This window comes from Canis lupus, chromosome 4 (assembly GCF_003254725.2).
Source record: "Canis lupus dingo isolate Sandy chromosome 4, ASM325472v2, whole genome shotgun sequence".
Lineage (NCBI taxonomy): Eukaryota > Metazoa > Chordata > Mammalia > Carnivora > Canidae > Canis > Canis lupus.
In genome coordinates this window covers 63950402-64094580 of record NC_064246.1, presented here as the reverse complement: position 1 = coordinate 64094580, position 144179 = coordinate 63950402, and the positions used below count along the sequence as shown (strand labels likewise).

Sequence of the window (144179 nt, the reverse complement as noted above, 5' to 3'; positions counted from 1 at the left end):
GTATTAGATTCCTCCCTAACTCGCTCCCTTAGACTAACACATTTTTTTTTTTTACTCTCTAGACTAGAGAGACATGGAGAACGGTCCTTATAATTGCCGAAACACCACCAGCGAATTGCACACGTTTGCTTACAAACAAAAGGGGGAGGAGGCCAGCAGAGAGAGGAACTGGACAGGATATATATATATATATATATATATATATATATATATATATATATATAATTTTACGAACTTTTTCACTCCTGGAAGATCATTTCAGGCTTTGGCTTTGGGTTAGTGCGCTGCTACATTCCAGGGCCAAACTGCAAAAGCAGACCTCAGGGGCCGTTAGGAGGAGAGAGGAGCCCGCGGAGTCCACTTGGTTTTACCTGTGTGCGCCCAACCCGATTCTCCGCTTAACGCAAGAAGCGCTCTTCACCTCCCACCCTAGCTTTTTTTTTTTTTGGGGGGGGGGTGCTCTGAGGTCGGTGGTTAACGGAGGAGTGGGGTAGCTTGAGAGACCATGCCCCTGGGCTTATTCGTGCGGTTCCCGGTTCTTCTCGCCCTTGGGCGGCAGCTCCCTGCGCGCCGCGCGCAGCCAGTTCGGGAACTCCCCCTCCCCGGCGGCCCAGCCGCGCCGCGCCCGGCGCTGTGAGCTACAGCGCGGGACCACAGCGAGCCGAGCGGCCCGTCGTTCCAAGCCGCCCCCTTTCCTAGAGCCCTGGAAGGGCCTCGTCGGCAGCAAGACCTACCCACCAGCCACTCGCCACCGGCGGCAGAAAAGCGCCCCGCGCGCAGCACGGCCGGCCGGACTGCGGGGAGCCCAGGAGCGCAGGGCGGAGGAGCGGCGCGGCGGGCGGCGGGCGGCGGGCGGCGGGGGCGCCGGCGGCACGGCCGGGAAGGAGCGCGGGAGGGGGAAGGGGAGGGAGGGAGGGAGGGAGGGAGGGGCGGGCGCGGGGAGGGGGCGCGGGAGGCGGAGGGGGAGCAGGAGCAGGAGCGGGAGGCCCCGAGCCAGCGCAGCCGGGCCGCCCGAGCCCCGCGAGGGAGCCGCCCGAGCCCGGAGCGAGCGGCCCGGGCCGGGAGCCCTAATCCTCTCCCGCGGGCTCTCGGAGCGGTCAGTGGCGCGCGGCGGCGGCGAGGCTGAAATATGATAATCAGAACAGCTGCGCCGCGCGCCCCGCAGCCAATGGGCGCGGCGCTCGCCTGACGTCCCCGCGCGCAGCGTCAGACCAATGGCGATGGAGCTGAGTTGGAGCCGAGAAGTTTGAGTAAGAGATAAGGAAGAGAGGTGCCCGAGCCGCGCCGAGTCCGCCGCCGCCGCAGCGCGTCTGCTCCGCCAGCTCCGCCGGCTTAAGTTGGACTCCCCGACCCGCGAGGGCGCGGCGCAGCCGGGCAGCGGCCCCCCGAGCCTTGGCAGCCCCACGCGCCACTGTCTCCCACTTAGCCACAGCTCCAGCATCCTCTCTGTGGGCTGGTCACCAACTGTACAACCACCATTTCACTGTGGACATTACTCCCTCTTACAGATATGGGAGACATGGGAGATCCACCAAAAAGTAAGAGGCTATTTTACCTTGCGGGGCTCGGTGTGCTGTTCTTGTGCGGGGGTCTCTCTCAGGCACGGGGGCCAGGAGCTCGTCCGAGTTGGAGTCGCTGCCTGCAGAGAGGAGAGAGAGAGAGGAGGAGGAGGAGGAGGAGGAGGAGGAGGAAGAGGAGGAGGAGGAGGAGGAGGAGGAGGAGGAGGAAAGGTGGCTTGCTCTCGTTTGCCGCCACGCCTGCATGCTTGCTGTCGGTTCCGATCTTCGGGAAACTGCTCGTGCCTCGCGTTTGAATTCGCCCGTGCGCGCTCCAGGACCCGAGCGCTACTGCTGGTGCTGGGCGGTGGTTTCCTCCTCGGGGCCCCGGAGCTCTCCGAGGAGGTTATTCTGTTGCAAAAGGTGCCGCCTGCACATACAATACCCGGAGATGTGAATTAGCATTAGACTTGCAAAAGAGAACGAGTGACAACTGTATTGATGTCTGCTCTTGCTAACAATATCCAGCCCTATGTGCTATTAAAGAGCATGCTTCGTGGAAAATATAAGCGTTCCCTTAACGCTGCTAGTCAAAACCTTTTCTTTGACTTGACTTCTCCATAATCTTTCCCAATGATTACGGCAAAGAGGGAGGAGGGGTGGTGGTGGTTGGGGGGGGGGGGCAAGAAATACAAAATGAACGGGTTTGATTGCGTGCTAGGCTTACAAATGTAAGACTATTCAAATCTGCATTTTACATATATTCCACCTCCTTTTTAAAATGAGTCAGGGTTTTGATGGCACACTTCAATTACCATCCCAAAGTGCAATACTCTTTAAAAGAGAGAGAGAGAAAGAAAGGAAGGAGAAGGAAGAAGAAAAAAAAAAAAAAAAAAAAAAACCTCCCAGAGTACGCCCTATAAGAGAACGACACTAAAAGTGTGTTTATCTCTGTAGGAAGTAAACGGTTAGTCAATCATGTATTTATTTTCATTTCAGAAAAACGTCTGATTTCCCTATGTGTTGGTTGCGGCAATCAAATTCACGATCAGTATATTCTGAGGGTTTCTCCGGATTTGGAATGGCATGCGGCATGTTTGAAATGTGCGGAGTGTAATCAGTATTTGGACGAGAGCTGTACGTGCTTTGTTAGAGATGGGAAAACCTACTGTAAAAGAGATTATATCAGGTACGCCATTTACATTGCTTCCCTAACTCTGAGAGTTCCCTGTCTCTCCCTACTCCTTTTTAAGTATTTGATGTAGCTTTGTCTTTTTGTGAAGTTTGCCTTAGTGGGGTCCAGTGTGCAAAAGTTATCTTTAAGGACGTTGCACAAATTAAACTATTCTGTTTATTCCACTTTTTAGGGGGGGGGACCCCACAAACTCAGTAGTGGCTTTCGTAAATTGGGTGGCGTTGAAGCTTGTTTAATTGCTCTTGGAATTGGCGATGCTCAAATTATTTTCTTCTTTCACCCTCCCCCTCCCAAAACAAACAAGCAGAAATTTAAAGATGGATAACTTGGGGTTTCTAAACTTTCTTTTTGAAAGGTTGGTTTTTATTGTATCGTACAGTGCAGTGTTTTTCTCTGTTCATTAATTTATTTCAATAGTTCAGTATTCTGTTAGTAATTGACAAATTCTGTGGAGATGTCAATGCAATAGGCGAAATAAAAGTTTGACCTAAGGATTTTTAGAAGTGCACTTTGAAAGTGCAAATAGAAATATTGCCCCCTTTACTTTTAGGGTAAGAGTCCTTTCTTGGAAAATTTCAAAACCAACCCAAATACTCCCTGCAAAAAGACCGGAAATTTAATCTTTTTAAATATTAACCCTTTGGTGACATCTGACTATCTTTTCTTTCTTATCTTATCTGAGCTGATGAATTAGACAGAGCAGATCAAATTGCCCATCATCTGTCTACGAACAATTGGTATATTTAGATAATTGAACAGCTTCCTTTCTCACATTAAAATCTGGTAACTGATAAAATGAGCGAATTGCCCATACTGACAAGACTAAAACCACACAGGGAACATTCTGAGTTTTTTTTTTTTTCTTCCAGTTTATTCTATGCCTAAAGTTCATGCTTCACAAATCTCAAATTTTCTCTGACCTGTGTATATGTACGGCAGAAATTCCATCTTCTGCCTTAGGAAACCAGTAGACTTCCTAAAGAAAATTTTATTGTTTTAATAACAAACAAGAGATAACACCTTCTCTATTCTGTTAAATGATATCAAAATATTATATACTTTTTAAATGTCTCCAGTGGCTAGTAACAAGTAATTAGCTTTTGTAAGGCATAGAATTTCTGGAGCTGAGAACTTAAAGTTTAGTCAAGAGTTAAGTATGCAGTCACAATTTTTACTTGTTTGTCTAGTGTCCAGCACTTTTTCGTCTTGTAAAATCATGAAATAGAGAGTATAATCTTGATAGGTAAAACTGAACAGTGCATGTAAGGGTTTATTAATACTTTGCTGAGGGGGGGCAGTGGGAGGAAATAGGGGAAGTGGGGAACTGGAGGAAGGGGAGGGATTTTCCAAATTGTTTGGTCACAGGCAAGGTAAAGTCCTCATCCTATGAAATGGAAGATCTCACATAGAGTAGGCGGAGGGAGGAAAAACTTTTGAATCTACCTTCTAACCTCTGACAAATGAGCTGTTTTCATTGTTTACTTGATTAGTGTGTGAACTCAAGATTCTAGAGAGGGAGAGCTCACTTTGCACCTCTAGGACTATCTTTCCTCCTGTGGAGATAGTGTTTTGCTCAATTACATACAGACCTTCACGTAGCCAATTCTTGCGTACACATTTATAGAAGGAGCCGATAGCTTTTGCCTTTTCCCCTTCAGTCTCTCTCGGTTGTGTGCGTGTGCCCCTTTGAACTCCTATAGTTGTAAAAGCAGAACACAGAGACTATTTAGATTTCTGAATGCCCTTCTTCCTTTTGGGGAGAGAGGTGCCCTCCCTCCACCTCGTGTGGATCTTTTCCTCTCCTGGATTCTATTTGTAGGAATGCCCCCGCTTCTGTTATTACCGATACACAGGGGGGGAGGGGGCAGGTCAGTGCTGCCTAGGTGGAACCTACAAGGATTGTCCCTTTGTAGGAAAGATCAGGAGCAAGAAAACCCTTAGAAGTGAGTCTTTTCATTTTTCTGGGTGGTCATGATTCTCAAGCAAACTGAAATAGAGGTAGATGCTTCAGCAACTTGTAAAAGATTGAGGGAGCAGGAGCAGATTTTCAATATAATAATAAAAGGAAGAATGGAAAGGAAACTTTCTGTTAACATTGTTGCCCGAGGAAAAAATCTTTAGTTGGGGGAAAAACTGCAACGTGCTTATTGTGCAGAAGGGGAATCTGGAAACCCTCAGAGGTTTCATTTTGTTACTCTGTTGTGCATCTCTGTATATTTACAAATGAGTGGGGTGACAGTCTCATCCCCTAACCTTTCTTTTTTCTCTTGGAAGGACTTTTTGTAGCAGTTTTAGAGACATTTCTAGCAGCAGAAATTGGGGGATAGGAAGGCAAAAGTGTGGGGCCAGTGGCTACTAGAGTCCCCCCTGCCTCCTTTCTGCAAAGAGCTGCAAGGGTTACCCTGGGCCGGGGCTAGAACAGAGGTCCAGGTTTCCAACCCGTCCAACATTTTTACTTTAGGGGTATTCTGAATTAAGGAGGTACTGACGGAGACACAGAGGTTCATAAGAAAGGAAAGGGAGGATAAAAGACCAGAAGGAGAAGAGGGAGAAACCAAATGATTTCTTTCCGCCCATTCCCAGCTGGTCGGCCAATGCAGATTTCAGGGTCCCGTGTGGCCGGGGGTCCTCAGCAATCTCGGGCCGAGGCAGTGCCGGCTTAAAGTGATCCCCTCTTTCCGTGTTTGTCTCCCCGCCCCGGGCCGGCCGCGCGCTCAGGTTGTACGGGATCAAATGCGCCAAGTGCAGCATCGGCTTCAGCAAGAACGACTTCGTGATGCGCGCCCGCTCCAAGGTGTACCACATCGAGTGTTTCCGCTGCGTGGCCTGCAGCCGTCAGCTCATCCCCGGGGACGAGTTCGCGCTTCGGGAGGACGGGCTCTTCTGCCGCGCGGACCACGACGTGGTGGAGAGGGCCAGCCTGGGCGCCGGCGACCCGCTCAGCCCTCTGCACCCAGCGCGGCCGCTGCAAATGGCAGGTACTCCTTGCCCGGAGGGAGGCCGCCGGGGGAGGCTGGCGCTGGGCTGGACCAACACGGCCCGGCCAGTGCGCGGGCCCCCGCGGCACCCCTGGTAGCCACGGGGCAGTGGCTGCGGCAGCGGCTGCGGCCCACAGCCAGGGGAAGTGTTCTCGGAGCAGTTTGCCCTGGACTTCGCTCTTTTGCGCAAGATTCGGTGCACTTACTGTCTCCTCAGACTCCCCTTCCCCAGCACACCTGTACGCATCTAAATATGCGTACACATGAATGTACACCACTTGTGCATACGTGTATACACACGTCCAAACAGTACTTCCAGTTTACCTTGGCCTCCAAACCGGGGCTTACTGAAAATGGGCTTCAGCTCCCCGCCAGGTAGTCTTCCTGCCGCTGCCTAATTAAAGGGGTGGAGCTCTGGGCCCCCGGAGCTTCCTCCTTTAACCCAATGAAGGAAGCTTAGGTGGCCCTAAGTCATTTAGTCTTTCAAATCCTTTTTCCTTGCAACTGCCCCACACTCTGAAATATTTTTAAAATTTATTTTTATCCTTTTGTGAAAGAGTGGATGTGAAAAGATACAGTCTCAATAACTGCAGGCCATTGCGCAGAGCTGTAATTTAAAACTGTCAACAAGCTAATCTGCAGTAATTGCCTTTTAAAGGGAGCCTGCCTCTTTAAACCATTCATTCTGTGTGATTTGGTGAGAATTTCATCTTCAGGCCTGTCGCCCTAACACTAAATTGACCCAGTAGGTTTTGACCTGACCCTAGGGGTCCTGAGAGGTGCGGGATTTGTACCATACATTTCAGAGAGCCCTTTCAGGGAGAAGGAGAGTAGAAACTCAGCAAGATTGGCCACGAGGAGGCCTTCCCTGAGGAGGCAGACAGTGTTTCCAAAACCTTACTTCCCTTCAGGAATAAGGGAAGTACCTCTACCGCTCAGGAATAGATCTACCTGGGGCATTATTAAAGTATCAATTCTCGCTAAACACTGACGGAGAGGAAACACAGATCTGTGCACTCTGCTTTTTCAGAAGCTGTAAGGCTTCTGTTCTGGGGGGGTACACGACTAGCTTGCACAGGGGCAAAGACAGAATGGCAATTTCAGTTCTGTGCAACCTGTGCTCGGCTTTGTGGGAAAACACAGAAGAGATGGAAATATTGGGAGGCAGTCAGGAGACAGAACTCTCCCCAGCTGTCATTTGTCCCGAACCCAGGCAACTCAACAGTTTCGGTTTTCCTTTGTACTGGGTCAGTCCATCTCATGAACAGCCAGGTAGATTTAGTGGAAAGATCAAGGACGGGAGTTATGGCTGAAATACTGAATTTCTTTAGCTCCGTGGCTTGATTACCCTCTCTGAACTGAAGTTCAAGGCTTTCTGTCAGAATTCTCTTTGACCTTTGCATTAGAGACCTCCCGGCTTGTATAGTGTCTCTGGCTGACACTGGGGTGTTCTGCATTTCCTTCCCATGTACAGTCTGTGGCTGTTGTCCAGGAGTCTGGAGGCGGTGGGTACTCTTGTAACCTGGGACCAGTCTGGGTATGAGGACGGGCAAAGAGGGAGGAGAAACAATGCTGAACAGTGCTGCCCCAGAGAAGTGCGCCCCTCTGCTAAGGCTATGTTGATAAGAGCAGGGGTGGAGGCTGCGTTCTGAGCCTGAATTACTCAGCATTGACCTCTCAGGTTGGAGAGCCAGATGTTATTCTCCCTTTTGCTTCCCTGATCCCCACCTCTGCCACCCCCTGCTTTGTTTGTCGTGGCTGCAAAGCACTGGCCATTGTCTGGGAGCAGCTTGTGAGGGCGAGCCACCCAGGCCTGCGCTCGCTGCTCACCGCGCCCCTTGCCGTCCCTTGCCTCGCAGCCGAGCCCATCTCTGCCAGGCAGCCAGCCCTGCGGCCCCACGTCCACAAGCAGCCAGAGAAGACCACCCGTGTTCGGACTGTGCTGAACGAGAAGCAGCTGCACACCTTGCGGACCTGCTATGCCGCCAACCCCAGGCCAGACGCACTCATGAAGGAGCAACTGGTGGAGATGACGGGCCTTAGCCCTCGTGTGATCCGGGTCTGGTTTCAAAACAAGCGGTGCAAGGACAAGAAGCGGAGCATCATGATGAAGCAGCTCCAGCAGCAGCAGCCCAATGACAAAACTGTGAGTGGCCCTGGGACCGGGGATATGGAACTTGAGTGGGGAGCAGAGCAAATGCACGAGGTACAAAGGGCTGCCTAGGTTGGCCTGCAAGTGGGTTCCCTCCTGCTTAAAAGCAAAAGCCAGCAGCCCCTTACCTCCTCTAGCCAGGCCCAGGCCCCAGGGGAGAAGCAACTGGCAAGGGCCCAGTGTAGAGCCCTGTACCTCCACCCCCAGCCCATGTGAGTGGGCTTGTGCCCTTCAACCTGTCCCCCACCAGCAAACACTCCTGCACTGCTGAGCAGGGGGCAGCAAGGCCTGACCCTTTCTGACAGCATTCAGGTTGTCAGTTCCTCAGGCACCAGAGAGAGAGAGACACCTCCTTGGCTCCCTGTCTAATTCAGAGGTGGATGGGTGGGTCGTCCTGGCGGTGGACCCCCTCGGTGTGTTGCTTGAATCTTGACAAGGCCTGCCTCAGTGCCTTCAGACCAGTGAGATCCACCAAGGTGACCTGCGAAGATAGGACACCCTCTACTCTAGTTCAAGTCCAGGCCTCCAGAGATATTATTATCCACTGTCATCCCAAGCCCATGGCAGCACCCACTCCACCAGGATTTCTGGTTGAGTTAAACTAAAGAGGTTCTCTTTCTTTTCTTTTTACCGCTTCAGCCCTATTTTTAAATCCCATAAAACCCCTGCTGTCATTAAACTTGGCAGGCCAGCCAAGCCTGTGCCGGGGCACTTTTTAAGTTGGTAGTAGCACAATAGTAGCCAGACCCAAATGCTTGGGGGTGGGGGTTGGCTCTGTGAAGAGAAGTGCCTTTGCCTGTAGAAAGTGTAACTGAAATGGCCCAGAAAACCCACCATGTCCAGAGGCTGCAGCTTTCTGCCCCTGTGACACTACCGCCTGTGAAGGCAGATGGGAGGAACTGAGATAAAATGTGGATTTAAAGGGAAAGGAGAAAGTCAGAATAGATATTAATTTAGTAAGTTCCAAGCAGACCTACTAGTCCCACCCACAGAAGCAGAAAAACAAAATACAATAAAAAAAAAAAAAAAGAAACCCTCTGGCTAATATCCATACATGCAGCAGATTAACTGAGTCAATAGTGGCCACTATATAGATAAGATAATGCTAGGGTATATTTGCTTAGCCTCTGCGGACAATGGAGGGAGGGAGTTTGGTCATTAACGTGTTGGGATTGGGGGGGCCTATTCACAGAATATCCAGGGGATGACAGGAACTCCCATGGTGGCTGCCAGTCCAGAGAGACACGATGGTGGCTTACAGGCAAACCCAGTGGAGGTGCAAAGTTACCAGCCGCCTTGGAAAGTACTGAGTGACTTCGCCTTGCAGAGTGACATAGATCAGCCTGCTTTTCAGCAACTGGTAAGTGTCAGCTCTCAGAGTGAGGAAGCTGAATCTCTAACAAAAAGAAGATTCTGGTTTAACTGTCACACAATGAAAGATTCCGAGGGGAGGGTGCTTCCTTGGCCCCAAGGCTGGGGAGAGATGAAGGAGGCTTGGCGAAGAGGAGACAAGCGCTCAAGGGAAACAAACTTCTTGTGAGTCCTTTCTCTGAGTTCATAATTTGACCATATAGGTTGAATTTTTTCTCAACTGGGCCCGCTTTGAGGGATAACTTCCAAGGTGTCTAATTAACTAGACATGCATAGGAAGGTGTACAGGGTTGCAAAATCATGTATCTTAGACTTTTAGAGCTGGAAGGGACTTTTAGAAGACCTTGTCATTTTGATCAGCAATTAGTAAATTTACTCTCTCCTCCGCTCCTAGAGAATGGTGTATTTAAAGACCTAAATTGAGCTGTTTATGTTAATAACCGATGTTGTAAGACATAATCAATGTTATTATCAATGAGCAGCAGGCACCTGTGTGGGTATGATTTTCAAATATATCAATAAAGAGTTCAGTTATTTAAAGACATGATGGATACTTTCTGTTATTAATACCCCTTTCTGGGACCAACCTAATCTAAAATGTAGGATTACTTTAACATTTTAAGTGTATGAGTTCAGATGTTATGCACAGTCTCATACTGTGGGGCATGTATAGCCAAATGAACATGAGTTCTACCAATCAGAGACAACACGTAAAAACCTGTTAGCATTAGTATGTTTCATACATCCAGAGAAGTGAAAATTAACTCACCATATGCCTACAAAAGGCTTAAGGGTCCAGATAAACAAGAGTATTATATATATATACTTAGTGATATGGCATATATACACCTACTTTTTTCTTAAATAGTCAACGGTCCTGTAGAATTTTCTTCTGTAAAACCAGATCTATTCTAAAAACTTGTTTCTTTCTTTGGAAGTAAAACTTTAGTTGAGGTTAGTTTTTTACCCTCACATTTACCTGGAGAACATTTTCTTTCTCTGTGGTGACAGTTAGGTAATAGGTCAGAGGCAGTGGTTACAAGGACTTGGTCCAGGTTTACATTTGTAAGTGGGCCAGTCTAGAGGCTAGGCAAATTTGAGAAGCCCCTTGACCTCTCCATGGGAAAGTTTAATAGGATAGAAAGGAAGGCAAATTCTGGAATTAGGCAAAAGAACTTATTTAAAGTGAGAGTAATCTTATGAGTTATTTGAGCAAAACCTGGATCATAGAAGGCAAGTCAGAGGAGGGTTCAGGGCAGCCAAGTGTTTGTACCTTCTAAAACTTTAGTGTTAGATGAGAGCAGTGGGAGGGAAGCCAAGGCAGGAGGGGGTTATAGGGGTAGAGTGGAGAAAGAGGTTTCCAACAGCAACACAATACTTTCGGTTTAAAAGAAGGAGCCAGATATTTATATTGCGATGACGTTATAATATATGGGTCTCCTCTCGGAAGGAAGAGCCTGATTTAAAGAGAGAAAAAGAAAGAGAAAGAGAGAAAGGCCAAAAGGCAGCAGGACCAACAACAAGGAAGAAAGCCCACGCTGTGAACCCTCTGAGGAGTTAATCATTGTTCTGTGGAGCCTCTTCTGAATCTCCTGTCACACGATCTGAGCGTGTGTTATGGATTTTCCAACTCAAGAAGAGAGGCTTTGATGCCTGGAGACTGAGGACTTGCCTGCTCCCAGGGCAACATGTAGCCAGCAGGATAATTTTATTTCGAGCATGCATGGTAGAGTTGCGATGCCATTTTACAGTGGGAAACACATTTGTCCTTAAATAATTTAACGCAACACAATGTTGGGAATTCAGTTTCAGTTAAAACAGAGATCTCTTGAAAGATGGGAAAGCGAGAGGATTTCTTCTCAAGTTCTTTTCTTTGTGGGCTTTCTTTAAGCCTGTTAAAATTCAGTTATACATGTAGATCTTTATCTGCATATCCATCTACACACAAAAACACTTGCACGTACCTATACACATATGATGAGCTTATAATCCTTTTAAGAATACAATCGCAGCCTCCTTTATTCATTTCTCAACCTTCTATGCAGGTGAATTTTTCAGAAGGAGGACCGGGCTCTAATTCCACTGGCAGTGAAGTGGCGTCGATGTCCTCTCAGCTCCCAGATACACCTAACAGCATGGTAGCCAGTCCTATTGAGGCATGAGGAACATTCATTCAGATGTATTTTTTTCCCTGTTGGAGAAAGTGGGAAAGTATAATGTTGAACTCCGAAACAAAAGTATTTAACGACCCAGTCAATGAAAACTGAATCGAGAAATGAATGCTCCATGAAATGCACGAAGTCTGTTTTAATGACAAGGTGATATGGTAGCAACACTGTGAAGACAATCATGGGATTTTACTAGAATTAAACAACAAACAAAACCCAAACCCAACATACGCTATCCAATGACCTTAGGAGTACTGAAAAAAAAAAAAAAGACGTTTTTAAAACGTAGAGGATTTATATTCAAGGATCTCAAAAAAAGCATTTTCATTTCACTGCACATCTAGAGAAAAAGCAGAAATAGAGATTTTCTAGTCCATCCTATTCTGAATGGTGCTGTTTCTATATTGGTCATTGCCTTGCCAAACAGGAGCTCCAGCAAATGAACAGGAAGAGAAACTGGCCTCCTTGGCTGAAAGAGTCCTTTCAGGAAGGTGGAGCTGCATTGGTTTGCGATGTTTTTAGTTGACTTTAACAAGGGGTTAATTGAAATCCTGGGTCTCTTAGCATGTCCTGTAGCTGGTTTCTTTTTTACTTTTGCCCCTCCCCCTTCTTCGTCGTCCTCTTTTTTTTTTTTTTTTTTTTTTTTTTTTTGAGATCCATCCTCTATCAAGAAGTCTGAAGCGACTTTAAAGGTTTTTGAATTCAAATTTAAAAACCAACTTATAAAGCATTGCAACAAGGTTACCTCTATTTTGCCACAAGCGTCTCGGGATTGTGTTTGACTTGTGTCTGTCCACGAACTTTTCCCCCAAAGATGTGTATAGTTATTGGTTAAAATGACTGTTTTCTCTCTCTCTGGAAATAAAGAGGAAAAAAAAGGAAACTTTTTTTTTTTGTTTGCTCTTGCATTGCAAAAATTATAAAGTAATTTATTATTTATTGTCGAAAGACTTGCCACTTTTCATGTCATTTGACATTTTTTTTGTTTGCTGAAGTAAAAAAAAAAAGATAAAGGTTATACCGTGGTCTTTGAATTATATGTCTAATTCTATGTGTTTTGTCTTTTTTCTTAAATATTATGTGAAATCAAAGCGCCATATGTAGAATTATATCTTCAGGACTATTTCACTAATAAACGTTTGGCATAGATAAATAAATAAATGCAGTGATCCAGGGTCCCTCTTTTATATGTTTACAAGTAAGCCATTAAAATGTCTGAAATTAAGAACTGCATGTGCATGGGGTAAACTGACATACAATAGGTGTGATATTTTATTGCGAATAGTTAAGGTCCAACTTGCAGTTTGCATTTTAACAGTTGAATCAAAACTGGTTGGAAGCCTTTGGTTCTCAGCTGTGATGTTAACTGTCTTTTTTTGAAAATGAGGGGCTATCCCGGTCCGGCACCCCCACCTCTCCTTCCTCCTCCTGGCTCTTTTCTTGCCCGACCCACCCCACCCCAAATAGGAAGAGGGTCCAGCATAAATGGGTTTTGATTCGGAGTCACTCTTTTATTTTCTGGGAGTAAGTGCTTTATACCAAAGTCTCCTGCTTAGGATTGTTGAAATGACCTATATTTCCAGTCTCAGCTCTTGCTGCGAGAGAGCCTTTCCGCCTAGTCAGTGAGCTCTGCCCATCATTTACCAGGGGCGGCTGTCAGCCGATTGAGAAATGCTGCTTTACTTGCGCAGGAAGAGCAGGCCGAGGGGAGAGAGTTTTCTCAGCAATTCCCAGACCAGTGAGCGTGGGTCTTTTCTTGTCCTGTTCCCCACCCCCGCCCTCCCCCGACTCCGATTCCGGGACCCTTAAGGGCTGCCCGGCCGGGGCGGAGGAGCGCGGGGGAGGCCCCTCGGGGAGCCGCGGGCCGCGGCAGGCCCCCTCCGCGGTCGGAGCGACGTGCAGCGGCGCTGCCCCCCACCCCATCACCTCCACCCGGGTATTTGCAGCAGCTCCAGTGCGAGCGCCCAAACCCAGGGGTACGTGAAGGGCCCTGCCCCAAATCAGGCTTCTTGGTGCTTCTTGGTTTGCGGTGTAGAGCTAGGATTTGGGGCTCCACCCTGTCCCCTTCTCTTCCCCCACCCCCCGGATGATACTTTGACTCCTTAGAAACTGGGTTCATTTGTGTGCGCGAGTGTCATGCCGTTTTAAGTATGTGACAATTCTTAATAAATAGGAGGGCTAACGTACCCTCGTGGTGTGTCTGGCGGCGCGTGCCCCTGCGGGCCCCTGACCGGGGCGGCGTGGAGGCCCGGCTGGAGACCGGGTGAGCCCCGCGGCCCCGGGCTCTCCAGTGGCTTTCACCCTCTCCGAACCTGCCGCAGGTCGGGAAGCGAGCCTCAATTAGCCTTTTGTTTGGCATCGTTCTACATAACGGGTTAATTACAGGCTCTAACGTGGGGGCAGAGAGAAAACAAACTTTGCATTGAAAATGTTACAGTGCATTAGACATGCCCGTTGATTACTTTGATTGTTGTGTCTAATTCTTCACCGAGGGGTAATAATTTGGCCCGCGGTAATAATGGCTTGTGGTCTTCAGTTGAGAAAAACAGGAGTTGCGTCTTATCTCACACAGATCTTCTGGATAGATCTCTCTCTCTCTCTCTCTCTCTCTCTCTCTCTCTCTCTCTCTCTCGTTTCCCATTTCTCCCTAATCCTTCCTATTGGACTTGGCTCTTTTACCTTTAGACTCATTATTTGCCCACCTTTTCAGTTTTCCTTTTTCTTCCCAGGACACCTGGGATAGCTAACTGATAAGTGCAAAGGTGGCAAGGTCAACGTGAATATTGGTGTCTGCATAGTTGCTAAAGGCCCACGCCTTAGTTTGGAAACCATGAGGTGCCCTTTCCCAGCTGTAGCCTTTGGTGGACTCTGTATAGGTTAGATGGGAAATAGAAACTTTTAGGGTTTGAATGCAACGGAAGGACTTAAGTGAGGCACACATCTTTGTGATGCTTTCTTATCCTGACAATTATTCCCAAGATTTGGGGGGGGGGTGGAGGGGTGGGGAAGGAGATGATGTTTTACATATATAGATGTCAGACTATTCTGAGGTCCACAGCTTGAATTTAAGTACAGTAATTTGGGAAGGGAGTGATGAACGATTTGGTTTCACTTGCTAGATTCAAGATATTTGTTGCCTGATGGCTGAGAATGGATTGATGGGTCGATAGCATTCTAGTTCTTGTATTATTCATATGAAAGGTGTGTTCCCTTCTAGACTCCTCAGCATGTGCTCTAAAATGTGTAGCTGAAATGTCTCCTTGTTTGCAAACCACCTCTTGCACATACTCTCCTTTTCCCAGCACACCTCTGGAGACCTAGCTTTAAGCTGTGCTCTTCTAATGAAATTCCTCCTGTTTGCTATTATCTTTGATCCTCCCTCCCCTTATTACTCTGAATTCTTCCTTCTGGACATTATGACTCATTTCCTCCAGCTTCTGCAAGCTAAAACTTAATGCAACTAAAAACATCCAGGACACTCTCCTTCAATCAGGCAATCCGTATCAATATCTATACTCAGAGAGGATACCCCCCTCATTGTTTCAAAGCAATAACAACTTCTGTTTCAGTCTACTGTCTCTCTTTCCTTCTCATTAAATGGACCTGGTTTTCCTTACCATTAAAAAAGGGTCCTTTCTAAGTTAGAATCATATTTGAAGAGACTTTTTTCTTCGTTGAAATAACATTTCTGGTTATTTGACATTCTTCGTGGGTGTGTGTACCCACTTACCAATTCAAAAGGTTTCTTTCTTTCTTTCTTTCTTTCTTTCTTTCTTTCTTTCTTTCTTTCTTTCTTTCTTTCTTTTCTTTCTTTCTTCCTTTCTTTCTTTCTTTCTTTCTTTCTTTCTTTCTTTCTTTCTTTCTTTCTTTCTTTTTGGTTCAAGATTAAATAAATGACTGTAATACTCTGCTGCTATTCACCCTAATAAGTTTGTTAAACTCATTGCATTTACCTCTTTCTTGGTCTATCTCAGCCTTTTGACTACTAGCTAAAAGACAATGTACTTTTAAGATAGAAGTACTTGGCATTTCCCTAGCACCTTGACTCTTTAAACCATAAGATTGTTCTCATTGAAAAATCTCTTGTAAATCCCATATGGATTTATTTAGTCTTTTCCATTTCCTTAAAAAAAAAGAAGAAAAAGTTAAAACTGTCCAAACCACCAGAAGAGCTAAGTTTGGATATAACTCAACCAGTTTGTGTGAGTCCCACCCCTAGTACAAGTAAACTAAGCAGAAAGTACTAATTTTTTTTATTTGTAAAGTTTAGTCAATTTTTGTAAGAGAGATTTATAATCCAAATTATGCTTGAGTTTTATTCATTAAGGACTATATTTACTTCTTTTCTGCTTATCAACAATTAAAGATTAGTCACAACAAGGAAAGTCCAATCTTCTTTGGAAGTGCGGAGAGAAAAGGGTAAAGGATTTTTGCGTGTGTATGTACCTTTATTTAAAAAGTGTTACTTTCGAAAATGGCCCCAAATCTCGAATTCTCGTTAACTATTTCAAATAAAAACAATTAACTTGTACAGTGTGGGTCAATATTTTTAAACTAAAATGCAAGTAGTTAATTCAGGGCGCTGGCAGCCGAGTCTGTTTACTGATCTTTTCTGATTGTTGTTTTCTTGATAACTGAGCAAGCCACTGAATGGCTGTTTGAGCCCAGGCGCCACAAACATAAACTTCACAGCTTACAATGTCCCAAGTCGTGATGGAGGATCTCTCCACACCTCCCGGAGACTTCTGAAGTGTAGACAGAGAAGTTGGTTCACAGGGAGCAGAGGAGGGGGAGGGGCGGGAGGGAACGCTGCTGAGTGTTTGCTGTGAGCATTGTTACTATCACATCCTTTAATTTTTATGGCGCTTAAGCTGTTAGCTCTGAGAAGCCAGTTTCTGTGCCTTGGAGAAGCCAGTGTCTCCCCAGAGCCTCACTTAAAGACTCCTTGACCCTTTATTTTTTAAAAATCTATTTTTTTCCAATCTTTCTGCCTAATTACCCTTTGGGAAAGCGCTCCGTGATGATAAGCAAAGCCTTCTAAAAAAGAAACCTTGTCCCCCCCTAACCTCCCATTCCCCCAAAGCCCCCATCCCCCCCTCCAAAAGGCAACGCCTAGATCGACGTGGGGTAAGATTGCTCTCCGCCAGGTGGGGGGAAACGCACTTCAGGACAGTCCTGTGGGAGATTCCACTTCGCCCTCTCCTTGCCTGGGATCCTCTTTCCATCCCATTGATTGAAAGTTCTTGCTTATTTCAGGGTGGCGTTGCTGATGGACTTGATTGAGGTGGCTGCTTATTTTTGCCGACCCCTCCTAGGGGTTCTTCGCTCCGGTGCGTCTCCCGTGGGTGGGTGGGTGGGTGGGTGGGCGCGGAGACGCGGGGACCCGACACCGGTCTAACCAGCCCCGCGACTCCTGCGGGCAAATCAGCCCTTGATCCCTTGAAGGAGGGACAGTCGCGGCCCGGGAGAGGAAAAGAGGGTGTTGCTGGGCCCTTCTCTTTCAGGAGTTGATCAGGTTGGCAGATCTGGAGGGCTAATCCAAACAAGGCGCTTGACTTGTGAGGTCGCGAGTCTAGACAGAGCTGGTGGCTCGGCGGCTCCTTATCTGTGCCTGGAATCAGCCGAAGAGGCGCTCCCCCGGCCCACTGCGCCCCGCGCGCCCTTGCCGGAGCCACCGCTCGCCACAGACGGCACAACAAACACAGCACCTGAGGCTTTACAGCTCGCTTTATTGTTTAATGGGAATGCTGCAAAGCAGTCGTTTGTGCTCTTGGGCCCGCGCCGCGGCCGCTTCGCGTTCTGGCCACCGACTGTGTGTGTGTGTGTGTGTGTGTGTGTGTGTGTGTGTGTGTGTGTGCGCCCCCGGCACTCGCGCCCTGCCTCCTGCCCCGGCACCCAGGCCCCGGCGGGGGCCCCCTCTGTATGCTGGGCCCCGAGGCGGAGCGGGTGGGTGCAGGCGCTGGGGGAGAAAGCCTAGGGCGAGGTGTCTTGGGCTAATCCAGGATCTCCTCTTGCTGCCTGGAAATGACAGTTCTGCGCTAGAGCCATTTATGGTTTGCGGGGTCAGTGAGCTCTGACTCAAGGGCGATCAATAAAAACATTTAGTTCAGTAATATGCTGCTCCCCACCCCACCCCCCCGCCCGCCGCCACCTCTCAATGTACCGAGAAAGATGCGTCACCATCTCGGACAGGGTGTCCCTGAGCGGCCGAGCGCCCTTTCTTTCCCCAGGAGCACAAAGAAGTGACGTGGCTCTCCAGTGTTTTCGTGACCGCTTCACTGGGCAAACCATGGGTCTTCCTTGATCCTCCAGCTGGCTTCCACCACCGAGAAGCTGGCACTGCCATCCAACTGGGAGCAAGGGCACCACTGGGAACAGAGCTTGCTTGCAGTGCCCTTTTTGGAAGGACAAATAGCCAAGCTTGGGGATTCATAATCAAGGATTTGTGGCTCGCATTTCAGATTAATTGAGGTTAAATTAATTATATTTTTTGTCCTCCCCATTTTTCTCTTGTTTCAGAAAGGAGGGAGAGTTTCTAGTTACATCTTGTTATTCACTATTCTTGTAGTTTGCAAACAACATTCTGTGTGTGTGTGTGTGTGTGTGTGTGTGTCATTGTCTTGGAATAGATAATATTGCCTCCTTTGAAAACTAACCATAGATGTGGGTGAGAGTAATTTGGTTATGTGCTTAATGTGGTGGTAATACAAACACCACCATCTCCCAGTTTTGGAAGCACCACAAATCCATATCATGCTTTCTCCCTGTCTGGTCTCAACCTCACAACTGTGTGTTAGATGAAAAAAGACAAAATGTGACAAAACTCAAGTTTCATGAAATTGACGAATTTTAGTAGGGATTTTTTTTTTAATGCTTTCTGCAGAAAATAATTCTCAACTGTACTCAGGCACTGACTTGTCTTGTTCTCATGGGTAAGGGTTGCTGTTTATTTTGACCTGTCACAAATACAACGTGTTGTTTGAAACTTGTTATACTTAGCAGGTATATGGAGATAATGCTAGACAGGCCACTGAATATGATAAAGTAAAATATGGTGGGAATCAACTTTTAAGGGCTATGTAGGACTTTAATTTTTAAAACCTAGTAGCTTTTTAAATTAGTATTCCTTCAAAATGTTCTGTTTGCTCATAGTCCTGTAATACCCAGCAGTAAACTACTTGTTCAGTGAACAATAAAGGTATGATTGACAAAATGTTACTTGTGCAGGTTCTATCCTGCAGTCATTTTGATAACTTAAATTACCTATATTCTTAATTAGTTTTAAATAAATTTTCTCTTCCTTCGTTAAAAAAAAATGCCCACACCCAGATAAAAACTTTTTGCCTTAAAATTTTCAATGATTACTTATTGAACAACTATTGATTTGGTTTTTGGTATGTACAGAAGGTTTACTTTAAAAATAGCTTTAGCAAAGGAAAAAGCATATTTGATTTTGGGAGAGGACTAGCAGGAAACAGAAAAAAATGAGATAGATTTGTGAAAAAAGCATATATACTTTAAAACAGTATATTTTAAGCAACACAGGGAAAAATACTTATGGATCAAATAGTGAAAAAAAATCTCATTTTAAACTCATAAAATATACCTGCTAGTTATTTAAAATTTTATACCAGTAGTCAAAAAATTTTGTTATGGTATATCAATTCTTAAAAAGAAATACTTGAAATTAAAATTGCCTGTCAACCCAAGTACAGTTAAGATTTAATTCCTAAAACAAGATGGGTGACTTTATTTGTAAAATGCAGTAATTTGTTTCCACCAACAGTGAATGCTGAGTGTCTACAAGGACTAATTGTGGAACATATAGATTATCAGTTTCTGGAGAATGAAAATGCTTAGTAAATTTTGAAATAATTCACTTTCCGCAGTAACACATGGAAATATCTTAGAGATCACTACTTAGAATTCTGTATTTGTATCAAAGTACATTTCATATTTTTAAAACTATGATGTATCCTTGAAGTCTTTACAACTTCAGAGACACTAGTCACTCTTGCATTTTCTGCATGGACAAATTTCTGCCCATTTACGAGAAGTTAAACACTTGGATGAAAGATGGTATATCACCAATAAAACCTCACCTTTTAGTTCTGTTATCCCATCAATGGATTCATAGGTCTCATTAACGTTAATGGAAAATGTCTTTATGTGTCATGTGCAAAACAGCACGTGGAGATATTTCACCCAGCAATGTCTTTATAGCAAGTATGCTAGGGCTAAAATGACCTAAAAAGTCGTTTCCATCACATCAAAGCCCAGAGTGTTAGTCTTGCAGGTGCAAATGAGCATATGAAGTGGCTGGATTAGAATTGGCTTTAACACCAGATGTATTATTTTTTTAAAGGGCCTGAAAATACTCCCACCCCCTTTTAGAATTTTTGGAGTAACTTTATTTAACTAATAGTTCAGAAATATTTCTGCCAGGCAAATCCAATAGATTCTCTACCAGTGAGACCTGGGACCAAAGCTGGTTATATACTGCTTACTCAACATATAGGAAGTTGTTTCCATTGAATTATTTACCAGAATTTGAGTGACGCTTTGTTTATTTGTTTTCATTTTGTAGTGGTGATGGACTCTATGAAATCATTCTTGTGGATAAATATATGCATTTGTAATGTGTATTATGGCAGCCTTTGGCCGTGGTATAGAGTTTTCTCTAGGGCAAAGCTAAGTGGCTAGCCTCAGAATAGGATCTGTAACATTACAGAATTGAGTGATGGTCCAAGAGTATAAATGATAAATGTTATTCATCATGAGTGTTGTTTTGGTTTTTCAAGTTGAAATATTCCAGAATCGCTTAGTCTACTGACTAAGAATATTTTAAATCTTCTTTATAAGGAATATCAAGAAAGGAGGTGGTTTCTCCTAGAGCAAAAGATGCAGGGTGGTTGTTTCTGCCATGACATGACACTTTTCTATCTGTAAAGCACTTTACAGTCATTCGTTATGCATGAGAGTCCACAGAGCCCATTTTCTTAATGACCTCTATACCTGTTTCTCAGCACAGTTCTCTATTTCTTCTTCTTTCCTGCATATGTTTAAGAGCAGAACATCAAAGAAGCAATACTCTGTCCTTGATGACTTCAATGAGGACTACATTAGATCAGAGAATGGAAACTATTTTGTAGACATTTTCAGTGATGCCCACTCTCCTTACTTCTAGGAATTGAGGGGAAATGCTGAATGGTGATGCGGGTGGATGCAATAAATTAGCAAAACTATAATTTATCTCCTGAAAGTAGTGATTCTCAAACTTTGATTTCAGGACCCCTTTGTACTGTTCAAAATTATTGAGGATCTCAAAGAGCTTTTGTTTATGTGGGTTATGTTTATTAATATTACTATATGAGAAGTTAAAAGTGAGGACTTTGAAATATCTATTATTTATTTAAAATAACATGTTACCATAAATAACTTTTTAAAGAAAAATAAGTATAGGTCACAAAACAAGAAATTTATTGAGAGGAGTCGCAGAGTTTTCTAATTTTGCAAATCTTTTAAGTATTTGGCTTAATATAAGAGAGCTTAATCCTCATATCTGCTTCATTATTCAATCTGTGGCCATATCTCACATTATGTAGCCTTTGGAAAACTCTATGTCCATTTGTGAGAGAATGAATGTAAAAAGGTAAATAATGTTTTAGCATTATTATGAAAAGGGTTTGACCTTATAGACCTCCTGAGAAAGTTTCAGGGACATCCCTTCAGAGGTCCTCAGAACATATAGTGCGTACTTCTGCCTTAAAAATGGGCTTTTAGGGCAGACTGGGTGGCTCAGCCCTTTAGTGCCTGCCTTTGGCCCAGGGTGTGATCCTGGAGACCTGGGATCCAGTCCCACGTCGGGCTCCCTGCATGGAGCCTGCTTCTCCCTCTGCCTGTGTCTCTGCCTCTCTCTCTGTGTGTCTCTCATGAACAAATAAATAAAATGTTGTGTTTAAAAAAAAAAAACAGGCTTTTACAGAAAGCTAATAGAGAAAGTATTGTTTGACAGACTTTAATTGCTTATATAATGCTCTAGTGATAAAGATTTGTTTTCAACCCAAGTCCGAGCTTTATTTTGTGACTTTTAAGTTCCATCATCAACTACTGATCTGAGAGTCATTTATATCCAGGGCCTTGAAGAAAAAACATATTGTGATGCTATATAACTGAAAATATAAGTCTCCTTCCTAAAAAAAAAAAAAATCTAGGAATGACAAACCTATGAATGCGGACTAGTGCATATAATATGTACTGGACTCCTTTATCTTTTTATCCTTTATCCCCATGTAGTTATGGAGACTGATGAGAACTAAAATCCATAACAAATAATTCAGATTTGGCATAGGTAGAAATTGCTAGCCACAGCAGTCTGAGACAAGGAATTAAAAATAGTTATAATTTGGAGAAGTCATTTGGTTTTTGGAATGAGATAAGCTTGTGAGATGAAAGATTGAAGGCTTGAAAAAAAGCAAGTCAAGGATCATAGCGGTTTCAGGCAAGGGATGGACTTTTTTATAGGCAGCATGAGGAGAAAAGGAAAGCATTGGTTTGAGAGATATTCTGAGAAATTGACTAATGTGGAGGAGACTGGCAGTCGCCCATCTACATTTGTTTTCCATTTCTTTATAAGCACATGCATTGGCCACATATCCTAGGTTCCCTTACAGTTGGAGGGTGGTGCACATGACCATCCTTGGTGCACATATACAGAATATTGACCATCCTTGGTGCACATCCTTGCCAACAGAATATAGGCAGGAATAATGTAGGTTACTCTAGCCTTGGGGGTGTGCTTCCTTTATGTTCTATTTTGCGTTCCCGCTAGCTGGAACCCATGAAAGTCCAGCTTTAACTGGGCAGATGATGAAAGTGCCCTATGGGTATGATGGGACAACATGATGGAAATAACTAATGTTCTAAATAACTTTGAGGAATGCAGCTGCCCACTTATCTTAAGCATTCAGCCTAAACTATAATTGAGAAACAAATTTTTACCTTCTTTAAGCCGCTGATTTATTATTGGGCCCATTGATTACATCAGCTTAGCCTTACCCTCCTACAACAGAATATAGAATAGAGCTTTGAGATACTAAGAAATCAAGGATAACTCTAAGGTTGTGAATCTGAATGACAGATTCTGAATAAATCATGTATGTGTTCATTTCCTTACTCACTTATTCATTTACTCTCTCAAATATTTATCTGGTGCTTATTATATGCTGTGCACTGTTCTTTGTGCTGGCTATATGGCAGTGGACAAAGCAAAAAGTTCTTGCCTTCATGAAACCTGTATTTTTGTGGTGCATTTCAATGACATACAAATAAATACACACTATATGAAAGTAGTAATAGATGCTATGAAGAAAAATCAAGCAGATAAACAGTGCAGAGAATTTGAGGAAGAGTGATCAAGTAAGACTTCTCTGAAGAAGTGACTTTTGAAGAAGTGGTGAGCCTTGAGAAAGTGAAAATGAGATACGTATGTACTGCGTTGGGTCTATATTGAAACTGTACATTTGAGTTTTGATGTGCCCTCGTTGTATCCGGGACTATAAAGAAAGAAATGGATCAATGTTGGAAGGTATCTGTAAGTTATTCATCTATATAACTTAGTAAAAACAAAGCAATCTGTGTGGAATAGAAGCAAAAAGCAAGAGGATACAAGGAATATAGTAATGATCAAAGATCTGTTGGAAGAAAAGTGACTGGGAAAGTATAAGAAAAAAAAAGACATATAAACGTGAGAAATAGGTGAAGAGATCAGGGTGGTGATGAAGAAAAATAAAAGACAATAGAAATGTCTCAGGAACTGAAGCCAGAAGTCTTCAAAGGGGCAGGTATGAAAAGCTGTGCCCCATACATCAGAAAGATCAAGGAAGATAAGGACAGAGAAAATGCCTTTGAACTTGGCTGAATTGAGATCATTGGATACCATAAAGAGGCAAAGATGGAAGCCAGATTTAGGAGGGGAATTAGGGGGAGAAATACTTTAAATATAGTTCATCTAACTCCTCACCATTGTTATTGGACATTTATTGAGTGCAGTGATTCTATAGAGCTCTACTCTGATAGCCAAAGTATTCACTGAGTCTAGTTACCACATTTGTGAAGAATGACTGAAGAAGTACCAGAGTCTGGCACCTCTGTTAACCCTTTTAGAAAGACTCTGGAGGACAGAATTACAAAAATGTTTTTAACCTCTGGCTGCCTGGCTTTGCTGAAATCAGGAAGACTTGAGAATCCACAACCTAAGCAGACAAACCAATTAGATGTTAAAATCCCAGAGGCTACAACTAAGCTGTCAAAAGAAAGTGAGTGTGGAGAGGTAATTATCCAGCAATTATAAGAAACTAGGCAAAAATCTAAGAGGAGAAAGGTCTATTGGCATGTTGTAAAACTGTTTGAGAGGTTAACAATTTGCTTAGTTTTGTTGACACTAGGCTAAAATGTGTTTCATCAGAAGGTGATGTTCCTTGGACTCTATAGTACTATACTATTAACAACTCAGCTGAAAAGACTCTGAAAACAAACAACATGTTTGAAAATTACAGGAAGTAAAGACATCAGTTGGGCCTTAGAAATTCAGCTGGCAAGAAGCAAAATCCTCCTGCATTTTGTATTGTGATCCATCATACAGCTGATGCTTTGCCAGGCTGAAAACACTTTTCAGAATCAGATGGCATACAGCTTTGCATCTCCAAGGTGTCTATGGCAAAGGAAAATCAGTGAGAAAATTTACCATAACTTGCCTTTTCTGAAATGTATTCTTCCCAATAACTGCTAGTTTCTCTGAGTTTTACTTCGCGCTGTGCAAAATAATAGGGCATATAAAACTGTAGGTTTGCCTGTACTGCAAACCCATTAAGAGTAAATAAAAACTAAACCTAGTAACACACACAAACACACTAGGTTAGTTATTATTTGTAGTTCAAAATAATTTTAGAAGATCAATTATCCCCTACCCAATACTTTGGAGTATAATCAAGAGGATAAAACATAGAATCTTTAGTGAAGGTAGCCATGAATTGAGGAAAAAGAAAAAAGTCTTACTTGATTTGAGGCCAACACAAATGAAATGGAAAGGGATGGGTAAATGAACAGGGTGGAGTATGGAAAAGTGTGACTAGACAAAGCAAAAGATTTCAGTGAGGATAGTTGAAATACTTAGTTTTAAAAATGTTTTGTCATGGTAATTTCTTTAATGCTGTTTTTCTCTCAGAATGATAGATATTTCATTTTTTTCCCCAGGCTCTAAATTTGGGATTATGTTAAAGCACATAGGCAATAAAATAAAGACACCCTATAACTGTAGAGGTTTTAGTTATTCTATTCCCTGTGTAACCCAGAATTGTCACACAAAAATAAATTGTCACACAAAATTAAATTGTCACACAATTTAATTTATATTTTTTCTGAAAAAAATTAGCATTTGTGTTTATCCTATGTACTTTCTAAAATGTATATCATGTACAAAATATATTAGTAGTGGAAATATCATTTACCTCTTATAACTAGACTAATTTGCTATCACCTGACATTAGTTACTTTTTTTCCAAATACAAAGTCTTGATTGTCTTTATGGAAAAAAAAATGCCACAACAAGCGAGTCTACATTTGTTTTCAGAAAATTGTTTTTCTTCTACAGAGAAAAAAGCATTTTTCTTCAAAATGAATGATGATAAATCTATTTTTATACTTGAGATTCAATGAGAATCCTTTCCTTCCCCACTACCCAGTAAATCAGAGTGGCAGCCTGAAATCACTCACTACTGCTTAGCAAGAATACCTAAGCAACAAGTTTGGGAAAGTTGTAGAGTTACGTGAAGGTCTCGGTTTTGTAAGACATAATGCAATTAACGATCTTAGAAAAACAGGATAAATTCATGAAGTTGGACATTCTATAAGAGTCCCCAAACCTCTTGGCATTGAACTAATTAGCCCTATAGTAAGCCATGCATAAGCTAGATGGGTGGCTGGATGACAGAGGCAGTAAATGAGATCTTTTGTGACACCTTCTTCTTAGTTTAGGAATGTCCTAAGTGTCCCCAGAGGCTGTATCCTGAATGAATCAAGGCTTCTGTTGTGATCTATAGCCTCTGATCCCTAGCACATATTCTTATATCAAACATGAATGGATAGGAAGTATGGGGAAGAGAAGAAGGCTTGCGAATCATTAACCCAGTTGAAGTTTGCCATGAGTGAAATAATCTTGTATTTGAACAGCCAGTCAGGACTGGAAATCAAGTGTGAGGCTGATGAGAAAATGGCACTTCCTTCTTCTTGTCACAAAAATGAGACTTATAAACATTTGGCTCTCGAAACTCTTCTACTAGAACTACCATTTAATGGTTGTCTTCTGTGTACCAGGCACCAGACTAGGTGCTAGCTTTATATTGTTTCTCTTTCTCAACTACAAACTTGTAAGACAAGTGTATCCCAGGTCGCAGAAAAGGAATCTCCAGTCCAAAGAAGTTGCCCAGTGTCTCAGAGTCTATGGCTAGAGACACGACTACATTTAAATTAATTGCACTTGCAATTTGCATAACAACACTTCATTCTGATATGTTTATTCACAAAGCCCTTTTCATTGTTGACATGCAATCAAGGAAAGCCTAAAAAGTTTTAAGTGTAGCTTTTTGACATCACGAATCATTTTTTTCCCTTGAAAAGCAAACCCTTCAGCTCATCAGTAAACAAAACTTATAGGTACAACCATGTGTTTGTGGTTATCATTGCTCTCCAAGTCCAGCTCTATGGGTCACTTTCAGTTTCTGGAATGTACCATGTTTGTTTTGTCTTGGTTTTGTCTTCTTTTGATTCTCCCCACTTGGCCCTCTATAGGGATTATTTCCTATAATGCACCATCCATCTGCCTAATCCCAACTCAGCCTTTGGTTTCTTAGTTCAGACAACAGGTCCCTAAGAAGCCCTGGTCAAATGCCCCAGCTGTGTGCTCATACAGACTGCCTTTGCCTGCTTGAATGCTTCTATCCCCCACTAGCCTACAGGTTCCCAGAGTCTATTTTCTTCAGCTTTGTATTCCCAGAACCAGCACAATGCAGAACAAGTACTCAAATATTTATTTACTGTATTTACATTAAAGTACGAGTGACTATAAGATCCACCGAAGTCAGAGGGAACTGCACTGCTTTATTAAGGCAAGGAAGAAACAGAAACAGAAAATAGTTGCCATTTTAGAATGAGGGCTGGAGTTTAATAAAATGATGAGAGAGAGACATAGGGTTGGAGGTGTGGTGAGAGAGAGAGTGAGAGAGTGTGCTATAATTTACTGGAGTCAGGCAGTCTTGGATATTAATACTTGCTCTTTGACCTTGGGCATGTTACTTTACTTTTCTGAACCACTTTTTCATGTGTTTACAAAAGGGTTGTTGGACTAGTTTGATGTGGGCCTACTATGTAAAAAACCCTAAATATGGTATTATTATTATTATTATTATTAATTATTATTATTAGTAGTAGTAGTATGAGAAAATTATTCTCCTGAAAGAATTTACTTGGTTCTGTGCATCTTTTCTTTGTTCTTTGTTGAGATGGATGCTGAGTCTTTATGCTTTTTCTTGATTTTAGACAAGGTAGGGGATCTGTTTTCCTTTCTGTTGTTCCTATTTTCTTCATGAGAATGCTTGTATACATATACTCCTATGGCTTCTTTTAACTGAGGAGAATATGCAACTTTATTTTTTTTATTTATTTTTTTTTAGAATATGCAACTCTAAAAGGATTTAACAAATAATTAAAAGATAATCTTTAAAAAAATCATACTTTAGTACAACCCAATTCTTTTTTGCATATAACTTCCCAGAAGTGCAGATTCTTACCTTGTTACAATTTTTGTGTATGTTTATCATATATGTGCATATATAAAAATATATATTGTATTTTGCTCTTTTGCTTAATATCTTATAATAAGTATTATCCATCTGTACTCCCAGAATCAAAAACGTCTTGAGAAAAAGGCTTTGTTCCATCCATTGATCCCTTAAGCTCTTCTCATTGGTTACCATTGTACAGTCTAAATGTAATAGTCCATCTGACATTATTGTGGATGTTCTATTATTTCATCACATTTCTTGTGGCATAGATTCCTAACCTTTTAATTATGGCAAAATATTCAAAAGGTGAATGAAACAACCCCCAAAGGAGCTTCTGGTATAATATAGTAGCCCAGGCTTATTGTCCTTGGCTTAAAACTGATTATGTGAAAGAACAGTGTGCACCTCTAGAAAGGCAAGCAATTCTGTCATCAGATAAATGATTGCAGCCTTCAGTGGGCTGGCTCCCTTTATTTTAGCTACTGGTTGTAGAGCTGTGAGAGAAGCCTGCATGGAGAATGAAGGCCCAGACTTTTTCTTTCTTTCTTTCTTTCTCTTTTTTTAAAAACTGAAATGTCAAGCTATGTGACTATGCCCGGCAGAAGACGACCCCCTGCGAGATGTGATAAGCCCCAGGCCCTCTCCACACACTGCTCTGAATATGCTGTGGGAGGGCTTCCCAGGCTGATGGAACTAATGACAGTAATAGCTCTGGGTAATTTGTCTTTTTCCTTACTGTGCACATTCTCTCCATGTGGTGCACTTTACACCTACCACCAGGCTCACATCTGGAATGCTACGACCCTCTCAGTCCTGATTCAGAGAGGTTGAATTCTCCTGTAAAGTAAATCTGACCTCTAATTTTCTTAATAATTCAGGATTATGCTAATGCTACTCACAACCAGTGTAGAATGGTACAGGAACACTGAAGAAAGCTTAATCCCTTGTACTGGAAGCATGACCAAGCTTTTCTTGTATATTTGGCTATAATTTGTCTTCTATATCATTCTAATAGAGAAAATAAAAATTTTGAAAAATGTGTCATTTACATCACTTATGCCTTGTTTCTGGTTGTAGGGCATCCTCTGCTTAAGAAGAAATTGTCTGTTTCTTTTCCTTGGTAAAAAGATTTTCTACTAAGGATTTATAAGAATACTAATGATAGGTTTGGGTTTTTAATTCTAACTGTAAAAAATACTTAGATAGTTAAAAAGACTGACAAAATAATTTCAGGGATAGATAAAACAGACTTCACAACAGCTTAATCTCATAAATGCAGAGTGCTTTCAGGAAGATTTTAACAATAAAAAATCCTTTTTTTTAGTGCTGGTTCCACAACAAGATTATACTTTTAATATTGTATTTACGTCTTATGTTTTTTGTATTTATGTTTTAAATAGCTGTATTATTAAAAGTGTAAGCATCTGAACATATCTTTTAGAAAAACATGAATGATCTTAAGTTTTAAGAAATGTTTGTACTACATTAAAAAGGGTAGCCTCTTTAATCTTAGCTCTCTGTGAATAAAGGGAGAATAAATTAGTATGTGAAAGATTCCCCCAGAGAGCAAGAGATTCTCAGCCATTGTAGAGGTATGAGAACCACACTATTTGCCAGGAAAAAATATGTATGCTTATTAGTATGGGTTTCTGGATCATTCTGTCAAAATATTTATAAAGTTATTTCTACGTTATACATAGACACTTAATTTTATTATTTTCTTCTTCAGTCCAGGTGTAAGAAGGCACTAGCCTTGTTTTGAGGACTAAAGATTGTACACAATTATGAACTGTTTATATTGGTTAGTAATTTATATTTCTCACAAGCAATGTAGAGATTATAAACATTTTCCATAAATAATATCTGTGTCTATAATTGGTCAATAAAAAGATAATTCATCAGTGGTGTTCAGTCTCTCTCAGTACCCTTCACTACTGTCCATCGTTCAAGCTTCACACCAGTTTGAAGGCAGAATAATTCTCATCCCCCAGTATCAGGTCACCTTAGAATTTAACCATGGACTCAGACTACTCCATAAAATCCCTTATTTACCTTCTGGATGGATGGTAGAAATGGATTCCAGAAAAAATATATATTTTTTTCTGATGGGTATCCTAAGAGGTCAACATCTACCAATTGGTTTAGGATAAAGCCAATCTAATTAGGGAAAGAGAAACAGGGAAAATTATCATCCTGTATGTCCCAGTGTCCTCCCTAGATCATTCCCTTCTGCCAGGTCTGAGCCTTTAGGAAGGGTTGCTCTAGGAAAAAATAATGATCGCTATCCCTGGGTAAAGTAAAACAAGCTGCAGAAAGGCTGCTGTGGAGGCTGATTGTGACAGGTGTACTGCATTGACCTTCCTGGGTCTCATCCCTTTGGGCAAGATTTGTGCACAGAGTGGAACCTTCTGCTTATATGACAGATCATGGCAAGTGAGGTAGTTGAGAGCAGCTTAGCTGATAGGTTTGGGATCCTGCAAAGATCTGCAGCATTTTGAATATTACACTCTCTTTTATATATAGTTCTTTAAGATATTTGACAAGAAAACCCCCAAAGAACAACAACAAATTAGATATTATCTGTGTGATTTCAGCAGAATCTGTGTAGGATGAAGTCAGTCAGTTTATATCACTGAATTAGTCGATAACCCAGTAACGAGAAATTTACAAGAACACCCAGTTCAGGATGAGACCAAAGTTGACTACACCAGTTGTTTTACCAATACCTTGCATTTACTGAGCTACGATCCTCATATGCATTACTTTACACAATCCTCCCAACTGCTCTCAATGGTTCATGTTATTACAGAGAAGGAAGGTGAAGATCAGAGAGGCTCAATACAGGGAAGGTGATCTGTTTGATTTCTGTCAAGCCCTCCATCTTGTTTCTCATCCTCTAATCCACCCTCCCTTCTCCTCCCCACTCCCTTCCCTGCCCATGTGTGGTTTTCATCTCAAAAGACAAGAATGTTCTGGGGATCCCTGGGTGGCTCAGTGGTGTAGCACCTGCCTTCAGCCCAGGGTGTGAGCCTGGAGCCCCAGCATTGGGTCCTGCATCAGGCTCCCTGCCTGGAGCCTGCTTCTCCCTCTGCCTCTTCCTGTGACTCTGCCTCTTTGTCTCTCTGTGTCTCTCATGAATAAATAAAACCTTAAAAAAAAGACTGGAACATTCTAAGAAAACAAAGGTCTACACAAGAAAGAATCAAATGCATGGAGGCTTGAATCCCATTTCTGCCAGTTGAGTGAGCTGGGCAGTTAGCTGACCTCTCCAGGTCTCACTGTTCTCCTCGATGAGCTGTGGATCATCCTAACTCATAGAAGACTGAGCGAGAGAATCAGATCAACTGCTGAGCACAGCAGGCACTCAATGAACACTACGCATTAATTTATAATGATAAACCTCCCAAAGTTTGAAAGGTTTTTTTTTTCCCCCTTTCCTTCAGGAACTTGAAGTAGAGGTCTTTATAAAAACATACCCTTTTTCTTTAGAAGACTCATAAAATTGAAGCACATTTATACATAAAGGCATATTTATTTACACTTTTATAAAACGTGGCCTCTAAGATAGTCAACATTTTTTGGACACAGTTATTATATGTAAAATAAGACTTGGAATATTTTTCTTTAAACCAATTTCTTTGGCTTGTAAAAACGGTGAGCATGGCATTTTGATTTAGAATGTAGTTAAGATTTTACAGCTTATTTGGCTGATTCTTGAGAAATGCTGATAGTCACATATCTTGAGCTGCCTTCCTGCCTGTACCACCTTTCTGGAGAAGTGCTTCCTTGCATATTGCAGGCGGAATGGGGAAGCTAACCTGTCCTTAAGAAAGCTTACTGGGTAAGTATCTCAGCTGTTACACTTTCATTACTTCATTGATTTAGCATAGGCTTAGTGAAGTCTTAAGTATGTCTAAGTTCTATGAAATTACAAAGATATGTAAAAAAAGGCCTTTTGACCTAAGGCTGCTTATTATTGAGTAAGGGAGCTGAAACATTATCTATGAACAGATATAAACCTGTGGAAGGGCAAAAAATTGAGTTCACAGGAGGAAGAATCCCTTCAGCTGAAGGGATTAGGCTTCACAGATGGGTGAATTTTGAACTTGGTTATTGATTTGAAAATGGATAAGGGGAAGACATTTTAGGGGGAAGAAGGAAGGAATAAAATGAACAATACCATGAATGATGGTGTGAGGGCTGTGTACGGGGAACAATGGGAAGGCCTCTCTGATGTGCATTTTCGCAGTCGGTTTACAGCAGAATGACATACTCCCAAACCTACCTGAACCTCCCAAAAGTCCCTCTGGGATAAGGGCTGGGATCAGCATGTTTAACATGGATCCCAGCTAACTGGGATAGAACCACACGGCTGAGTACCTGGAAGTAGCGGAATGGCTGGCGGGTAGACAAGTGGTTCTTAGTCCAGGCTGCACACACATTAGGATCCTACAGAGGTGGATCTTCTGCCTGCCACCCTCTTTCTCTCCCTTTTCTCTTCTTCCTCCTCCTCCTTCCTCTATCTCTTTCTTTTATACCTAAGCCCCAGACCAATTAAACTAGAATCTGAGAATGGGAACTTGCATCAGTGTATATATTTTTTACTTTTTATTATGGAATTTAAAGAATTGAAATATAATTAACATACAGTGTTATGTTAGTTTCAGGTGTATAATATAATGATTCAACAATTCTATATGCATTATTCAGTGCTCATCACAATAAGTGTACTCTTAATTTCCTTGATCTATTTCTCCCATCCTCCCATTTACTCCTCTGTGGTAGCCACCAGTTTGTTTTCTGTATTTAAGAGTTTATCATGATCTCAGGTCCTGAGATCAAGCACCTCATCAGACTCTGTACTTAGTGGGGAGTCTGCTAGAGATTTGCTCCCTCTCTCTCTGCCCTTCACCACCACATGCCCATTCTCTTTCTCCCTCATTCTAAAAAGAAATGAATAGATCATTAAAAAAGGGAAAAAAAACAGTAATTTTTCAATATCGTGAAATAGCCAGTTACATTCTAATTTTTTGCTGTTTCATAAATGTGAATGCATGTGTGTATAATTTTTTACAGATTGTTTGAATCAGAGTTTTGACTAAGTGCACACATTATGATTGGTTGGTATGTCTCCTTCAATCAATGTGTTTCCTCTCCATTTCTCTCTCTCTCTCTGCCTCTTTTGGTTTAGTTTTCTTCAAAAAACTAGATTGTCCTACAGTTTTCCTCACCCTGCATTTTACTGATTACATTCCTGTGGTATCATGTAACATATTTTCTAATCATTTTGTAGATATTTGGATCTTGAGGGTTTTTTTTTTTTTTAAGATTTCATTTATTTATTCATGAAAGACACACACAGAGAGAGGCAGAGACACAGGCAGAGGGAGAAGCAGGCTCCATGAAGGGAGCCTGACGTGGGGCTCGATTTCAGGACCCCAGGATCACCCTTGGGTGAAAGGCGGCGTTAACTGCTGAGCCACCCGGGCTGCCCTGGATCTTGAGGTTTAACAAGATTTAGATTCCAGGTTTTTTTGTTTTGTTGTGTTGTGGTTTTGTTTGTTTCGTTTTTTGCAAGACCATTTTCTAGATAGCGGTGTGTTCTTCCATTAAAAGCATATAATACCTGAGTATCTCTCTTACTGAGGTGTAGCAACCACTGATAATCAATGCCTAAAGCCATTTATTTAATATAACTTGCAAAATGATGATATTCTATCTTCATTTACTTGCTGGAAAACTTCTGTAAAGAGACATTTTATCTCATCTACTAGCTGCTTAAAAAGTGGTACCGTTTGAATAGGAAATGCAGGATACATCATTCTTTCTCTTATCTACCAGTTTTCAAAATGATGAATTTGTTCATCAGCATCACGTAATGGAATACAACTATTAAATTAATTATTTTACTTACTATTAATATAAATGTAAACATGTATGGAGTATCCAAGTCCAAAGCAATGTTACTGTTATTGATGCTCAGATTGTTCTTTCTTTGCTTAGTGGGAACCTCTTCAGTTTGGCTCCTGAGTTCTTTTGATATAACCCTAATAGTATTTAAAATATTATTTACTATCTGGTATGACAATATGTTCCAGTATCATCACATACACTTCCTGCCCCAAACCTACAGTCAATTATCTCTCCAAAGAGCCCTGATATCTTTTAGTTGGAAACCATATTTTAAGACTACAGTATGGATGCTAGTGGTTCTCATTGCTATTATGCAATGTTTTTGAGCCTTTTCAAAAGAAAGAACTAGGGAAGAATTTTTTTTTTAAGTTACCATCATATCACAAATTTATACTGATACTTTTATTTTTTTTATTTATTTTTTTATACTGATACTTTTAATTCGAAGCCAGAACTACAGGGTATTTCCTCTTCACTGGCTTTCCTCCAAATCCCAATTCTCAATGACAGAAATATTAGAATTGGAATGTTTTATACTAAATCATTTGCTTTGTCCTACAATGCACACATGGAAGTTTCATATTAACAATACTAGAGTGGAGGGGACTCTGTGTAGTGCTGCCAATGTCCTGTTGGAGCAACAAGGTCATCACTGATTTTGAAATATTTAAAGTGGATTCAGTGCTGTTTCAGCAATGCAGAGAATTAAGTGCAGTGTTGTGGGCAATGGTGCCATTAGTAACACATGTGTCCTGATATCCTACACAACTGATTTCCATCTGAGTATGTACTGACTATTTTTTGACAAACATGCAGTCATAGTTATGATTGGTGGAGAGCCATATACTCTCGGACTTTTTGGTACTGCAGGGCAAGAGGATAGTGACAGATGATGACGGCCGAGTTATCCACAAACAGATATATTTCTAGTCTGTTTTTCAGTGGTCTCTCCATCCTCACTTGAAAATATGAAGGAAAAGTGGGTGCCAGAGATAACTTACCCTTGTCCAAAGGCTCCTTTCTGGCTTGTTGGGACTCAAATTGACCTCTGAGATGACCCCTCTACGATTGAGAAACTTGCCAACAACAAACAGAAGCCTATCACTGCAGAGACTGCTGAAAAGCTGGCCCGGGACCTGAAGGCAGTCAAGTGTGTGAAGTGTTCTGCACTCACACAGAAAGGCCTAAAGAATGTATTTGACGAAGCAATATTGGCTGCCCTAGGGCCTCCAGAACTGAAGAAGAGCCGCAGGTGCATGCTGCTATGAACATCTCTCTAGAGCCCTTTCCGCACAGCTGTTGTCAGCGTCATTCTAAAAGCAATGTTAAATCAAACTAAAGATTAAAGGTTAAAATTCGTTTTTGCAAAAATGACAAATGCCCTGCACCTTCCCACAGGCACTCTGGTGTGAGACAAGGCCTATAGGGATGATCTCCTTCCACCTCTCAGTACTAGTTTATTAGAGTAACTGTGTATTGTCAGAGGTGATTAATATGAGTTTTTGTTTTGTTGTTTTAAAAAAATTGTTTAAAAGCAAGACATGCTTATGATGACTCTATAACAGACTAATTTGGGTCATTGAAGCTGCTCCCAGACTCCATCTATCCACTCTGGAGAATAATCTGGGATATTTAGTTTTTTGTTGTGTGGGGGCAGAGCATGTGTTTGGAGTTTGTTTTTATTTAGTCATTTTTAAAAATATTAATTAATTAATTAATTTATTTATTTATTTACTTATTTAGAAGAGACACAGAGAGAGGCAGAGACACAGGCAGAGGGAGAAGCAAGCTCCCTGCAAGGAGTCTGATTTGAGACTAGATCTGGAACCTGGATGCTAAGGGCAGACACTTAGCTGCTGAGCCCCCCAAGCATCCCCATTGAGTCATGTTTTTAAAGTTCATTAACCACTGGACAGCCTTATGGTTTGATGGATTGATGGACAGCCTTTATGGATTGATTCCACATTCTACTTCCTAGACCCAGTTTAGAAAACTTGTTCCCACCTGGTGTTCTTAGAAGGAGTATAATAAATGCCTCATTTAATAACATACTCCTTTTTGAACATTGCCTTTTCTCTCCACCCTTAAGTCGGTCCAGTAACTGATGAAACTCATGAAAATAAGTGGAACCTATCATACCCCTCTTTTTTTTTTCTAAGATGCACTATTTATGTGACTGTGACTTTCAAGAATTGTTTGCCATTTGCTAATTTTTTTGAAGTTAATTTCTAACTTCTTTCGCTGATAAATGAAGAAAAATATTTCAACTTTTGAAATACACCAAATGGATTGAGTACAAAATTGAAAAACATTTTTTTCCCTGTCAGTTATTGTCTTATATGCTTAGGATAGATGTCCAGCTTACTAGTGCATGATACAGTATTCCTAGAACATAGACGAAAACCTGGTAAATCAAGGAAATGTGAGGGTGTAGCCAGAAGATAGATGTCTATGGAATGATGCACAACCTCTTTCAAGTTGGGAGGATGGAGACTTGCTTCATGAAGAAGCTGGGGATGGGGAAGACATTTAACAATATGAGGACCAGTCACATGAATCCCCTCATTTCTCTTTTGTTTATGAGGAGCCCTGGAGTAGCTTAAGGGCTGTATAGTTTAATAAAAAAAAAAAATTAAAAAAAATGTAGAGTCTTACGATTTTGCTTTTCTTCATAACTATGTGTTAGTAAGGATTTTGTTTACCTATTTTGCTTTCAATTTCCAATTTAAAAGAAATGTTTAGGTAATCTTGTCCCTCTTCCCCAAATCCTAATTCTTGTAGATTCACTCCTGTTTGAACCGATGCTTTCTCATGTCTCGGTTCTTTGTATATGGATTTTTTTCAGATGTAATAAAGAAACAAAAAACCCCTTAAAAATACTAACACCTTTTCTAATAGTATTACTGCTGAAATGCTGTTATTTTAATCTTTTTTTCTTGGTGTATATGCCACTAAGGATGTATAGGCATTTGCTCTGCCTTAAAGTTACTTTGAATAGTTCATCTATTTGATTACTCCAGCAGTTTGTTACATATTCATGCTCCTTTGTTATTTTATTTTAATTTTAGAGGTTAATTTTTAAATTTAGTTTTATTTTGTAATTATGTGCAATATTTATATGGTTTCAAAGTTACATTTACAAAACAAATTGTTGTCAAAGTAATTTAGCCTGTCCCATCAGCCTCTCTGCTTCCTCTCCCTGTGGATAACCATTTAAGCAGTGTATGGTTTGTCATTCTATTGTTTATGTTCAGTACATAATTATAAATCTGCCCCAGTGATCTTATGTGGAGCCAGACTAGAGAGCATTTACTGTAGAAAATGATGAGCTAGAATGTTTTTCAGTCTTATGGAGCAGGGACTTTGTACAACATATTTAATGCTGTATTTCCTACATCTAGATTAGTATCTGGCACCTAGCAGATGGTTGGGAATATGGGTTGAATGAATGAATGAATATTTAGTAGAAGTTTGCGATCAGAAGAGTGAGAGAGTCAAAGCTGTCCTTTTTTGAAAACTTAATCTGACAGTAATGGTTAAGGCAATTTGGAGGGAAAAACTGAATACTGGATGACTAATTTGGAGACTTATTTGGTTAAGTGGATGATAGCAATTTTGAAGAAAAAATAAAAAGCGCGTGTGTGTGTGTGTGTGTGTGTGTGTGTGTGTGTGCATGCATGTGCATGAATTCTGTGGACTGGCAGCGTGCTGTCTGGACTGGCTCTATTTATCTCTGTTGGGTGTACTTGTGTTTCTGTGGTCAGCTGGCAAGTTAGCCGGCCTCACTTGCATCACTGGCAGGTGGCAGGCTTTGGCAAGGAGGCTAATTGTTGTCTGTGTCAACTCACTTCTTTTTGCGGTGTTTCATCTTTCATCTTTCGGTGGACTAGCTTAGGTTCTTTTCCATCTATTCAGGGTACTAAGTACAGCAAATGGCAAGACCCAAGGTGCAAATGTTTTTCAATCTTCTGTTTGTGTCATGCTTGCCAAGTTTTCCCATTGGCCAAAGGAAGCCACAATAACAACCCTGATTCAAGAAGTGGCCATACAGACTTTAGCTTTTGGTGGAAGGGAGGAATTTACAGCCATTTTGAATTTTCCAATGTGGGATGTATGTGAGGCATATGTGAATAAAGTCATCTATTTCTCACAGCTTTTAGTTCCAGTTCCACACGAGGTTGTTAATTTACATCTCTGCATCCTTTCTATGGCCTTTTCTGAAATGTTTCTCAACCACATAGTCCATTTTGAGTTCTGTATCTTCCACAAAACCTTTCCTTACTAAAATTTCACTTATGAGAGTTTCTTTAGTACTTCTGTTTTTTGGCGTGGTGATTGCCTTTTAATTCTACACTTTATAACATATTTATATATGTTTTATACTTACATTACATTTTATATTGTTGCATTGTGCTCTAATTTTTTGTGTATACTTCTTCTGAATTCTCTACTAATTTGTCTTATTTTTCTCAATGAATTATTAACCTCAATGCATTTATTTGTTTTTATTTTTTAAAGATTTTATTTATTTATTCATGAGAGACACAGAGAGAGAGGCAGAGACAGGGAGAAGCAGGCTCCATGCAGAGAGCCTGACGTCGGACTCAATCCCGGGTCTTCAGGATCACACCCTGGGCTGAAGATGTCGCTAAACTGCTGAGCCACCCAGGCTCCCCAACCTTAATGAATTTAGAATAGTGTTAGAATATAAGTACTCTATAATTGTTACTTGAACTTTGGATTAACTTAGAGAATCCTTCTGAAATTGGATGTTACTAAAGCCTTCTTTATTTTGCTTTTCAATGGATCTGTCCAATTATGATTTACTATGTCTAAAAATATTGGCTAAGGAAATCTGTTTAAATTCAGCAGGCTATCTGTTTTTAAGTATTTTGACATCTGGATCAAATCAATTAAAAATAAAATGTTTGTAATTCTGTTTTTTAAATACTTTAAATGTGCAATGAGACCACTTATAAGTAAGACATATAAAATACTCTTGCTAGGGCATGTGTATGACTGAGGAGGTTCAGGTAGTGAAAGCAAAACAAGCAACAAAGATGGTGATGACCCAGAATGTGTCATTGGAAAATCTCTTAATTCCCTTTAGCAAAAGGTCATGTTGAGGAGATCTCAAGGAGAGCTGGTGGTATTTGTGTGAGACAGAAAAATAAAGATGAAGGCTAAGAGAGAAGGTAGAAGAGAAGAGAGAAAATAGTGCCAGGCTAGGACAGCAGTATCATCTTACATCTCTGGTTCTGATTTAGCTTCCTGTGACCTGGGGAAGAGTATTGAGGAGTTCTGAAAAGAGGAAGGAATAAAGACATCCTTTCCTTCTTATCTTCACTAAAAATTCCAGAGAAGAATGAAGGCAAAGGGAGAGAGCGAGGTGGGGTGGTTTTTGTGAAGTGCTTGATCATTGAGAAGTATGGTGCTTGGGAAAGATAATTGTAAGATTTTTCTGCATAATGAGGGATCTATAAAATTTTTAAAGATTCTATTTATTTATTCATAAGAGACATGGAGAGAGAGAGAGGCAGAGACACAGGCAGAGGGAGAAGCAGGCTCCATGCTGGGAGCCGGATGTGGGACTCCATCCTCGGTCTCCAGGATCATGCCCTGGACCCAAGGAGGCGCCAAACCACCGAGCCACCTAGATTGCCCAGGATCTATAAAATTTTGTTTTGTTGTCTGGAGACTGCCAACCTAGACAAAAGTGAATCTCAAAAGTATTCATTGATCTCCTGTAAAAGAAAAAGACTGCAAAGGAGTTAATATGTATATATGGAAAGAAATGAGGCTTAGCAAAATGCATAGCAATTCATCAATGAGAGCTATATTAGTATCCAGAAGTCTAATGGATGCTATCCCTGTCAATAATTGTTGGAGACTGCTTGTCAACAAACTGGATTGTTTGTCATAGACACTGACAAACTGTAGTATAAGGATCTTGAACTTTTGCATACATTGGAAATACTTATGTGAATATACATATGCATATGTATATTTGTAATGAGAGTGTTTTCCTGCATTATAAAGTTTCAAGATTTGTCCAATAGGGCTTGAAGTCTTTTTTACTAAATGGTGGATCTTATCATGACATTTATGTACTCTAACATCCAATCATCTTGGTTTTAATGAAAATATTTTCCTTAAATATTTTGAAAGTAAAGCATCTTCACTGAATCAAAACTGACATTTTAATTTGAACTCTCCAGTCTGAAAAGAGTTTGCAGTCAAAATTTGTCATTAAAAAAACTCAATGAAATGAAAAATAATGATATGCTGGCTTGCCCCTACAGGTATCTGGAATAGAAGTGCTAAAGATACTATATTTTAATGCTCAGTTGGCTTCTTTTACTGCCAGGCAGGGATTAAATGGGAGGCAGCTCTTGGTTCTGTGGAAAGGACCATGGTCTTAAGCTCAGAAGAACTGCATTTAAGACAGAGCTGTCTCATTTATCAATGGGATAATCTTGTTCAAGTAACTTAGTTTCTTCATTCTTAAAATTGGGATTATAATAGATATGTCACAGAGCCTTAAGACAACGATGTATAGAAAAGTGTTACAAAAAAAAAACTTATACAAATGTAAGATTGTTGAAGATATTCCCTATATATTTTCTAACAAATGGTATTGTTTATATTCAAGATCTATAAAAATTAATCCATATTTGTTTCAATTATTTTATTGCAAAAGCAATACATGGTGAAGAGAAAATTTTAAAAAGGAAAATTAAAACTAAGCAAAAAGAAGGAACTGAGAATCACCCATAATTGTTCTAAATAATTATTATTGTGTTTATGTGATTTTCATCTAAGCTTTTACTTCTACATATAGTTTTTAAAAATATACACCATTATTGCAGTGCACAAGATATGGTATATAGTTTGTAGCTTTCCCCTTAACATTACATTATGATTATATGTGATTATATTATGATTATGTTTTTAGGACAATACATGTACTTTATAGGATTGTGTAAGTTAATATATACTCCTCTATGTGAATGAACCATAATTATAATTTACCTACCTATTTCCCTATTAGTTGAACAAAGACTTTAGGATTTTTCAGTCTCTCAAGGAGATGACTATTCTATAACTCCTTGTATACATTCATTAATATTTTTGGATGAAAGAGTAGTATTTTGAGCCTTTTAATATACATTGCCAACTTGCCTTCTAGGCTGAATGCCAGTTTCTGTTTTTCCTAGTAGTGTGTAAAGGTGTCTGTTTCCCCACATCCTAATCAATATTGGGCATTACAATAATTTTAAAAAATCCATATCAAGGTCATAGGTACAAGTATTATCTCACTTTTTAAAAAGATTTTATTTTTTTGACAGAGAGAGCAAGCACTCTGGAGGAGGAGTGGCAGAGGGAGAGCGAGAAATAGGCTCCAAGCTGAGCAGAGAGCCAGACATGGGGCTTGATCTCAGGACCCTGGGATCATGACCTGAGCCCAAGGAAGACACTTAACTGACTGAGCACCCAGGCACCCCATACCACTTTTTTTATAGCATTTAAACGAATATATATATATATATATATATATATATATATATATATATATATCCCAGTTGTAATTCTTCTTATTAAATGAAATGCTTGTTCATGACATTTGCTCTAACTTTTTCTCATTAATTTTTAGGAGATCTTTACACATTAAGATTATTAATCCCTGCTTATGTTTGTTGTGAATATGTTTCCCCACTTTTTTATTGCCTTTAAATTATGTTTGTGATGATTTTAAAAATGATGTATGCATTTTCCATTCATAGGTAGTGCTTTATTTATCTGGTATTGTCAATGAATGAGGAATTCCACCTAAATAAAGTTTCCAAATAATTGAAGCATCTTTTAATAAGTAAGAAGACAATTTTTAAATGAAAGATCATTCCAAATTGTGTAATCCACTTCCTTGCCTCCTTATACAAAATGTGCTTCACAAAATTATAAAAAAATTATAGTTTATATATAGTTATATATATAAAATTTGGCCTTCAAAAAACCTTGGAAAATAGTTACTGTTATCTTCTTTTGTACCTAGGCCACTGAAGTTACAGAGACAACAGATAATAGACACAACTTACATGGCGTAGACCTATCATTAGAACCCAAGTTTAAACCCACTGCTTTTTATACTATAGTCAAGACACTTCTACTATCTATTAATATTCTGAAGCCCTCAAGTCTGTATAAATGTCCAAGGATATATTTGCATGACATTTTGGGTTTGTGGATATTTTTAAATTAATAAATTAATTAATTTTCAAGATTTTATTTGACACAGAGAGAAAAAGCAAGAGAGGGAGAAGCTTGCGGGGTGGGGGTGGGGGTGCTCCATCCCAGGACCCTGGGATCATGACCTAGGCTGAAGGCAGATGCTTAATGGACTGAGCCACCCATTGATATTCCTTTTATTTCTTCTCTCTCTCTCTCTTTTAAGATTTTATTTATTTATTTGACAGAAAGAGAGTGATCAAGAGTAAGAGACGGAGAACGAGAAGGGGAGGGGAAAGGGAGAGGGAGATGCAGACTCCCTGCTAAGCAGGGAACACAATATAGGGCTTGATCCTTGAACCCCAGGACCATGACCTGAGCCGAAGGCAGATGCTTAACCCACTGAGCTACCCAGGCACCCCTGGATATTTCTTTTAAATATATGTGTTTCCTCAATTTCAGCAAGGTAACTCTAAGTGTGTCCTGCTTTCAGCTTACTTGCTTCTGACTTGGGCAACAGTAACGAATAAATACAGATGAGTCACTTTGTGCCATCCACTGTAATGGTTGCTTGGCGCTTTTCCCTACCAGTGTTTTAATTTGCTACTCTTAATCTGTGGTAGGATGAAAAATGGATAACCAGGTTGGTAAAAACTATGTACAAGAAATGAGTAAAGCTTTTTTTTTGAGCAAAGTCCAAGAGGCTTTTCTGTATATAAATCTCCTGACTTTCTTTTGCCTCAACCTGACTCTCGAATTTATTCATGTTTGCAGCGCCGCCTGAAATAAACACTTCAATAACTTTATCCCATTTAGTCCTCAGGATGACACTGCAGATTAGAATAATTATCCATTTTCACCTTAAATCGAGGAAACTGAAATTTAAAAAAGTAACTAACTTGCCCAAGATTCTATTACCTCGAGTTTGTGGCTTCTGTTTGGAATTCTTTATTTGCTAATCTTAGACTGGATGGCAAGACAAGAAGTCTTAAAATAACCGAAGAGTTACTGTATCTCAGCATTCAGTGGCAATGATCAGAGAAAATATGAAAGGTAGCATGTGACTAAAATTTTTGTTTATGAGGTTCAAACTTTAAAGAAAATCTGTACATTTTAAGATAATGTTGAATTTACTGCTACAACTGGGTGTTTGGTTTGTGAGTGTTCTTACCTTGCCAAAAGACAAACATCTTGTCCTCTGCCAAAGATATTTGCAGTGTACTACAAAATAAGATTCCTGTTATGATGAGAATATTTATATAGAATAAATGATACACAATTATAATTTATTTGATAGTGATGATGCAATTAAATATGTATGTTGAATGTTCGTCACCATGCTATATGATAGAATTAGAATTGGGTGGATGGAGTATAGTTGGGGAAAGACTACTAAAATATTGGATAACTATACAGTACAGAATAATATTAGCCTGCACATCTATATTTACAAAGTGCTGTTATATCAGATTTATTCCTATGTGTGTTCTGACACCTAACAATGACAGAGATCTATGGAAGTCAAATAAACACTTTGACCTGAAGGTCAGATTCTGATAGAGAATGAGAGAGAAATCTTTTTTGCTGGGTGGGGAATAATATATTAGTTGTTGGCTTTTGGTGACAAGTAACAAAACTGACTCTGATAACCAGAACTAAAAAGAGATTTTAAGTGGCTGCCAAAATAAAAAGCAGAGTTTAAAAAAAGTCAGGTGTTTTGTTTTATTGTGTTTTTTTTTGTTTGTTTGTTTGTTTTCTTAGGAAGCATTTGCATGCATAGGGGTAAAGGGCAAAGGGTGGGAGAAATAAGAGAGAAAATCTTAACCAGGCTCCACACCTGGTGCAGAACCCCATGTGGGGCTTGATCTCACAACCCTGAGATCATGACCTAAGCTGAAACTAAGAGTCAGGCATCCCAAGAGAAACATATTTTAAACTTTGGGTATGCACTAGTATATAAAAATACTGGGTGTTCTACTTCACATGATTTGACTCCTTTCATCTTGATTTGAGATATAGCACTGTGCTGGTTAATTCTTTGTGTAATTCTATTAAGAATTAATTATTAATTTCTTAGATGAGCCATGAATTAGCAGATATTCAATCAAACATTATTCTGGATGTTTTTATGATGGTGCTTTTATTTTGCTTTTCACAACCTTGTTGCTGTTGATGTTTCTGTTTCCAAATTTTTTATTTAAATTCCAGTTAGTTAACATGCACTGTAATATTGGTTTCTGATATAGAATTTAGTGATTTATCACTTATATGCAATACTCAGTGCTCATCTGTGATGGTGTTTTTGAATGGAATTTACATTTAAATTGGTGGGCTTTATGTAAATCATATTGCCATCCAAGATGTGGATGGGCCTCGTCTAATAAGTTGAAGTCATGAATAGAACTAAGGTGGACCTCTCTGGAGCAAGAGAGACTTCTCCAGCAACTGCCCTTGGACTTCATCTGCAACATTAGCTCTTCCTGGTTTTATAGCAAATGGCCTTTAGGCTTGAACTAGAATATTAGTTCTCCTAGGTTTCTAGTCTGCGGCTCACCCCTTGCAAATTTTGGATTTGCCAGTTCCATAATCATGCAGCCAATTCCATATAATGAATGTTTTTCTATTTATTTGCACATGCTACTGGTTCTGTTTTCTGGACAATCTTGACTAATGCAGGTATGACATAACATTTTTGTGTAAAACTCTTCAAAAATGCTCTATTACCAATAGGAATGAAAAAAGTCCTTAGCTCCTTCACGATCTCATGTCTTAGAATTATAAAATACTTGAAATTCTCCAAAGGGGCCATGCTTTTCCTTGCACATGTGACCTTCTACTTCATATGCTTTTATGCTCCTTGTTTGTTTGGACAAGTCTTATCCTTTAGTTCTCAATTCAAATATCATTATAGTTCAGGGAGTATTGCTGGATAACCAGTCAAAGCTAAATGCTGTGATTTGGAAGCATTTGTTCATCTTCTTACACCATTTATCTCATTGCTATAGCTATTTGTTTCTTTTTTTAAAGATTTTATTTATTTATTCATGAGAGACACAGAAAGAGAGAGGCAAAGACACAGGCAGAGGGAGAAGCAGGCCCCATGCAGGGAGCCCGACATGGGACTTGATCCTGGGTCTCCAGGATCAGTTCCTGGCTGAAGGCGGCGCTAAACCACTGAGTCATCCAGGCTGCCCTAGCTATTTGTTTCTATATCTGTCCTCTCCATCAAACTCTGAACTTCATGAGGTGAGCGATCTTATTGTTCATATTTTTGTTATTTAATGAAGTTCCCAGCAGCATTACTAACAAGCCCATACTGGTATAGTATCCTTCCAATCAAAGAACTCAGTTATTCTGTTGTGTGTACTTCTGGCCACAGTAATTAGCCTTCTTGGGAATATTAATGGTTGCTAGAGTCTGAATTTTTGTAGATGTTCATTACCATTGAATTTCTAATATATACTCCAATAATTTTGAATAATATAACAAAAGTTAAATAGACAGCCTTTGTTTATTTAGAATAATACAGATTGTGGGGTACCTTTAATCTTTGAGGCCCTAATGGCTCACAAATAACTTTTCAGAAGATTCATTGTGATATTTTGAAAATCCAGGTAAATATGGAAGCATTTTTTTTATCACAAAAAATTTCTGCATTTTCTTAGGGCGTACTTAATTATTATACCTCCTTGAGTATTTACTTCAAGTTAGTTTTTACCTCCTTGACAGAGTGATGGGCTGTTGGGAAATATAAAATTTCATTTTATAAACCTCTGTAGTAAAGATAAATCTGAAATAACAATGAGAAAAATATGCTGACATTGACAAAAATGACATTACTATTCATATTTCAGAATATATCAGTTGAAGTTGGCTTTATCTGAACAGGCCAGTGGAGGAGGAGAAGTCAAAAAAGTTATGAGGAAATTCTGGGTAGCTGTGAATCATATATTCTTTTCAAGTGAGGTGTATTTTTTTTTATGTGATTCCTTCATGAGAAAAGCTTCTTGGGGTTACTGACATCTTCCAATGTGTCTGTTTTGTCTGCCATCCCACTACTAAAGCATCATTCAAATAAAACTGCAGAACCATGATTCTTAATTCCTTTCTTAGCTCACACAAATTGTTGCTTCAGCAATGCTTCAAATCTATTAAATATACAGAAATTAAATTATACACACACACACACACACGCACACACACACATATACATGTATAGATATCAGTATCACTTCACAAAGTCCCTGGGATTGGACACTAACAACTGCAAAATGGAGCATTTTATCAAAGTGGTAGCAAATTGTCTTGATTGGCAATTCTTCTTATTACTCATTATACTTCATCCTGTTCTGTCATCTTAGGCTAGACTCATTTACACCCAACATTAATTTTGATAATGAAATTTCTGATAATATAACATGTTCCTGTGCCACAAACTTCTCATAAATGAAGACTTGATAGTTCTTATAAATGGAGCGTGACTCTTAGCTCTGTGCACCAGGTCTTCTGGAAAATAAAAAGTTATTTCTCTGTTCCTGCCCTAAATCAAAGTCAATAAAACCTTTACACTGTTCCTAAAGAAATTGCTTCATTGTCCCTGTAGACAAACCTCATTATATGTTTACCAAGCAAAGGGTTTTCTGCTTGCAATGATGCCTAGTGGGCACGAGATGCCCAGAACTCTTGTCAGGTACTGGCCTACTCAGAGTGAGGGTAAGACTCCATCCATTTCAACAGCTTTAAGCATGCTGACTTTGTTTCCTCCCTACTCTGGAGTCTAGATTTTCATCATTTTTTTTTTTTTTTTGTATTCCACACACTGATTAGTCATTTATTTATTTGGCTTCTGATTGTTGGGGCGTCTTTATAATAAACTAATTTGGGTAGTTTCTGTAAACTACTCTTATTATTTCCTTGGACTTTTCCAGAATTGTAGCTGCAAATCAAAGAATATGTGCAGTTGTAAAGTCTTTAATTTAGATTGCCAAATTGCCTTCTAGAAATGTATCAATTTATACTTGTGCTAGTCATGATTGATCAGTGTTCTGCATCATCTCCTAAAACACAGTATTTTTAACAGATTCACACTTAATACTTCATGGAGGATATTATTAAGGCGCTTGTCAATATAACAAACTGTTTTGGGGTTCAGTTTTAGTCTTTAAAATTCTTTTGCCTGTATTTTTTTTCAATGCTTACTTATTATTAAAAATTCAGATTTAAGGAATGATGATTCATTAATTCACCAAACAGTGAAAATGACTAATGGGATTGTAGAGTAATTTCTTTTCTGCATAATGGTTGATTGAATTATATATCAGAAAATCTTTCATATTGTTGTTAACTTTAAGACACTAATAGAAACTTGTACTTCACTTTGCTTTTTTTAAAAAGATGTATTTATTTCTTTGAGAGGGAGAGTGAGAGAGAGAGAGAAAGAGAGAAAGAGAGAGAGAGAAAAAAAGAACATGCAAACAGGAGGGGCAGAGGGAAAGGGAAATAGAGAATCTTAGCAGGCTCCACACCCAGCGGTCAGCCGATATGGGGCTTAATCTCACATTTAACCAACACTTAACTGACTGAACCATCCAGGTGCCCCTACTTCACTTTGCTTTTAACATTTTATGAAAGACTTCACAACAATTTAGTATAGATTATCTCACCATATCTTTTTTTATTTGAATTATTACTTCAAGGGATTTTAATCTTTGACAAGAAAAAAAATCCAAAAATTTATAGTAGACCATATATTAAAACAAATTAAAAATTTACTAATTTTTGAAAAAGCTATGTGCTCTGATTTCAGAATTGGGAAAGACAGCAGAAATAGAAAAAGAACCTGACCTTTGAAAATTCTCTTGTTTTCAGTATTTGTTTCGGTTTCTCTATTTATGATTGTTGTCTCAAAGTTTTTCAAAATTTTTATTTAAATTCCAGTTAGTTAACATACAGTGTAACATTATTTTTTTTAAAAAAAGATTTTATTTATTTATTCATGAAAGACACTGAGAGAGAGAGAGAGGCAGAGACACAGGCAGAGGGAGAAGCAGGCTCCATGCAGGAAGCCTGATGTGGGACTCGATCCCGGGTCTCCAGGATCACACCCTGGGCTGAAGGCAGCGCCAAACCGCTGAGCCACCCAAGCTGCCCTACAGTGTAATATTACACTGTAATACAGTGTACAGTGTACAGTGTACAGTATAGTGATTCCACACTTCCATACATCACCCTGTGCTCATCACAAGTGATGATGTTAATCCCCGTCACCTATTTACACCATTTCCCTCCTCACTCCCCTCCACAGTGGTAACCATCAGTTTGTTCTCTATAGTTGTGTCTGTTTCTTGGTTTGCTTCTCGTCTTCCCTTTGCTCCTTTGTTTTGTTTCTTAGATTCCACCTATGAGTGAAATCATACAGTATTTGTCTTTCTCTGACTGACTTACTTCACTTACCATAATATACTCTAGCTCCATCCATGTTTTTGGAAATGGCAAGATTTCGTTCTTTATGATGACTGAGTAATATTCCATTGTCATCTTCTTTATCCATTCATCAGTTGATGGTCACTTTGGCTGTTTCTAAAATTTGGCTATTTTAAATAATGCTGCAGCAAACATCAGAGTGCATGTATCCTTTGAATTAGTACTTTTGTAGTCTTTGTATAAATACCCAGTAGTGCAATTGCTGCATTGTTGGTCAGTTCTATTTTTAACGTTTTGAGGAATCTCCATTTTTGTGTTTTCCACGTGGCTGCACTGGTTTGCATTCCCACCAACAGTGCAAGATGGTTCTCATTTCTCCACATCCTTGCCAACACTTGTTGTTTCTGACAGATTAGAGGTGATAGCCATTCTGACAGATTAGAGGTGATATCACACTGTAGTTTTGATTCGCAATTCCCTTATGATAAGTGATGTTGAACATCTTTTCATGTATTGATTGGTTATTTAAATGTCTTCTTTGGAGACATGTCCTTCATGTCTTCTGCCCATTTTTTTAACTGGATTATTTGTTTTTTTGGGTGTTGAGTTTTATAAGTTCTTTACATTTTCAATACTAATCCTTTATTGGATATGTTACTTACAAATATCCTCTCCTGTTCCATAGGTTGCCTTTTAGTTTTGTTGATGGTTTCCTTCTCTGTGCAGAAGCTTTTAATTTTAATATACTCCCAATAGTTTATTTTTGGTTTTGTTTCTCTTGCCCCAGGAGACATATCTAGAAAGAAGTTGCAATGGCTGATGTCAAGAAGTTACTGCCTTGTTCTCTTCTAGAATTTTTATGGTTTCAGGTCTCACAATTAGGTCTTCCATCCATTTTGAATGTTTTTGTGTGTGTATGGTGTAACAAAGTGGTCCAGTTACATTTTCTTGCATGTGACTGTCCAATTTTCCCAACACCATTTAGTGAAGAGACTATCTTCTTCCCATTGGATACTCTTTCATGCTTTGTCAAAGACTAATTTGCCACATAGTTGTAGATTCATTTCTGGGTTTTCTCTTCTGTTCCATGATCTATGTGTCTATTTTTGTGCTAGTACCATACTGTTTTGATTACTATAGCTTTGTAATATAACTTGAAGTCCAGAATTGTGATGCCTCCAGCTTTCTTTTCTTTTTCAAGCTTGCTTTGACTATTCAGGGTCTTTTGTGGTTCTATACAAATTTTGGGATTGTTTGGTGTAGCCCTGTGAAGAATGCTGTTGACATTTTGATAAGGATTGCATTAAATGTGTAGATTTCTTTTGGTAGCATAGACATTTTGGCAATATTTTTTTCTTCTGATCCATGAGCATGGAATATTTTACATTTCTTTATGTCCTCATCAATTTTTTTCTTCAGTATTTTATATTTTTCAGAGTACATGTCTTTCACCACTTTGGATATGTTTATTCCAAAGTATCTTATGAGTTTTGGTGCAGGTGTAAATGGGATTGATCCCTTAATTCTCTTTCTGCTGCTTCATTATTTGTGTATAGAAATGCAAGATTTCTGTACATTGATTTTGTACACTATGACTTTACTAAATTTATTTATCAGTTGTAGCAGTTTTTTTGGTGGAGTCTTATATATATATATATATATATATATATATATATATATATATATATATATATATAATTATATACCTGGGAGTTGGGAGGGGTTTTAGGATAGTGTACTCTCTAAGGAATTTTGGAAGCAAGGTTTCCAGGACCTTGAGGACTAGCTATTGTGGGGGGAAGGTCACTTATTACCATCTATTAAAACCTGAGTCATGAGAACCTTCAGATGTATATCAGTGGGCCATGTGCTTGGAGGATGATTGCCAACACATATCTTAGGGGTTTAGAGTTCAAGGAAATTTCTAAAGGAATTTTTATATGTTAAAGTAGACTTACAGGATCCTGGGGGTCAGGCTAAAATTTCCTTTGCCCTTAGAAAAGTATTATCATTGAGGCAGTTGAGTCTGTAGAGGAATGTTCCTTTGCCTGTTTCAAGGACTTGTCAATGTGCTGCCCAGGCTCATGCTTTGTCCTCAACTAGCCCCTGTGTTCCCCCATCGTTTCCCCCCTGAATAATTTTGACCTTCAAATCTTTAAGGTTGTTGTGGAAGGTGGAAGGTCTCATCTTCTGTAACTTCTTCCTGCTGAGTAGGGGTGTAGAGATGTCCCTTCCAATGGGTCAATATTTTACATATATATATAATCACATCATCTGCAAGTAGTGAAACTTTGAATTCTTCCCCACTGATTTGTATGCCTTTTATTTCTTTTTATTGTTTGACTGTTGTTGCTAGGACTTCCAGGACTATGTTGAATAAAAGTGATTAGAGTGGACATCTCTTTTTCCTGACATGTCTCAATTTTTCCCTATTGAAGATGATATTAGCTGTGGGTTTTTCATGTATAGCCTTACATTGAGTTGTATTCCCACTAAACGTACTTTTTTGAGGGTTATTATCATTAATGGATGTTATACTTTGTCAAATGCTTTTCCTGAATATATTGATATGATCATATAGTTCTTGGCCTTTTGCTTATTGATGTGATATATCATGTTGATTGATTAGTGAATATTGAACGACCCTGGTAACCTAGGAATAAATCCTACTTGGTCATGGTGAATGATTTTTTTTAATGTATTATTGAATTCAGTTTGCTAGTACTTTATTGAGGATTATTGCATCTATGTTCATCAGGATTATTGGTCTGTACCTCTCTTTTTTAGTGGTGTTTTTATCTAGTTATCAGGATATTGCTGGCCTCAAATGAATTGGGAAGTTTTCCTTCCTTTTCTATTTTTTGAAATACTTTGAGAAGAATAAATTATTAACTCTTTTTTTTTTATTGAAGTTTGATTTGCCAACATATAGTATAACACCCAGTGCTTATCCCATCAATTGACTCTTCTTTAAATGTTTGGTAGAATTTACCTGTGAAGCCATCTGGTTCTGGACTTTAATTTGTTGGGAATTTTCTGATCACTGATTCAGGGTTTTTTTGCTGGTTATCAGTCTGTTTAACTCTTCTATTTCTTCTTGTTTCAGTTTTGGTAGTCTATATGTTTCTAAGAATTTATCCACTTTTCTAGGTTGTCCAAATTGTTGGCATATAGTTTTTCATAATATTTATCTTACAATTAGTATTATTTCTGTGGTGTTGGTTGTTATTTCTCCCCTCTCATTTGTAATTTCATTTATGTGAGCCCTTTTTTGTTTTTTCTTGAAAAGTCTGGCTAGGAGTTTGCCAATTTTATTGATTTTTTTCAAAGAACCAGCTCCTCGTTTCATTTATCTGTTCGATTGATTTTTAGTTTCCATATCATTTATTTCTGCTCTAATCTTATTATTTCCTTCCTTCTGCTGGTGTTAGATTTTGATTTTCTTTTTCTAGCTCTTTCAGTGTAAGTTTAGGTTGTTTATTTGAGATTTTTCTTGCTTCTTACAGTAGGCCTATATTGCTATATACTTGCCTCTTAGAATTGCTTTTGCTGCATCCACAAAACACATGGATGTGTTTTCATTTTCATTTGTTTCCCTGTGATTTTTTATTTCTCCTTTTATTTCCTGCTTGACCCATTCATTGGTTAGCAGCACATAATTTAATCTCCATATATTTGTAGTCTTTCCAGATTTTTTCTTGTGGTTGACTTCTAGTTTCAAAGTACTGTGGTCAGAAAAGAGGCATGATATGACTTCAATCTTTAATTTGTTAAGGCTAGTTTTATGGGCTAATATGTGGTCTATTCTGGAGAATGTCCCATATACACTTGAAAAGAATGTGTATGCTGTTTTAGGATAGGATGTTCTGAATATATCTGTTAAATCTATTTCAGTATATTATTGTTTACTTGTTGATTTTCTGTTTAGATGATCTGTCCTTTGATATAAGTGGGGTGTTAGAGTCTCCTAATATTATTTTACTATTATCAATTAGTTCCTTTGTGTTTGTTATTAACTGTTTTATGTATTTGGGTATTCTCATGTTGGGCACATAAATATATAATTGTTATATATTCTTGTTGGATTGTCCCTTTTATGAATTATACAGTGTATTTCTTTGTCTCTTATAGTGTTTTCTTTGTCTCTTTGTTCTAAACTCTGTTTTGTTTGATGTAAATATTGCTATTGATATTGTTTGACATTTATTTGCATGATAGATGCTTTTCCATCCTCTCACGTTCAATCTGTCTTTAGGTCTAAAATGAGTCTCTTGTAAGCAGCATACAGATGGGTCTTGTTTTTTGTATCCATTCTATCACCCTATATCTTTTATTGGTTGGAGCATTTAGTCCATTTACATTCAAGGTAATTATTGATAGATATGTATTTATTGCCATTTTATAATTTGCTTTGTGGTTGTTTCTGAAGGTTTTTTCTGTTCCTTTCTTGTCTTTCTTTGTTTCATGTTTTTCTTATTTTATTTAGTGATATATTTGGATTACTTTCTCTTTATTCTTTGCATGTTTATTAGTGGTTTTAAATGTATGATTGTCATTCAGTTTAATAACTTCTTCTGCATATAGTAGTCTGTATTAAGTTGATGATCATTTAAGTTTGAACTCATTCTCTTTTTTCCCACCTAAATAATCTCCATACCCAATATGGGGCTTTAATTTATGATCCTGTGATCAAGAGTCACATGCTCTATTCACTGAGCCAGCCAGGCCCCCCATGAGTCCATTCTTTTACTCCTGCCTCTTCATATTTTAGATATATATTATTGCATTTTATATACTTTTTAAGTGAATTTCTTGACTATTTTTTTACAGAAATATTCATTTTTTACTGCTTTCATGTTTCCTAACTTTATACTGTCACTTTTGGTCTCTTCTTTCCATTCAAAGCATCCCTTTTGATACTTCACTCAGGGTTGGTTTAGTGGTCACAAATTGCTTTAGTTTTTTTTTTTTTTTTTTTTTTTTTTTTTTTTTTTTTAATTGCTTTAGTTTTTGTCTGGGAACTCTTTCTCTCTTTTTCCACTCTGAATGATAGCCTTTTTGGATAGAATATTCTTGGCTGCAGACTTTTCCCATTCAGCACTTTGAATATATCATGTCACTCCCTTCTGGGCTTGTAAAGTTTCTGTTGAAAAATCTCCTGCTAGCCTTATGGGTGTTTCCCTTGTAAGTTACCAACTTCTTTTGCCTTGATCCTTTTAAGATATTTTTCTTTATCATTATATTTTGCAAATTTGATTACCATGTATCTTGGCATAAGTGTGTTTTTGATTTCTCTGTGCCTCCTGGATCTGGATATCTGTTTCCTTCCCTAGATTAGGGAAGTTTTTAGCTATTTCTTCAAATAAATTTTCTGCCTCCCTTTTCCTCTCTTCTTCTGGGACTCCTATCATAGGAATGTTATTACATTTAATGGAGTACCTGAGTTCCCTAAGTCTATTCTTCTTTTGTGTAATTCTTTTTTTCTCTCTGTTGTTCAGCTTGATTACCTTCCATTACTCTGTCTTCTAGGTCACTAATGAGTTCCCCTGCTTCTTCCATCCTTCTTCCATTCCTTCAAGTGTGTTTCTCATTTCATTTATTGAGCACTTTATCTCTGGCATGTTATTCCTTATCTCTTTGTTAAAGGTCTCACTCATGTCTTCTACTCTTTTCTCAAGTCCAGTGAGTATCCTTGTGTTCATTGCTTTAAATTCTCTGTCAGGCATGTTACTTATATTGGTTTTGTTTAGATCTCTGGCCATGACTTTGTCTTGTTCTTTCATTTGGGATAAATTTCTCTGTCTTCTCAGTTTGTCTGCCTCTCTATGTCTGTTTCTCTGTGTTAACAAAGTCAGCTATGTCTTCTGCTCTTGAAAGTAGTGACTTTATAAAGTGCCTGTAGTGCAGTGTCTCCTGTTGACCAGAGCCTGATACTTTAGGAGAGATCCTATATGTGTTGCTTATGCCTTGCTGTTGTGTCTGAGTCACTTTTTCTTTCAGAGCAGTTGTCTGTATTGACTCTCTGCCTGTTGTGGGCTGTGTTTGCTCTCTCTGGTATTGTGGGACCCAGGCAGGCCAGATCTGAGGGGGGTGTATTGTCTGGGGAATTGGGGGTAGGGTGGTAGTATTAGCAAAATTTGCATTGGCCCACTAGTTTTATGCTGGATTCCCTAAAGCAAGTGGTGGCTGGAGGCTGTGTACCATGGTGGCTGATGGCATGAAGGTGGAAGCAGCATGTGGCCACGGCTGGGCATGTGGCTGGGCACTGTGCTGCAGCTGGGTAGTTTATGCAGAGGCAGCTGTGCACCTGGCTGCTTGGTGGGGCAAGTGCACAGCTTTAATAAAACTTTCCCTGAGCCCTGGGCCAAGGCTACAAATGTCTGTGTAGTCCCGCATCCCATAGGCGGCTCTGTGTTTATGCTGGGGGGTAGAGGAGTAAAATGGCCCCTGCCAGCTCCCTTGTTTTCAAAGAAGTCCTCCAATATGCTCTGAAATCAAGAAGAACAGATTTGTCTCCAGTTTTCCCCCAGTGCTTTGTAAATTGCCATTTTTATATTTCCTCTCCATACAGGCTACTGTCTTTTTAAGGGCAGTAACGCAACTATCATTCATCCTCCTGGCCTACCCAGTGCTGAGTCAGAGGACTTTTAAAGCTCCAGGCTCCAAGTCCCACTGGTTTTACAGGGGATTCAGCCATTCCGGTTTTTGTTTTGTTTTGTTTTGTTTTGTTTTCATTTGAGAGAGAGAGAGAGAGAGAGAGAGAGAGAGAGAGAGAGAATCAGACTCCCCACTGCTCAGGGAGCCTGACAGGGATCTTAATCTCACATCCCTGGGTCTAGATCTCATGACCCTGAGATCATGACCTGAACTGAAATCAAGAGTCAGATGCTTGACCAACTGAGCCACCCAGGCACCCCAGCCATTCTGTTTTTTTTTTTTAAAGCCAAACATTATGGGGATTAGTCTTCCCTGTGTGAACTTCTGGTGCAAGGGCCCATTTCTCTGCCCTCTCTGAGCATGCAGCTCCCTCTGTCCTGCAGGCTGCCTCTAACTTTCTGACATTTCTAACCTTTCAGATGCAGCTTCTGCTCTTTATTTAGTTGTGGAGTGTGTTCTGTGAGTCTTCAGATCATTCTTCAGTTTATTGGCTTGGATATGGATGATATCTAGCTGTAAATGTGAGACAGGGTGAGCTCATGGTCCTCCTATTCCATCATCTACCCAAGCTCCTCCTTCCAGATCCTTTCTTAATTTCACCCTCCTTTTAGTATATTCCTTGAAGTCACTTTATAGAACATCAGTATAATCTTTGTATATTAAGTTATGCTAATTCTAGTGGTATATCATTTTACCGACATAACTACAATGGCTCCAAAGTACATCAATACATAAATTATAGCCTTCAGTGATGACCCCCTGCTGTGCTAAAGTCAGAGTTCCATAGTAGATGTATAATAAAAGAAGACTAAGTTCTGAGAGGTTTCCTTCTCTCCCACTGAACCCATAATTCCCATGTATACATGGGAAATTTTATCTCCAAGAAATGTGGAAAAAACATCTTGAGCCAAATTGCATATGAGAGAGACAAAAGGAGATGATACCATCTCTACTTTGGTATATTACTAAATTCTGTAGATGATTCAAAAGGCATGTGTGTGTTTTAATATTTTATTTCTTTTTGCAGCATCATATATGGTTATGTAGACTTCCTATTATTACTATATTATTTTAATTACTATATTTTATTATAATTATGATGATGAATAATGAAGATAAACCCTATAAAATATACCCTATTATTAATGATAGGGAGCTGAAGATGGGCAATGGTGTGGTGCAGAAATAAGATGCTAAAGAGATATTTTGAAGCATACCATGATGGCAGAGTTCCTTGTCACTAGGAAGCAGCACAGCAAACAAATCACACTCAAACTGAAGGAAAATATTTTTGAGGCTCTGTGTGTGTAAGAGAGAGTGAGAGGGAGGGAGATACTGTAGACCATATAGTTACAAAATACAGCAAAAGCTACATTAATATTGAATAAAATACTGCAATCCTGTGTTAGAATTGTTTTTGGCAGACTCAAATAGTAAGATCATCACATTCAATTATCATCTTTTGACAGGAAGAGCAATTTTAAAAATTCAGTAATTTTTCTTCATACTATAGATTTAAAGTGAGTTTTATATTTCAAATATGAACAGATACAAGATCATTTTCCATACGTGGTATATTATTTAAATTTTTATACATTTTAACATATATGCCACATAATATAAAAATTATTTTCTTATAATTTAATTGCACTTCCTATTTTTAACTAAAAGTACAAAAAAAAAAAATAAAAGCCCCACTAATATCACTCTGCCTGCTGCCAAGGCACAGTGCTTGTGTGATGTATGGTCTATGGCTTACTCACTGACTTGGTGCTGATTGGGTTTCCCAAACTTTGGAGGATTATCTCAATAGGAGAGCACAATAGGAACTCACCATGTGGTCTCTAGGAGACATTCTCTGAACTAGAGTCATCTCAGACAGACACCATGGTTTCATTTTTGGTGTCAAGGTCTTAGAGCCAATATAAATATTACAGTCTCTCAAGATGACTTAACTCCCAGGGTGGAACTGTCAGCCTGAGAATCTGGTTTGTTGAAATCTGATGTAGATCTGAATGCCATGGTCACTAAATAGATCTATTATCTCTCTCACTTGCTCTCTCTCTTTGTCTTCTTGGGGCTCTGTGGTTCTTTAGAAAGTCATTGAGGGCTACCAGAAGTATGTGAGATAGGCCAGCATCAGAGTCTAGGCATAATTCTCATCTGTTTACATGACATTTCAGTGGAAAATAAAAACAATATTTAAGAGAAATTACAAAAATCATAGAATTAGATGATCTCTAAAACTCATTCTAATTTTATCCTATGGTAATTCCATCACTTTTGAGGACTTTGGTCCTTTCCTCCTAAGGTTCCAAAATTTTGAAGGGTCGTGAACTTATTTGTTTTATATGGCAGTGGATGACTGAAAAAAAAAAAAAAAGGATTTTTGAAAAATGGATTGGTTCAGCCCTTGATTGGTAGCATGCCCATACATGAGACATGTGATTTTGTTTTGCCGTGACCTTTTATCCATACAACTAACATCATAGATATTTGCAGTATTGTGTCATCTAAGTGGATTCAGCTAAGTAATAACAAAAATGTGTGCTTCCTTCAACTGATATATGATACAGATAACTATAATATATATTTGTGCCTTAACATGCCCTAAGCTTCTGTTGCACAGAGAGGAAGGAGTAAGTGGTACTCTATTAAGTCTGTAATTTTCTTTGGAAATACTTTATGTGTTTTTAAGCATAATATTTGTGATCTATATATATATATTAATTTTCTATAAAAATGATTCATCATATTCAGAGACAATTTTTCAGGGGGTTACCACAGAGCAGGATAAATGCTATATTTGGGGTTTGTCTAATCTGTTCCTTTAGCTAACCTTCCAAGTCAGGATGGGTTAAATATTAATATTTAAACATTTTGTGAGAATTGGACAGAAAATACAGAAAAAAATCATTAAACACTGTTTTACATTCTTCCTTCCTTCAGAACTACAACTTGCCTATGCTAGGATTCATGCTCTCCTTCTTCACTTTTGTCACAATGGAAGAAAATTTTCTGCACCTCTGCCTCAAATTCCTCATTCCTTTGATGGTACATTTTTTCTCTCATTATTTTCTTTCACTTCTTTCTGGATTATTACCACTAGCATTCATTCATGTGTTAATATTTACTACTGCAAAAAAAAATTAAATCTCTCTCCTAGTCTGAATAAACTTCTCAAAAGAACTATCTACACATGTGTCTACTTTTTTGATCTCTCACTCACATATCATCTTGGTCATTATTACACTGAAACTGCTGTAGTCAATGTCACTGATAACTTGCATGTACCATATCTAGATGACTCTTTGTCCTCAATTTAACATTTTTCTACTTGATTTATTATCTTTTGTTGGCTTAGTGGACATGTCTCTCTCCTGGTTTTCCTTCTCCACAACTGACCCTTCTATCAGTTCCTTTTTTGCTGGTTTCTCCTTTACCAAACTTATGAATATTGGCATTCGTCCACATTTACTACTGGGTTCACTTTTCTATTCCACATTTCTGCCATTGATGATGATCTCATTAAGTCTGATGCATCAGTTTGTTCTGATGACTCCTACGTGTATTTCTCTAATCTTCACCTGTGTCACAAGCATTCTATTGTCTACTTGGCATCTCTTTTTAGATGTATTATAGTCACCTTGAACTTCATATGTCCATGATGGAAATCTTGATTCTTCATCCCACAATGCTCATTTACTTCTCCCAGTCACTTCTGATTCAGTAAATAGTACATCCTCCACTTTGTTGTTGAAGCCAGACACTAGGAGCCGATGTTGATTTGTTTCTTGTCCTATGCCCTGCTCATCTATTAGCAATCTTCCTTATTCTCTCTACAAATAGATACGGATCCATTCTCTTTCCTCTAGTTCCACCACTACCACCTTAACCCAGGCCTCTGTTATTTCTCTCCTAAATGACTGCAATGGTCTAATATTAGGTCTTCCCCACAGACTTTTCCTCTCTCCCAATGCAATTTTTTACTTGGCAGGAAAAGTGACCTTATCAAAATGTCAACAGAACCACATTACTTTCCTTGTAAAAGTATTCCACTGATTTCTCACTGCACTTAGAATTACACTGAAACTTCTTACAAAGGCTGAAAGATCCCTATGTGTTGCAACCTTTGCCTAACAACACTCTCTTCCTCATTTGCCTGGTGCCAACCTAGCTAATCTTTTCCTTTGTTACAAGGGCTGAACCCTGTCTCTCCACAGACTTTGTATATGTTCTCATCTCTGCTAGCAAAATTCATCTTAATGTTCATCACCTAAACAGGTCCCCCTCTTCTTGGGCCTCTGCTGAAATAGTCCATTTCTGACTGCTCTCTATCATTCTTGTCCTCAGACCATTGCTTTTCCATCATAGCATTTACTACAATTTGTTTTTTTCTAATTGTTCTAATAGTCTAAGCTCTGTGAGAGTAGAAAAGATGTCTATATAGTATATTGTTTTACCTTTAATGAGTAGCACATTTCTTTGCACATAGTAGCTGCTTAATAAATGTTGAATAAACAAATATATGTCACTTTATTTTATTTGGGGATGTGAAAAAACATACAATTAGGTGCATTTTCTAATTAAAAAAATAATATGAAAGTAGAGTGATTCTGATAGAACTAGTGAAATGGGAAATAGGAAATAACATGTAGTGATCCAAGGAGAAATTTGCATTTTCATTCAATCTGTCTTTCACTACAAAGCTAACGAACATTATTATATGTTTGCCACAATTTGGGGAATTTTGAGGGTAAAAAGAAATATACGTTGTGATCCATTATAATAAATATTTTATAATCTAGTTTTCTTCAACTATCTAAGTCATATGTATAAGAAGATCATTTCTGCTTGAATTATTTGGGTAATAATTTCAATATAATAATTTTAGTGAAAGTATTCATAGATAATATTTCCATTGGCTTCTGTTTCTCTTTTATACTGGTGGTTTCATACTCTGCTAGGCAGAGGGTGAAGGAGAGTATCTTGTTAACACAGACCATTTTTTAGGTCAGGCACTTTCATTTTCTATTTCCACTAAAAATATATTTCTGACCCACATCCAGTGGGATGTGGATTGCAAGTTGTTGTGGTTTTTTTCACATATAATCATATTTTTTTATGATTTACATTTGTCCTTCAGTAATATTGGTAAAATGCTGACTGGGGATAAAGTTGCCAGCAAGGGCTGTTGTTGCTGCATTTTCCTCCCTGTGAAAAGAACTACATTTTCAACCATAGCACTGACTTTGTTAATAATACGCTCACAAGAACTTCTTTTTAAAGTCAGTCACTTGCGTGATATCTGTCTTATATCTGTCTCATCTGGGAATGATGCACCTGTTGGTGTTCCATTTTCAATGGCTCTAGTATAAGTGGGACTCATTGAATTCATGAATAAGGCAGATAACTTGTGTATTTCTTTCACATGTTAGGATTTTCAAAAACAGGGCAGCCTGGGTGGCTCAGCGGTTTAACGCCGCCTTTAGCCCATGGTTTGATCTTGGAGACCTGGGATCGAGTCCCATGTCAGGCTCTCTGCATGGAGCCTGCTTCTCCCTCTGCTTGCATCTCTGCCTCTCTCTCTTTGTGTCTCTCATAAATAAATAAAATCTTTTTTTTAAATGATTTTCAAAAACTATAATTGTGAATTTTACTTATCTGTTTCACATCAGGAATTTCTGTGGTCTTTCCTTACTTTTCCTGATATTTAAGAGTTATTGATGGTTTTAAAAATTGCTTTAAATATGCAATTATTTCTTCATCTCATCACTTATGATGGAAACACTTTTCATGACCATGTATTACTATTCATTTAATGTATGGCCAAATGTGAGGAAATAATTCATTTCCATTTTGTTTATCTTTTGCATTTTAAATAAGCAAGCTCTTGAAATTTCTATATTTACAGAAAAACAAATATTAGAGAGTGTCATCTTATAAAATTCTAGTTTATTTTTTAAATGTCAACCTTTCGAGATATCGTTTCCACACAATAAGATGTACCCATTTTAAAAGTATGGTTCAATGACTTTGAAAAATGCATCTCCCCATGTAACCACTACCACATCAAGATATAGAACATCAGGGATCCCTGGGTGGCGCAGGGGTTTAGCGCCTGCCTTTGGCCCAGGGCGCGATCCTGGAGACCTGGGATCGAATCCCACGTCGGGCTCCCGGTGCATGGACCCTGCTTCTCCCTCTGCCTATGTCTCTGCCTCTCTCTCTCTCTCTGTGTGTCACTATCATAAATAAATAAAAATAAAAGATTTATTAAAAAAATATAGAACATCATTATCTCAAGAAGTTGTATGTATGTGTGTATATATATATATATATATATACCCTATATATATTAAAGGTTTTATTTATTTATTTGGCAGGGAGATAGAGAGGGTCAGAGAGCACAAGCATGGGGAATGGCAGAGGGAGAGGGAGAAGCAGGTTCCCCGCTGACCAGGGAGCCTGATGTGGGGCTCGATCCCAGGACCCAGGGATCATGACCTGAGCTGAAGGCAAACACTTAACTAACTGAACCACCCAGGCGCCCCTCATGATGGTTTTAAATTCACATGCATCTGAAAACTAAAGATGTTAGGAAATGTTCCTCTCTTTGAATTTTATGTGATGCTTAGTGTGTTTGCCTGTGAAATACTTTACTGAGACATAACAGGTGGCAATAATGAGAGGTTAAATTAGAGTGAAGTTCAGAGAAGAACAGAGGTGGAGCAAGGGTGGAGAAAAGAAAACAATACACAATGAAGATATTTATGGAATTCCAGCCCCTAAATTGTCTTTTGTTTTCCTCTTGTTGTCCTAGGAAATCTAGAGATGGTTCTTTCTAGTTGTTGTGCTTTGTTGATTATGAATGAATGTGTAAATTTAAGAAAGTGGTGTGTGTAAATTTCAATATGATGGGAACAATTAAACAGTGTAGATTATTCATTGTTAGAATCTATTAACTGAATATAAAAGAGAACGGAGTTCTGGATTTCAGTAAGCTAAGTTGTTCCCTACTTCTCTTGAAAGTACAAATATCCATTTAAGTTTTCATAGAAAAGTTGCAAATAAATATATTGGATCTGAGACCAAATATAGACATTGTGACTCTGACTTCATTTAACCCAGGTGCCTGATTAACACTGAGCTTATACTTTTTTTTTTTTTAACACTGAGCTTATTCTATGTGAACTTCTGTTAAATATGAATTGAACAGATATTAAATAATAACATCAATATTTTAAGATACATTAAAAGCTTAGAATTAAAGGAACATAAGAGAACCACATTGAATTATTGATATAAGATTTTATAATTTATTTTTAGCAAAATGTAGACCCAAACAGGGGTAGCAATAATCAATGACTTTCAGAAATATCAGGTTTTCATTTTCTCTCCTTCAAGGAAGTATAAGGAAAATCAAGTGATACATTTTGATAGTAGCATATATCTTGCTGAGCTTTCATATGTAGATCAATACAAGAGAATTTCTGTCTACATTCCAGGACGACATTATGTAGTTTTAGACACCATGGTCCTGGCGATTACCACATAACTCAAGTGCCACATAAATTATCTTTATAAATAAAACTTTGCATACATATGCAACATCAGAATGGAGCAATAAATTGGCCACGACTCCTTGTCTCCTGTGGCGCCACTTCAGCACTTCCTTTAGCAAGTTGGGACTGAGGGCACACCGGTGAACGCTTTTGTCTAATCTCCTATCATGATGCACCTCATATTTCAATCTACAACTGGTACAGTTGGCCTTTGGAGGAAAGAAAGTTTCAGTTTCCTGCATGTCAGTCTTTTTACCTTCCTGCCTACAGCAAACTTTAAGAAAATTACTTGGGAGAAATGTTAAGCAACCAAACCTTTTACAAAACATGTCAAGATTAATTGCTGGTTTCACTCATGAGCTGTGTAGACTGTTCCCTAATATTCTCATCTTATTAGATACAATGATTCATATTCCCTTTCTTGGCAAAACATCTGCTTCTTTACAGATACCCCATCAATAACGTAGGCAGTGATGGGGTTCTGCTAGCACTGGAGTTACCTACAAAGACAAAGAATAAAAATGTTTCAAGAATATCTTTGCTCTTTGGTACCTTAGACTTTAAATATTTGGTGTTTTGGTAATTTAGAAATCTCCTCCTACTTAACTATATTACAAGAATGATTTGAATCCTTGAATTTGCTTTTTATTCAACCCAAGTTGGAAAGCTGTTAATATGACTTATTGAGTTTTCTTAAGACTATGGAGTCTTCTCTTCTGTGACCTGGCAAGGCTAACTCTGAAGTTTCTATGTCATGAACTTTCTCTTCATGTGGTGTTAACTATGGCAGAGCCTGAGAAAGGCCACTGTGACAACCATTCTCAATTCCCTATTCCCTTCCTGTTCCAATGAGGTGACAAACTTGAGAATCAGTGATACACTGGTCCTAATAGCGCTGGGCCTTGGAACCATTGCCAAGTGCCTCTGCCATCTCTAGATTCCTTGTCCTGTGAGGAAAATGTTCACCTGTGTATTCAAACCACTTTGTGGCAAATTTTCTTATCTTTGCAGCTGCAAATAAACTGCTATGATTACTATTGGAAACATTTGGCCCCCAAATGTCCCACTGAATTTAGAGAGAATCTTTCAGCTGAGGGTAAGATCTAAAGAGCAGTGAAACAATAAAATAGGTTTTATTTTTAACGTTTTTCAGGCAAAGCTTTATGATAGCTGATACTGCATTAGTGCTAAAACCAGGCCTCATATTTGTAACTATGATGAAAGCTTATTAAAATCCAAACTCTTTAGACAGACATTAAAGCTCTTTCCCTTTCCCTCAACTACAGGGGTATCTATTCATAATTTCCTAGAGAAGCAACATCGATTTTGACCCCTACCTTTTTCTCATGACTTCCTCTAATTTGCTTTGCTCTCATTTTTTCCTTTCATTCAAAACCACTCAAGTCCCACCTTACCCGCATAGGATGACTCACCTGAGACACAAATTAGAACGATCACTTTCTCTCCTGTTGTAAACCTTGCTTACTTGAACATTCATTTAGCATCTCTTATTGCTCTTTATTCTGTTATGTTTTTAATATTCAACTAGATTAGATGTTTCCTGAGAGCAGAGAATGTGTTTTTAATGAATGTGGCATGAGTGGCCCCTTCCTCATGGTAGACACACTATAAATGTTTGTTGAATTTATGTGCATTAATGCAGATGCTTCTCATTTTTATTCATTCAAGCCTTTGATACAGCTATAGCAATGTTATGCATTTGTCTGCTCCTAAGACGTCTACTACCTGTTAAAGAGTATATGGGCAATATGTGATGTACTCTTAGAAATCTCAATATAAAATCATTAAGTCCAAATAGAAAAATGAAAAGAACCTGATTAGGTAATTCACAGATAAATTAATTTGCAGATAAATTAAAATGAGCAAAAAATAATCTATGAAAAATATTAACCTTATTAATATAAAAAATACAAGTTAAAAAAACAAGATGCCACTTTTTCACTTATCAAATTAAAAATGGTTTTTAATTTTAATATATTATTGGCAGTGGTGCTAGGAGTGGGTCACTCTCATGCATTACATTGGGAGTGTCACCCTCACTCCTGGAAAACATTTTGGCAATATATTCATTCAATAGTTTTAAAAGAATTTGTAGCACTTGACCCATATTTTTAGGAAACTTCCATAGAAAATAATGAGAGGAGTAAAAATTAACTGAAGCATTTTTTAAATAAAAGCAAATTATTGGAAGAAGAAACTCTTACCTATCTAAAAATAGTGAATTAATTTTTTTTAATTTAAATTCAATTTACTTACCATAGTGTATTATTAGTTTCAGAGTAGAATTTAGTGATTCATCAGTTACATATGATATCAGTGCTCATTACATCACATGCCCTTCTTAATACCCACTACCCAGTTACCCCGTTCCCCTACCCACCTTTCTCCATCAACCCTCAGTTTGTTTCCTACAGTTAAGAGTCTCTTATGGTTTGCTTCCCTCTCTGTTTTTATCTTTTTATTTTTCTTTCTCTTCCCCTATGTTCATCTCTTATGTTTTTTAAATTCTGCATATGAGCAAAATTGTTAATTGAGAATAGTTCACCATGACAAAACAAAGTATTTTTCTAGGAGCTCTAGGAAAGGACAGGAAAGAAGGAAAATGTTTCTTAAAAATTGATGGTTAGGAGTGGGAGATACAAGCTCCCAGTTATGGAATAATAAGTTACAGGAATAAAAGACAGCATAAAGTCTATAGTCAGTGATAGTGAAATAGCGATGTAAGAGACAGGTGGGCCTTACACTTGTGGTAAATAGAGCATAAGGTATAAACTTGTCAAATCATTAAGTTTTAAACCTGAAATTAATGTAACCTTGTGTGTCAATTATACTAATATATATATATATAATAAAATGTAAAAAAAAAACTAAGAAAAAATTCTGATTATTTAAAGAAAGAAAAAAGGTTAAAATCAGATGTATTAATACAAAGTAGGGAAGCAACTAAAAATAATGTCATCATTTTTCTGAATATCTCACAAATCAGAAATAAGAAATAAAAGATCTTAATATTTGTTATTTTGACATTAAATGTCTTTTAATCAGATGTTATACCACACCCATATAAAAATAATAATACAAATTATGATTTCTAGTATCTATTATGTAGACTCCAGGTCCTGTACTAAACATTTTATACTCCTTTCTCATTTAATTTTCTCTACAATTTGATAAAGTACTAAAGCAGGTTCCCAAACTACCATTTTACAAATGAGAAACTGAAGCTTCAGAAATGAAATAACTGCCAAAGCAACACAGTTACTGAAAGATGATGCCTTAAATAGGTAGTTACATATATCTTTATCTACCAGTATTTGATTTTTTTAAATGATAGATTCCTATGAATAGGGTTACTGGGTAAGTCAGTTGTATATTTACTTTAAATGGGCTTTGTCAAATTAATTTCCAAAAAGGAAGCAATCATGAATGAGAATATGCTTTTCTGAAACATTCCTCTCTTGTTCATTTTTGGTTTGGGCAATATGATAAAAGTGAGACAATAGAAAAATGAGCATTGGAAAGTAACATATTCAAATGTTTCACAAATATATATTTAAAAAAACAGTAAGATAAACAAATTCAAATGAAATGTCAATGAGGGATCACTTTATACTTGATAGATTGGTGAGACCTTCCCAGGTACTGCTTTCTGAGGTCTCTCCTGGGGACTTTATTTTGCTAATCCTTCACTCCAAGGGGCTAGAGGCCAGAGAGCACCACCATGCTCTCTGGCTCCTCCTCCCTGGCTTTGCCTACCTTCTCCTCCCAGCCACCACTGGAGTTGGAGATGAGAGAGGAAAGATGATTGTGTTAGCAAGTCATTTTTGTCCTAGAATTCTCTGCCTATCTTTTGGAGAAGTTCATTAAACTCAGAATTTCATGAAGCAACAAAATGTTCATTGAAAATGACTGAACTCACATTAGGGAGTAAAGCTCTGTGCTGTTTACTGTGTGAGGCAGCCTTGCATGTTTATGTTACGTCCTTAGCTTTGTAAAGACACTGCATTTGGCACCTCTGGCCCATTTTTAGCAAAAATATTTGACACTCATCACCATCCATGTGCATGCAACCCCTATGGCTGGGCCAGGCAACTAGCTTTGGCTAACAGACGATGAGTTTCTGTATACATGTGACATTTCTCTGGCGAGACGAGGAAAACTCCTTGCACAATCAGCAGTCTTCCTTCTTGGAAGGCATGTGCTGAAAATGTGGGGACATAAGATGGAAATATGCTGGATCCTTGAGTCAGCTCCAGGTTGAGGAGCTCCTACGAATTCCCAAACCCACAGAGGATTTTCAGTAAATGAGAATTAGAACAAATTCCTATGTGTTAAGCCACAGAAATTTTGGTGTTTGTTACCATAGCCTAGTTTACCATACTCCGTCTATCATACTATTAGAACTGTGCTAGGGGCAGCTCCTGTGTGTAATTACTGTCTCACAGATCAGCAGAGTCATTGATTACCAAGGAATACATATGTCGAGAGTCCACAATTGACAGCAAGTCCTAGAGAGCTCTAGACAAAAAGAAATTTGAATATTTCAGGCCCCCTATAATATATATATTAATATATGTCAGAAGACAGTTTCAGCAATAAGATGGCAGCAGCCAAAATATAGGTAGGGAAATAGCTGGGCAGTATGGGATGCAGTCCAGGTCATGGCTAATTTGTGCTGCTAATTCACTTTTCTATGCTTAAGTGAAAATATTTTAGATTTTTGTAAGCCAAATAATCTTAGTGCTTTTTTTAAAAAAAATATTTTTAAAAATTTATTCATGAGAAACACACACACAGAGGCAGAGACAGAGGCAGAGGCAGAGGGGGAAGCAGGCTCCATGCATGGAGCCTGATGTGGGACTCGTTCCCGGGACTGCGGGATCATGCCCTGAGCCAATGGCAGACACTCAACCTCTGAGCCTCCCAGGTGTCCCTCTTTCCTTTTCTTATGGTAGTAAAATGCTGGCAAAAATGTCAGCTAGTGTATTAGCAGTGGTCAGAAAAAGTGTTTTTGTCCATACTTGGACAAGAATTATAAAAGGAGATTGATGCAACCCTGGTGTCAGGGGCATGGTGACAGTGGTGGAAGCAGTGAGAAGCCCAAGAGAGTGACCTTCAGGGAACAGAATTCTTCTGGTTCACCTTAGAGATTATAGATATTCAGCTAGATGGAATTTCTAAAGGTTGATCTGGGGCTGGGTATTCTGGATGGAGAACAGAGAGTGAGCATAGAGTCAGGAAAGTGATTGCTGAGCAATCACGGGTGAGGTGATGAGGGAAAATGCTTCTCCCATCCTTTCTTCTCTTACTGCAACAATGAAGAACTACTGATCTAACTCCATTCTTCCAGAACCCTTGGTGGGGCTACAATGAATAGGGAATCCAATCACTGTCCAGAGGAGGTAGGGGAAGCCACTCCTCTATAGTGGCATTCCTTGGTTCTCTCTGGGCATACAGCTGATGCAGAAAGCTGACCTCCAGCATGTGTCTATTCTGGCACCTGCCTACTCTCTGTTTCTCCCACATGAACAAAGGCAACTCATCTCCATAGCCCCTTGCAGTAGAATAATGGGGGAGGTTTTTGGTTCAGCAAAAGGGGAGAGATCCCTATAAACCTGTATGTTAGGCTCCAGGGAACCAAAGGGCTCTACATTGGGCATAGTGTGTATGACCAGGATTAGAAATAAATGATCATGTGTGCCATTTACCTATTTGTCGGGAAGCTTCTAAAGAGAGGATGGGGCAGGAGTTGAGCATTTGTCATTCCTAGCCAACCAGTGTCCAAAACCAGCAAAACCCATGTGAGTAACTCTCAATGAGGAATTAACTAATATCTGAAAATAAGGATGCTGATGACTTAACAAACTTCCTTGAGAGTAGTTAAATGGTAAATGACGGAAAATACACTTCATTAGTTTAGTATATACGTATATACATTGTTTTTTCAAATGCAAATCAATGTGTGAGAGCTTGAATGAAGTAAGCCTTTCACAATTTTACAAAATAGTGAATCCGATTTTTAGTTTTTTTAATCTTTTTATCTTTTTAATAGCGTGATTAAAATAACCTGAATATTTTCTGAAACGTTGTTTCCTAATTTTTAAATATACATAGATCCTTATCCTAAGATTCATGTATTCAGATCAGCAATAACATATCATCTGTTTAAATTCAGTAAAGTTTTCTCAAACAAGAGACCCCTCAACTTTCATAACTGTAATCTATTAGTTGTGTAGTAGCTTGTGAGATTTTAGGAAAGAAATGAGCATGGAAACATAAAAGTGGACCCAATCCCCCATTTTACTCTAAGAATGCAATAGGCACGAATGAGCCTCCTACTGCTCCATGCATTTCTGTGATCAGTAGGATAAAAATGGATACTTTGAAGGTGCTCCTCTAGATGAATTTTTTAGAGTTCAGTAGTTTTACTCTATGCACAAAGCAATGGGGGGGCGGGGAGAAACTACTGTTTTCTTTTCCAAAAATACAATGGATTTTGTATTTTGGAGACCTCTAAAGTTTTTCATTTTAAATATCCCAAGATTTTCTTTAGACAGTTGATACCCTCAACTGACATTTTCCAGGTACTGAGAACTCTATCTTCCTTCTGAGATTAGAGACTTGTGATAACGACAATATTCCCTTTTAATGTCTGCAGCACTGACTAAAGAATCCCATACTTTCTCAATCCATGTGTTCGATGAGTAAAACTAAAATATATAATATATACGGGGTAGATTTAAAATATGATTTCACCCTTTTGCTTCTACAAATGACTTGAGGCAGCCCTAGTATCACAGATGAGAGCATGGTTTCTAAGATCAACAAGATTATGAGAAGTTAGAGCTAAGCCCTCCCAAGGCTAAGTTTTTCATCTATAAAATTTAAAAAAAAATTCACTTATCAGGATTTTATGAACACTAGTACTTTCATCAGAGTCATCAGTGACCTAAAGTTTATCTAACCCTTGCTAGTCCTAACACCGTAGCTGTATTTGGTGATGTTGACTCCTTGCTTCTTGAAATGATTTTTCTTCTCTAGGTTCTGAGATATCCATTGACCCGTTTTGTCTTTCTTGTTCTCTCACTGGCCACTTCCTCTAGCAGATTCTTGTTCTGGTCTTCTAGAACTTCATATACCAGCTCTGGCCTGGCTATATGCTGATAGGACTCAGATTTCTATCACTAGCCCAGACCTTCCTCTTAGGTTCCAGAATGTGTATTTAACTCCCTATCTTACATCCAGAGGTCAAATAGACATTACAGCCTTAATGTGATTAAAACAAAAGTCTGAATAATCTCTCTAAGCCTTTTTCATCTCAGTCAATGGTACTATCCTCAGTCTAGTTGCTCAGACCAAATTCCTAGGAGTCACGGTTGATTCCCTTCTCTCCTCCCATCCCTCAGTAAGTTCAATAAGCTCTACCTCCAAAATATAGCTTTGACCCATCCACCTCTTTTATTCCCATATTTAAAAAAAATTAAATTCAATTAGACAATAATAGTATATGTTAGTTTCAGATGCAGAGTTCAGTTATTCATCAGTTGCATATAACACCCATCCACTTCTTACCATTTCCACCATTGTGACCCTCCTCCAAGGCACCACTGTCGCTTGGCTGTCAAGCACAGTTTCCCTAGCTCCACACTCCCCCTGCTGCAGTACGTTTTCCATCTAACAGCTAAAGTGATTTTCTTCTGGCATTAACCATGTTCTACCCTGCTTAGAGCCCTACCATTTAAATTAAATTTATATCCAAACTCCCCACAAGGCTCCTCGTGAACTCCTCAAGACCTCCTTGCCTCCCTGGGGGTCTCATCTCCCTGCTTTCATTGACTCTGCTCTTCTGGTCTTTGTTCTGTCTCTCAAATATGTCACATTTGTTCCTATCCAGGAGCTTTTACCAGATACTTAGAAGTTTTTTCCTTGGTTTGTTATGGTTGCCTTCTTCTCATTCCTTCAGGTGTTAATGCAAATGTGGCCTTCTCAGAGAAGTCATCTCTAACTTCACCAATGAAAACAAATCTCTAATTACTCTCTAACATTTATCAATACAGAAAATTATTTAGTTACGCTTTCATTTACCGCCTACATCCCTGGCTCTTGCCACTAGGTTTTAAGTTTCCTGTGGTCAATACAATTTTGTTCCTATAGTTTGCTATAAACCCAGTGGCTAGAGCCATGCGTGGCACATTATAAGGGGAGACGAAATAGTTACCGGAATTGACCTATCGTTACTTCAGCTGAAGTTCAAACACTCACTAACGTGTGCATTAGTGATGGCCTCGTCATAATTTCTACCTTTGTTAGTTTTTTTATTACCCAAAAAGTTGTTACATCCTGTTTAGGGTTGTTAACATGTGGAATATTCGTTAACCATGACTTCATTAGGAAAGGAAGGACTTGTAACTACAGGGTTGTGTGTTATTTACACACCTGCAGTTACCATCAGTATCCATAATCTTAGAGCCATGGAGATTCAAGGTAAGATCAACTAGTGGAACCACCTTATATGAAACAAATAAGCTAGGTAGAACTTTCCCCCTAAATAAAGTTTTTTTTTTTTAATTTTTATTTATTCATGATAGGCACACAGTGAGAGAGAGAGAGGCAGAGACACAGGCAGAGGGAGAAGCAGGCTCCATGCACCGGGAGCCCGACGTGGGATTCGATCCCAGATCTCCAGGATCGCGCCCTGGGCCAAAGGCAGGCGCCAAACCGCTGCGCCACCCAGGGATCCCCCTAAATAAAGTTTTATTAATTACTTAGAAGTACAATTAATTGCATCACTGATTATTTTTCCCTCCTTATAGGCAGTATCCAGTTTTTGTTATTTAGTTAACTCCTCTCACCTGCCCCCTCCTCCCTGTTCCCCCTGTTTACCTTTCCAATTAATTTTAGTCATTTGAATTTTTGGTTCTTGCTAGTTTATTGAAAAATGTGTGGAATGATTCTATAATCCTTTATATAGTGTTGAAATTCACTTTCCTTAAGACTTGTAGTCCTAGTATGGATTTTACATATGTTTACCAAAATTTATTGGAATAATCTTTTACCGGCTTAAAGGTTTTGAGCAAAAGTTAACAGACTTTTATTTTAGAACTTAGTTTCAAAGTTCAAGCCACTTTGTTTGCCCAACTGAATTCAGGTATATTATGAACGCCAATTTTTCTTTTGAAATTTGATAGTTCCTTCCAGGTGTTTAATTCCATGTACTAGATACTCTGCGTCTATGAGCCCCTTGCAAATACTACAGTTGATTGAAAGTCTAGTTATTATTCATGCAGCACTGCTCTTGCTCCATCTTGCTTTTACATTTATATCAGGTTAACTTAATAAGAGCATTCATATATAAATTAAAATAAGGAACCAAAGAATTCATACTTTATTTTTTATTTTCCTCTTAAATTTTATTGTATATTTATTGTTTTGTTAGAATTGTTTTATTTTTTTAAAGATATTCAAAGGGAGATGAAATTTTGACCATAGAAACCAACCAACAAACCAACCTACAGGAAATGTCAATCCAGGGGGAGAAAAAAGGGAAAGCTGTTGTTCTGGAGTCCCACTTGGATTAACTGTATGAGAATAGAGAATAAGCTGTCATGAGCATCTGCTACTGGCTCCTAGGATGGTAGGAAAGCAAGAATAAAATAAGAATTGCTGGATCAACTGCTCAGGAATTTGAAACCACAGGATATTGTAGTCCTTTGGGATTCTAAATATTCAGGCATCTGTTAGGTAGCAAATTCAGCTAAATATGGATCATCAAAGGAATACCAAAATGATGTTGAGGACAAGTTTATAATCTATAAAGAAGGAAATCAGTCACTGGGGAAGCTATCCTGTAAGGATATAACAATAATAATCGTGTTACTAAATAGAAGTTCTTGGAAAATGTATTTCCAAAAATTTAACCCCTTCACTTTGCCTTCCCTCTCCCACCTTGCCAAAAAAGAATGCCAGCTAAGAGGGAGGAGGATGGCTCTGAGAAAATCAAGTTGGGCTCTATAGCCAAAAATATAACACTCATCATTATCCCAATGGATAATTGCTATCTCAATAGACTCTCCCAAATGAAGTGTAATTTAGGATGGTTACCCCAATTATTTTCTGGCTTCATTTTATAGTCATAAAGGGGAAGAGGCTTCCCTGTTTTTTAAAATATTTTATTTTCTTAAATTATCCTTTGAATTGTTGATTTCTAGAAGGACAAATCAAAATGGGAAGTCTAACTAAAAAAAAAAAAAAAAAAAAAAAGATTTAGTATAGATCAGAATTCCAAACTATGGAAACATAAAATAAGGTGGAATCTATTATCACTCTATCATCTCAGTAATATGAGGAACACTCATTCTTTCATTCAACAAGTACTTATTAAGTGCCAACTGTAGGTACTAGGTTTTAAGAATACAGTGGTGAAGAAAAACAGGCACAAATTCCTGTTTCCATGGAACTTCCCTTCTTTCTCATAGGAAAGAGAGAGTGTGTAATTATAAAATTACAGAGGAAGAAGACTCCCAGAGAAGGTTGATGTTAAGGGTGTATCCCAATGCCCTATCTACTCTCTTCTATTTAGTGATAGGAATTCTCTCCAGAAAATGAGTTTTTGGGTTTTATTATTTTTAACTGTTTTTCTACCTACCAGTCTTTACCAAATAATGAATTAGCAATAAATTTGTGAACCTTCACATATTTGATAAAATGGGAAAAAACTGGAAAATGTATACACCTATCTTTCTATTTGCTTGCCTGTGGACTTGCATAGTCACTGAGCTTGTTCCTTACACTGCTGGTGGATCCATTGAACCAGGAGAATAAAGAGAAACCAAATACATTTTGAAGATGCTTTGGTTAAGGATCAGGAGAAAGGAAAAAAATCTGTTACAACACCATAGGTCAGGGATCAGGATTTAAATCTGCTCTGCCATTAGGAGTCTTCTCATTAACCTATAGCCCTCCTTTTCTGTTTTCTCTCTTTTAGATATCCCTCTTATCTGACCAATTTGAGATCCTCATCTATAGAACCACCTGAAAATCTTACTAGCATATCAGAGGAATGACTTGTGTGTCAGAACCCAAATCTGGCTCAAATGTGCAGTTAATGTGCCTGTAGATGATGTTATAATCTTAGTGCTAATTGGCATTAAACAATTTCTCTTGGCTATATTTTTTTTTCCACTAGTTGCTATTGTATACAGGTTGAGAATGATGATTTAGGTCCTTTGGTTTTTCTTTGTCCAGTTAATATCTTTACCTCCTGGTCAACTTATTGTCCACTGACAGTTCTATTAGCTAATTCCCAAATTAATCAATTCTGGTAGTTGTTTGATATAGTTTGGTGTCTGCCATAAGTTTGAGGGCCTATCTTATAATTTTAACATAGGGGACTTGCAACAAATTTGGCACAGGTAAAAGACATTAGAGCTCTAACCCTTCTCAAAATTCCCAGGGCTTATTTTAATGGGTTAGGCATAGTTCCACTGTAGAGCTCAGATGGAGCACTCATAGTTACTTTTACAGCTCACCTCTTTAAGAAAGAACCTTCACAATGGAAAACAGCACTGAGAGTTGGAAGACTTTAAAAAGGAAGCTGTTAGTGCAGCAGTAAAATTTGGCCAGGTAATTTTTTTTTTCTCTCTCCCTCATTAGGTTTCAATATTCTTTAGTATTATGACTTATCCAAAACAGACTAGCATTGAATCAGAGCTTTCCATTTTTGAAAAATTATGACATGTTTATCTAAGCTCTATTTTAACCTGAATCAGTGTTTTTGGGCTTGAACTTCAATAATTCTTTTATTAAAATTTTCAGGATAAGAACTTCAGAAGTCAATGCTTGAACTATGTCATTAGTTAGGTCTTCCAGAGATTTATTTAACTTAATAGAATCTCTTTAATAGCTTCATCAGTATAGAAACATGATCTTATGCTTATGTATTTTTCTTTAAAAAACTTATTATGTATCTTTTCAAACATAATGAAAAGTAGAAAGTACAATAAACCTCCATTTATCTATCACCTGGCTTACCATTCATGTTTTGCCATTCATGTTTATGTTTTAATAATTATAGTCACTAGGTATTAACAGGGAAGATCATCATCTGCTATCATTAAAAATGCTAGTAAGATTCTTCAGTTTGCAAAAAGATGACTTGGGGTTAATTTCATTTTAAAAAGTAGAATATTAATTGTAGAATAGTGATCAGATATGCTATATTGAATTTGAATAATTACTTCTTATTTCTGCTTTTTGTAGCTAGTATTTAAAATATCGATGTAGTATGAAGTTTTGTTTTCCAAATGTCAGCTGTTCCTTTCTCTATTCCTGGTTCAAAGCCAGCATTGTCAGAAGGGAGACAAGTTGGCAACTAGCCTAAATACCAGTGGGAATACATCGTCTCTTTTGGACTTATATTCTTAAATACCACCTTAAAAATCTGAGATAATTAGTGCAGCAATCTTGAAAATATTAATTAAGAAAAGAGCTAATAATTACTATGCTTCAAATTGAAAGTGATATAATTAGACTTAAACTGTGAGGTTTTTATTTGAAATTGATTAAGACCTTCAATGAATTACTTGGCAAAGAGAAATTTCCCATTTCTATTCTCTACTAGTTAACAGAAATATAAACAGTCTCAAATATTTGTTTACTTATAGATTCTCTCGTCTAATTCCATTTCATTTTAATTATTTATGGGTAAATGCTTTATTTCCAATGATGAGATTCAGCAGAACTGGTCAAATAATCCTGACAAAAAAAAATGAAGAAATTTAATTTTACTTTTAAAAAGCTCTATCCCTTGAACATATATTTTCTTTATTGAAATTTTAGAACATTTTCTACAAGTCTACTTTAAATTTTTCCCAAATCATTGTTTATGCATGTGAAACACTGCATTGAGTTTCTTTTTTCCCCTTTCTCAAAGAAACTTGAAATGGTGAATTAGAAAATTTTGAATAGCTTGGTGTTGACAGGCTGGGTGATAGTTTAGGAGTATGACTGCTGATACTACTCTTGCTCTTGTAGATGATGATATCCCTGTGAAATACACTGCCCTGATCTGCCTTCAGAAATCTTAACCGCATCAGTCAACCCCTGTCGCCTGAACCTATGAGGTCATCATTATTACTCCATTTTTTATTCCTATATAATCCAGGCTGAACTTCAGAAGCCTTTCTGCTTTTCCCATCACAAGTTATTACTCCGAAATATGGAAATAATCTGAGAGATCTTTTATGAAATATATACTCCTCCATTCATCCTAAGTATGCTATTGAAGCAACAAGCTAATATTCTCAGCAATAGATTCACCAAATCTAAATAAATTTCAGGTAAATCAAATAGCTTCCCTCCATGAAAATAATACTCAGGGCAAAAAAGACAGAGATGTAATACTAATGGAAGAGGGATGGTAGTACTGTGGGGAAGGAAGATAGAGTTTGATGAGAATGAAAAGAAATTTGAACAGAAACAATGAATGCATTAATGAAAAAGTGCCAGAGATAGCTGACATCACTAATTCAAGCAATCTAAGAAAAAATAGTGGATTCCTTCTAAGTGGAAAGAAAAGTCCATGAGTAGAAATAATAAATTAGGAAAAAATTTCTCAGGTAAAAGCTGGCGTATATAAAATATGGTGGATTAATGACTTATAAAATCAATATGGAGGTTAAAACACTAAAGCAGTAATATCAATTATATATACAAAAATTAATCAAGGTATACACAGAATAAAAAGATGTGGAATATGACATCATCTACATAAAATGTGGAGGGAGAAGTAAAACTTTAGTGCTTTTAAAATGTGTTCCAAATTAAGCAACCATCAACTTAATATATACTGCTATACACATAGGATGTTTTATATGAGCCCAGTGATAACCCCAAATCAAAAACCTCTAATAGATACACAAAAAATAATGAGAAAGTAATGCAAGCACAACATTAAAGAAAGCTATCAAACCACAGTGGAAAAGAAGAAGAGAAGAAAGGAATAGAGAACTATAAGTATGAGAAAACAATGAACAAAATGGCAATGAGTACATACCTATCTATAATTACCTTAAATGTAAATGGACTAAATGCTCTAATCAAAAGATATAGGGTGACTGATTGGATGAAAAAAACAAGACCCGTTTGTATGCTGCCTTCAAGATTCTCACTTCAGACCTGAAGACACATACACACTGAAAATGAAGGGATAAAAAAAGATATTCCATGCAAATGGAAACAAAGAAGAAAAAGCTATGGTAGCAATACTTATATCAGACAAAATAGACTTTAAAACGAAGAGTGTAGCAAGAGACAAGCACATTGTGTGATGATAAAAGAATCAATCCAACAAGAGAATATATTTATGTACCCAAAACAGAGCACCTAAATACATAAAGCAAATATTAACAGACATTGAAAGTAATAAAATAATAGAAGGAGATTTAACACTCCACTTACATCAATGGGTTAGATCATCCAGACAGAAAATCAACAAAGAAACAATGCCTTTGCACAACACATTAGACCATATGGACTTAACAGAGAAATACAGAACCTTCCATCCAAAACCAAGCAAATACATAATCTTTTCAAAGACACATGTGATATTCTCTAGAATAGAACATGCTAGGCCACAAAACATGTCTCAATAAATTTAAGAGATTGAAATCTTATCACGCATCTTTTCTGGCCACAATGGGGTGAAACTGGAGGTCAAATATAAGGAAAAAAAAAACACCCTGGAAAACACACACACACACACACACACACACACACACACACACAGAGGCTAAATAACATGCTACCACACAACAAATTGGTCAATGAAGAAATCAAAAAGAAAATTAAAAAACACAAGGAGACAAATTAAAATGAGACACAATAGCCCCAAATCTTTGAAATAGAGCAAAAGCAGTTCTAAGGGGGAGTATATAGTGATAGAGGCCTATCTTAAGAAACAAGAAAAGTTTCAAATAAATAACCTGAACCTACATCTACAGGAGCCAGGGAAAGAAGAACAAATAGAGGCCAAAACTAGTGGAAGAAAGGAAATAATAAGTATTATAGCAGAAATAAATGAAATAAAGACTAAAAAAAAAAAGATCAATGAAAGCAAGAGCTGGTTCTTTGAAAAGATATACAAAATTGATAAACCTTTTAGCCAGACTCATTAAGAAAAAAAGGGAGAGAACAACAAATAAATAAAATCAGAAATGAAGAGGAGAAATAACCAGCACCATAGAAATACACAAATGTATAAGAGAAAATTATGAAAAATCATATGGTAACAAATTAGATAACCTTTAAAGATGGGTAAATTCCTAGAAACATACAACTTTCCAAAACTGTATCAGAAAGAAATAGAAAATTTGAACAGAGCGATTATTACCAACAAAATCAAATCAGTAACCAAACCTCTAAACAAACAAAGGTCTGAGACCAGATGGTTTCTCAGGTTTCTCAGATGAATTCTACCAAATATTTAAAAGATTGTTTTTGTTTATTCAGGAGAGACACAGAGAGAGGCAGAGAGAGAGGCAGAGATAGGAGAAGCAGTCTCCATGCAAGGAGCCCAATGTGGGACTCGATCCTGGGACTCTGGGATCATGCCCTGAGATGAAGGCAGATGCTCAACCATTGAGCCACCCAGGTGTCCCTCTACCAAATATTTAAATAGTTCATTCTTATTTTTCTCAAATTATTCCAAAAAATAGAAGAAGGAAATTTTCCAAATTCATTCTATGAGGCTAGCATTATTCCCATACTAAGACCACAGAAAGTGACTGCAAAAAAAAGAAAACTATGGGTCAATATCCCTGATGTACATAGATGCAAAAATTCTCAATAAAATATTAACAAACTGAATTTATTTATTTATTAAATTTTTTTATTTTTTATTCATGAGAGACATAGGCAGAGACACAGGCAGAGACGCAGGGAGCTCGACGCAGGACTCGATCCTGGGTCTCCAGGATCCCACCCTGGGCTGAAGGAGGCGCTAAACCGCTGAGCCACTGGGGCTGCCCACAAACTGAATTTAACAATACATTGAAAGGAATCATTCATTAATGATCTAGTGGGATTTATTCTAGAGATGTAAGGTAGTTCAGTATTTGCAAATCAATCAATGTGATATATTACATTGACAAGAAGGATAAAAACCATATGATCATTTCAATGGATGCCAAATAATTGTTTGACAAAATGCAATATCTATTCATAATAAAAACTCTCAACAAAAAGAGTTGAGAAGGAACATATCTCATCATAATAAAGGCTATATATACAAAATCCAAAGCTGATAACATATGCAATGGTGAAAAACTGAAAGCTTTTCCTCTACAGTCAGAAACAAACAGGGATGACTATTCTCACCACTTTCATTCAACATAATACTGGAAGTCCCAGCTACAGTAATCAGACAAGAGAAAGAAATAAAAGGCATCTAGATTGGTAAGGAAGAAGTAAAATTGCCACTATTTGGAGATGATATGACATGATATAGAGAAAATTGTATAAATTCCACCAAAAAACTATTTGAACTAATAAATGAATAAAGTTGCAGGATACAAAATTAATATACAGAAATCTGTTGTATTTCTATGCACTAATAACAAAGTAACAGAAACATAAATTAAGAAAACAATCCCATTTACAACTGAACCAAAAAGAATAAAATACCTACGAATAAATTTAACCAAGGAGGTAAAAAACCTATACTCTGAAAACTGTAAGATATTGATGAAATAAATTTTGTAAAGATTTTATTTATTTATTCATGAGAGACAGAGAGAAGGCAGAGACACAGGCAGAGGGAGAAGCAGGCTCCTTGCAGGGAGCTTGATGTGGGTCTCGATCCCAGAACTCCAGGATCACGCCCTTAACGGAAGGCAGACACTCAACCACTGAGCCACCCAGGCGTCCCTTGATGAAAGAAATTGAAGACAAATGGAAATATACTAAACAAATGGAAAGATACTATAGGTTCATGGATTGGAAGAATTTTACTATGGAAACAAATAAACAAATGGAAAGATACTATAAACAAATGGAAAGATACTATAGGTTTATGGATTGGGAGGATTTTACTATTAAAATGTCCATACTACACAAAGCATTCTGCAGAGTCAATGCAATTTATCAAAATACCAATAACATTTCAGAGAACTAGAATAGTTCTAACATTTGTATCAATTATGAAAGATCTTGAATAGCCAGAGCAATGTTGAGAAAGAATAACAAAGATGGCAGATGGAGGTATCATAATCCTAGATTTTATTTATTTTCATTTTTTAAATTTTAGAAAGATTAATTAGTTAATTAATTAATTATCCATGAGAGACACAGAGAGAAAGGCAGAGACACAGGCAGAGGGAGAAGCAGGCTCCATGCAGGAAGCCCAACTTGGGACTCCCATCTGGGGACTCTAGGATCATGCCTTGGCTGAAGGCGGTGCTAAACCACTGAGCCACCTGGGCTGTCCATAATCCTAGATTTTAAGACATACTACAAAGCTATAGTAATCAAAACACTATGATACTGGCAAAAAAATAGACACATTGATCAATGGAACAGGAGAAAGAGCCCGGAGATAAATCCGCACTCAAATGCTCAATCCATGACAAAGGAGGCATGAATATACAACGGGTGAAACAATCTTTTCAATAAATGGTGTTGGGAAAACTGGACAGCAGCATGCAAAAGAATGAAACTGGACCACTGTTTTACACCATACCCCAAAATAAACTCAAGATAGATCAAAACCTAAATGTGAGACTTGAAATCTTAAAATTCCTAAAATAAAATATAGGCAGTCATCTCCTGGACAGCAACCATAGCTATATTCATAGATATGTCTTCTCAGGCAAGGTCAATGAAAGCAAAAAATAATTGGGACTATAAACAGTATGGAGTTTCAAAAAAAATTAAAAATAAAAATATCATATCATCTAGTAATTCCACTGCTGGGTATTTACCCAAAGAAAATGAAAACACTAATTCAAAAAGATATATGCACTCCTAAATTTATTCCAGCATTATTTACAATGGCCAGATAATGGAAGCAACCTTATAGTGTCCATTAATAGATGAATGAGTAAAGAAGATGTGGTACCTATGTGCAATGGAATATTGACTTGCAATGAAAAAATGTTGCCATTTGCAACAACATGGATGGACCTAGAGGGTATTATGCTAAGGGGAATAAGTCAGAGAAAGACAAGTGCCATATGATTTCACCTATTGTGGGATCTGAAAAACATAACAAATGAACCAACAAACAAAACAACAAACTCTTAAATACAGGGAAGAAACTAGCTGCTGTCAGAGGGGAGGGGAGTGAGGGGGGGTGAGTTAGGTGAAAGAGATTAAGAGCTACAAACTTCCAGTTATAAAATAAATAAGTCACAGAGATGAAAAGTACAGCATAAGGAATATACTCAATCATACCATAATAACGTGGTGTGGTGACAGATGGTAACTACACTTAGAGTTAAGGAGAGCAAGGAAACCTGTATAGAATTTTCAAATCACTCTGTGGCACACCTGAAACTAATATAACATTGTATGTCAACTACAATTATTAAAAAAAGGTGAATTTCTGCATCTTTTAAAATTGGTTAAGGGGATCCCTGGGTGGCGCAGCGGTTTGGCGCCTGCCTTTGGCCCAGGGCGCGATCCTGGAGAACCGGGTTTGAATCCCACGTCGGGCTCCCGGTGCATGGAGCCTGCCTCTGCCTATGTCTCTGCCTCATTCTCTCTCTCTCTCTGTGACTATCACAAATAAATAAAAAAATTTTAAAAATGGTTAAGAATGTGAGTTCTTATCTGAATAAAGTTTGACTGGAGTGTGAATCCCAACTCACCACCTGTTGCTAAATATCTTAGATCTTGCTTCCTTCTATGGCAATTTTTTATTGAGATATAATTGACAGAAAATTTTGTATTAGTTTCAGGTATATAACAAAATGATTCACTATATGAGCACACTATGAAATGATCACCACAAATCTAGTTAACACTCATCTTCACACAGTTAAGATGTGTGTGTGTGTGTGTGTGTGTGTGTGTGTAATGATGAGAACTTTTAAGATCTACTGTCTTTGCATCACCATGCTGTATGGGATTGGCAAGTTTTTTCTATGAGGGGCTGGAGAGGCTTTGCAGGTCATATTGTGTCTTTCACACCACTCAATTCTGATGTTGTAATATGGAAGCAGATATAGGCAATACATAAATGAATGAGGAAGCTGCATTCAAATAAAACATTATTTATGGATACTGAAATTTGACTTGTGTCACAAAATTTTTTTAAATATTTTATTTATTTATTCATGAGAGACACACAGAGAGGCAGAGACGCAGGCAGACAGAGAAGCAGGCTCCATGCAGGGAGCCCAATGCAGGACTCAGTCCCAGGTCTCCAGGATCACACCATGGGCTGAAGGCGGTGCTAAACCACTGAGTCACCCAGGCTGCCCAATGTCACAAAATATTCTTTTGGATTTTTGTCATTATTCAAAACTAAAACCAATCTTGGCTTGCGGACTAAACCAATCTTTTCTAATGCTGGAAAAGAAAAAAAGAAAGAGCTCAGATGCCTGGATTTGGCCAGTGGGCCATGGTACTCCTAAACCTGATCCATAACAGCAGTTTCGAAGTGTGGTCCACATACCAGCAACACCAACACTGCTTGGGAACCTCCTCAAAAATGCAAATTATTGGGCCTTAAATGACACCAAGTGAATCAGAAACTCTCGGGGTGGAATGCAGCAAGTGTTTTAACAGGTAGTTTTAACTCCACATGATTCGAATACACACTCGAGTTTGAGAACCATTGATCTATAGATACTGCTACTTAACAGCTTTGAGTTCTTGTGAGAATTGATGAGATAGTGAATTAATAGTGTTAGCATGATGTTGAATGTCATCAATAGTGTGAAACACCTGTTCGCTATTATAAGCAAGGTCAAAGTAAGTTGGCTTTAATTTTGAGCATATTTTTTCTCCTTTTTGAAAAGATGACCAGGTACAATAATAGTCCTTTGTGAGAATGCTGTAACAAACTAACGCGAGGGGATATTAAGAATAGATCTTTCAAATCTTATTTGCCTAAATTGATGAAACATGAAGATTAAGAAAATTAACTCTGGACAATGTGACAGACTATGATTTTCTTGGAAAACAGAATGTCTTTAATGCTAATACTTCCTTTGGCCTGTTAGTAATTATAAAATGTTAGAAACAGAGCTTGTGGTGTGACAAATCTCGTAGCAGAATACATTCTTGAAAAAAAAAAGCAAAGTATGAAATTATACTTACAGAACAAAAGCATCTACTACACAGCATTTCTTGACTTTTATTTCTCCATCAGTGAGTGAGCACAAGGGATGTGGCTGGCCATTTCCACACGGGGTATGAGAATCACATGCTGTCTGACTTATCACAGGTTCTGGTTCAAATAGGATTGAGTAGGTGAAGGCAAAGGCAAAAATAATATTACCTCACAAAATAATTTATTTGTGCCTTTTGTAGAACTGATGTCATGGAAACCTGCTTTCTTACGGAAACCTCCATCATTACTGAGCTGAGCATTTTGAAATATAAATAACTAAAGGAAAATGAAAGAAGACTTATAGAAAACGACCATTTACATTTCTTTGACTTGAAGTTTAATACTGACTGTAAATGTTCCTAAATAATCCCAGGTGAACAGAAAACATAATGAAGTTAAGAGTTGACAGTCTTCATGAATATGGACTTCGTAGCAAGCCCTACAGCACACCACGTAGAGAAAAAAGGGAGATTCTGTTTTTCTCACAACTACCTGGATAATTTTTTTAATAATTATTTTAAAATTAAAATTTTTGCTATGATGTATCTGGATAGCTGCGTCTATGTAGGTTTATAAAAATGCACCACACAAACATCCTGAATTTTTATTTTGCTTTTATATGTGCATATTTTATTGCAGATACTCACAAAATTTCTTGGGTAATGGTTGGGCTCTTAATGTCCTCATCATGACCAGTGAATTTGCAAAAGCAGATGAAATCCTTCTGTAAACACAAGTAAACTAGGAGGAAAAAAAAAAAAAAAAAGCCTGGGCAAGTCCCTGGAATAGAAGTTGTGCTTTTTTTTTTTTTTTTTTTTTTTTTAAGTTTTCCTGTGTTTTGGTATTTTAATAAAGACCACATGATGTAAAGGTTACTTTTTGTTATTAACTTTGGTTGCCATTCCCATGATGGTATATAAAGATCAGACTTTTTTTTTTGTCATTGTGGCCAGGATTTGTTAGAAGAGTAGTAGCAGGAATGAGGTCGCAACATGCCTCTTTACAGCCTATCGATGCATTCTGGCAGCTGAATCATTCTGACCAAGAGAATATTAGATTTCACTTTGTAGATTATGTAACATTTGACACTTCAGTATATTTCTTAATTTAGTAAGCTATTAGGTACATCTTCTGCAAAGATAGCCTTAGTGGAAATTACTAGAAAATATTGTCAAGTCTTTCCTGAGCACAAACATGAAATAGTCATAGCTCTCAAGCAAGTATCATGTTGGGTTTAATCCTGAATGTAAATGACTACAATCCAGATGTTTCCTATTTTTCATATCTGCAAGTTTCCTGTGGTCATCAACTTTAATATCAAAATCAAACGCCTTGAGCTCTACTGTGGGAAGCCCAGAATCTTCCCAACTCTCTGGAGTTTTTCTGGAATGCCCGTGCTCCTACGCGAGCACGCATCCATGACTTCCATGCACCGTCGCTTACTCCTGACCCCTCCTGCGGGTGACCCTACCTGTCCTGGCCTGGTGTGGGGTGCTGCTCCTCTTCCTGCACCCCAGCAAAGCACCAGAGACTGGGGCTCCTATGAGTGGCAGCCTTGTACGACAGACTTGAGGGTTGCAGAAAGGAGTTGCAGGTCTGAAAATACTTCAACTTTAATGTCAGGTACAGATATGAGTGTTCCAAGTAATTTGTCAGCCAGCCCCTCCATCGGAAGTTTTTCGTGGCTGTGTGCCCTTGTGGGCTCCAGCCTCCAGCTATGCACCAGCAGCCCTCTTTATTATTTTCCTAGATCTTTCTGGCAACTCCCCTTTCTCCTCATTCCCAGGCGTCTCTCCCAGGCTGCCCGCAGCACAGCCAAATTCTCACTTAATTGTGTAGAGTAACAGAGCAGCTTCGATTTCTAGCTCACTCGTCCAGCCCCAAACACCTAGGTCAGGGACCTGACCTTTCTCAGTGAAAGGAAACAGCTTCCACCATGAAGGTGTTTTTCTTAAAAGAAGAGCCATCTCCCCAGAGGTTACTTATGCCGCATCGCTGAAAGGCAGAATCAGCTGTACTCCGTTTTTCCTTCCAGGAGTGATTGCTTCTCTTTCTGATGTGCACAGTATTTCCTCCCAAGCAAACCACAGTGATCCCTCATAGGTAGATTATTTTTACCTCCTTGGTAAAAATACTGTAGCCAGATGATCTCTGCAAAAGGTAATCCCATCGTGCCATTCTTTTGGTTAAACTGTGGGTAGCATCTCACTGCTCTCAGGACCGAGTTTCCAATCGGTGAGAGACCCTACAGAACTCTATGATCCTGCACCCGCTCCCCTCCTTGTACCGCACCAGCCCTGACTTGTCTGACTCTCTTTTTCCCCTGTTTTCTCTGTCTCTGAAGGCACTGGCCTTTTGGCTTCTGAAACAGAGCATGCTCCTTCCTACTTTGGGCTCTGGGTGTTGTTTCCTCTGCCTGGAAGTCCCTCCCCCTTCATCTAAGTGATTTCTTACCATTTAAATTTCAGCTTAAATGTTGCTTCTTAAGTTTTCCCTGATCCCCAGCTAAATTTAGGGGGATGTGTATTGTTTTTGCACATCGCACTTCTCTTTCATGGCACTAATCAAAATTGTAATTCATTCATTTTGAAATTAATCCATTTTGCTATGGTTTCTTTCATGCAGAGATGCCCAGGATTGTCTGTGTCCTTCTCTGAAGTTAGCTACAACCAGCTTTTTTTTTTTTTTTTCTATTCTGTTAACTGTCCCACTGGCTTCAATGCTCCTCCAAACTTGGAGTTTGACCTCCATCGGCCAACCCAGGGTGACACGTTGCTCAACTGTGTCAATCATGTTGTTCCCCACATTTCCTGTCTGTATTCTAGTTAGCACACTCCTAAGTCTTATCAAAAAAGAGAAGCCTACCTTAGCCCTGCTAAGGCTTCTCTTTACCTAAATTCTACTTATCCTTCAAGACTTATCTTACATTTTAGTCTTCTACAAAGATTTTCCTCACTCTCTATCCTCCTCAGTCCACAATAGGATACAACTGGCAGAATAACAGCCCTAAGTGATGTCCACATTCTAGTCCTAATCCCTAGACCTGTGTATATGTTATGTTACTGGGAAAGGGTGGGCTAAGGTTGTAGATGGAATGTAAGTTGCTAATCAGGTGGTCTTGAAATTGAGAGACTATCCTGCATTATTTAGGTGGGCTCAGTGCAATTGCAATAGACCTTATAAGTAGAATAGAGAGGCAGAAAATTCAGTGTCAAAGAGATGAATGTGAAGGAAAAAAAAAAAAAAAACCTCCTTTGGCCATTGATGCCTTTAAAGGTGGGAAGGGGAGACAAACTAAGGAAGGCAGGCAGCCTCTAGAAACTGGAAAAAAACAAAAGAAAACAAAAGATTCTTTCCTAGAACCTCCAGAAGGAACATAGCTCTGCTGGTACCTTAATTTTAACCCAGTGAGATACATTTCAGATTTCTGACCTCCAGAATTGTAATAGAATACATTTATATTGTTTTAAGCCACCAGGTTTTGACAAGTTTGTGACAGTAGCCATATAGGAAACTAATATAGTGCTCTTTCCAGGGCTTCCAGATTCTGTACTTCTTTGTCATAGCTTTTATCACCCTGTGTTACAATTGCTTATTAGCTTGTCTGATCTTATTTATTTATTATTATTATTTATTTATTTATTTTTTTAAGAGAGAGAGAATGCATGTGCACAAGAAGGGTTGGGAGAAAGGCAGAGGGAGAAGGAGATTAGAGAATCTTAAGCAGCCTCCACGCCTAGTGTGGAGATTGATGCAGGGCTCAATCTCAAGACCCTGAGCAAAGATTAGGAGTCAAACACTTATCCGACTGAGCCACCCAGGTGCCTCTGTCCTACTATTTTAATAGCCTCAAAGTCCACAAGACAAGAGCAGTGATTTTCTTACTTACTGTTGTATATCCAGATGATACCTGCAGTGTCTGGAAGATACTAGGCTTTCAGTAAGTATTTGCTGAGGAAATTAATGGCAGAGCTAGAATTCAAACACAGATTTTTGACATGATGCAGTAGCCCTTTAGTCCAGAAACACACGCTACTTAAGATTTTCTTCCCCCAGGAAATCCCCCTAGAGATCATCTGAAATCAGATGTAGGTTGGCCAAACTTAGTTATTTGAGAAAAATTTCCCAGATATATACAGATTCATTGTGCTATGGCATCTCAGTTACCATTGAGAAGGAAAACATTTGCAAAAGAATTTATTGGATCCCATTAACTTCTTGAAGCAGGAGGATGGAGCATTTCTCATTTGCCCTTAAAATACGTTACATACATATGTTTCCATGATACATTGTTGGGAAATGACCAGAAGCAGCTTGGTGGAGGAAAGAAAGACTGCAGACGGGACACACACTATGTTTCAGATTGCTCTGTTCACCGCATCTCTCTCTCTGGACACAGGGCAAACTTAGTCTCTTTGAAGGTTATTTCCTCAGGTGACATAAACACAGTTTCATCTGCTTGAGCCATTTGCACAACAAAACTGGAACATCTTAGCATTCCAGGAGCAAATGCTGTGGGGAAGCCTCTCTGCTCCATGAAAGTTCCTGGTTACCACCTACATGACAAAAGAGAAAAAAACTTGTTGGAGTTTTCATATGATAAAAACCAGACTTTTTATTATTTCCTTTTTGGTATTTCTCTCTAGTGAACAATTTGGTGGGTGAATATCAAAAGCTATTGGAACTCAGTACATTATCACTCTCTATGCCTTATATTTTTAAGATGGAATGAAAGGAGCAAAAAAGAAAAAAAGCCCTCCTAAATGATTCTTTTTATCTTTTCCAAATACAGTCACACTACCAACTAAAATCACTAAGAAATTAAAGCTGATTAAGGAACATTAGAAAAGCTGTCAATGCATTTTAAAAATCAGGGTAAAAGTTGCAGCGTTCATTAAGCCCTCAGGGGAGGAAGATATGTTCTTCCAAATCACAACAACTGAAATGTATTTCTATTATTTTTTTGCTTTAGACTCTTCAAGCACTTATCCTAAATTTTAGAGTGCTTCAACTTCAAACTGATAGTTAAATGCTATGAGAAATGCTAGTGTGTGAGCCAGAGAAGGAGAGACATTCTGGACTTCGAGCTGGCCGGCAGGTTATTTTGCGGAATAGAATTTTGGTAATGTTTAATCTAGATGACCCTGAAAATTTACCCACATTTTCTTTTGGACTAAAAAAGAAACATTTTGTTATAATATTGTGGGTTGAGGTTTAAGAAACCTCCTTTAAAAACCTGGATATTTATTTCCTATAGAAAGAGTCCAAATTGCAGAAAATTAGGAGATTTAAAAAGTAGTCAATCAGATTCTTTTGGATCATGGAGAAACTTCATCAGAAAGTTCTCCACTGCAGCTTCTGTGAAGACTATTTTGTGAGAAGAGCCAGAGACTGGGCTGCATGTGGAAGTGTAAAAACCGAAGCGTTAAACGGGCTGCGTGGACTCATCACAGCCTTCCTGAATTCCATCTGGAGTGTGAGCAGAAACCCAAGATCTGGCTCAAGGGCAGAATGCATATGGCTGGGTCTATCTGGGTTTCTCTGTGAGAGAAAACAGATCAGCAACTAACTTCAGATCAGTCGAAAGATTTTGAAAATCTTTGAAAGTTTGAAAGTGAAAGATTTTGTAGAATAGAATGGGAAGAAATCCAGAGTAAAACAGGAAGAAAAAAAAAAAAAAGCACCAGCACAAAATTGGTTTCCATATAAGAATTGACAAGGCAAATACCCCTCTGGTATCTATCTTGTATCTATTAGGATTTTACTACCTCCAGTCAGTCCCTGTTCCAGGGATTTGCAAGCATATACCAGAATAAACCAATGATTCCCAAAGCCCTCGTTTTACCTCCATGCAACTAGAAAGAATTTGAGTTGATTATGTCCAGATTTTAATGCAGTGAAGCAGTTGCATCTTTGTAGTGGTTGGGTCTTCCATGAATGCACAAAACACCTTCACACAGTCTTCTCTTCTATCCACGTCAGAACCGACCACCTACCACAATATACTTCACATGTTTTGCTGGGTCAAACCAGCCCGCTGCAGCACATCTGTCTCATAAACACTGCTACGTAAATGCAGTGTTGTAATCATGAAGAAATAATGTAACCCTCAGTGCTTTGAAAGCAGATAATTTACATCTTATTTGATTATAGTGGAAATGAAAAGAATTCGTGTAAAGAAGTTCTGAGAAAGCACCATGTTTGTAGAAAAGACAAGAAACACACAACTTGTGCTTTCAACTCACCAGAACTTGAATTTAACGTGAAATTTGGCAAATTATTTTGGAAGCCGGTTTCCTTGGAAAATAGAGGTCAGTTTTTCAAAATAGGAAAAATTAAAATGAATTTGTATAGGGATAAAAGTATATTACAGCAAGAAAAATCTCACAATAAATTCAATATTAGATATACGAGGAAGCACTTGTGAAAGTCCTTGCATATGTATTTGCCATGTCACTAAATGTTGGCTGAGTTTGGTGTCGCTTTCTCTGGCATTTCTGTTAGTATTTTTTACAGTAGGAAATTTCCTGATTAAGGAAAGCTAATTATTAATCAAAAGTGTAAGACTGTTTCCCTCTCTACTTAACTAAAGCCACGGACTGTCCTGTCAAGTTTTGAATTCTTGCCGTTTCTTTCTCATCCCCTGATATCAAAATGACAACTTGTTTTTGTCTGACATTTTCCTTTAAAATGACATAGGTATTTGCTGTTTTGGATTTGTTATAGGCTGCTTGAATTGCAACCTACCCAGTAATGGTGTGCCTGAGCGTTAATACTGCATTCTTTAATTTCTAATTTTTGTTATTTTTTCTTTTCTTAGAATACACACTTGCAGTTTACAAATAGGGTTTGTTGCAAAACAATATATACATTGTTTGGTGGAATGAAACTATAGTTTTCTATGGGTGTGAGGGTTTACTAATGGGAGTTTTTTTTTTAACCTTCAAAGACTATTTAACCGCATTATCACATTGTAACAAAGAAGATTCATTAAGCCACAGGCCAAACTGGTCGAGGGCCTGGGTCTTGAGTCCTTCCTCCACTCCACCCACTGCCAAATTTTACTTCACTCTTGTTGAGCTTCTTGAATTTGAGGGAGGCAAGGGCGAAGGTGAATGGTGGAGAAGTGGTGAAAGAACCTATGGCTGGAAGTGAGAGGATCCAATGCCATTACAAAGGTCTCCCCTGGCTCAGATTAAAGGGACAGAGGTTGGGTTAGGACCCGGGTGCAGGAGACTCAGCACAAGAAAATCTGCAGCTAGATAATGTACTCATAACACGTGATGATAAAACTTTGTTATTAGCTATTACTGAATTAAATCTTAATAAAAGCCTGAGCTTTTCCCTAATTAAATCAAAATGTCTTAAGAAGTCACGTATAATCTTGAATATCCTTTGAGCATATGTGATTTTCACTATAGTCCTTGTGGGAGTTGTGTTATGTACAGGACAGATGTGCTCTAAGTATCACCATTTAGATTACTTGTTCGTGGCTTAGAGACCCCACTGCAGTAGTCAGTGGCTCCCTATTCTAGGGGACAAAAGCTTAATGAGAATCAACACATAGGAAGACAACAAAATTAGTCACTCTTTCAAGCAAGTAACTTGACAATTGTGAAAGGAAAGAGGTTCTTTAAAAAAAATAATAATTGGAAGTTTATTTTCCAAATTGCAAGATGGCCAAATAATTAGCATATCTCATAAAACCTCAGTTTTAATTTAACACTCAAGGTGGTATCACCAATAGTCCATAGCTCATGATAAAAGCAATTCATCTTCTTATGTGTCAGTTTTCTTGTTTTCAAAATCAGTGATGGTTGGATTTAACCATCTCTAAATGATGTATAGCATAACTACAGATAATTGAAGATACCTGAATTTATTTCCCCGGTTTCCCGTTGGTTGTGATAAATCTTCAGCATACTTCAACTCTCCACTGAATCTTTATATTTAATTCAGGATCAAAGGGAACATCTTAGGAACAAAAGAACAAAAAAGTAGAAGTTGTTTCAAATTGGAGAGTGAGGAGGATTAACGACAGAACTAGATTCCTCCCTCACAACTTTTAGTTTTAAGAGTCCTTTCTCCTCTTCTCCCCCAGCTCTGTCTTCCACCTCAGGCCCTAGCTTTTTATTAACACTCAGTATAAAATCAGTTTGGGGAACAGGGAAAGTGAAATATATTTATTTAATAAAAATTACAGAAATAATTTGAGGAAAGTAAAAGCAAGTGCATAATTTGGAATCCAAAAAGTAAATAAAAACTTTTCCATTTCTAAAAAAAAAAAAAAAAAGTAAAGTGAGAAAGTCTTTATTTAGTATGACTAACAACGAGAATTATGATTTCATATCTCCTGAGAATGGCAACAGTATTGAGACATGTAAGAGTTTTTAGTGGCAGATGTAAAAGATATCTAAATAAAAGTCCAGCAAGGGAAGGATATTTTCAGAGGCTACTACCTAATTTTAAAACCCCATTTTGAAATTTATTAATTGAACATTTAATAAATTTATTTGGCTTTTACAGGTGTGACATATATACGGTCTCTTGATTTCTATAACCAAATTATAAGAGATAAAATAACATTAACAGCAATAGGTGATTTTTCAATGTGATAGAGAAATGTGATGAAGCTTGCTCACTGAAAAATTAAAGTGAGTGCAAGTGCACAAAGGCAGTTTATACAAGGTTTTATACTAAAGAATGATCCATTTAAATGGATGACATTTTACTATTTTTAATAGATGACTTGAAATGCAATCAATGACAAAATGTATATGGAATACCTGACTATATTTGATTTAAAGAAAGCTATCATAAAAATTATGATTATAATTCATTTTAGTGACTTAGCACAATGATTACAGTAGCTATTAATTAATGATTCCATGATGATCTACACAACAAATAGATATAAGAACAAAAGGTGACAGTTAAAGAACATACAGTATAACTTTAAAATGCTTTGACTTGTATAAACTTGATTTTAATTTATCAAAAATAGTGTGAATGTTAATTTTTAGTCATGTTACTTACAGTGATCTACCAAAGTATAAAATGTACCTTTTCAATTTTTACATTTCTAAAATTGTAGTTTTTATTATTTATGCATTCTCTCTGCACACTATTTTGAAGTGTCAAAATAATTGTCTAATAGAATAACATGGAGAAAGACTATATCACTAAAATGTATCTAATCAGAATGTACATAAATATATATTTATATGAATATAAATTTACACCCCTCCATAACACACAGCTCGAGGTACTTTCTTGACCATAATAATAAAATTGAATATTATAATTAATATGCTCTGAAGAATCATAGACAATAACATGATTGTAGGATTGTTATTGGCCAAGAAGTCCAATCATTTTGATTTTTGATCTTTTGAAAGGGCACACTGAAAAATATTTTTGAGCTTCATAAAATATGTTACATTTATTTTAGTGCAATGTAATTATAAATGATAAAAATCCAAAGCAGTCATTTTGGGTAGAAAAGTTATTTTCTAGATCACATCTATGAGTCACTAAGGTTACTTCACCAGATTTTAAAACTGAACATGTTTGAACAAGCTACTTCTCATCTTAATTTTCAAATTACAATAATGGAATGCCTTGCAAATCTTAATGCCAATTATTTCTGTCTGAATTAACTTGCAATCTTTATTGACACATGGAAATCCAGGGGGTTCTTTCCTTGCTGATGATTACATTGTTCTGGTTGTTAGAATTATAGTGTCTCTGTTTTGTCCAAAGCTAGTCAGAGCAAGTCTTTTGAACTTGGATTTATGACTCCTTAGTTGTGATCAGTCTATCACGACCTTAAGAGTTGTGGCCAGAGACTCTTCATCTTATATTTTAGCATATTAAAAGGGAAGGAACATCAACGGAGGGACCCTTGGTACAAACAAGGTTTAGGAATATTTATTTGTGCAAGAGAAACTGCTTTGCATTTATGTGCCATTTATTTAAAAAAAAAAAAAAAAGACTTGCTGTAGCTTTCAGTTTTCTCAAATAGAAGAGGTAGACAAAGTATGTCCCCTGAATTGTATGATCATATTATGCCAAAGAAAACGAGCCAGTCCATTTTAGGGGATAAGAATTAAAGTATTTTTTGAGCAAAAATTTTTTTTGCAATAGTCTCCCTCCACCCCCCTGCCCAAGTCACTGCTTCTTTTCTTACACATGGATACTTTTCTATTGTGACTTTACCTGTCGCCTTCCCTCCCCCAGCCTTCTCTCTTTCTCTTTCAAAGCATTTTTTCAATCAGCACATGAGGTTCTGAAAGAAAATTATTTAGTCTTGGCTTTTCCCTCAACTTTATTCAGCAAAGCTACTGACTTGAACAAAAGCAGTACTGTACCTGCTCCTGGCCGCCAGAAACAATGACGAGCGCCTTGATAAGATTAGATGTAATTTTAAATGCAGCAGGGACAAAGCCTCCTTCCCACTAACCCCACTCGCAATCCCCTACTGTAATTCCACCACAGTGAGCAGTTGAAAAATCCCTGACCAGAGCCAGACTGCTTGGTAAGCGCCACCTAACAGACATAGAAACATGATCTGCATCATTTTCAGGCTTGGCAGACATTTTGTGCATAAAAAAGAAAAGAAAAGAAAAAAAAAAAAAAAGGCCATCTTTGAAACCAGACACAAGCAAACTTTATATATTCCCAGTTTTATAGTTTCGAGAACTTAATCTGAAATATCAAACAAAAAAAAAAGAAAAATATGTTGAAAACACATATCAAATCAGTTTTAAAATTAGTTTTCCTTTTGAACAGCAACTATCCCTTTTTGTCTAAGTTAAATTGTTCCGTGGATTGTGGAGTGTTTTGAATGATGGAAGTAAGCATAACTGTGTATGAATCTAAGAAGCAAGGTGCATTTTTTTTTTTACTCATCAAAATTTGCTTTTTAAATCAATGAAAGCACCTATGGAGCGTTAGAGTTCTTTCCTTTTCTTCTGTCCTTTGGGTTAAGAAATTTGACCTAATATATGTGTTTACCTGTATGTGTTCTATTTGTTCTGGCCACAAAACTCTGCTGATTCTTCTTCTCTTGTACAAATATGCATATAATAATGTTAATTTGTATTGTTAATCTTTTTTGTCATGTACTATATCTATCTATCATCTCGCTCTACCTATCTACTCTTTTCATAAATACAAAAAAAAACACGGATTTTAAGGGGAAAATTATATTGACAGCTGTAAAACATATTTGTTTCATTAATTGTACAGATGCAACTAACTTGGGCCACACAAATGCTTTTATAACAATATATTATTTCCATTTTTGTGAAACAAATCATTTAAACTGTGTTATATAAACTGTTTTTAATCAAAGCTAACCCGTTTGTAATGTGGATAAGATCTCCTTAATTTGTCAGTTCTAATGCATTTTTTTGTGTGTCAAATGTTCTTTATAGGGGGCATGACTGAATGCTGAAAAAGTCAGATGTTGAAACTGGATAAAGAGTCTTAACTGACTAAATTTGAGAGGCTTACTAATCTCTGAACTTCTGATCCCTTAGTAGTAGGTATTTTTGAGTTAATACAAGAGGGCAAATCTCTACACTGGCCTAGTTATGGAAATTAGTGGCATTTCGAGCATGGAGCCTACCCATTAACCTGACAAATATACTGCATGTGTGTGTCATGATTGTCCTTGTTTTTTGTCACAAAACTTCAGAAAGCTGAGAAAATACAGTTGGAATCTCAGTTTTTATTCCAACCTACCCTAAATTCATATGCTGTTTTCCTTCAAGAGAAAAAGAAACCTAAACAGAAATTGTGAAATCACAAGATTTCTGTTAATTAGACTCCACTCAACATTAATGAAATGTGCTATTATCCTTGAAAGTAATGGACTATATTGATTTTTTAAATTGTTTTAGTGAGAAAGAAAAGTTTTCTTTTTCTTTGTCTCTTTCCTTTATCTCTTCTTATTTGCTTTTGTTTGGGTTTTGTTGTTGTTATTTTTGTTTTTATTTTGGTATTTTTTGATCTGCCAGGAGTGGAACCAAATATCTTCCATGCTCTTCTGTCTCTCTTTTGTGTCTACCTCCATCTGGTCCTGGAAAGATGTGGATAAAAGTGACATTGGGAAAATTGGAGAGACTTTCCTTCTGACAACCTCTTCCCAGGTGTTCAGCAGCCTCTGCATATTAGTGGATCCTCAGCAGTTTTCCTGAGTGGTTCTTTTTTTATCCCTCTCCACCCTCCTTTCCTCATCTGACTTTCTGCAATGCACTGGACACTGTCTTAGGGGCTGGGGATTAACAAGACATGAGTAGGATGTAGTTCTTGCTCTCAAGTTGCTCACTGCTTGGTGACAGGAGACTCAAGAAAAGAAGCAGTGTCTGCTTCCAGCCTTACCTTCTCACCTGCCCCTGATCAGAAGCAAAGCTTCCCAATTTCCCATTCCTTCTATAGGAAGCTGGGTGTGTGTGTGTGTGGGGGGGGGGGGTGCGGGGGCGGGGGGAACAAATGCAAGCTAACTTAACCCATAACTTTAAAAGTGTTCTCATCTCAGACAGCCTTTGCATTTTAACTCTTGCCTGCAAAAGTCGGGTAACTACTGAGGATTTTGTCAGCAAAGAGCACAGCTAAAAGGGAGGGATATTTTATAATAGAGAATCTTCCTCAGAATCTCTCAGTCATCACCAAAATGTATTTATACTAAGGTTGACCTCATCTTTTTGGTCCAGAGTTTATACAAATCCATCAGGATTCAAAGTCAGAAAAATTCATTACAATTGTATGAATTTACTATTTTTTCATGTTCATCACATTTAGTGCATACTTTATATAAAAGAGAAAGAAACCGAATTACTATTTACATGCCAACAAATTTTTATCATAAAACACATTTTGACATACTTTGAAGTATTGTTTTCTACATTACTAATAGATCTTTGTAAAACTTAGAGATGGTCTCCAGCTTCAGAAAGTCAATACCTGGCAACTCTCCCACTCTTTTTGGTGTGTTCCTGCTAAAAGCATTATTTTAAATCCATAAATAATACACGTTTGTTGTCATAAGATCACAATAACCACATAAACAAAAGGAACAAAAAATAAGAGAAAATAATACATTTTTACTATATTTTTAGTCCTCAGAGATATTAATTCTTAACACCTACTTTCAACTTTTTTCTACTCAAATATTTTCGTATTCTTTCACAAGTGAGATCACAGTGTTCACAGCAGTTTTAAATCATTTTAACTTAACAGTATATCACAAATGTTTAAATTCACTAGAAGGATTATGTTTAATGTTTCTAAATATGTTTCTATTTTTAAATATCTGCATTGTGTGGATGTCGAATTCATTCAAGATTATCCTTTGTCTCTTGTCTTCTTTCCCCTTCAATTATACTAATACATTCTCTCTTCTTTAACCTCCAGCCTCCAAGCTTTTTTTTTTTTTTTTTCTTATCCTGTTCCTTCCAAATGGAAAGTTCTTCCTTTCTTTATCGCTTGTCTGGAAATTGTATCCACCCTACGTGACTCAACTGCTAGGCCTTTTTCTCAACAAAATCTCCAATTCAGCTTCATCCTCTGCATTCCTATCATGCCTTTAGTATACTGGCATTGTGGAATTTATCACATACTATATGGAGTGGCATCGTCAGAGATCAGACTCTGTAAGGTAGGCAAGTGTCTTAACAATGCATTCTCCTATGGGTCTGCGTCAGATGCTCTGGGCAAAGCAGCCTCTAGATGGCACAGACTGTTTTGGGAGTTCATTGCTTGTCATGGAAAACAGAGGACCTGATGCAGCTGTCTGACTAAATTCTATAATCTGCATGGGTCTATGAAGCCATATGTGAGAGAATGTGAACCCAGATCATAACTGAGGCTATATTCTCTCACATGTGGCTCCATAGGCCTTCTCTAAGAGAAGGTCCCTCCCAATTCCTTCCCAATCCCTCACTCAGCCCACTGACTCCTGGAGGGATCCCAAGTGAAGATTGTACTTCCTCTAGTCAGATTGGTAGGGGTTAGGGTATGGCACCTAGTGTGATACCAATAAACACATTACCCTTGTATATTTCTAGCACTTAGTTCAGTGTCTTGTAGATGTCTAACAAATTCACTTATTTATTAGACCCACAAATATTACTATTGAAGCCTGATATATACCTGGCATTATTCTAAGCATTAGGACAAAAACGGTCAGCAAAAACCAGACATGGTTATTGTCATGGAACTAAATGTTCATTGAACTAAAATTTAAGCAAATAGGTTTACATTTCATTACTTTCCTATCTCTTCATGCAGTCTATTTTGAAAGATAATAACTCAAGTTTTATGTTATCTTCATAGTGTGCTCTTAAAAATGTGGAGGAGTAAGCAGTTCTAAAATATAAATAACCTAACATATTACAAATGATCCTTTATAGGTCTTGTTATGTAAATTAATACTTTGGAATATACATTAGTTTTTCCAAGTCACTAGACCCAAGTGACTTGCTTTGAAACCCTAAACTGTAGGGGAAATGTACATTTTGTGTATATGAAATGTCACTTATTTGGAACTGTGTTCCTAAATCTATTTTGACCTGACAATGAAACATAAAATAAAGATGGATAATTATTTTGAACTGGATTATTATTATTTATTTATTTATTTATTTATTTATTTATTTATGATAGGCACACAGTGAGAGAGACAGGCAGAGACACAGGCAGAGGAAGAAGCAGGCTCCATGCACCGGGAGCCTGACGTAGGATTTGATCCCGGGTCTCCAGGATCGCGCCCTGGGCCAAAGGCAGGCGTAAACCGCTGCGCCACCCAGGGATCCCTGAACTGGATCCTTTAACAATTGCTATTAATTTCTTAATGTAAATAAAACAAAAAACAAAAAACAAAAATTTCTTAATGTATCCAAGATAGTATGCTTCCAAAAAAAAAAAAAAACAAAAAAAAAACAAAGGTGAATAAAAGATTGGGAAAGTTGTCTTGTGAAAGAAAAAAAAAGTTGAATAAAAGATTGTTTCTAATGTCACTATAGTATAAAACTAGTAGATTTGACCAAAGATGTAGTTTTTCAAAATGAGTGAATTGCAAGATGCTACTGTTGCCCCACTGTGAACAGATCACAATCATACTCTATGGTGTTCAGCCTACGTAGAAGATGAGATATGTATGTAGTCCTGGATGCAGACAGCAAATGGGATTGTCCAGGCAGTGTGAAGTAGACTGAGTGCTTTCAGGCATTCATTTGTACATACTAAATGTATCCAAAATATCTCTATCCATTTCTCACTTGAGTTCTGTTATTTTTACAATCCTAAAGTAGATTAATTTTCTATAATAATCATAAAAGACATAATAATCAGAAAAAGAACAAAAGCTACCTGTTTTCAAAAGTCTTCTTCATTCTTCAGGCGACTCAATCACAAAAGTAATGTGTATAGCATTTCATATTTTATAAGGAACAGTCACACATTTAATTTTTAAAGCAACCCCATGAGCCCAGTTATATGATCTTAATTTTATAGGTGGCAAAACTGTGCCAAAGATATTAAGTAATTTTCCCAATTTGACTAACACAGGGCAAGAATTTTCAGTAATCAGAAAACACATAAAAATCACTTTTCTCCCACTTTGGGCAAAACATAATATATGTCTAGGTGGTTTGAGGGTATGCTTGTGATAAGGATGGCGTGACTTCCATCTACAAAGACTTTCTATTTGAATAAAGGTAAGGTAAAGAAACTCTTTATGTCAGAGACACAGCATCATATTAACAGTACAAAATAATATAGTGAAAGTTGTAGGAATAAATTCTGAGGTCTTCTGAAGTGATGCCATAGCTCAATTAATGTTAATGTCATTAATACTAGAGATATTGTTTTCTCAATGTTCAGGAAAGGTGTTGGGTGATTACCTCTGAGTCACTAGAATTTTATCATAAAATGATTGCAGAGAAACCAGGAAATAAAATTGGCTGTCTCTGAGCAGTAGAAGGTTTTCATGGAGAGACCTTTTACTTCATAATTTCTAATTTCATTAATATTAAATTAAAAAGACTGGAAATAAAACATAACTAAAGAGAGAGGGAGAGAGAGGGAAATACACTCTTAGCTATAGAGAACAAACTGATGGTCATCAGAGGGAAGGTAGGTAGGGGGATGGCTGAAATAGGTGATGGGGTGAAGGAGGGCACTTGTGATGAGCACAGGGTGTTGTATGGAAGTGTAGAATCACTATATTGTACACTGAAACTCATATTATCTCGTACGTTAGCTATACTGGAGTTTAAATTTAAAAAACACTAAATTTTTACTAAGGAGATGATATTTTCCACATGAAAAATCCATTTGTATGTGTATGTGTGTGTGTATTTTACAAATAAATATAAAAGTTTATTTAAACACATCAGATATTGAGGCAGAAATTTTTAAGCCAGGGTAGAAAGATGGACTCCCTTTACTATGCCTTGTCTCTTTTCTCAGAAGGTGCTAGGAAAAAATTGTACAGGGATATATATTCCCTTTGAAGAAAATGTTGAAGAAAGAGAGAATGTAATACCTCACCTCCATGTAATGCAAAGTGATACTTCTTTGGGTAGAGGTTTTATTTTCCAGCAGACCTACAGCATATATTCCCCCAGGTGTAACACTGACCTCCACCGAGAGGTTCTGAGATATCTACTAATTAGGGACTCAAGCTTTTGAAGAGAAAAAGATTTGCAAAGAAAAAAGTTGCCTACATCTTTCAAGCCTCAGGGCAGCTACCATGTACAGGGCCAGTGATGAGTTATGCAGGCCAAAGCGTCTTCACTTGCTGTTCTTAGAGAAATAGTGGAAGTGAGTTTTGCTGAAAAAATTTTTTTTTTCCGTTTAGACTTTTTTCCTTACAGCTTCAATGGAAAGAAATCCTTATGAAGATTCTAAATAAGGAAGAATGTTTGAATTCAGACAGTTGATGTGTGACTTTTTTCTTTTATTTATTTTTGTAGAGAACAATTGTACAGACTGGTATTGCTTACAATGTCGATTAATTGATTCATTCTTCAGATATTTTGTCTACATTCTAGCTAGTAAGCCCCAGGGTAAGAATTTGTTCAAGTAAAACAGGAATTTCTCTAAACCAACATTTGAAACAGTATTTGCTTGAATCCTATCGGTATTCTGAATTATAGCCATAGAAGTGAATAGATGATTTTACTCACTTATCATTTGCTAACCTTAATAAGTTTTTCTTAAATTATTAAACTTATTAAACTTACTAAATTTCAGCCAAAATTGTTAGGAGCTCAACGTATTTTCTCACTATTAGGTTTCTGAAGAAATGAGGCAAAAATCTTTTTATGATAATAAACATGACCTGATATGATATGTACCATTGTCATTGTGGTAGCAGAATTCTTAAATATTTTTTAAAGGTTTTATTTATTCATTCATGAGAGACACAGAGAGAGAGGCAGAGACACAGGCAGAGGAAGAAGCAGGCTCCATGCAGGGAGCAGGGAGCCTGACGTGGGAGTCGATCCCCGGTTCCCAGGATCACATCCTGGGCCGAAGGTGGCGCTAAACCGCTGAGCCACCCGGGCTGCCCCGAATTCTTAAATATTTTTATTTTTTAATATTTTGGGCCTTAAAATTTTATTTCTATACCCCAATTTAAAACTAAGAGTCAAAAACAATGACCTGTATTATTGAGTGTAGTTACAATATTAGAAATCGAACAAAAGTTATGCATCTTTTTGCATTTGAATGACGCATTTGGAGGTTTTTGGCTGCTCTTGACCATTTGGAAATTATTTATTTTTGAAGAACTCACTAAAGCTCTATGCTAGGTTTTTTTGAAACATAAAACAAGCATTCAGTGCAGTTTTAAAGATAGTATTTTTAGAAAAAGTGCTTCAGCTGTGAAAACTAGTTCTAATGCACAAACATTGCCAAAGTAATTTTGTTCATTGTAGATAAACTTTAAAAAAAGAATGTGGAAAACTAATTTTTTGGGAAATCATTTTATACATTTATTCTATATGTTCATATTAGATAATAAAATGAAATAAGAGATAATGGAAATGTCCAGTGTAAACTCAGGTAGGGTATTCATTGGAAACAGAGAAAAATTAGCATTTATATAGGAATTAAAACAATGGATTTCTAGCTAAAAGTGAAAGGACTTCCTTTGAGTTGATAATAAAGGATATGATGCCACATTTACTCTTCCAATGGTTTAGAGTTAGGGTCAGAGAGTTAGAGATTCAAACCAGTGGAGTAATGGCATTTTTAGTACATAGCTCTTTCTGAGAAAATGCAGTAAGATACTATTTTCTGATGCTTTCTTATAAGGAGATATCATTCCACAGACATGCTTTTCATAGGGGTAATTATTTGTACCAGATTATGAGCAGACCCAAAAAGAAGATCCTTCTGACCCAAAAGAAGAATTCTGTGAATAGATGGTATATCATATTTTTATGAAAAAGGAACCATCATCTTGCTGATTAGATTCAAGTTAGAGATGCCCCCCTATCATAAATTCACAGGGGAAGGGAAATTTAGTTAAAATAAGTGTGCTTCTAGGGGGATTGTTCTTTTCATTGTTGGGCAGGAAGAAAGAGGGTTTACTTCCAACTATGACTGGAGAACATATTCCTACAAAAAGCTATATAAAAGTGCCTGGAAATCTAAAAGATAATTAGACGTCTTGACTTTTTCTTTTTTCCCCCATGTTTTTTTTGGTCAGTGTTAATATTGTGGGCATATTCTCCACAAAAAAAGGGGGGCTTTTCATGTATTAGACACTTAAAACTATCTCTTTAATGGATGTTGAATGGGAGTAGATAATACACAGCACTCAGGATTCTGGATTATTTTTACTATGCTGAAAGGCTAATGCTGAAAATCCCCAATTGTCCTTTCTATAGTGAATTGCTGATACATTCTTAAATTTGGCTACAAAATATTAATACTTGCTGTGAAAGTTAACTTCAAATAAAAAGAGGTATCTGTGTTAAACTTACAGATATTTAAGTTCAAGTTGAGAACCATTAAGATTAGAGGAATAAACCCACAATTATATGGTCAATTAATCTTTGACAAAGCAGGAAAGAATATGCAATGGGAAAAAGACAGCCTTTTCAACAAATGGTATTGGGAAGACTGGACATCAAAAAGCAAAAGAATTAAACTGGACCACTTTCTTACACCATATACAAAACTAAATTCTAAATGGGTTAAAGATCTAATTGAGAGACAGGAAATGATCAAAACCCTAGAGTAACACAGGCAGTAACCTCTTTGACATCGGCCATAGCAACTTCTTACTAGATATGTCCCCTGAGGCAAGGGAAACAGAAGCAAAAATTAACTATTGGGAGTACATCAAAATAAAAGACTTCTGCACAGTGCTTTCTTATAAGGAGATAATAATCAACAAAACCAAAATAATCAACAAAACCAGAGGCAACCAATGGAGTAGGAGAAGATATCTGCAAATGATGTATCTGATAAAGGGTTAGCATGCAAAATATATAAAAAACTTATAAAACTCAACACCCCCCAAAAATAATCCAATTAAAAATGTGCAGAAGTGATGAACAGACAGTTCTTCAAAGAAGACATCCAGATGGCCAACAGACACATGAAAAGATACTCACTTAACAAGAGGGAAATGCAAATCAAAACTACAATGAGCTATCATCTCACACCTGTCAGAATGGTTAAAATCAACAAGAAACAACAGGCTTGGTAAAGATGTGGGTAAAAAGAACACTTATGCACAGTTGGTAGGAAGGCAAACTGGTGAAGCCACTGTGGAAAATAGTATGGAGGTTCCTCAAAAAGTTAAAAATAGAACTACCCTGCAAACTAGCAACTGCATTACTGAGTTTTTACCCAAATAATATACGAACAGTAATTCAAAGGGATGCATACACTCTTATGTTTATAGCAGCATCATTAACAATAGTCAAGGAAAGGAAGTAGCCCAGGTGTCCATTGATTTATGAATGGATAAAGAAGATGTGTAAATATACAGTGAAATACTACTCAGCCATAAAAAGAATGAAATCTTGCCATTTGCAACAACATGGATGGATGAGACTAGTGAATATAATGAAATAAGTCAGAGAAAGACAAATATATGATTTCACTCATATGTAGAATTTAAGAAACAAAACAAATGAGCAAAGAGAAAAAAATAAGAGAGAGAGAGACAAATCGAGGAGCAGATGCTTAACTATAGAAAACAATCTGATGGTTACCAGATGGGAGGGGAGTGGAGGAATGGGGGAAATAGGTGATGGGGATTAAGGAGCGCACATGTGGTGACCACTGAGCGAGGTATGGAAGTGTTGAATTACTATATATTGTACATCTAAAACTAATATATACTGTATCTTAACTAACTGGAATTAAATTAAAAACTTTTGAAAAAATAGAGTCAAATCACCATTTTAAAAATAAATGAACATTGTTTTAATGAATATGCCTATTTTACAAAAGTAACTGAAACAGAAAAAGTGAATGATGCTTATGTGCCTTTCTAGTAATTTTAATTGAGTTTTAAGCTATTTTAATTCACTAATGGAAGGAGACAAGGTGAAATACTGGCATGTTTTGTCTCTCTAGTTATTAACATAGCAATTTTCAATAAAATTATTAAGGTGAACTTTAATTATTTTTTAAAAAACATATTCTTATAAAATAATCTTAGTCCTCATGTATTGAACTAAAAATTATAATCTTTGTCCTCATTTATTGAACAAACTTATTTGTTTTTTGTAAAAATTCCAGACCGCTGCATTTCAGAATTATAAGGGGTAAATATGTCAGGTAAATGACTATCATTTATGAAAGATGGCTTGAGAATATAATCTTTAAATCTAAGTGAGGTTTGAAAAGTATTTTGATATATAACCTGGTTCATTTTTTTCACTTCAATTTTTGGAAATTAAATCACTGCCAAGAATAAAAGCATTTTGAGTATACTAATAAAAATAGAAAAAGACAAGCTAATAATTGGGTGGGTAAAAATCTACTTACACACACACACACACACACACACACACACCTTTGACTGGCTATCTAGATAGCTAAGGCATTAAAAGGTCATCTTTTACTTGATCATAAACATTAGCTTCAGGGATTATTTGAACCTTCCCCTAAGGCTGCTGCTAGTTATGACACAGTTATTAAGCTAAACCCATTTGTCCTTTTTAGAACTGCTACTAAATATCTGTGAGTGATGGTTAGGTACTTATCCAAGTAGAAGCTAGGCACCTCAATTGAAAGTAATAGAACTAAGAGGGGCAAAGATTAATATCTATCCTAAGATAAACAAGCTAGGATATATTTTTAGTTTAATGAGTACTTTTACCTTAACTTTGGCATATATTACATATTTTTACCTGGAGAATATGCTTATTCTGCATACATACAATCTTGCACCCTACTGAGAAACTAGTCTTGTACATAAGTGATACCCACACTGCAGTAGTTTTAAGAGTTAAAATGACCAGAGAAATTAACAGTGCTGATAGTACTAAGCTACACATTTAGAAGTGACACCTTTGTCCTTTGATATCATTTCCCAACAAGGTTATCGTCGAAACTTGTTCCATTCGAAAGAATTGTATTTCTGACAGCTAAAGTAGCTGACAACACAGTGTGAGTTGACATGCTACTCTAGGTCCTTCCTTTTCTTTTTCTTTTTTTCTTTTTGGAATTCTCCTAAAAGATTTTAGTTATCTATCATCAGGCACAAGTTTAGATTCTCCTGTGCCAAAGCAGCTTGGAATGTGTTGGTGAAGAGGACACTCCAGACAGGACAATATGCTTGTCCACAGAGTGAGCGTGAAGAAGAATGCTGAGAGTCTGTAGCAGTATTGCTTTGGCTGGAGTGAGCCTTGGAGGAGAGAGTGGAGCCCCCGTGAATGAATCCTGGTGCTGAAAGGGTGCACTTCAACCTTTCAGTTTGTACACAAGCCTCAGAGCAACAGCACTCTCTGGCAATTGGCCTTCTTATGCCTAATTTCCAACCCACAAGTAGGAGTGAGGTTGTTGAGGATATCCTCACCCTTAGAGTTATTCACTTTGCATAATGACTCTACTTAGCACGTTAGGAGGGAGTGCTGATGTCTAAGTGCCCATCTGCTTCCATAGTCATTACTGTACACCCTTCAATTAAGCAGTCCAGATATGAGTTCTTTCAAGATAAACTGAAAGTGATTATGGTGGTGGTTACATGAGTATGTACATTTGTCAAAACTCATCTAACACTTAAAATAGGGGAATTTTATTGTATGTAAATTATACCTCAATAGACTTGATTTAAAAAAAAAGTTTAGGAATCTCAAAGTGTGAAGAACTGTTAGATAAAATAAGAAAGCTGCTGTCAACAGGGACATGGTAATTTCTGCTATTGTTACAGAAATAAACTTTTCTGAGTACAGAATACATTAACCATTTATAAGAAATAGCAAAACCAGCCTGTAATTGATGTATTTTGCAATGATTTTATGAAACCGCATGGCTCCCTTTTTTACCGTTGTATTCCCATGGATTATCTGGTGCACTGCACATAGTAGATACTCAATAAATACTGGTGGAATCGTTGATGTCTGGGTTGATATCTGAATAATTGATGTGCTGTGTCACGTAAGTCTCAGGTGTTTTGAATCATTCAGGGAAGCATGCTGAAGGGAAGATTATATCTTGATTTATGAAAAAGCCTTTACCAATTTGGTTGCTTTCACAAATATTTATTTTTCAGTCATTTAAATTATGAAATCCAAAGAGGGAAAAACAAGGTAGTTAAGAGGAATGGGTGAATTTCCTCTTTGGTTGAGGGAAGATGGTGGATGGTGATCACAGTGTTTGGAGGAAAATATTGTGTGTGTGTGGGGGGGGTGTTTTGGAGCCTTTTCTACTAATTTTGCAGCTCAAAGCAATAGTTAGGTTTGGCACTCAGTTGAGTGTCTGACAATTCACAGCACAGACCTAGAGATTATGCATATGGAGAAAGCAATGCCTTTTGCCTTCTGCACCGTGTTTAGCTCTCACTTAAACACAATAGGGGAAGAGACTGGAGCCATTAGCTTGAAGTGCTATATTTGAAACCCTGCACCAACGGGGCTAAATATTTAAAAGAATTAACTCAAAGTGTTTCTTGGAATATTCACAAATTAAGACTTTTGCCTAGAGTGTTTCCAACCTGATGTTACTTACGATTATATTTACCTTGTTTTCCTTTTTAAATAAAACATTTTATTTATTTATTCATGAGAGACTCAGAAAGAGAGGCAGAGAGATAAGCAGAGGGAGAGGCAGGTTCCTGGTAGGGAGTCCCAGGCGGAACTCGATCTCAGGACCCGGGGAATCACACCCTGAGCCGAAGGCAGACACTCAACCACTGAGCTACCGAGATGTCCCTTTACCTTGTTTTCTTAGAATAAACTCTTCTTTGAGAAAATTAAATCACTTTACTTAATTGTTATATGAAAGCCATGTAGAGAGAAAGGAGAGGAATGAAAATAGATAAGCATTGCCATCATCACGAACCCTTTGTGGCTCCAAGTTTGGACCTAATGTTCTCTCCTGCTAATTATGTTAACTTTCACCATAGACTCATTTCACTCATAGACACCATTTCATTTTGACAATTTTCTCCACTACACTATAAGCTGCGTCATGGCTGGGACAAGTTGAACTCTCTCTGCACTACCCACAACGTCTAGCACATAATACGATGCTCATTGAATATTTCTGGAATGACCGAATACATATATTAACAAATACTGTGACTAAACGCATCAACTCTTTCCATTTTCTCTTTTTTCTTTATGTTCCTAGACCCTCCAAGTTTACACGGAGCACACGACTTCTCACAGTTTCCATTTTTCAATTTTTCTTGAAATTTATTTTATTATTTTATTTTTTATCATTTTTTAAAGATTGTATTTATTTATTCATGAGCGACACAGAGAGAGAAAGAGAGAGGCAGAGACACAGGCAAAGGGAGAAGCAGGCTCCATGCAGGGAGCCTGAGGTGGGACTCGATCCGGGGTCTCCAGGATCAGGCCCTGAGCAGAAGATGGCGCTAAACCACTGAGCCACCTGGGCTGCCCTTTCTTGCAATTTTAATAATAATTCAGGCTACTCTGATATTATCAGAAAAGATGTCTGCAAAGTTTGATATTTCCAACTGAAGACAAACATTGGCCTTGGATTTCAACTCTTTTCTCAAGAACTGGAACTCTAACTTGATTGTGAGTCAGCTTTGAACATGCAGAGAAGGATGATGTTCTATGAAATGACAGACATGAAGATGGAAGGAATCTGAACCTATGCATGACAACTTGCAGCACAATTATTTTAGTCCAGATCACCAAAGGTGGGGCAAGAAAGAGAAGTAAGCATCTCTTTCTTTTAATCTATTTCATTTGGGACTTACATACCAATATATGTCATTTACTAATATGTACAGGTGAGTATGTAATATATACACTCAATGACATACCTCTACGAATTAAGAAAAAGGAAAAAAAATCTGAATGAACCTCCTAAAACAAAACAAAACAAAACAAAACAAAACAAAACCTCTCCTTTGTTATTACTTCAAAGTAATATGAACACTATGTAACATGAGCACTATGAACACATAGTGCTTACATAATAATTTGGCACTTTCCAGACTTAAAGATAGACTACTATACAATAAAGAGTTCAAAGTCAATGCCTTGATTTTGAATTTATGACTTAATCTTTCTGGGCCTCTTTTTCAAAATCTATGCTTTGAGCTCTAAAATTTTATTTATCTTTGAAATTCTACGAATTCTTCTTAATGTAATAGTAATATATATTTTTAAGAATTCTGATAAGATAACTTCCCAATGTTCTTACGCATGGCTAAAATATTTCCAAACTTCAGCACAGGGCTCATTAGAAAGAACTACACAATTGCTTAGAGTATTCCCTCTATGGCTAATCACGGATGTGCAAACTATATTCCTTATTTAGAGGAATGAATAACAAGATGCCCAGTGGTTGTCTTAATGAGTCTTTTGCCTTTGTGAGTTTGTTTTTGGACTTCGATCTATCTGTTCTCAAACTGCCTATTCCTTTTCCATTATTTTCAACCCATAAGACCAACCCAAGAGATTTTATACTAGTATAGATGGAAGAAAGACAGGCATTAAACTTTCCACTGTTCTCTTCTAAATTTTACTATTTAAAATTTTTCACGGGATCCCTGGGTGGCGCAGTGGTTTGGTGCCTGCCTTTGGCCCAGGGCACGATCCTGGAGACCCGGGATCGAATCCCACGTCGGGCTCCCAGTGCATGGAGCCTGCTTCTCCCTCTGCCTGTGTCTCTGCCTCTCTCTCTCTGTGTGCGACTATCATAAATTAAAAAAAATAATAATAAAATAAAAATAAAATTTTTCACATCTAGATTGAGAATATTTATTTACTATTATTTACTAATAATATTATATATTATTTAATATATATTACTATTAATATATATTACATATAATATATAATATATATTATATATTACTATATACTATTATTAAGTATATCAAAGATTTACATTCTTTGTTTTTAGTTCTCTCAAAATTTGTCATTCCAAAATTATTAAAAATTTATAAACGTTATAATAATTTTATGCAAGGCCACTGTGGTAGTTGAGTGGATATTTCAGACATGCTTCTGTCCATATTTCAGTGGACAGAGATTTCAGACATGCTTTCTATCTTTAAGGTGTCTGCAGACTCATGAGAAAATAGAATACATATGAACACACGCACGTACACAAATAAAAATGGAAGATCATATTATAGATCTTTTTACTTGAGGAGCTCAGATACAAGAGAGATACAAGTGAAATGGAGAAGCTTGTGGTTTAACAGTCAACATGCATTTTAAATAGACCATGTGGTACAAATAGGCCCTAACCAAGAGCTCTGAAGCATGGAACTAGGTACAGACAAGGTGGAGATGTTTACATCATATTCGCGAAGCCAGAAGTAGTCTGGTTTAACTGAAGCAGAGGGCTTGAGTAGGGCTTATGTGGAAAGTAGGTTTTGGGGATCATTTTGGGCCAAATCAATTCAGTTCTGCAGATGAACTTAAAAAATGGATTTTGCTTTTTTTTTTTTTTTTAAGAAGGTACATGAAAATCAGCTTCTTAGGAAGATTACTTTGAGAGCATTGTGTGAAAAGAATTAGAGAAGTCAAATTGAAGCCCAAGAATTAAATTGGGCAAAAATTGCAGTTAGCTAGGCAGAAGGAGAAATAGTTTTGAACTAGAGGAAATGCCAGAATGCAGGACTTTTAGACTCCTAATCTGTTGACAAAAATTTGAATTTCTTTCTTTCTTTCTTCTTTCTCTTTCTTTCTTTCTCTCTCTCTCTCTCTTTCCTTCTTTCATTTCTTCTTCCCTCATGTTTCTTCCAGGGCTCTTTCTTCGGGCTTGTCATTATTAACTTTGAATCCTTGAATCGTTCACATTAAGAATTCTTATTTAAGTAGTTATATCAGTAAAAGTAGAAGTAGTTGCTATCATTTGATATAACTTTTGTTGGTCACTTACTATTTGTCACGTTCCATCTTAAGCAACTTATATGTATTACCAAATGTAAACTATGTGTTAAACCATATGAAATTGCCATTTTTGCAGGTTAAAAATGATCAGAGAGTAGCAATTTCATATGGTTCACTTAACCCTCACACGACCATTTGAGTTAGTTACTATTATTATTTAAATTTACATTCAAGGAAACTGAGGCTTAGAGAGTTTAATTTGTGTAAGGCTATAAAACCAGTATATGGCAGAGCTAGGATTCAGACACCAACAGTGTTGCTCCAGAGCTTGTTGTCTAAAACACTGTTATCTGCTTACACTGCATACTTATATAATCTTCCCAATGATCTTAGGAAAATACACATTCTTACTTTACAAATGAGAAGCATGAGACACAGAAGAGTAACTTGCCCATAGTTATCCATATCAAAAGAAAAAATCCAGATTTGAACCTAGTTCTGTCTGACTCTAGAATGTTAATGTTCAACCTCTTCATGAGGAGACAGGAGACAAGATTGGAGTACCTCCTGATTGCCTATTGATATTTTAAAGAAATTATTCTAAAATCCTTCACATTATTTTACTTTCCTGTTTAATTCATGAATTTTGTCAATAACTCAAAATCTTCTACATCTTTAATCTTCATCCTTGACACTGCAACTTTCCATCATTCTGTCTCTCCTGTGTCTACTAACATTACTTTTGACTTTAAACTTACATCAGCTTCTTAATCACATTTTATTTAACTTGTCTCATGGTTTTTTTTTTTTTCTTGTTTCACTTCATATCCAAATCATAATGGATGCTACAGTCAGTTATTTCATCTCTACCTTCCTTATCATTTTCAATTTCCTCACCCATTGACACATTTGTTTCAGTTTGCCAGTGAATCCCCACCCTGGCTCAACCAAACTATCAATTTTCTCTAATTCTGTTCTCAGGCAATTTGGATAAAATTTGGAGAAAATTATAGAACCATGTGGACTGACTTCAATATAAATGTATGATTTCCAATCTAAGTTGGACCTTTGAAACTTAACACAGTAATCTTTTAAAAAAATCATTTAACTAATTTATCTCATTTTTATTCAAATTTCTAAATACACATGGGAGTTATTTTAAATAATTTCTTCTTGTTCTCAAACTGCCTATTCCTTTTCCATTATTTTCAATCTCAATCTCTCATTCATAGAAAAATGAAAACTTTGTACTCCTTCAGTCTTATGATCATGTTTGTTTACCTCATCTCCAAACCTAATAATATTTTATCCTACTCAGAAAAAAAGCCATTCTCATCTCCCCCTCCCTCCAAAGTCCATCTTTCTCCCAAAGTTTCATCCTCTTCTAGGACTTTGAGCGTTAGATTTCCTTTCTTTTTTGAATCATCAATTCTCACTCATTTTAAATAAATCTCTTGTTGCTGCTTAAAAACATACTCAAGGCTTCAGTCACTCCTTCCTAAAAAGAAAAACAAATCTGTCCTCAATCTGGATTCTGTGATGACTTCTATGGTTAAAGTTGCCAGCTCTGCCCCAGAGCCATTAAATGTTTTCCAATTTATTCCTGAACCCCTTTTCTTAGCTCTTTTCACAAAGTGCCTCCTTATTTTCAAATCTTTCCCATTTCTCATCTGGTGCTCTATTTGCTATTTGCAGCCTCATTTTGCTCTTCTCTATACCATGAGCTTAGCTTTGCATCTACTTAATCTATGTTGTTCTTGCATAGACTCCCTACTGGAGAATCCTCCCAGCCTTATGAGTGGCATGCAGATAATTCTTTCACTATCTGCCACCCTAACTCCTTTCTAAATGAAACTCTCAAATCCATCCCAAGTGTGGTCTACCTGTGTTGCCTACTCTTAATCTGTCTTTGATGTTTCATCCTTTTGTAATCTAATTTTATTCTTACCACTCCACTGAAACTACTCTTCCTATCATAATCAATGACCTTCAGGTTGAGTTCCCAAATCAAATTCTCTCATTTCATTTTTTTCTCTTCCTGCTCTGTGGTCAAATCATCCCTCTCCAAATTATCTCTTTTCTGGATTCTTTGATAATCCTGTCATTTATTAATTAATACTGTAAAAGAAGTTGAGCATGTTTTATATTATGGGCAACATACTAGGTTCCAGGGATTCAGAGATGAACCAGATACACTTCTTGTCCTCAAGAAATCCTTGTTCTAATGAGGGTGACAGATAAGAAAATAAGCATTTATGAACAATGTTTTAAGTGTCAAAATAGAGCATGAAGAAAACTATAGGGAATATATTAGTATAAAAAGGATGAAAGGACAGTTTCTTGGGTTGGGAAGGCTTCTTATATTTCTTCTTTTATCCACATCCACTAATTTATCTTCCTCTTCTGCTCACTAAATACCAGCACTCTCCAAAGTTACCTTTTCACCTTATTCCCCGTTTCTTTTCCAACACTACTTCATCTTTCCTTTTGAAATGTCACCCATGTCCCTATGTTAACTCATTTTAACATCCAACTCAATACTTGTATCAGCCAAGTTCAAGACCAGTTGTTGCCTTCTTGCAATCTTTTCAATATCTTGAAAATATTCTTATTTGATTTCCTACAAAATCTTTTTCTCTTGAGTTTCTTTTTCTGTATAATAGTCTTATCCATTCTGAATAAGACTATTCAGTCCCCAAGTTATTGACCTCACATTAATCTGGAATACCACACATTGTTTATATACTTGGATCCCCAATTAGGTAATGTGTTACTTAAATACAGACTCTTTTCATGTTTGATCCAACTCTGACTGGAGTATTCAGGGCTTAATCATGTTTATAAATAAATGTATGAAGATAAGGAAACACATTAAGAATTGTTAACAACATATTAGAAATCATAGGTGAGATTCAAGTTTGAGTCTTGGTAAGGGAGGAAAGGTCATGTCATTAATATTCAGTGAGGGAAAGGAGGAATATTATTTTTAGGTTTGATATAATGGTGAGGTTTGCAGATGGAGAGATTCAGGTTGTATTTGGAAATACTGTTCTGGAATTGCAAAGAAATTTGAGAACAATCACTGAAGAAAGGGATGGAAATGGCCTTTTTAGAACTTGGATGTAGGGAAACAGAAAAGGACAAATGGCTCAAAATCTTTAAAAAATGGTTAATAGTGGGATCCCTGGGTGGCACAGCGGTTTGGCAACTGCCTTTGGCCCAGGGCGCGATCCTGGGGACCCACGATCAGGTCCCACGTCGGGCTCCCTGCATGGAGCCTGTTTCTCCCTCTGCCTATGTCTCTGCCTCTCTCTCTCACTGTGTGCCTATCATAAATAAATAAAAAAATGTAAAAAAATGGTTAATAGCAACATTTTGCTACTATTAGGGACATAAAGATTTCTGGAGGGATTTTATATATACAATGTTTGGAGTCAAAGTTGAATATCCAAATGCAAAGCCCCTGAAGATTTGTTTAGACAACTCAGGAGAAGCAAAGAAACAACTGTTGAACTGGAATAGTGTCCTGTCACAAAAATCAAAGTGGATAGGAGAATGGTGTTTGGTTTGACTAATCTGGTAAATAATAGTGATGGTCCCCTCCTGACTATTGTATATAACAGCCAAGAAAATAGACTTTTGTAAGGAGGTAATCTATCACCTTGAAATAAATTAGAGCTCTATCTGAATAAGATGCAAAAGAAATGCCAACTGAATGTCCATTTGATTGAGTGATCTTGTGGAGCAAAGTTACAGTAGGATGATAGCGGTGGGAGTTGGGTAGCAGGTGCTTAAGGAGAGACCAATGCTGGAAGTAATGGACATAAAGCATACTTCCAGGAATTTGGCAGGAAATGGAGGGAGAATACAAGATACTTCCTTGAACAGTAACAAAGTCAAATATTTTAATTTTACCTTAACTTCCTTTGCTTCTTTCTTTTTCTTTGCCCCTTTTCTTTCTTTACTTTTATTTAGTGGGTAGGAAAGGAAATCCTACTCTGTTCATAGGTAGATAGAATGTAGGTAGAGTCGAAGAGAAAGGTGAAAAGAGATAATTGAGCATGAACCACATTTAATGAGTAGCTCTCTTGGAAGGTGCTGTTGGGTTAAACCTAGCCTGTTGGTGTTGGGTAAGTCTATTCATAGACCCAGGCCACAAATAATTTTTTTCTTGAGGGCATAATGCTACCTTAGTGATCTGAGTCCAGGATTCTAAAATGATTTTTTTTTTCTTAAGTTGGGGATGTTCAAACATGTAGACATCTAATCCCACCCCTAAACTTTATATACCTTAATTTGTGGTTTTAAGGAAAAGGGGCCAAGAGAGTGAGTAGTAACATGAGTCTCACAGTTTGGATGCTGGCTATACACATAACATGATTGCAATTTTGATAATTTCTTTGCTAACAATTTATTCTGGGAACACAAAGTTAGTAGTTGCTCAGGTGCAAAGCATAGGATTTTATCAAGTGTAATAAAATAATTAAAATGTTCTGCAGAAATTGAAAGAACTACATTTGTATATTTTACATTTACATATTTACGCAATTTACAAAGTAAATTGCCTTTGTAAATGCTAATTCATTGATGCTAATATTATCTATCACCTTTTCCATGTGAAGACCCTCTTACAAAACAGAATTAACTGTTATGTTTTCTTGCATTGGCAGCACTCCCGAATTTGTGTCTTCTCCAGTTTGTGAGAAAGTTTAAAAAAAATTTTATAAGGATTTATTTATTTATTTGAAACAGAGAGAGACAGAGCACAAGCAGGGGAGTGGCAGGCAGAGGGAGAAGGGAAGGAGGCTCCCTGCTGGAGGAGGCCCAGGTAGAGCTAGATACCAGGACCCTGGGATCATGGTCTGACCTGAAGGCAGATGCTTAACCAACTGAGCCATCCAGGCACCCCTAAAAATGTCTTTAATTAGTCAACAACATACATTTGTATGTTTTTTTCTGACAATTTCACAAATTCATTCCAAGATTTACATTTATTTAAAAATACCCTTTTTTAAAGTTAAAATTTCATTGAATTCTTAACGGATTCCCATAAGCACAACATATTTGAGTTCTGGCATCTTCAAGCCTATGTTTATGATTGGTTTAAGCATTTCCCCTTAGAAAGCTAACATAATGATACCACATAACGAAACGATCTTTTTTGCCTAATAATATATTCACATCCTCAAATTTGGTTGCAAATAAAGAAATTACAAGTTTTTTATTACTTAGAAAGAGGTGCATTTCTGACCCCAAAAAATGCCTAGAACTTGGTACAAACATTCAATTTTTAAATAAAAGTAGTTGTTTCTTGGTGCTGTCATCATTTGTAAAGAGATTAATAGAAGTTGACAACATGTGCCATTTATGTGTCAGGCTGGTTAGCAGAATCTTTTGATATGCAGAATTATTTGTCAGGTAACACATTTCTAGTTCTCTCTTCACCTTGAAGTAGATCTATCCAGTTTGGGTCATTCCTATCTGTTTCTGCCAGCAGGGCTTTAGCATAGCCCAGCCCCATGATTTTTTGCATTCCTCTTATTCTCCTTTCTTAACACATTGAACAAATCCTGGTGGCTTTTTTTTTTTTTTTTTAAGATTTAATTATTATTTTAGAGAGAGAGAGTGAGTGAGCAAGCAGCAGGGCGGGGCAGAGAGAGGGAGAGAAACTTAATTAAACAGACACCCTGCTGAGCACGGAGCCCCACTAGGGACTCCATCTCAGGACCCTGAGCTGCAACCAAGAGTTAGTCTCTTAACTGACTCCACCACCCACCCGCCCCTGAACAAACCTCAGTTTTAAAATACCTGTTAAACTTTCCTCTACAGCTGCAGAGCAAAAATGAGGTAAAAAATGGCACACAGTTCTAGTCTCCAACAAGAACATTTGGGCAATTAACCTCAATTACTTGTATAATTCTTTTAGTTTAGTATCTACTCTTATTTCCATTTAAATATAATCAATATCTACAATCAAATATATAATAATGTATAATATATAATGCAATATTGAAAATTTAAAAGTTAACTCACCAAAGACATTTTAGCTTCCAATTTTATATGAGTGTCTGACCCGAAGATAGTTTAGAACTTCAACATTTGACACACTAAACAAATCACATCAGCAAACAGTAAACAAAAGGACAGATTTCTTTTCCCTAATTCCAACTTTCTCATTTGCTATATGTTTTATCTTAAAGGTCCTTATGATTGTGCAGTTTTCTTAGTAGAAGGTAAATCCATGAATCTAGCTAAAAGTAATTTCTTTGGATACATTCCCTTTTTAATTTTTTTGGAGTATTTCTTAGTGAATTCAATCCTATGTTTTCTGAGATTTGTAATAACTAATGCAATTCCTGTTCATTATGAAAGTCACTACACTTATTTTTTGATGAAGTATAAAATTAATATTTTACTGGTTTTAGAAGTCTTCTGAGTTATATAAGAAGTCAGAAGGGAAAACATATTTTTAGACTATATTTCTTTGGCATTACTGTTTATTTGGAGAACTGTGTCCCTAATATTCTAATTGGTTATGTAAATCATTAGTTCCTCTGTTACTTTCTTTTTTTGTTGTTAAAACGGATAGCCCATTCCATATTTGGGAAATGACTGCCAATGACTTAATATTTTTGTAATAGTTTGTCACGCGATGTTTTTTTCTTCATCAGATAAAATTAAATTGTACTCATATTACTTCAATCCCATGAACTTCTAAAGCAGTCAGGCTACAAATTTTATATGAAAAGCAAAGCAAATTTTCCTATGTATTATAATATTGCAATTTTTAGAGCAGATAATTCAGGGGGAAAAATATACTTTATACCGGGGATGAAATATATTCGCCAACTTCTCAAATTCAGCCTTCCATCCTTTTTAGAACTTCATCTAATTTTGCATTAAATCTGATTTTGATTTATTTTATAAGTTACAGTCAGCTTTTAAAGAGAATTGTTTCTAGCATGTGAAAAATGCTTTTAAGTTACACTGATTAAGAGAGAGCTGTCTCTTGCTTTGCCAAACCCATCATGTCAAGCTGGCAATTAAAGGGTTATTTAATTGGAGAAGTTCAGAGTCAGATCAGCATTTCCCAGTGGCACGTATCTTTAGCAGTAAGTGTGGAAGCCAACTCGGAAGAAACACGTTTGAAGTGGCAGGACTAATCATGCAGAAGCAATTTGCGATTTTCTCTCTCAGCCTAGATAAAGCAGAGCATTATGACATTGGCTGCGCTGAGCAAGGTCAATTTACTGTGAAAAGCCAGCTATAGACTCCAACTTCAAATAGACTTTTATCCTGCATAGCTAAAAACGGGATTTACTCTATTGCTTACACTACAGAATGGGCAAAATGAAGTGGACAATTCAATTAGGATGCATCCGTGTTTGTCACTACTTTTTTTTTTTTTTTATTTTTTAAACTGTTTCAGATGATCAGCCTGTAACTCGATCTCAAGATTTCTCCCACCCCCCTGGGAGCGAAGTATAAATACTTGCAATAAAGTTTAGTTTTTAGTGTTTTTATATTTAGTCATTAAGAGTCTTCCAGTTACCTTTAAGAAATACGATGCTGGATCTCTTTTATTTATTTTTTAAATAAAAAAATTACAGTTTGGCTTTAAAATGAAAGATTCGTCCCAGAGATATACACAAAACTATCATTACAAAAATATAGCATATTAAAAGCGTGAAAGACCTTTTTTGGCTTAGCATTTATGTAATATGCTGTATAATGTTTAACTTATTCCTAATATGGGAGACACTACATAAAGAGGATCCTCCTTCTGTTGGACTAGATATGAAATTTGCATTAATTTTTGGAAATGATTATATTTATGGGAGCAATCATATATATTGTTTGGCTAATCACAGTGAATAAACAGTCTATTCCCTTAGCCATGGGGGAAAATACTCTTCTATCTTCTTTTTTGGCTGATATCCAGAGTAGATTAGTCTTATGAAAAATGAAATAAGAGTGCACCTTAATTAGCTGTTCAAGGATTCAGTCATCTGAGATATCCATGTTTTAGTGCATTTAACTTTATTAGGTGCATCTGATAGACTCCTTCGGTCACAGTTTATATTGATAATGGTGCCAATAATCAATTGTAGTCAAAATATCGTGAAAGTGGGATGGATGTTGTTTCCAGAAGCTGAGCCAGAATGTAAATGAAGATATGATTAAATGTCATTGTTATTATAGTTCATAATAAAAAATCTATACTTATGCCTGGGGTACAATAGCCCTACAAATTAATGTACTAGTCAACAGTTTTCTGGACCATATTCTGGTGCTCTTTTTAAAAATTTGGCAGGTGATGGAACTCCACAGTGCTGACATTCACTCCCAGAACATTGTAGAAGCCAGTCTTTTAATATTTTCATTGGCTTACTAAGATACTGAGGTCATGCAAAGCTCATTGGTCTCCTGCTTTTGCTTCCCCCATGATTGACAGTAATGTAATGTTCTTTTAGAATTTATGACTCTGGGTAAAGGACGGACTGAAATATGTGACTCAGGTCAAAAATGAGGATGAAGAATATCAGAGATGAGGTATTTGTTTTAAATAGAAGTATAGAATCAATTTTTAATTCTGTTTTAAAACTCTACCTCAAGATAATTAAAAACAGTTATGAATTTTTTTTCCCACAGAGACTAAGGTTTCTGTTTACTAACAGTCAAAACATTAAAAATTTTAAAGTACATATATGTAAATGAATTTTGCTTTGCATTTTTAAAACTATTTCCTTTTGGTTTCATAGGGTATTTATTCTTTTAGATAATCCTCCATAACTCAGAATCTATTGTGAACTTATAATAGTTAGGGCTGGTGGATTGTAAACCTTATGTTTCCATTGTATTAGAGCATAACTGAATTCTATTTTACATGACAAAATATAATCCAGTCAGTGATTTGCATATGCTATTTTTTTCACAGAAGTCCAATTTAAGATTTCTTAAAAGTAGAGAGTTTTAAAATAAAGAAGGTATCTCTTGAATAGAACCTTAATATATGCATATTATTCTGTAACTGTGATAGTGATCACCAAAATAATACTGTCATGTCATTGTGTCACATCACAGTGTTCAAACTTCATTGGAATCACCTGACTAGTTTCAAATTATATTGTGCTTGCTCTCCCCCCTGAAATTGTGATTTAATTGGTCTGGGATATTGCCTGACCACAATATTTAGAAAGTAAAACATGCCAACAGTTTCTTGGTCCACATAACTCCAACTTACTTGTTAGTTCACTGCAAATTTGGGAATGGATGTTACGAGTTCTAAATATATTTTTTCTATTATTTACTCTGATCTTTTCTTCAGTTCTTCATCTTGCCTAAGTATAACCTAAATTATAATATTTCTCTTTTGTGTGTGTACATGTACAATTGACGAATGTCTCAGAAATCAATTTTAATACAAACATTTCTGTATTGCATATAGGAAATAGTTTTAAATGCTTTATTTGAAATGCACCTATACAGATTATTTCTTTAAATTATTTGCAGTTTAACAATCATTGCAATGGAAACTTTACATTGAATACAATTACATATAAAGGGATATAATAGATGTGAAATGTTTTTAAGATTAAAAAGGTCCAAAAATAAAAAATAAAAAAAAATAAAAAGGTCCAAACAAATGTGAAGTATTGGTGTCAAGGTATTATTGTGTATCAACAAATATACTTAATTGAGAAGTCTATGTTCATATTCACATAATCCAAGCATTCTCATTATGAAGAATATTTTTTTTTTATGAAGAATATTTTAAGTAACTTCTTATGTAGTCTGACACTTTACACTTGTATTACTTGACCTATCAGTTTACCTAACTTTAGTTAAATTTCTTAAGGCTTTAGAGTTCAGGATATATGCGTGTGCATGTATGTGTGTGTGTATGTGTGTATCTTCAAAAAGCAATTTCAACTGTAGCACATATTTTGCATTTGGATAATCTAATCATGACAAGTTAATACTCTTGATTTAGTGCCCAAATAAGATACATCTTCAGGCTTAGTAATTATCAAACAAGTTATGAAATAGTTTCACTTTCTAACCTGCCATGGCCGAGACTTACATAATAGTGTAATTACACTTAAAATTGTACACGCCCCTTCAAAAAAACCAATATATCTACAAAAGAAGTCAGTAATCTGTGACAAAGCCAACTTTCTATTTTTTTTAAGATTTTATTTATTTATTCATGAGAGATACAGAGGCAGAGACATAGGTAAAGGGAGAAGCAGGCTCCCTGTGGGGACCCTGATGCGAGATTCAATCCCAGGACCCCAGGATCATGACCTAAGCCAAAGGCAGATGCTCAACCACTAAATGACCCAGGTGCCCCCAAAGCCAACCTTCTGCCTGTCATTGGCAAACTAGCAGAACAACAAACATGAATCTTGTTTTCTTGTTTACATTTTAAGGAACATATCCTAATTTCTTACAATTCAATTGACTGCATACTGTTTGTCAAGAGTACAAAGCAGCAAATGAACAAAATGAAAAAACAAAGCCAAATCATAATCACCTCACCTTTGCTCTCACCACAGAAAATATCTCTTTGGAAAACATACAAGCAATTGGGGTAAGTCAGACGGAGTACACTGTTCTTGAACATATCTGGCATACAATCACTTTTTTAAAAAAGATTTTATTTATTTATTCATGAGAGAGAGAGAGAGAAAGGCAGAGACACAGCAGAGAGAGAAGCAGGCTCCATGCAAAAAGCCCGATGTGGGACTCGATCCCAGGACTCCAGGATCACACTCTGGGCCAAAAGCAGGCGCTAAACCGCTGAGCCACCCAGGGATCCCCTACAATCACTTTTTTAAATTGAATGACAAAATATCCTTCTTAAATGCTTCATGGAAAGTTTTCAGTATTAGGTATAAAATTAACACTCCTGAATAATCAAATAGAAATATGTGAATAGCTATTTTGAGTGAAGGGTTAGTTTTGCATAGAAAGGTAGGAAAGAAATGACAGAGAGATATTAATTTAAGGGAAATTATAGAAAATGAGCAGAGAAGCTGATATTAGTGCTGTATCACAGCTTACTTTTTAAAACTTTGTAGGTAAATTTCTCCCCTTCACTTGAGATATTCAGCCTAGCGCGTATGTGTGTGCCTGTGTGTGTGTGTGTGTGTGTGTGTGTGTGTGAGAGAGAGAGAGAGAGAGAGAGAGAATGCTGAGTGCTGGGGGAAGAGGTGGATCAAAATAACAAGTGACTTTTTTAACAAGTGACTTTTTTTAAGCGTTATAACCAGAAGAGGAAAATGAAATGACCAATTGTTATACCTACAGAAAATTAGACTAGAAAAAATATTTGTCCAAAATGTTTAGAATAGGATACCTGCCCATTGAAATAAAAATTTGTCCATCATTTCTAAATTTCACTTTTGAACAGGTATAAATGGAATTTGTTTATTGAACAGTAGTGATTTTAAATATTTAATTGTCTTTGAAATTGAGATTATTCAGAATGCCAGGCAAAGAGAAATAAATCAGAAAATGAATAAACAAGCAAACATATAGACCTTCTTTAATTTATCTTTAAGCATTCATATCTCTTTTTGGTTCTGTCCAAAAGTAATCCTAGAGATATCTCCCTTCATGGGGATCTTTAAATCCAGAAGTTTACAATCAGGTGGAAATGTCATCTGCTTCCAGTGTATTTGAAAACTGGGGTTACTAGTATTATTTTAATTCATTATTAAAATAATTCATTATTTAAATTAATTATTTAATTTAATTAAATTATAAATTTAATTATTAAATTAAATAGTATTATTATTAATTCATTATTCATTATTTTATTAAATATTATTGATGTTTTCTTTTTTTGTACTCATTTCCACTGCTGTTTTGCTACTGTTCTGGAAAGCCAGCATTTCACTTCTGAGAACTGTTCATGTTTAACTCTTTATCTAAAAATAGTTGAAAGCATTTTTTTTTCTTCTTCCACATGAAGGATACCAGAGGCACCACCAGTACAGCGATGAAAGGAGATGCAGGCCCTGGTGCCTTGGCAAGTGAGGGAGCAGGGGTTCAGTAATGCCAGGACTCTTGGGGGTGGATGAGAGGTGGGCGAGGTACTGACCCTGATGGAGTAAAAGAATGTTGAGTACTCTGATTTTCATATTATGAAATTACACAGTCCTAGGAGTTAAGGATGGTCTGCCTTGGAATCATTGGTGTTTATATTTGAAAAGTTAATATTTGAAAATTAATATATTATATTAATTTTGAGACTATAAAGAAATGAGAACTACAGCACAGTCAAGTGGGAAGGTAAGTGATGAAATGTCGGAAGACTGGGAGTCTGGCTTTGACCTTGTAGTAAGGCACAAGCAAATGGATTTCTCCATGTCCAGTGTTTCCTTCTGCAGAATGAGATTTTATTTTTTTTACCTAGCACAAAGAAGTGCTATAAATATATGTAGATCCTTTTAAATTAAATTAATTAATCTTTTAATTTAAATTCATTTTGCCAGCTAGTATAACACCCAGTCCTCATCATATCACATGCCCTCTTAATGCCCCTCACCCAGTTACCCCATCCCCCCATCCACCTCTCTTCTCCAGCAATAGTATGTTTCCTAGAGTTGAGAATCTCTTATGGTTTGTCTTCCTTCCTGATTTTTCCCCATTCAGTTTTCCCTCCTTCTCTCCTCCCCTATTTCTTCTATTCCACATATGAGTGAAACCATCTGATAATTGTCTTTCTTCTACTGACTTATTTAATTCAGCCTAATACTCTCCAGTTCCATCCATGTAAATGATATTCATCCTTTTTAATGGCTGAGTAATATTCCATTGTATAAATAAAACACATCTTCTCTATCCATTCATCTGTTGAAGGACATCGTGGCTCCTTCCACAGTTTGGCTATTGTGGACATTGCTGCTATCCACATTAGGGTGCGGGTGCCCCTTCATTTCACTACATCTATATATTTGGGGTAAATAACCAGTAGTTGTAGGGTAGCTCTATTTTTAACTTCTTGAGGAACCTCCATATTGTTTTCTGCGGTGGCTGTACCAGCTTTCATTCCCACCAACAGTGTAAGGGAGTTCCTTTTTCTCCACATTCTCGCCAACATTTGTTGTTTTATGTCTTATTAATTTTAGCCATTCTCACTAGTGTGAAATAGTAACTCATTGTGATTTTGATTGTATTTCCCGGATGACAAGTGATGTGGAGCATTTTTTCCTATGCCTGTTGGCCACGTTTAGGTCTTCTTTGGAGAACTGCCTGTTCATGTCTTCTGCAGATCTTAAAAACTGTTTGAAGATGTTTTGCTTAAGATGGTCAGACTTGAGTCAGCTCTGCATTCTCCGTGAAGTATTACTTGGCCTATCAGTTTCTCCTTCTTCCCCTCTGTCCTCCTTTCCCTCTTCTCCTGGGCTCCTTTAGTACCAACATACTAACCAGGACTTTTGTGTACAGTTGTGCAGGATGAGTGTTAACACAGAGGGTGCTGAGTATTTATTTAGACCAGTGTATTTATGCATTTATTTAGACAAACTTCATGTAGATGGCAGTAAATCTTTGTTTCAAAGATGTCTATATATTACCAGAATATTCTGGTAGATGAAAGTAAATTATTTTCATAAAGGTTTTTCTTCTTTCTTTAAATATTTTATTTATTTATTCATGAGAGACACAGAGAGAGAGAGAGGCAGAGACACAGGCAGAGGGAGAAGCAGGCTCCATGCAGGGAGCCCAACGTGGGACTCGATCCCGGGTCTCCAGGATTACACCCTGGGCTGAAGGCGGTGCTAAACCGCTGAGCCACCCAGGCTGCCCAAGGCTTTTTCTTTTTCAATAGCACAAAAACATTGTTTGAGTTAGCAGTGATCCATTCTATTCTATTCTATCTCTATTCTATTTGGCTCTAGGTCTGCCTTCCTTGGTAGACAGTGTCTTCACCAGGGAAGGGATCGTTTCTTATGTAATTGTCTCTCTTCCACCTTTTCTGAAGCATATGAGGGACACTAGAACCTAATAAAAGTTCTAGTGGGAGATGGCTGAGTGAAGTAGGAAATGATGACTAAGTTTAAGGTTCTAGGTCTTTATGAAAGTTTTTACATAAATCTACGATGATATTACTAGTAAAGCTAAGTAGCTCCAAGGACTCCAATAACTCTTAGGATGTTATAATTTAAGTGTTATTGAGTGTACTGTATGGTGAAACTATGTAAGAGGAGCCTGGAAAGACCTTTTGGTTCTTGTTTTTTTTTTTTTTTTTTTCTCAATATTTTTGACTCTTCTGCTTCCATAAATATTTTAATTACTCTTAAGAGCTTTTTAGCAAGTTTATTCATACTTGGAGTTGATAGTCTATGCAGTACATGGGGTAGTTGTCTTCTGAGAATTAGAACATAAATTTGCTCTCTGAAAGTCAAGCTATAAATTAAGATATGATGGAACAAAGCAGATATTTTCAAAAACATCTTAAAAAGAACCTAGCAAGACCTGGCTTTAACCTGATGAAAGACAGTATATCTAAAGAAGGAATGTGCCAATCAGGATGGGGCTTCGTCACCTATGCAAAGTCAAGAAAGGAGGGTCCCATAGGCAAACTTCTGCCTCTCTTGGAAGAGTCCATACACCTTGCTTCTCCTGGGTTAATGCACAACCTTCTGAACTTGGCTTCTAGGCCCCTGTGTCCTATCCTCTAAAATCCAGAGTGAGCCCTTCAATAGAAAAATAAGATTATGCCATGACCATGCTAAAACTCCAGTGACTTTCTATTGCATTTAGAACTCCATATCCTCCTGCAGAGTCCCACATCATACTTTCCTGCCCATGTCTCCAACTACACCTCTGCAGACACTCTGGCCTTCTTGAGTTGTTCAATAAGCCACCTCTTTCAACTAGAGGCCTTTGTACCAGCTGTCCCTTCTGCCTGCAATGCTCCTTTCAGGGAGAACCTTTCTGAAGCTGTCAGTTTCTTTCTTTCTTTCTTTCTTTCTTTCTTTCTTTCTTTCTTTCTTTCTTTCTTTCTTTTTTTCTTTCTTCTTTCTTTCATTTTATTTATTCATGAGAGACACACAGAGAGAGAGACAGAGACACAGGCAGAGGGAGAAGCAGGCTCTATGCAGGGAGCCGATGTGGGAATCGATCCCGGGACTCCAAGATCATGCCCTGGGTCGAAGGTGGGTGCTAAACCACTGAGCCACCCAGGCATCCCTGAAGCTGTCAGTTTCAAGGTCATTCCCTCCACGACAGCTTCCCCACACCATCTAAACATAAAGAAACTCATTACTCTTCCATACATTAATCTCTTGTAATTAGCTCCATAATTTTCAGGCACTTATCATTTTCTGATCGTTTGTTTGTTTGAGGTGGACACTGCTTAGAAGTCACCAAAATGTGTTTATTCTTCTCTATACAGCAGGCGAGGGAACATAGCAAGCAGCTTACCACCTAGTTGTGGAGACAGATCAGCGAGCTTGCCTCCGGATCAGGATTATGGGCAAAAGTTAGAGTTGGGCAATCCAAAGAATAGTAGAGAATCATGCAGATGTCACAGAAGGTATGACCTCCTGGGATTCCAGGAGTTCGAGTTTCAAGGCAAGGTTGGGTAAGTTCTTCTGGGATGGATTGGAGCTTCACACTTGGGGCAGGCTCCATCTAGGACTTGGAAGGGGAGGCCAAGACCCTGTGCTTAGCAGAGGGCCTGAGCAGAATGCACAGTCTCAACCTCAAGAAATTTCTCCAATGAGATTTCACTTTAGCTCTCAAAACACTTCCTGAGAAGACAAGAGTAAATCCCAGGCTGCAGGCTGACTTTGGCAAGTAAATAAACATTGAGCTTAGTGCCCAACTTCATGTTTTAACTCTGTAACATTTTCATATAGTTGTAGGATGGGTCACATTTTGTCCCCTTTACTCTGGATCTCCAGGTACTCATGCAGCCTTTCAAACATGTCTGAACCCGATCCAAACTTCTTCCCTTTAACTCCACTCCCCTGGATCAAGTCTTCCAATGCCTGCCTAGGATTTTATCTAGTAGTTGCAACACTGTAGTTATGGAAAACCAAAACACAACCTCAGAACCTTTGTGTATATGTCTGTATGTTTATTCCTCCTCACAATCTCCTTGATACCAGTGTATAACAACAGGCATGATGTTTTTCAAATTCAGTTCAAAACCTGTCTTGTTTTGTTTTTAATTTTGACTACTGTGAATTCCATCTTAACTGAGATTAAAGATAGCAATAGGAAAAAGTTAAAATTACAAGTCAGTCGACTTAAAAATCAGGAACCTACACGGAAGAAAGTTTGTAATTGCTGGCTGATAATCCCCATGGCATCTCTTACTGGAGCACACCAGAACGCTGCAGGGGAGTAGTCAGAATGAGAATCAAGACTTCAGCTTCAGGCTAAAAAGTCAGGATAAGCTTGCGACTTACATTGCCACCCATGACTCAAAGAACATCTATTCTTTCAAATGACAGGTTTTCTAGTTTAAAGCATACGCATGAAAAGGAACATGCCTTTCACTGATGCATCATTGTTACTGTGGTTTAACTTCTTAACCCCTCTTCCTGTTGAAGACTCCGCCATAACTGAAGTGTCTACAGCTTTAGCTGCTAATTACATTTCCACCTACGAAGCTTGGAAAAATAAAATTTAGGAAAACTGTCTCCTTCCAGGTGTGCACTGGAATTTGTTTTAAATGAATTCATATTTTGGGTGATTGTGTAAAGGGCAAGTTCTTTCTGACAATTCAAATAATTAGTCAAATCATCATTTCTTGGCAAGTTCTATTTTGATTTATTAAAATCAATATATGCCTTTAAAAACAACTATTATTAAGACTCATTCGTTTGAATACTTTCACATTGTATACCAGAAAAGTATAAAATTGCTCAGACCATGTAAACTTCTGTTAGTATTTACAATTTATTTTCCTGTATTGTATTTCAATTATTAAATGTTATTGCTGCCTTCAAAAGGAATTTTAAGGAAAAATATGATTTTATATATTTTCACCCAGATTAAAAAAGCCCCAACATCCTGATGTTATTTGTTTCATGTATCTTACATACCCTTTGCTCAGCTTCCCCTAATGTCAACATCCTATACACCTTGGAACATTTATCAAAATTAAGAAATTATTACTGAGACATTCCAAGAGCTAAAATACAGAGTTTATTTGGATTTTGCCAGTTCTCCCACATGTCATTTTATATTTGTCCAAACTCTTACAATGTTCAACACCAAGAGAAAACTGTAGACCTTAGGTAATTTGATATAGGTTCATCAGTTCCAACAAATGTGCCACTTGGGCAGGGAATATTGGTAATAAAGTGATGCTTTGCATCTGTATGTGTGTGGCAGGGGTACAAGTGAGTAATGACAGTACCTTCCCCTCAGTGTTGCTGTGACACTTAAGCTGCTCCGAAAAACTTTAGTTTTAATAATAAATTCATTAATCATATTCCTATGTGTCAGTTTCGAAAGTTCCTATAATGTGCCATTTGATATATGCATCTATCCTTCTGCCACACTATCTTGATTATTAAAGTTTGTAGTACATCTTGAAGTTGTGTAGTGTGAATTCTTCAGTTTTGTCTGTTGCTTTAAGGATTGTTTTGACTTTAAGAACTTTAGTTACTTTTCATTTCCTGAGATGTCAAATCTATCACTTGTTGTATAATTTGGCATCAAAATGATTTGGCATAATTTGGCATCAAAATGATTTGGCATAATTTGGCATCAAAATGATTTGGTAAAGGAGAAATATATGTGCTGTCAATTAAAATCATGTATGTGAATGTGAATAAAGGTTAAAATTGTAGGTTGAACAAGAAACATCTGGCTTTTGGGATGGGGCTGCAAATTAAGCATACTAATGGCACATTTTTTAAAAAGTCCTTTAAAAAATGAATTTAGGGACCCTGGGTGGCACAGCGGTTTAGTGCCTGCCTTTGGCCCAGGGCGCGATCCTGGAGACCCGGAATCGAATCCCACGTCGGGCTCCTGGTGCATGGAGCCTGCTTCTCCCTCTGCCTATGTCTCTGCCTCTCTCTCTCTGTGTGATTATCATAAATAATTAAAAATTAAAAAAAATGAATATAGATGCACGCTATAAAACCAAAATGATATAGATGTGGAGAAAAGTTTTGTTTAAATAACTCAATATGATAAAATGTATCTACCTTGCCATGTTTTAAATTAATGTTCTATAATGTCATCTACTATTTCTTGTTCATTCACTTGGTATCTTGGCTACTTAATAGGGAAGCCAATTATCACTTCTATATTCTTGACCCAAAACATACTATAATTTTGAATATTGACCTATTAGTATACATATATCTTCTAAAAACTGTATTTCTCAGTAATATAAAACTATAACTAAATGTAGATGTTTATAAATAACAATAAAAATCTGCAATAGTATTTTACCAGCAATGTAATTCTTAAATTATCTACAAAAGAATTGACTGCTGTGGTACTTGTAAGTAAATTTTACACAAAGCATGCATAGGATATGAAATGATGCAAATATGGTAGTGTTGCAGTAAGAACTGTACTTTTATTACTACACATTATGCTATCAATAGTTACATTAAATCCTATTTAAGAGGCTAGTTCTAGTGTATGTACCTATTTCAAATGTAACTTCTTAAAATTTTATAGGCAAAGTCCCTCAATGAGCAATGAAAAGATGATTAAAAAAAGACGGTTGAATAGAAAAACAGCCGGCAACAGTAATTCATTTTGGATACAGTTTTACTTTTTATGAATAAGTCTGCAAAATATCAACATAAAGAGTGTACTTTTTTTATGAATACAGCCTTAATACTGAAAGCCAGTTCAAATAGTGAACATTTAAAAATTCTTATGACATGGGATTACACCCTTGTGGTTCACACAGCACATGTTGCATTGGTTTGATTTTTACTACTCAAAGAAGGGGAGAGTACAAGGCAAATAATTTGGTTTCTTTAAAAAGAATCTATGCCATTTTATTTTTCTATGCTATTTAGGAAATGACCAGGGTAATGCCATACAAAAGAGGTATCTGTCTTTATGGGCATTTCACATTTCATGTGTATTAAAATATCATTATCATTAATAAATGCTCACTTTATATGAGGTACTATCCAGAACCACTAGAAAACATGATACTTGACCACAAAGAACTTTGTGATTAAAGCAAGAACAGTATAAGGGATATTTACTAGCCTATATAAACATTTTACCAGCTCATTCTGCCCCATGGAACTAAAGTGAAAAGAATTAGCATTTGTAACTGCTGTCTCCTATCAGGGATTAGAGACTAGTGAAGTAAGCATGACTTTTGTTTCTCCTAGTTGAGAAAACAGGGCAAAAAAATAAATAAATACATCAGAATTTTGCCCTCTTCCTGACATTGTCAAGTCAGAGACACAAAGTAGTAGAGAGTCTTTCTTTGTACTATCAATGAACCAATCAAATAAACAGGCAACCTAAGAAAAACAACAAAACAAACAGACAAAAAACAAAAAAGCAAAACAACTTCAAGATATATTTTGCAGTTTCTTTATAAAGAAATTTCACAGCCGTTACTGTATCCCCAAAAAAGTAAAAAGTAGAAACAGAATCAGCTGTCCAGGGAAAATAAATTCCAAAGTATTACTATTTGGGTAGACAAGTAAGATTTCACCAATGAGAATCAAATAAGTTTGTTGTAACTGAACCCAAATAGTTGCAACTGTAAGTTATATAATTCCTGAATTCTTACTAAATTCCTGATTTAGACTGTACTGATAAGAGAAAATGCACTGTTTATTAGAAAATGAAATTATATTAGTAAGTTGGTAGAAAAGATCTTTATGGAGAAAGATCAAATCCTGATTACAGGGCAGCTCCAGTGGCTCAGTGGTTTAGCGCCGCCTTCAGCCCAGGGTGTGATCCTGGAGACCCGGGATGGAGTCCCACGTCAGGCTCCCTGCATGAGCCCTGCTTCTCCTTCTGCCCGTGTCTCTGCCTCTCTCTCTCTCTCTCTCTGTGTCTCTCATGAATAAATAAATAAAATCTTTTTAAAAAATTTTTTATTTATTTATGATAGTCACACAGAGAGAGAGAGGCAGAGACACGGGCAGAGGGAGAAGCAGGCTCCACGCACCGGGAGCCCGACGTGGGGATTCGATCCTGGGTCTTCAGGATCACACCCTGGGCCGAAGGCAGGCGCTAAACCGCTGCGCCACCCAGGGATCCCAATAAATAAAATCTTAAAACAAAACAAATCTTGATTACATTTTTAGTATATTTAAATTTGGCAAATAACAGTTCAAAATTTGCATATTCTTTTTTTAAAGATTTTATTTATTATTCATGATAGACCCAGAGAGAGAGGGAGGCAGAGACACAGGCAGAGGGAGAAGCAGGCTCCGTGCAGGGAGCCCGATGTGGGACTCGATCCTGGGTCTCCAGGATCACACCCTGGTCCAACGGCTAAACCGCTGAGCCACCCAGGGATTTCTCCCAAATTTGCATATTCTTAATTTGTTACAGGTGACGCTTTCTTGTGGCATTCCTGTTTCCATAAATACGTACTTGAAATAAGACCAGGCATAATAAGCTTCAGCCAATATAAATTGCTTGAGTAAAGATGGTCAGAAGAGTCACTTAAAATAATGGCACTAACTTCTATCTCTTAAAACTTTACAAAAATAGTAATATTGATTAATTATAATAAGGAAATGAAATATAGAAAAAATGTAAAGAATTTGAGATTATTTGCAGTTCTTCTAGAAAGAAGTTGGGTTGATAGTGTACTCTTTCCAATTATTCTAAAGACGATATTTACATAAACATAAATGTTATATGTTACTTATTTAATAAGACTGAAACCATGCTATATCTATAGCATCATTATGAATATTGCCTTATATAATTAAATATTTGTTTAAATATAATTTTTAATTGCTCCATAATGTTTTCACTTTGTGGATGAATTTGAATCATTCTCCAATTCATGAACATTATTGTTGGGTCGTTTCCATTATAAATAGCTCTACATAAAAGTGAGTGATCTTAAACATAAATTCCTGACTAAATCTTTGGCAATGTTCTTGGGAAAACAAGTGGGTTACTGGATAAAACATTGTGACTATTTCAAATGTCTTGATCTATATTTCCCAATTGTTTCCTAGAAAATTTGCTATCACCACATCTCTAAAGTCAATGAAATTATTAATTTCATCTCACTTTTGCCAAAATTAAGTATTATCATTTTGGTGTTTGCCTTTTAAAGATATAAATAAAACATTAGTAGTTTAGTATTTTTTCATGTACTCAATATTTATGTGAATTTTTCAAATTCCTCTGCCTTTCCTAACTTTTCTACAAAATTTATGATAACTTAATTTTTCTTTTGATCTCTATTCAGGTTTTCCCCTTTAGCTAATTTATATGTTATAATAAATAAATTTTCTTCCATTCCTTTACAAAGTCTCTTTAGTTATTCTGAATTATTTTATGTAGTCACTACCATATTTACTTCAGGAATTTCTATTAAATTCACTTTAGGCAATAAGTTGAAGTGTCTGTAGTATTCTTTATTTGTTCACCTGCATCATATTTTAGATTTATGACTCCCATTAAGTTAATTTGAAGGCTTTCAACCATGTTTGTATGTGTGTGTTCTAGAATTATTTTTATTAAAACATAAAATATGTCCAATCACTGAAGCTTGAAAATATTTTCTCTGGGAAGCTATCTTGTCAAAAGTTTCATTAGAAGGGAAGTCTGACAATTTTTCCATTTCTTTTTTTTTTTTAAGATTTTATTTATTCATGAGAGATACAGAGAGAGAGAGAGGCAGAAACATAGGCAGAGGGAGAAGCAGGCTCCCCGCAAGGAGACCAATATGGAATTCGATCCCAGGACTCTGGGATCATGACTTGAGCCAAAGGCAGACGCTCAACTGATGAGCTACCCAGGTGTCCCAATTTTTCCATTTCTATTCCAGTTTTGTTTCACTTAGCTATGCTTTTGGATGAAATCAAAGAGAGTAGCTTCAGAAGGTAAGTGAAAGAACTGAAGGAACTGAAGAACTGAACATAAGAAGGCCTTCTCTGGAATAGTGTTTCAGTAATTACACCTAAAATGCCAGGCAGTTGCATTAGGTAAACTCTTGCAGAACTGTTTTCATTAGATCTTAGGTAGGTAAGCAGGGAAGAACACCAATGGTTAACTCTCAAAACCAAGAACTAGAACAGGATGGATAGATTTTGATAGAGCTTAGAGGCAGTGAGGACATGAAGCCATGCTTTTCTTATGAACAGTCCAGTTGGGAGTCTGCAGAGCTAACTCATGGGGGCTGCTGGAGTAGAATGAGGCCATTGAGTAGCAGAAAAATGGGAAGAAGCACGAAAAAAGCAAGTGGGTGATGTTCAAGAACAACTTTTCAGTTATGCTGGTGTTATATTTATTAATTTATGTTTATGTTTTCTCCTCCATCATCACTCATCATCATGTTGTCATGACAATCTATAGTATCACAAATCATATATATTAATTAATGTATCATATATTTAAATGACCACTTATTCTGCATATATTTCCATATAAGGCATTGTGGAGAATACCAAGGAAATGATCATCACAATAGCATATAAAGTATATTACAGTTTATATAACAGCATCTTTTCATTTATTACCCAATTATAATTTGTTTGGAATTGGGTTGAGCAATAAATCCTGAGGACATGTCACCATGAACTGGTGAGGAAGGCATCTCAGAGGAAGTAGGATGTGAACAAGCTTTGGAACAGAGCATCTTACTAGGAAAGAAGTGTTTCTTTGACACTGCTGTATCATTAAAAGAGGTAGGGTAACAAAGTGGCATGCTAAAACTAATGTTGGACTATTAATCTGAAAGTCATTTGTCAAATGAAGTATAGAGGGGGAGATCAGGGAAAAGCAAGCCAGCTGAAAAACTACTTTTAATTATCTAGATAAATGATTAAGTGTCTAGAATACAGAAACTTTGCAGTAGAGTAGAAAAAAAAATCACTGAGTTCTGCTCAGTCAGAATATCTAAAGAGCTCTAGAATGTCCATCTTTTCTTCATTTGTAAAATGGAAAGTTTGGATTATCTTGAGGCTGCTTTCCATATCTAAAATACAGTCTTCTCCATATTCTTCTGAAAAGCAATGGAGGAAAACAGTCATATTTAATTAAGCCTTTAATTAAATCCTTAGGGTTTGGACTAGACCTTTGGTTGTAGCCTCCATCAACAAGATGTCAAAGCTTTCAGTTCTTACCTTCAGTTCAGTCAAAACTTCAAAAAATCATATGGATGAGTGGGAAGAAATATGTTTATGATCCACCTGGCCATGGAGTTTAACATCACACAGAGAAAGTCTTAAACACTTCTGAGCATTGCTAAAAAATGTATTTATATATGGACTTTTACTTCTGAATTCCAAGAAGTTTTTATTCCTGCCTTAGATATTAACATATTTAAGCAATAAGAATTTGGATTTTAGGAAACAGAGCTAGATAACAATCATAAAATATTAAAAAAAAAAAAAAAAAAAAACTTTCCATGTATTTACTCTTCCTTCCACTAGGAGTTCTACCCCTCACCCACATCAGGTGGCCCTAGCAATTAAGAAACAAATAAAAGCAGTAGGAGATGGTAACTCTGCCTTCCAGGAAATAGATGCAAATAAGGTACATTGTAAAAGAAAGGGTTGTAGAGAAGAAAGATGTACATTAAACTTTTATTCCCCTTTCTTAGACTCCCTTGTCCATTTCCTTTATATCATAGTCATTCTATTTTCCACTCAACCACAAGAAATATTTCCATAATGAAAACATAAATCAATTTTTGAAGACCTTTTAAAAATTAAAATGCATCCAGCCTGTGAGAGACAGAATGAATGACATGGGTTTCCAGGAGCAACAAGGAAGTTCCAGGAAATAAGGATTTTGAGCAGAAGTATCAGGTCATACCCTTCCAAAAGAAAGGAGGTTTAGTGTCCATGAGCACTAGAAAAAAGTAAATGTTTTCAATGGACAGATTGGTTGGCAAATATCAAGGATAATTTTCAGCTGAAATAAAATTCCAGGTTAGTTTTAGTCTTTTTTTTCCCCCTGACCTGTAATCATTTTTTCCCTCAACTCTCGGGACTTGACAGAAACAGAGCTAATAGTTGTACTTGATTTAGAGGAGTTTCAAAACCTGCACATAGATGGGAGCAGCGAAGTTTGTAGTTTCATTGATACAGAGATGTAATAAAGATTTAAAGGTAACAGCTGGTTCCTCAGGAAAAAATAGATGTCAGGCAAAGAGATGCAGGAGAAGTGTTTTCAAGACAAAAGAATGATGGTAGATTTCCAATCATATTAAGAAATAGTTTAGGGATGTCTGGCTGGCTCAGTCCATAGAGCATGTGACTCTTGATCTTGGGGTTGTGTGAGCCCCATTTTGGGTGTGGAGATTACGTAAAAATAAAATTTTTAAAGAAGGGAAAAATTTATAAAAGGCTTTTATGTAAACAATTATATGTGGAAAAGTGAACTTTAAAGAAAGGCAGACTTGCAAACAATGATACAATACAATTAATTATGCCAGGTTTTGTCACACTGTCTTTCTAAAGGTTAAATTTAATCCAAAAGTGTCACACTTGATGTTTTGAAATTCTTTTATCATTAAAGTCAGTGATACAGTGTGAGTCATACATCCAAAATTAATATTTTAGACTATTATATATATTTCTTTGTATTAGGATTCAGCTTTCCACTCAATGAAACCCATAACGACTTAGATGTTACTAGATGTAAGACTTGATAATATTTCAACAAACATTTGAGCTGATTTTTATAAAGGCATTTTTTGAAATTTTATGTAATGTTAATAATGTAAAATTCATTCTTATTCTGAAATGGTGTTAGTTCAAAGGCTTTGGAAACCAAAGTGTTCTTTGAAGTGCTTTGAAAGATTTTAAAAACATTGTTTGCAAACAAATTTGTTTTTTACAGACTGCTCTGCTCATTGACACACCAAGACACCACTTCAAACGTGATAGCAGAGCTGTAGACAGGCAGGAAGTTTCCCAAGCCGCCAGGGCTGTACCTAGACAGACAAGTTGCAATCCCAGGGAAAGAGACTTAAAAAAAAAAAAAAAAAAAAAAAAAAGGAAGGAAGAAAGAAAGAAAGAAATTCCAAGAATCTCTCAGACCAGAGGTTTAAAGTCATTCACCAAGTACACCAGTTTCTGTAACCAGAGCTTCTAGGTCCAAATGTTGTGCTATGGAGAGTGTGAAAACCAACGCTGCACACTATTGATCTCTGCAGCTAAAGCTGGATTTCCAAAGCAGAGCATGGTTCCTACAGCAGTGTCTTTGAACTTGGGAGATTAGCAATTGGTTTGCTCATCAGTAAAAATCTATTTTCAGGTACATTGTATCAACCATATGAACTGAAAATTAGTAGTTCCCACACTTTTTAAAAGAAAAGACCTTTTTCTTAAAATAATAATTTAAAAAATCCCATTTAATCCTGTGAAGTTCTCAGTGCATATTAGTTGAGAAAACATACAATATCCCAAACTAGTTAGAATGTATAATGTCTTCAATAAACTTCAATTTTGTCAATCATGAAAGTATTTACATCCTTTGAATTTGATATATATCTATATATATATAAAATATATATATAATTATAGTTTATTCATACATCATTTAGAGCTTAGGACCTCTTATAATAGCTATGAGGTTTGTAACATGGGAACAACTAACCACTCTTCTCTAAAATTTTATTTTGGCTCTTTTACATTAAAGCTTACTTACGTGGGATTTCCAACTAGGAATGTGGTTCAATTTACAGGCTTCTGAAAAGATATTTTAAAAATAAAGCAATTTATATTAAAATGCAACAGGAGAGTTTATTGTTAAGAACTTCATTGTAAATATTTGGATCAGGAAGGCTTTTTTATAAACAATGTATATTTGCAATACTTGACATGTTGTATGTTGGACAACAGACAAGAATTGGTCTGTATATGGAGTTATCAGACACGATATGAAAAGGAAGATCTTTAAACCAGTAATAACTTACTGTCTGGTTGGTAGAAGAGTAAATGTAATAGAGTTAGGATAAAGTAATCATAGATTAAATGCCAATTTAGGTATTTTTACCACACCCATATGTACAACATTTAAGAAAAACATACACAAAAACATGGCATTTGGCATAAAAATGATTGGGGGATCAGAAGTAAAGAGTGGCTCACAGAACTGCTTTGGTCAGAGGAAAGAAAATTACAAAATGTATTAACAATTAGCAGAAGTGGACGGGAAAAGATAGGCAAATATTGCACTTATATCTGAGTCACTGAAGAAGAGGTATGTAGGGTTCATATTAAAATTAATCAGTAAGAAGATATTTATTTTTAGGATCATAAAGACAATTATAGTAAAAATTCTTATTGTTGAATGCATAAGTAATAATGATGAATCTTAAAATGATAATATGCCTCTACCCATAAAAAGCCAGGGAGGCTACAAATCAATCTACTGGAAACTCCCTTCATTAACTCATTGACTTTATAAAATATAATTTGTGACTTAAAACATTAAAGGACATGAAAAATACAAATTTAACCATTAAAAATTAGAAAATAATATAATGATTTGTTTCATCAGTAAAAATATGAATAGCTATAAAAACTCAGGCACAAGAACTAAGAATTCACAGAGAGTGACTTTAAAACTTAGGAAAAAGGAAAACAAAAAAGTGTTGGAGGTGATCATGCTATAAAAACAAATCCTTTGTTATATTTTACTCAGAATATGAAAACTTTCTTTGTCCATATAATCTTTAAAGATGTTATTACAGTTCCTGTATGCTTAAGATTTGAAATAGAAGTATCTTTAAACATCTTATGGCTATTTGTTACCATAGTGAATTAAATAAGACATATTTTCATAATAACTTTTTTTCTTAGCCTTCACCCACCACTTGCTCAGCAACTTCTACAACACATATTTTGGGGGCATCTGAGTGGCTCAGTTGGTTAAGCATGTGTCCTCTGCTCAGGTCATGATCCCAGAGTCCTGGGGATGAAGTCCCACATCAGGCTCCCTACTCTGCAGAAAGCCAGCTTCTCCCTCTCCCTCTGCCTACCATTCCCCCTGCTTGTGCTCTTGTGCATTCTTTCTCTTTCTGTCAAATAAATTACATTAAAAACATATATTTTGTACTGTTGTTGTCACATATGATAATCAACTTCATAGAACTGCACTGCCTTTAATGCAGGCTCATTTTTGGTGGTTGAAGCAGTGTTACTGGAAGAAATCATCTTCAATTTCTGCTTACTATATTCCTAAAAAATATCTGTCCCCTGTATTTTTTGAGAAAAAGATACCAATATAATATCAACATTAAATAAGTGACATAGGTAGAATATATATCAATATTAGATTTCCATGTTAGATTACTTATTTGTACTTTTTCTCCTACTAATGTATAAAGATTCATACAATCTTTGCTTTCTTAGCAATTATCTCATCATGATACAAAATAAGACCAGTAGAAGAGAAAAAGTGCTATTGGAATGATAGTTAAGGAACCCATTAGGGATTAAAAGTGTGCCAGCTATTTATTTTTAAAAAGAAATGCTTAAAAAGACTTAGATAAATGTCAAAGGCTCAGGTGAACAAAATATGATTTTATTTTTCATCCTGTATATTATGAATTATTCGTTGTTGTTTTTTTTCACAACCCAGTGGAGAATGGAATACCTGTCTCTAATATAGAAGCCATTGCTCATAAACTCTCAACTCCCTAGGAGTTGATTGATTGGTTTTTGCACTTCCATTACCAACAATGGCTATCAGAAAAGACTCAGTCTTTGTGACTCTGAAAAAGGATTTTTGTTTATTTTTGTTTCTACAGAATGGAAAAAAAGCACACATGTATATAAATAGCAAATACTCAAATTGAACTTGAGATTTTGATGAATTTATACCAAGCATCACAATAAAAGGGCAAATAAGAAAAAAATTGTGAAGAAAAAGGCAGGAATCTTTTATATTGCTGAAAATATACATAGAGTTTTCTATGAGAAGACTTGGCTTATAAGGAAAAGTCTGGGTAAAATTTCAGGATTTAAGAGAATACCAATAAAGTGAAGATTGACATTAACCAGACCAGGCTATAAATACCACACAAAGAGACCAAACAAGTCCTCCCCTGACAGGTCTGGCCACCTCTCCCCTTCAGCACAAACCTATAATGAACAACACTGGAATAAATCCTGTTGTTCTTTTAGGATCAGCGAAACTTAATATGTTAGTTAAAGCACTTTTGTTTTTGGATGAGTTCAAATTTGTGTATTTACCTCATAACTGTGTTAAGTGTAGGTTAAATCATGCAGCGTAACAGTGCAGTCAAGTCTCGGCAAATGTCATCATTTAATCATCTCTATTATCTTTCTTGTCTTATCACTCAAACTAATATGACTTCTTTTCTCTCAACAGCATTTTGATGTGAAGGAGGAAACTCCTCTCATGTTTAAGAAAAATTTCTAATTACCTGTGCCGAGAAAAAGGAAAATATTAACATGGAAGTAAATATACCTCTTTTTTCTGTTCTATACTATACCCTTAAAAAATACTAGTGTGCAGAGCTTATTTTATATTAAAAGCACTGGCTTATATATATTTTTATTTCCTTTTAGCCTATGAAAATCTCTGTTCAATAATCTGTGGAGATAGTTTAAAGGTGACACGATGTTTAAATTAAAATCATGATGAGAATCTAGACTGTTCTTTTTTATTCCAGTGTGAAGCACAGTCCTAGCACATGGTAGGTGCTCAGTAAATATTTATTTCTTTACTAGTGATGATAATGACAAATTGGCCAATATCCTGTATACATTCAATGATACTGAACCCCAATAAACTCAAAGAGTGACAGCAGAAAATTTAGTTTTAGTTGTTTCTTGTCTGTTTCTTATGTTTATGATTGAGTTAAATTTGGTGTGCTTTTGTACTAACTTTTGAATTTTTAAATTTTAAGTGAAATTATATTCCTCGAAAGTATATAATTAAAAAGGGAAAGTTTAAAAAATAAATTTAACAATAAATTAGACTATTCAGGCTCAAAACGGGACTAGTGGAACATATTTATACATATCACCTAAATATGCAGCCATTACTATCATACTGATAAGCACACATCCAATGAAGCAATGTTCTAAAAACGCACACAAAATGAGGTGGAGACACAAGTCCTTCATTATCTTGGCCTACTTTTTAGAGGATAAATGGGTCTAGAAGTACCTAGCTGGCTCAGTCGGTAGAGCATGGACTCTTGATCTCGAGGTTATGAGTTTGAGCCCCATGTTCGGTGTGGCAATTACTTAAAAAATAAATAAAAATTGAAAATTAAAAAAGAATCTTTAAAAGGTTAATGAGTCTAGCATAATAACATTTGACAAAATTGCCTATGGTTCATTTTTAAGCACAAAGAAGTATAACAATGATATTACTAGTAATCTTTTGGCATATATTAAACAATATAGTGTTATAATAATGAATACAGCAAGGTCTAAATATGTCAATTGATATGCATTCATAGATCTTGTCAAAGTAACTTAATCCATCAGAAACAGTCACATGCTATTAGGAAAAATATTTATTAATCCTTCCACTATGGACATTACAACAAGTATGTTGAGAGTAGAAGCAGTGATGCAAATGCAATTGATAGTATTGTGACATAATCTGGAGATGATCCAAAAGTCCATATCTAAGATATTATTAAATCAAAGTCTAATGTCATATGAAATATTAATATAACTAGGAAAAAGGAGGGATGTTACAGATTTCCCCATAATTTTTGTATTGCACAGGCCAATATAAAGAAGGTCTTTCGTGAAAACATTAAAAAAGACATAAGATGGAAAGAATATTTAAAGTTTCTGTCACATCATTAAATATGTTGGCAAAGACCTACTGATTACTTATAGTGACTGAGAAGACTGGCAAAGAGTGTAGAAACAGTGGGTTTTCTAAAACCTGTTGCAGAAAAATGTATTCAGGTTTTATCTTGTTCGGTGTACAGATAAACAGAGTAGTTCTTAAGGTGCATTACCTTTATTAAAGTGATAGATAAGGGCACCTGGGTGGCTCAGTGGTTGAGAGTCTGCCTTAGGCTCAGGTCGTGATCCCGGGGTCCTGGGATTGAGTCCGACATCGGATTCCCCATGGAGAGCCTGATTCTCCCTCTGCCTATGTCTCTGCCTCTCTCTGTGTCTCTTATGAATTAATAAATAAAATCTTAAAACAATAGAGTGATAGATAAATTTTATACAAGCTATATATTTTATTAAATTCTTGACTTTCAATTGCAAATTTTTCAGAGGTATACATAGTGATACATTTTTTACAAAGTGGAAATTTACTGACTCCTCCATGGCAGGGTGTTAGCACAAATATCTCAAATGAGACAAGAAACGCTATTTTCAAATAAACACATTTTGTTAACTAAAATTAGCTCAGATATAACATGGCTTTCTCATCATGCATATCTTGCTAATATTTGGAGCAAGCCAAAAACGCTCCACTTGGCCGTATATCAGCGTCATTGTACATAATGAAAACTGAAGATAAGGTATTAACAATCAAAACAGAACTTTAAAGTTTTGATTGGAAATGCTAAGCAAAATATATTTATTGATTTAAAACTCTGAATGAGTAATTTAGCTAATTTTGGAAACTGACATTGTTGAACACAGAATGGGTAAAAGATACATTTGAAAATTATTTTTCAAAGAAAGGATGATTTAAAATGGATGTGGACTTGCTCATCACCAATTTCAACTTGAAAATTTAACAATTAAGGATAGAAGCAGATGTTGGATAATGTTAGTGATTTAACCTTGAAACAATTTTCTGCAATTTCTCTGTTAGTCTTCTAGATGAGTTAAATTGAAGAGCCTCACAAAATTGCAGGATGAGCCATTAAAAAACTATAATTTGCAATTGTTTTAGGTAATGCAAAATTGTCTTTATATGATGCAACCCAAAATAAAATATAGAAATAATTTGGGTGTTATAGCTGCTAAAGATCCTAGCTCTCATTTACAATTCTCTTTGTAATCTTTTGCACTGAAAATAACTTTTCTATTCTCATTGCGTGCCTTCAGAGTAAATACTGTTTATTAAAACTTTAAAAAAATGCATACAAATATATTATCATTTTATGTATTTACTGTTTGTGGTTCTATGTTAATTTTAATTTAGAGAAAAAGTTTGACCTGCTAAAAGTGTTTGAAAAGTAAGTCCTAGATGTCCTATTCAAGTATTAATATCAAGGACATACCTCTAATTTCCTCATATAAAATATGGTAATTGTAATTACTTGACTGCCAAGGTTGTTGTAAGAATTACAGGTAATATGTGAAATATTTGAAGATAATTTAGGGAGCACTATTTAAGCACTGGGCACAGTGTCTGTCCTGAAATAACCATGCTATGCTATAAATTCTGTTATTATTATTACTGAAGGAGGTGCCCTGTTTGTGAATGAAGGAGAAAGGATTCATTGCATTGGGAACATCCTGGACTGTTTGGGAATTTCTGGCTTCCAGATTACAGCTCAGCTACTAATATTTCTTAACTTGTCATAGTTTCTGTTGAAAACCTAACAAAAAGCTGTAGGCATTCTCCCACGAGTATAAACTTTTGTATTTTTCCAATGATCACAGACTTCCCAAAGGATCTAGTGTATCCTGAGAGTCCAGATTAAGATCTCTTCCTCAAGTTTGGTCTTAGAGATCGTGGTAATGCAGCTAGTTCTTCGCTGAAATAAAACCAGGATTTTTTTTTCTTCAGAAATACATTTGACAAAGACAACAATTACAAGATTACAGAATTTACCTTATTGATTTATTGCTTTGTTGTTTGCAAAGAACACTCCTATGGCCATTAAATTGACCACTTGCAGACCTAAGCTCAAATTTCTGCATAGCCCCTTCTCTTCAAATGGAGAAGATGACTGGGGAAGAAGAAAGTAAGGACTGGCTTCCCTCTTGTTCTGGTAACAGGCCTAGAATTTTTGGAACTTCTTTCCTCAAGCTCCAATATGACACTCATAAAAATGGAAACATGAGTATCATTGATAAGCAAAAACTAAAGGAGTAATACAAATGAGCTTTTAAATTGAGTTAATGTTTTAACTTAGATTATTAACTTATATTTACCCAAATTACAAATTTTGTTAAGTGAGCCAAAGGGAATGCAACTCCTTTCTTTTATATTCTGAATGTTTTAAAAAGTTTTTTTCAGATAAAAGCAAAAGGATTTTCTCTCTCCTTTCTCTTAAAGAAATAAAAGATGTGGATGATTAGCATTACAGTATATCGGTTAGCGTCTCTGTTCTCTTCCTAATATATCAAATGTCAAAACTTCTCTCTTTAGAATAACAAAAATGACCTTTTGGTGCCATCAGCTCTGGCTGACCTTTGAGTAGCCATAACAGTGGCAGAGAAACAATAAAGATACATCAAGCGAGAGTTCCTTTTTGCCACTGGGATACTCAGGGCAGGAACCAGAGTACTCTACGGAATTTGAGCTCCTAAATTTTTTAAGTAAAAATTAACGAAAGGACTTTCTATTATGAGAATCAACTTTATGACCTTGAAGTGGTATTTAAGTATTTCAGTTAACATAAAACTTACAGCAGTCTGCACTTTAGAGAAAGCACCATTTTCAGAATATGCTTTAGTGAGTGATATAAACATCAACATTTCGAAAGCTACATATACAGCTTAAAGTAAATTTATTAATGGAAAATCTGGTTTAAACACAAGAGCTGTGTGGCATAATTTAAATAATTTAATACGGAATAATAGTTTTTTTTATTTTACTCCCTCCCATTAATTAAAATGTTAACATCAGCCTGTCACAGAGAAACAATTTCTTTTCAAAGGACTTGGAACCACACACTGGCTGATGTTTGAAATCCTGTATCTATATGATTTATCTGTAGGCCACCATTTGAACATTTATTATTTTTGCTGTCCAGACTTTCTAATTTTGTTTATGTTTTTCATGAAGTGTGGAATCACGATTATGAATTTATATAAACCCAAGCTCAGTAGTTCAATAAGATGAAAGACCTGAATTACTTCAGGACATTCCAGTATGTGCAAATTGGAATTCTGGTTACAATGAAGCTCCCTCTTTCAGTTAAGTTGGACAGAGGGAGAGGATCATTTCATCAAAGGGAATTGACCCTGTGTAAGAGAATTTAGCCTGTCAAACAACGGGTTCAGCCCATCAAATAAGGTTTCAGTAATTACTTATTTGCATGTTGCTGTTTGTTCATCGAAAGACACCTGTAATAATATTTCTCTTCTTTATTTTTGCTGTGATCTCTTAACTTTTTTTTCTTAGTTATCAGCTTTTTTAAAAAAATTTGACCAATCTCGAAGTCTATAGCAAAATAACTTGGAATCTCTCTTAAAATAATTAAACAGTTGTTCACTTTTCTCTTAGGCATTGGCATTTAAAGTATCTTTTAAAACAATGTGTTCTCTTTTGCAGAAATTTGCCTCATATAATTAAAATTTAGGTTTAAATTCATAGTAACTTTTGTTAGAAGACTTCTCGTAAAAAATTCTTGGTTTCATTCATTTATTCAGTGGGCACCTATTAAATATCTACTATGTGTTGGGCTCTTTTCTATGCTTTTGGAAACAAAAATGAATAAAACAAAGAACACATAGAATAAATCTTGTTGAATAATGCTGCATCTCTATTTCCTCTCCAATTCAGCTCTATCATGCTAAAGTGGTTGGGGGATTTCACAAAAACTGTTCATTACAACATCATTGGAGGAGGGGATGATGGGAATGAGAAAGAAAACAACACAAGCCATATAGTCAGTGGTTTTGAATAGAAACAATTTTATTTTCTTAATTTTTAAAAATATTTTATTTATTTATTTATTCATGAGACACAGGAAGAAGGCAGAGCCATAGACAGAGGGAGAAGTAGGCTCCTCACAGGGAGCCTGATGTAGGACTCAATCACAAAACTCTGGGATCACGTCCTGAGCTGAAGGCAGATATTCAACCACTGAGCCACCCAGGTGTCCCAAATAGAAGCAGTTGTAAATCTAATCTTCCCTTTCAGACTGTCTCTCCTTGCTGTCACCCCAAATAGAATTCCTCTCTTCACTTACCTTCCTTGTAAGGCTCAGGTGAAGACACAACCTTTTCCATTTCCAAGCAGCCATCCTCTCTTCCAGTTCTTAGTGTGCTTGTGGAACTTTCCAAGGTACTTACTCCTGGTACCACCCATTTGATATTAGCATATGTAACTATGAATTATCTCTTTATTTAGTGTTTCCCCTAAACTTGTTATTGGGATTTAAATACTGAACAGAAGGATTCATATCTTCTGGGGTTTTGAGTTGCCAGTGAGGTGCCCTAATTATATGGGACACTGAGGAAGTGATTATGATGATATTTTTCTTTATTTGTAGCCAAATATAGCACCTCATTTATTGGTGGTTAATAACAAATATACTTTTACCCTAATGAGTAATACACACGACTATAAGAGTGAAAGGAATAAATATCAAAATCTCAGGAAGCCTTTAGTAACAAAAATAATGCTAGCTTCTATCTTTCAAGAGTCACTGTAAGTATGACAGAGAGTAAAGTGATGAATATCCGGATAGGGAGAATTTTAACTGGCATCTAAATTAGAAACTGTTTTCTTCCTACAAAAATGTAGGAAGGCTTAATTAACAAATACATCATGCTGTGTAGTTGCAAAAGTCTCCAACTTTATGTCTTTCTAATCTGTTGTCCAAATGGCCACGCCTTTAAAGCTGAAATCTGAGACTTTCATGTTTCTGCTTAAAAATTATTTGGTAATCCCCTTTGTATTCTGATGCTCCAAATTCTTAACATGTCATACACAAGGCTTCTAATGGATGTCTCCTGACAAACTCTAGATTTCATTTTAGTATTTTTTTCTCATCATCCCCCTAATGTTTGATAGGCAAGTTGAATTACTGGCTCCTTATAAGATCATCTGCCTTCTCCTCTGGGCCTTTGTAAGTGGTACTTATTTTTGGAATAAACTTCCTCCTTATCTTTCCTGGGTAAATAATTCCTTAGGTGTCTTCTGTAAAGACTTTCCTTCCCTCCTATCAGTGTCCCTCTATCCAACTCTTCCCTCCCTCCCCCTGCATTTGTGCAAAGCTATGCACAGTACTACTCAGTTACCGACCCCAGGGCCACTGTTCGCATTTTAGTCTCTTCAAATTGCAC

At 37.0% G+C, this 144179-nt stretch overlaps 2 protein-coding genes, 3 long non-coding RNA genes and 1 pseudogene across 12 annotated transcripts in view; 4 read left to right on the top strand and 2 right to left on the bottom strand.

The window, feature by feature from the left end:
* Positions 1 to 9216, bottom strand: part of LOC112651479 (uncharacterized) — a 105608-nt gene extending 96392 nt beyond the window's left edge. For 4 of the 7 annotated variants that reach the window (XR_004815185.2, XM_035715343.2, XM_025434734.3 and 1 more), the window contains exons 1-4: positions 7635 to 7774; positions 7018 to 7202; positions 4281 to 4385; positions 1556 to 1926 (exon numbers count right to left, since the gene is read on the bottom strand). Coding sequence is in view for 3 of the 7 variants with exons in the window: in XM_035715343.2 (XP_035571236.1) it covers positions 1556 to 1926; positions 4281 to 4385; positions 7018 to 7126 (585 nt within the window). In the remaining 4 variants the exon portion in view is untranslated. Of the gene's footprint in view, positions 1 to 1555; positions 1927 to 3611; positions 3668 to 4280; positions 4386 to 7017; positions 7203 to 7634; positions 7826 to 8114; positions 8303 to 9080 lie in introns of those variants that run through there. The other 3 variants (XR_007410350.1, XR_007410351.1, XR_007410352.1) reach the window with 3 other exon arrangements.
* ISL1 (ISL LIM homeobox 1) lies at positions 1170 to 12243 on the top strand. Of its 2 annotated transcripts, XM_025434730.3 has the most exons (6): positions 1170 to 1538; positions 2496 to 2685; positions 5410 to 5669; positions 7529 to 7815; positions 9014 to 9181; positions 11238 to 12243. In XM_025434730.3, exons 1-6 carry the CDS (start codon positions 1511 to 1513, stop codon positions 11352 to 11354), a joined length of 1050 nt encoding a protein of 349 aa, XP_025290515.1. In that variant the 5' UTR covers positions 1170 to 1510; the 3' UTR covers positions 11355 to 12243. The 2 variants fall into 2 exon arrangements, 1 of the variants encoding a protein (XP_025290515.1); XR_003130824.3 differs by lacking the exons at positions 1170 to 1538; positions 2496 to 2685; positions 5410 to 5669; positions 7529 to 7815; positions 9014 to 9181 and adding an exon at positions 9192 to 9357.
* Positions 12244 to 33807: 21564 nt separating this feature from the next.
* LOC112651936 (cell division control protein 42 homolog) lies at positions 33808 to 34380 on the top strand (annotated as a pseudogene).
* A 52136-nt stretch (positions 34381 to 86516) lies between these two features.
* Positions 86517 to 124393, bottom strand: LOC112651482 (uncharacterized). Its single transcript, XR_003130833.2, has 3 exons — positions 124300 to 124393; positions 90210 to 90310; positions 86517 to 86892 (listed from the first exon to the last, which is right to left on the bottom strand). It is a non-coding gene; the product is annotated as an uncharacterized LOC112651482 (long non-coding RNA).
* A 42-nt stretch (positions 124394 to 124435) lies between these two features.
* Positions 124436 to 137696, top strand: LOC112651648 (uncharacterized). Its single transcript, XR_003130939.3, has 3 exons — positions 124436 to 124459; positions 137368 to 137456; positions 137568 to 137696. It is a non-coding gene; the product is annotated as an uncharacterized LOC112651648 (long non-coding RNA).
* LOC112651647 (uncharacterized) lies at positions 124466 to 125525 on the top strand. The gene is made up of 2 exons (XR_003130938.3): positions 124466 to 124674; positions 125337 to 125525. It is a non-coding gene; the product is annotated as an uncharacterized LOC112651647 (long non-coding RNA).
* Positions 137697 to 144179: the final 6483 nt, after the last annotated feature.

Excerpts from the sequence above, each read along its gene's own strand:
- ISL1 (XM_025434730.3), top strand. The coding sequence starts at position 1,511 with ATGGGAGACATGGGAGATCCACCAAAAA. Across the intron at positions 5,670-7,528 it reads GCGGCCGCTGCAAATGGCAG|CCGAGCCCATCTCTGCCAGG; the intron begins GTACTCCTTGCC and ends CTTGCCTCGCAG. Across the intron at positions 9,182-11,237 it reads AGCCTGCTTTTCAGCAACTG|GTGAATTTTTCAGAAGGAGG; the intron begins GTAAGTGTCAGC and ends CCTTCTATGCAG.